General features: G+C 44.4%; 1 protein-coding gene and 1 long non-coding RNA gene across 3 annotated transcripts; one reads left to right on the top strand and one right to left on the bottom strand.

Moving 5' to 3' along the window:
* Window positions 1–69,085: 69,085 nt before the first annotated feature.
* LOC118545295 (uncharacterized) lies at window positions 69,086–122,312 on the bottom strand. Its single transcript, XR_004922031.2, has 5 exons — window positions 122,192–122,312; window positions 121,111–121,414; window positions 72,183–72,341; window positions 71,086–71,216; window positions 69,086–70,952 (listed from the first exon to the last, which is right to left on the bottom strand). It is a non-coding gene; the product is annotated as an uncharacterized LOC118545295 (long non-coding RNA).
* On the top strand, window positions 117,085–140,451 carry C1QTNF3 (C1q and TNF related 3). Of its 2 annotated transcripts, none has more exons than XM_036107449.2 (6): window positions 117,085–117,222; window positions 122,588–122,699; window positions 125,147–125,301; window positions 129,253–129,382; window positions 134,940–135,039; window positions 138,544–140,451. In XM_036107449.2, exons 1-6 carry the CDS (start codon window positions 117,139–117,141, stop codon window positions 138,701–138,703), a joined length of 741 nt encoding a protein of 246 aa, XP_035963342.2. In that variant the 5' UTR covers window positions 117,085–117,138; the 3' UTR covers window positions 138,704–140,451. The 2 variants fall into 2 exon arrangements, with proteins under 2 accessions (XP_035963342.2, XP_035963340.2); XM_036107447.2 differs by having other exon boundaries at window positions 117,085–117,441.
* Window positions 140,452–144,179: the final 3,728 nt, after the last annotated feature.

Here is a 144,179-nt window from a genome sequence, read left to right as displayed (position 1 = left end):
CTCAAAGCCCCCAGAGGGAATCAACCTTGCTGACATTGTGAGTTCAGACTGCTGGCCTGCAGAACCGGGCGAATACATTTCCCTTGTTTTAAACCACCCTGTCTGTGACACTTTGTTACAGCGGACCCAGGAAGCCAATATACTTTCTTGCTTTTTCTCTGCTTTCCAGTGAAGTGAAGGAAAGTATTGCACGGATGACTCAAAAACCCAAGAATCTGAGGCTTTGGGGGGTTTCATTTTGCATGAGCTCATTTCCTTTTTCTCTGATTAAACCTCATTGAAGATGAAGGAACAGTGAGATTGTCTTGTGGGCCATTATCTCTTGGTAAAGTAACACCAGTACCCCAAAGTGGGCTGCTTGAACAGCCCATCTTCATTAATCAACCAATAATGCTGCAAAGTGTAAACGTGCACTTCCTTCTGCCTCTTTGTTGCGGTGGGGGGGTGGTTGGAGAGAGGTCATCCCAGCCCAAGAATCTGAAGTGCTCTGTGTTAAAAAAACATTATAATTTCAAAAACCTGCTCTGATGCTGAGGGGCGGAGTCCTGGATCCAATGGCTCATTCAACTGATGATTAGCAAAGTTCTGTGCCGGAGTCTAGGCTTAGGAAGAGGCTGGATGTTTCTCAAATTCTTGGCATGACTGAGAATAAGAAATTTCACTTAGAGATGTTGAGGGGCAGGGAGAGAGGCCCAGACGCTGCCCAGAGAGGCCACCCTGCAGAAATCCTTGGCTGGTGGGCTTGCCCAAGGTCTTTTTTTTAAAGAAGAGGCATAGCTGGTATTTATTCAATTTTAAGTTGTGTTGTGTGAGATTAGGATGTAAATGCCCACTCTGGTTGCTTCAAACCTTCAGAAAAAGTGTCCTGAATACACAACCCTGTATTAGTCATCTTTTGCGGGAAAGGAGGGGTCCTCAGAAGCACAAGGGGAGATGTTACACAGAAGAGAGGTGGGCTGGAGCGGAAACCCAGAAGAGGGAGTGGAATGCAGAGCGACCAGGAACCATCAGCATCGCTTCCCACCCTTTGTGAGCTTGGAGGTTAAGTCCATCTTGAATAAGTCCTAAAGCTAGTGGTCTTGAAGGGCCACTATCAGGCTACTGATACCCAGGTCTCACCTGTACTGAGGGCCGGCTATGGGAAAGGTGCACTGGGGACATAAAGGCTCATGGGACCTATGAGCTTACCATACTGAGAGGCAAAAACCAGGCTAACCATAATAGGAATGCCTTAATTAAAGAATAAACAAGGAGCTTCATGGCTTCAGAAGGAAAAAAGAAAAAGAGAAGAAAAAGAACACTTCTGGCCAGAGTGATCAAGGGAGTAAAGGGAGACATATGAGCTAAAATTCCAATAGGTAGAATAGAGGGGTGTGTGTGTGTGTGTGTGTGGTCTTCTAGGCAGGCCACAGAGGGCACTATTCAGATGGGCTGTAAAGTGAATGGTGCCCTCTGGAGTTGTGCTGTGGGCAGTTCTCTTCCAGGTGCAGCTCATGGTACTAATCAAAAGGTGGGGAGGGACCTAGCTGAGGGAGCTCGTATCTCGCAGCTCTGCTCTTCTCAATAAAGCAGAGAAAGAGCAGAGCAGTGGTAGGCTGGTAATTCGATGATCATGGGAAGTATTTGTGAGAAAAAGATGGGGTTAATAAAAATAAAATAGAATAGAAATCAACCCAGGATGGGGGGGTGGTGCTGCAGGAGGAGCTCCAACAGACCTGCAGTGGGGAGAAAAGGATTAGGACTTGAGCATTTCCTCGAGGCGTCCTTAGGGTCTGTACTAGTTTCCTATGGCTGCTCTAACAAATTAGTATAATTTATTCTTTCACTGAACTAGAGGCCAAAAGTCTGAAATCAGTTTCACTGGGCTGAAATCAATGTGTTGGAAGGACCTGGAAGCTCTAAGGGGTGATTTGTTCCTTGCCTCTTCTGCTTTGGATGGCTACCAGCATCCCCTGGCTTGTGAACACATCAGTCCAGTCTCTGCCTCTATGGTCACGTTGCCTTCTTCTCTTCTGTCTGTGTATAATAAAATCTCCCTCTACCTCCCTCTTAGATAGATATTTGTGATTACATTACAGGCCCACCCAGATAATCCAGAATAGTATCCCCATCTCAACATCTTGAACTTAATCACATCTGCAAAGATTTTTCCTTTGCCATGTATGTTAACATTCACGGGTTCCAGGGATTAGGACCTGATAACTTTGGGAGCCACTATTAAGTCTATTACAGGGTCTTTTGGGTCAGGGAGAGCAAGAAATTGAAAGCCAAGGAAAGGAGCTGGAGAAGGGCACTTGGACTCTAGCTGGGCTGATGTGGGCTGATGGGAAGCCCCTGGAAACAAAACCTTCACCAAGGCATCACTTGGGTTGCGGGCAGGGGTAGGCAACACTTCATAGGTCAGACTCCCGGGCACCTGGAATTGTAGTTCATTTCTCTTTTCCAAATTCCTGGAAGAGCCATTGTCTTTAAATTCCTGTCCAGTTTCACAAGACACACTAGGCAAAGTGGAGAGGAAGATGCAGAAAAAGCAGCCGTCTTTGGTCATGAATTTGAAAGGCTTAGCTACAAATGTGGTGTGAAATTGTCTGAAATTCCTGGCAGCACACATGACTCACATATTACTGTCTGACATTTACAGAACATTCTTTACAGCAATTCCTAGGGTTTGTTAAGAGAGAGATACTGAATTTGTTGGATGACAGAATCAGTATCCAAAGATCTTTTTGTTAGAGCAATGGGTCAAATCCAAGAAGAGGAAATGTTAGAGTCATAAATAAAGGCCCTGTACTTGGCCCACAGAGCCAACTGCACAAATTCTACAAGAAGGAGGAGATTTGGTTGAATAGCAGCACACAGACATACTTGTTGTCACTAATAAGCTCACACTGAATCAAGAAAATGTAATGAGGAGGTCTTAAAAAGTGTGGTGCCGGGGCGCCTGGGTGGTTCAGTCGTTAAGCGTCTGCCTTCGGCTCAGGTCATGATCCCAGGGTCCTGGGATCGAGCCCCACATCGGGCTCTCTGCTCAGTGGGAAGCCTGCTTCTCCCTCTCCCACTCCCCCTGCTTGTGTTCCCTCTCGCTGTCTCTCTGTCAAATAAATAAATAAAATATTAAAAAAAAAAAAAAAAGTGTGGTGCCTAAAAAGCTAACGTGATCTTGGGCTGTATTAATAGAAAAGTAGAATCAAAAACGGGAAGGTAATTCCAAAATTGCCAAAGGGAGAACAAATTAACTGAGGGTAGAAATCCACCGCTTGTGGAGAATGTTCCCAAATCTGGGGTTAACACTGTTTCTGGAAACACATATGGGATCTTATGTTGGCTTAGGGAGCTGGCTTTGAAGAGGAACGATATTGGTGGGAAGTCGAGAAAGGAATGGAAGATATGGGTAGATTCAGGGTAGACTGGGGAAGAAGATACATGAAAGAGGATAGTATCTTATAGGGATCTTTAAAAGCTCACCAGAATTTTTAAAGTATTTTTACACAAAATATACATAACTGGTATAACTAGAACTAGATTAACTTAAATGAAAAAAAAAAAAAAAAAAGGAAGCAATAGATAGGTTCTACACTATACTGCTTAAACCATGCTGGAAACATGAATGTAGTGAGCATCAAGCAGAAAAATTGGAGGACAAGTCTAGAAGAATGGATAATATTGTACAAGTTTTCACAACCAAATGATGAAGACTGGAGAAAGGATTGGGTACATTCAACTTGGGAGAAAAAAGTTTTTAAAATATTGGAATGGCCCCTTTTTGGAAAAGAAAACCCACTTATTCTGGATGACCCAAGCAACACAGAGAAAACTTTAGAATTAAATTATAAAGAAGAACTTAAAGAAAAAAAACTGTCTAATAGTTTTTTGGAAAACAGTGTCCCTATTTATTTAAGGAAAGCATTGAAACTTTGATTATTGGAAAGGTGGTTAGGTAACATTAACTTTAAAGCGATTTTCTATCCTAAGGTCCTGTGACAGATATTGTTGAGTGCCTACACTTCTTCCACAGGCAGCATGTGCCAGGAAGAAAGGCTCATCCGCCAGCTCAGGGGGTAGGGTGGTGGGAGGAAGATACGCCTTGACTGGTATCAGTCAAGTATGTATTCCTGAGTAAGAAGGCCTGACTCTTTTTGCTCTCTTTGATGTGATTATGCAAGAATATGCCACCTACAAGGGCAACAGCTCTCTCACTACCATGCAGACCAAAGCCAGTGTCTGTGATGGACATTGGGGAGCCCCTCATCAAACAAAAATCCCCAACCTCTGACTAGACATCTCATTTTGTGAAATTATTCAAGAGCCTTATTTCTTACGCCACTGTTTGTTGGGCCTTCTACCCCTGCAGCCAGATGCATGCTAACCCAAGCACACCCTATGAGTCTAAGAAAGTCTCTGCGTTTGGGGTAGCATGATATATTTAATATAACAAACATTGTCCTGAAAAGATAGGTGTAAATTAAGTTGTTGTAAGTTGAATATTATTTTAAATGAATGAATGGAATTATTATGCAGGTAGGATCTTGAATATCGGGTTCCATTCTAGGCCCTACATTTAAAGAGGAAAGGAAAGTCTTCTGGAGGGAAACAACCAGGATGATGAGGAATCTTGAACTTCTGTGGAAAAGGGACCAGGAAAGTTTAGCTTGAAAAGAGAATCCTGGTGTTTGGTGTTTGGTGGGGAGAGTAGTCCAGCAGAAGCAGTCCACCATGTAGTTCAAGGGGAAGCCTTAGTTGGCATTGAACTAGGTGATTCTGAAAAGTGCTTTCAAATATGGTGCTCTTCATTAGCACTGTTTCATAAACGAGAAAACAGGCTTAGTGAGGGCAGGCTCTCACAGCCAGTGGGAAGGAGAGATGGGGCTGGGGTGTGGGTGAGGTGCAGGCCTAGTACAATGATGTCTGAACCTTTGAGGATGCAGGCTGGCTCTTTGAGCAGATGAGGGACTTTGGACTTTGCAGAACTCAGCAGTTTGTTTCAGATACCAGAGATGACCGGACTCCTGAGCTCTGTAGACCTGTGATGGGAATTCAGGAAGCTGCCCCTGACAGGCTTCAGGCTATCATCAAGAGGGATGTTTAAGCATTAAGAAACAGGGTGATGTGAAAACATAACACCACTGGCATCGATCGATAAAAGGAACTTGGGCCTATGCATTGCACTGGGTTGTCCCAGCCCCTGGATCAGCCCTGCCAAGGTCTTGTGGAACCAGAAGTAGAAAAATGTCCTTTTGCTGCCACTTGTAGGACACTTCCTCATCCTCACTGGAGTCAAGCCTGGCTGTAGAGGGGTTTAGAGAGGCTCCAGGTGGTCACATTCACACAGGTTGGAGTCTCCAAGAAATCGACCCTGAGCCTCTGAACTTTGTATGCAGGTTTATTGGAGAGTGCCTTGGGGAAAGCTGCTGCTGGGGGGGGGGGGGAACCAGACTGGGCAAAGGGGTAAGCTGAGCTGTGATGCAGTTGGCCTGAGCTGGTCCTAAAGAGGGCTTTAGAGGCTAGGGGCATGGGACTTTGTCTCCCATATTGACCAGGTTTTGGATGCAGGTTGCCCCCATAGGAGAGATCGAATCCTTTGGCAGAAGGCAATTCCTGAAGAGGGACCAGCGGTGAGCTGTCAGTAGCCAGCAGTCCCTGCAGTTGGGGAAATGAGGGTGTGGGTCCTGAAGGAGGCAGCTGGGCAGCCATTATGGTGATGCCAAAGAGAGCCACGCCCCTCTTCCAGCTGAATGCGGTGGCAGGCTGCCATGCAAAACACTTCCATTTCCTCTGGGGGGAACACTTCTGGCACACGATGAGGTCCCTGTGGCTAAATTAATGCTCCAAAGCACAAACTCCATCTGGGGAAGGAAGCGGACACCCGAGGGGCCATCTGGCAGGACTAGCCTCTTCCCCCCACTCTCTGAACAGCTCTGTTGGGGCTCAAGCAGATCCCTGCCAAGGAGGTGAACATGAGGAGGTGAATCATTCATCCAGGCTGACCTCAAAGGAGCACCAGGCTGGTGGTGGTGGCTGTGTGTGTGTGTGTGTGTGGCCAGGGGGTGGGGTGGGGGAGGGAATATTGTCAAAAGGAAACACCCGTGTGTTATCGAAGCTGGTCAAGGTTTGAGTCATGGATTTTGAAAATTTGGTAATCCCCAGCCAAAAGATGTGCGTCACATCTAGTGAAGACCTGACATGGCCAGGATCAACATCCTCTGGGAAAGAAGAACCCTAATCATGACCCTCTGGGTTTCCTTGACTAGGTGAGTTGTGTCATGGCCAGGATGTGGCCTCTAGGCCACTGTAGGCGTCATGGAGCCTCTTTCTCAGGCAACTCCAGGCCTGACACAATGCAGCACTGAATTGCACATGGCCTTGCATTGTCTCTTAACCGGATTGTTGGAAACTCGATTCTCGTCTGTGAACTCCATGCTGCCCAAGGTGTACGTCATGCTTCTGTGCATCCGTCCAGCACCTAACACACTTAGGAGATGGCCTTTAAGCTCCATTAGCAGGCTTTCTGTTTCCATACCCCCTCCCTCCCTCCCACACAGGATGGCTATTATTAGTTGTAAGGAGACAGATTTTTGTTTTCTGTAAGTAGAGCGATGGGGAAATAAGCACACAGTCCTTCCAACATTGCTGAGGAAGAGGGAGGGGAGGTGGGTGGGGAGTGGAGGGTCCTGTCATCGAGGCCCGTGACTTGGAGAGAGAGGGGTCAGCATTTCAGATTCCCCCTGGACCTTGGGGACTAAGGCAGGGACAAGGACCAGAGGCCTCACCAGCCTCATCAATGCACTTGCGTGGAGTTTGCTGCATGTTGCGCGCAGCGCTGGGATGCAGGGACCATTAGTCTCTTCATTTTACAGATGAGTAAAGCAAGGCCCCAAGACGTTGAGGTTGCACAGCTGATGAGGGGTGGAACCGGGGTTGGCACACTGGTCCCCAACCTGGGTTTGGAGCCATTGCCTATGCTGCAGGTCGGGACGACTTGCAAGTGAGCTGATGGAGCAATGGGTATAGTTCCCTGGCTGTCGGCAGAACCCCCAGGGTAGACGTGGCGAGGGCAGTGGGAAGGAAGGTGCCGACTCTCCTAGCACTTACTCCTTGGAGTAAGCGCAATAACTTTATGAAATGGGCACAATTGAAAGCGAAAAAGAAAAGCTTTCACCCTCCTTGGGAGACTTGAATCGTGTGTTCCCTACCTCTGGTGGAAATCTCAGGCAGTATTCATTGCTCTTCCAGAAAATCGTAGGTAACCCAAAGTGAAACCCGGTGTAGTATCTGAACTCTGAATTTCACCTGGGTTTGAACACCCTCTCTTTTCCTGGTGTATCGCGTCCATGGCTTCTGTAACCAATGACCACACATTTGGTGGCTTCCAGCAACAGAAGTTTATTTTCTCACAATTCTGGAGGTGAGAAGTCTGAAATCAAGATGTCACCAGGAAGGCTCCAGGGGAGGATCTTTCCTTGCCTCTTCCAATTTCTGGTGCTTCCTGATGCTCCTTGGCTTGTGGCTGCCTCGCTCCAATCGCAGTCTCCGTATTCACTTCTCTTCTTCTCCCCGCGTCTCCCCTCTGTGTGCCTGTCATAAAAACACCTATCACTGATTGGGTTTAGGGCATGCGCAGGTACTGCAGGAGTTTTAATTACCTGTGCAAAGACCCTTTTTCTAAATAAGGTCACACTCCCAGGTTCTGGGGGTCAGGATGGGGACATGTTTGGGGAGGGCACCATTCAATCCAGTACACCCAGCTTGAGCCTACTTTTAGTTGGGAAGGCTGCCATAGAAGGGGTATACAAGTGTATGTGTGGGGGGGTAAATTTTATCTCTCTTTCCTCTCCCCATCTCTCTCCTAGCTGCCAGCCCCAGCTTGTAGCTCCTGCATGGACTGACACAGGACAGAGGTGGAGAGAAAGGGGGCAGGCAGGCCGAGGTGGATCTGACCACTACCGCGCATTCTGTGGCTGGTCACTCTGCACACAGCCCATGTTGGAAGTGAACTTTTCTTACACGGGGCACTTTTGTGGATTATTACCACCACCACCCCCGCCCCCATCCGCCCTCCTACTCCATGGGTTCAACTGCTGACTATGGGAAATACACATGCATCCTTGGCCCACATCATTCTAGAAGTGCTGATGTCCAGTGTAGTCCCCTCCAATCACTGTACCCACTGGCAGGAACAGCACTGGATACAACCTATAGATTCTCTAGATAAGAATCAGATTTCAGGCTCATGTCCTTCAAACACCAAGGGACGGCTGTCAGGCTTTGTGAGGGCCTTGCCTAGAGCTCCCTCCCACATAGCTTTAGGTATATAGGAAGTATTCCTGCCCCTGTCCACGGGGGAGGAAAATGTACAGCATATCCACAGCTTCAGCAAAACAGTCCTCTCTACTGGCTCTTTAGCCTCTGAAGAAAGTCTTCATTGTCTCTCTTATGACCTGGAAATGGTTGTTGAGTGTCATGATGTTGGCAGATCTGGCCTCACATTTGCTCAGCGTATCCCGTATTGATGGCCCAACAGATCCCTTTAAGATGTGGGTGTACTTGGCACCTGGTTGATTGTTCTCAGCTATTGGAACCACTGCCCCAGAGTCCCAGACATCAGAAAGGTCTTATTTTCCCATTATGTCCTGTAAGTTAATAGGAGCTATTTCCCCTGGCCTCATATTAGATTTACATAAAAGATAAATAATATGACAAATTATTTAGATACAATTAGTATCTACATCATATTGACAATTATGAAGACAACAGAACACTAGAAATGGAGAATTATTCAGCAAACATCAATTGTCTTCCTGCAGGTGCAGAGGATGGGGGGGCTGACCGTTGGGATTCGAGGAGAAAGGATACAATGATAAACACAATGCTGTCACCCCACCCAAGACTTTCCTGTCCCTGCTTCCGTCATTTCTGAAAATCCACTATTAGAAGCTTGCTCTGAGGGCGCCTGGGTGGCTCAGTTGGTTAAGCGTCTGCCTTCGGCTCAGGTCATGATCCTGGGGTCCTGGGATTGAGCCCCGCATCGGGCTCCCTGCTCAGCGGGAAGCCTGCTTCTCCCTCTCCCACCCCCCCTGTTTGTGTTCCCTCTCTCACTGTGTCTCTCTCTGTCAAATAAATAAAATCTTTAAAAAAAAAAAGAAAGAAAGAGGAAGCTTGCTCTGACATCGAAGCCTTTCTGTGGCCCATGTGACTGGCCGTAGCCAGGGACAGGATCCTCCGTGTGGCCTGATCAGCATGGCCTAGGCTCTCAGGTCAGCCAAGCCTCTGGCAGGGCCTCTAGGAAAGTGCATGTCAGCTCCATGCCACCCCCTCGCCCTCTGCCTTTCCTGAGCCTCACACCGGTATCATCCTCAGCAAGGATTACTGAGAAACACAACTTCACTGACCCTCCCCATCCCTACGTCAAGCCACCAACCTTCGTTTTGCAGCCAGAATAATGTGTCTCTGGGAGGGCCCCAGAAAGAAGCAGAATCCCACTTGGTGGGGTCCATGGAAGGACCTTTATGAAGGAAGTATTTACAGAAGTAGAATCAGGGCCCGAGGCATGCACAAGGGTGTGGGCACAGAGATTAACATGGACGGAAACCTTTCGTAGGCCTAAAGGGCAAGGACAGGGAGCAGGGAGCCTGGAAGCTGCAGGGGAATGACCCAGCTATAGAGGCAGGACATGTCGGGCACGGATGGAGAGCGCTCCCGTGTCCCTGTCACTTTCAGCGGCAGCGGTGCCCTCACCCTGACAGCTCGCCCCCAGGATGGAGGCAAGTGTCCTTCTGATTTATTTCTAGGGGTCTTCTCTGCAGCTGCCCCTGCTTGCCTCGCCTGAAGTGCAGCTGGAAAGCATGGGGGAGCCAATGCCCAAGGGCACCCAGCAGCCTGGGTGGGCCTGGGAGCTCCCGGATACATGCTGCAGCCCCCGCCCCTGGACAGGAATCACCAGAGGCGTTTTGTATCTCTCAGAGGTCCCCGCAGAGGCCCACTGCCCTTACTCACAGCTGTGATCCCAGCCATACTCTCGGCTTGTTTTTCTCCCTCCCCTGTTCGACCCTCCCTGCTCCTTCAGTTCTGTGATTGACTAGGACTGAGTATTCATGTAAAGTATTACAGGGACTTGCCTTTGGTGTTCCTTTGGAAGAAACAGGGATCTGGTTTCCCATGGTACCTTTGACTGAGGTGCAAACTTCTCCCTCAGGCCACCAAGATATCAGTGCAGTGTCTTATTGGTTCTGCCTCTCCTTGGATTACTCTCCAACCGTGACAAGTTGATGGATTTGCCTAGTACCTCAGAAATCATCGAGTGCATTTTCTCTCTCTTCACTTGACTTTGAAAGATCAGATAGGCAGAGAAGGTAAGAAAGTTGCCCAAGGTCTTATTACCAGTAAATAACTGGGGCTGGAAGCCAGTTCTTACAGTTCCTCATCTAGTTGCTTCTGCCATTACTCATTTAATTTCTCATTTCATGGGGCGCCTGGGTGGCTCAGTAGGTTGAGCATCTGACTCTTGGTTTTGGCTTAGGTCATGATCTCATGGATCATGAGACAGAGCCCTGTGTCAGTCTCTGTGCTCAGCAGGGAGTCTGCCTGAAGATTTTCTCTCTCTCCTTCTCCCTCTGCCCCCCCCTCCTCTTTCTAAAATAAATAAATAAATCCTTAAAAAGTAATTTCTCTTTTCATTATCCATTATACTGTCACCTGCAAGACCTCCTATGACCAGTGATTCGTGTTATGAGTGAATTGTGTTCCCCCCAAATTCATATGTTGAAGTTCTAACCCTCCAATACCTCAGACTATGACTGTGTTAGGACAGAGTCTTTAAAGAGGTAATTAAGTTAAAATAAGGTCATTAGAACAGGCTCTAATCCAATATGGCTGATGTCTTTATAAGAAGAGGAAATTAGGACACACAGACACAGAGAGAAGAACATGTGAAGATACGGGGAGAAAATGGCCACCTACAAACCAAAGGGAGAAGCCTCAGAAGAAACCAATCCTGCTAACATCTTGATCTCGGACTTCCGGCTTCCAGAACTGTGAGAAAAGAACTTTCTGTTGTTTAAGCCAACAGAAACAGAATACCTGTGGTACTTTGTTATGGCAGCTCTAGCAAACTAATACAATTCCTTATAAAAATTGAGGGGAAAAAAAGGAAAAACCAAAACAAAGATAAAAAAAAAAACGCTTTAGCTCTTTTGTCTTATATTATTAGCACCACCCATTGAGCTAACATACAAATTAAATTAAAATGATACATTCCAGGGTGCCTAGCTGGCTCAGTCAGTAGAGTGTGTGACCCGATCTTGGAGTTGTGAGTTTGAGCCCCACACTGGGTGTAGAGATTACTTAAAAATAAAATCTTAAAAAAAAAAAAGACATGTTTCTTTGATTTCAAAGCAAATTTCTTCCATGGGTGCAGAAGGTATATTAGGACGTGGAAAGGAATGGAAGTTTGGTACAGTGAATGCTATTTTTAAAACTTGCAGTAGAAAGGGGAGAAATTAACAATGAATAATTTTCAGCATTCCTAACATTTTTTGATTATGTGGGCATCTGACTTACTTTAGTGAGAAATATCATTTTATTAACTACTGTGTAAGAAACTGCCTTCTTATTCCAGACAAAGAAATAGTCCCTCCCTGCTTCTTAAAAATGTGAACTTTAGCTGTGCTGATAACTTTCCAAAATGCTTTCTAACTGTCCTAACCCTGACTTCTTTGGAAAGAAACCCAAAAGGTTCTTGTCCAAAAAACCCAGAAAAGTATGCTGTTGTTAACACAAAAAGGAAGATGAAGCTTATTGGGAAATCTCTCCTCTCAGGAATGGGAAGTTTCTGGGCGAGCACCCAAGCACAGCAGTGCCCATAACCAGCATTGTTTTATTTTCAGAGATATCACAAATCAGAATTTCCATCTTAGAGATGCAGTCTTTGTCATCGTTACATTCATTAGAGTTGATTCCACCAGGTGAGAGTGCTCCAGAGACCACTAAAGAGAGAAGGGCTCCTTAAGATCTATGACAACTCATTCACATAAAGCATTTGGAGCAGAAGATGACATCATTGAGCTCTTAGCACGAAGAGTTTGCAAAATCTAGAAAATGCCCTTGAGCCCAAAGGAAAATGAGTCTAATCTACAGGTCATTGCTTTCTCTTTTTTTCAACTTTCTCCTCTCTTCCTTCTCTCTCTTGTCCTCCTCCTCTCTGGGCTTCTGGAAAGAGGGAAGGTGGCTTGAAAGAGGACACCTAACATTTGAATCAGAGACACCGGGTCTGAAGTGTTGGATTCACACCATTCTGGCTGATGGTCCCCTGGCCCATGTCTGCTGGCCAAGGCGAATGGAAGGCTGGGAAAACGCTGTAGAAAGAGGGAAGGAAGGGGGGTGGTGTGGAGGTGATATCTCACTGGCAGGTTGGCAGCTGGGAGGGTGTGGGAGAAGGAGCCCTCTCCCTCCAATGCGCCGAGGGCTGTCTCTGGACCTCACCTTTGGTGGGGACTTGGCAGTTCCTGAGTCCCAGCTTTCACTCCTGACTGAAGAACAGTGTTGTTGGTGAAAAAGCAGTTGCTGAGGTAGACAGACATGTGGACACAGTGCTCATCAGTGGAGTGTATGACCTAAGAATCGCCTGCATTTATCCTTTCTCCTCCTCTCCCCGCCCCATTTATTTCTTATTCTGGCATCTTGGGTGCACCTCTGGCCCAGAAGTCCCACCAGCGTCTGTGTTGAGTCTCAGCTCCGAGACTTCCTGGCTCGTTCCGTCTCTCTGATCCTAACTTCATAACCTAGAAAGGGAGAGAAGCACATCTTGACTGCTTCAGAAGGCATTTTTAGGGATACAATGAGGTAACATATGTGAATGAGGTCATATATTTTTTAATGCTTTGTAAGCTGAAAAGTGCTATAGAGATTTAGGTGTTGGATTTGAATTCTCCTCAGATCAAAGTCAGTTCCAGCCTGTGCCAGCCTTTAGAGTTTTGTTCTCATATCCAGTGCTTACAGACCTCCCAAGATGGCGGCCGACGTGTCCTGGTCTGCATGGAGACTGTCCCATGCTTGCGATGCCATCATTAGGGAATCGTAGCTTTGAGAGTAAAATATTGCTTCTCAAAATAGTATTGAGGAAAAACCTTTTTTGAGGGTGGGGTGGGTGATTGTCAGCAAAAGGCCTTCAGCAGTGCCTATAATCTGTTGAGCTGTGATATGATGTTGAGCAGGTTTCTGTTTCTATGGGACTCCTTGGAACCATTAACAGGCTGAATCATGTCACCTAAATAAGGGGATTTAGTCTTCAGTGTTTCTCAAAATGATTCCACTAGCAGTCCCATTAATACCTTTTGCAATTAGGAATACCTTTTAGAATTCCTATTGAGGTGAAATACAGTTTTGGGATTTGTTGTTTTTATTAGTTTATTAGATGATTTCTAAAGCATTAGCAAACTGAGGACACTAACCCAAGGTAGGAGGACAGACAGACCGTATCGATCAAAGGGGCAGTTTGCCGATGGGCTGAGACGGGTGAGCCCTGGCAGGGCCTATCTGGCTCTGGGAAAGCCTGGAGACCCTCAGGGGCTGCAGGAGGGCTCCGTGGGACCAGCCCGGAGTTCTGGAAGAAAGAAAAGACGCCAGGAGCAGTGATTTCTTTACACCATTTCATTTCACCTTCTCAACAACTTTCTGAAGAAGACACTATTCTGGTCATGTTTTCGATCAGGAAACGGAGGTTGGAAGGGTTCTATTCGTTGCCCAGTTGCCCACAGTTACACAGTTTGTCGGTGGTGGAATGGGATTTGAATCCCAGTCAGCCCGCTCCAAAGCCCAGTCTCCTTCCAGAATAATATCCAGCCCCTCCAAAAGGTGGGAAGGTGAAGCAGACAAGCTCTGCTTACGTTACAAATAGGCCGTAATAACTGCAGAAGCAGCTGTCCTGGTCACTGAAGGCCACAGTCAGGTTCAGGAGATAGGGGCCTGCAAATTCCTCTTGGGGGGAAAAAAAATCCTCTTACTCCGGTGTGTGCAGTTTAAACTCAGGAGAAGTCGAAAGGGATCTGGGTGGAATTGGCTCCATAAAAGTCACTACCTTTATGGTTAAAGATTTATTAAGGGACTACAATGTGCTGGGTATATAAATAGACTTGACTCTTGCCCTTAGGGAACCCAGAGTAAATACGCAAGATTTATAGCCAGAGTGTTTCATGGCAGACTAGATGTTTTAGGACCATACGCATTCCACGATCCTACCTAGTGGGGCTGAAGAATGTGCACTAGAAGGAAGTTTGAAACGGAAGACATTGTGTACGTTTGTAGCTGTGTGAGATGGGCAAGTTTCTTAACGTCTCTGAGCCTCAGCTTCCTTTTCCACCAAATGAAGATGATAATACTCGCCTCCTGGAATTAATATGAAAGTTTAAATGAAATAATGTGTGGAAAATGCCAGGCACACAGTAGGTGTTGAGTAAATGATAGCTATGGTGTTAAAGTTTCCCACCCGTCTGCAGGATGATATCCAAGCTCCGCTCCCTGGTATTGAACGACTCGCACAGTTTGGCGACTACTTACCTCTCCAGCCTCTACCTTGGCTTCTGTGCCCTCACTAACTGGCCAACAAACATGGGCATTTATTTCACAATGACTTGTCAAAGCCTTACCTTCCTTCATGGTTTTGGGGGGTTTTCTTTGTTTTTAAAGTAGGCTCCACACCCAACGCAAGGCAGGGCCTGAACTTACAACCCTGAGATCAAGACCTGAGCTGAGAACAGGAGTTGGAGGCTTAACCCACTGAGCCACCCAGGCGCCCCCTCCTTAAGGGCTTAAAGCAGTTCTCAAGGTATGTCTATTGCCCCTGGGGGCTCCCTAAGACTCTGTCAGAGTGTCAAAATTATTTTTCTTAATAATGCTAAGCAACTGACTGTCTTTTTCACTGCATTAACATTTGCCCTGATGGTGCACAAACACTGGTGAGTAAAAATGAGAGAGTACTTGGGGTGCCTGGGTGGCTCAGTCGGTTAATTAAGCATCTGCCTTCAGCTCAGATCATGATCCTGGGGTCCTGGGATCAAGTCCCTCATCAGGCTCCCTGCTCATCAGGGAACCTGCTTCTCCCTCTGCCCCCCTGCTCATGCTCTCTCTCAAATAAATAAATAAAATCTTTAAAAAAAAATGAGAGTACCAGTAATATTTGTGTGTATCGTCACCACTCACTTGTAGGGAAAAAAAAGCTTCATGTAAGAATGTTCTTAAGGGAACAGAAATTATTTATTTGATCTTGACCTTTGCATACACTTAATATTCTGCGTGATGAAACTGGAAATATGCAGAAAGCACTTCTGCTGCTTATTGATCTTCAGTGATTATCTAGAGGAAAAACATTTGTGCAAATGAGTTATGAGCTGAGTGGCCACTTTTCCCATGGAACAGTATTTTTATTTGAAAGAATAACTGGTAGACAAATTCTAGTTACCCAGATCTGGATATTCGGCTAGCATTTTCTCAAAAATGTACTCACTCTGTCACTTCAAGGAAAACAACTGGCAATATGTGTTGCTAAAGATAAAACTGGAGCTTTCTAGCAAAAATTCGAATTTTGGAAAACCTGTTACCAGTATTGTGAATTTGACAGATTCTTAATAACCGAAGACTTTTTTTGAGGAGATCTATGATAATTTTTAACAAACGTGATTTTTTGATACCATATAATAAAATGTGTCAACATTTTGAAGATAAAAATTTTCCAAATGACCAGGGCATGCTGTATAAAATCATGCAGAGGTAAAAGATCCATTTAAAGTACATGTAGACCAATGAGTTTTAATAGCACACAGGATAAACATTCATTGATGTGGTTTCAGATTCTGCATGGCAACTAATCTTTAAGAAACTGCTACTTGTTGAGACTTGGTGTCTTATGAAAGGAAAAAAATACCCATAATTATTCTGAAAAAGGCTATACTCCTTATTTCTCCAACTGTATATCTGTATGAGGCTGAATTTTATTTATGTATTTCAACACAAACATGTCCCAACAGATCGAATACAGAAGTAGATATGAGAATCAGCTGTCTTTTATTAAGCCAGTCATTAGGGAGAGTTGCAAAATGTAAAACAATACCATTTTTCCCATTTCTTTTTCTTGTTTTAGAAAATAGTTATTTTTTCATAAAAATGTTATTTATGTTACCATTTAATTAGGCTTAATATTGCTATTTTAAAATTATTTGATAAATGAATATTTTTTAAAATTTCTGTTTTAGTTTCTAATTGGGTAAACAACTATGTATATAACCCACACAAATAAGAGCTCTTTGATGTCTTTAATAATTCTGAGGAGTATAGGGGTGCCTGGGTGGCTCAGTCGTTAAGTGTCTGCCTTCAGCTCAGGTCATGATCCCAGGGTCCTGGGATCGAGCCCCGAGTCGGGCTCCCTGCTCGGCCGGAAGCCTGCTCCTCCCTCTGCCTCCTGTCCCCTGCTCATGCTGTCTCTGTCTCTCACTCCCTCTGTAAAATAAACAAATAAAATCTTTAAAAAAAAATAATTTTTAAGAGTATAAAGAATTTCTGAAGCCAAAAAGTGAGCACCACTGGCTAAGAGCAAAAGTTCCCCCAAATTCAGGAAAATGTCCAACCATTCCACTGGAGTTGAGCAACGTTTTCTTGAATTCCTATAGACCTTAAGTATGCATCACTCATCTGTCACTTGGCATCATCTTGTCATTCTCTGTTCTAAAATACGTTTTTAAAAATTTATAATGTGTCTTGCAACCTTCTCACAGGCGAGAATTCTGTCTTGTTGCCTTTGGGAGAGAACATGAGGGATGTTCACAATATACGCCCCTTGTGGTGGGATACAGTGAAGCTCCCTATTTTACTTGTATTATTTGCTTGGATACGCTGTTGCAAATAAGGCAGAACCTCACTAACTTACAAGTACTGGTGGGAGAACACCTGGGTGGCTCAGTGGGTTAAGCATCTGTCTTCAGCTCAGGTCATGATCCCGGAGTCCTAGGATGGAGTCCCACTTAAGGCTCCCTGCTCAGCACGGGGTCTGCTTTTCCCTTTCCCTCTGCCCCTCCCCCTGCTCCTTCTCTGCTTTTCCCTCTGCCTCTGCCCCTCCCCCTGCTCCTTCTCTCTCTCTTTCTCTCTTGCTCAATTTCTCTCTCTTAAATAAATAAAATCTTTAAAAATAAATAAGTAAATACTGGTGGGGCAGTAGTGTAAATTTGTGAAAAATCAGAATTCTAACCATATTTATATATTTTGTTTTTAATATTTTTCCTTAAGGCAAGACTAACACATACTCATTGTAGAAAATTTGTAAATTACACAAAAGTAAATAAAATAAAATGTATTTGCAAAATAAATAGTACCTACTTGTTTTCCAGCCTTTAAAATTTTTTAAAAATACCTGCAGTCTTACAATGTGGAGATAATGGTGATCAGTGTTTTGATCTATCACCTTCGAGGACATATATATCATCCGTATAAAGCAAGAGTTTTACAGAAAATTGGGATCCTACTTTATATAAAGCTTTGTATCCACTTTATGACCTCAACTGCTCTTTGAAAACATTCTTTTTGGGAGCTCTGCTATGTTTCAATAATGCACATTTGGGTCGTTTCTAATGTTTTTTATCAATAACACTGTGATGAACATGCTTAAAGGGAAAAGATCGCCGATTTGTTCAGGATCAATTCCTGGAAATGGGATTATCAGATCCACAAGATTTCCAAATGGCAGCTTGGTTAATTTAAAATTATGTAACTCAACAGAGGATCATAGAGGAAGGCAGGAACAAATGAAACAAGATGAAACCAGAGAGGGAGACAAACCATAAGACACTCTTAATCTCCAGAAACAAACTGAGGGTTACTGAGTGGAGGGGGGTGGGAGGGATGGGGTGGCTGGGTGATGGACATTGGGGACGGTATGTACTATGGTGAGAGCTGTGAATTGTGTAAGACTGATGAATCACAGACCCCTGAAACAAATAATACATTATATGTTAATAAAAAAATTAAAAAATATAAAAATAAATAAAATAAAATTATGTAACTCGAAGCGAGATGATGTGTTACAACCAACAGTGAGAGCGTGGGAAGTAGGAGGCCAGAGGGAGGCTGGAAGGAGGCCAGAGGGGGCCCTCCGCTGCAGAGGGTTGGCTTCTCACATGGTTTAGATCCCCAGCCCTTGCTTGGTGCTCTCGAGTGTTTGCGGTGGTGATGCTGTAGAGTCCACTCTGAGCGGACATAGCTGTCAGGGAGTTTAGTACAAGCCCCAGAAACCAAGCCTGGCTAATTGAAGCAGAGTAAAATGTACTAAAATATTGGGCTACTCTGAATTTTCAGGAGCCCCATAGAGCTAGGCTAGAGACCACATGGCCAGGGAAAACCTCCCAAATCACTGCAGATCTGGTCCTAGGGAGACTCCCACTGCTTGCCCCACCTTGCCACTGGGACTGTGCCTGAAGTTCACCATCACGGCTACCTCCACGAGGATTACGACGGCTGTTGGGGCTGACGTTCCCTCTCCTAAGCCACAGCCCAGCATGGATGCTTGTAATCGTCCTCATTCAAGCTGCAAATAAGGCTGAGAAATTGTGGCTCTGGTGTTGGAAAGTGGTATCTGCTTCCCATCAAGACATATCAAGAGGGGCAGCCCCTAATACTGAAGAACAGTTCAGGAGCTGAGCTGCCAAAAAAGAATAACAAATACTTACCATAGGCAGTAGCAATGATTGTTGAATGCCTGGCAGCCTAGGACCTGTTCTAGGATATGTGAGACTGACGGACCTTTCTGTTCATTCCAGAGGAGCAGCCAGGTCTGATTTGTCATCATAGTCTAGTGCTTAGGGTGGAGTACGTGTACAACAAACATTTCTAGAACGAATGGATGAATGAGGGAATGAATGAATGACTATTGAGAGGCTGCTGGTGGAAACAGGTGCTGCCCACCGTGGAGGATGCAGGCACTGTACTGCACCCTGGTTCAGTAGATGCCCACTGGCCGTGGAATAGAGAGGGCCGGGCCACAGATACCCCCTGTTCTATGGTCTTCACCTTCCCTCCCTCCCATTTTTGGGGAGGTGCTAAAAGATAAACTGAAGCATATTAAAATTCTTTAAGAGCTTATTTGAGCAAACATCAATTCCAATCCACGGTGCCAAACTGGAAGTGTTTGGGTCTCTCCAGCCACAGGACCAAGGGGCAAGACTTTTATACAGAGGACTCAGAAGCAAATCAAGGAAATTACTTGATTGACTATAGCTTAAGCAGTTGCCTTATTGGCTTATTGTTGGCTAGTTGGCTGTTTGTGATTGGTTGTCCTTAGGCTTTGATTTCCTCACATTGAGGCATTTCCAGACTTAGGTTGGGGTTTCCCTGCATCGGCTGCTAAAGATATTAGACTCACCTCAGTCTAATGGCCTCCTGGTTTAATTAACTTAACAGGGGAAATTATCCAGGCCACACTGTCTCTGTCTTGTTAATTCTCCAGAAGTATAGAAGGCATTGGTTTTTAAGTATATTCTCTCACATGATGAGAAACAGTAATTTCCAGATTAAAAAAAAAAAAAGCAAACAGTTCTGAACACCCAAGACACCTCCATAGAGATAGGAAGCTCTTATAAAGAATGCTGTTTAGGCAGAAAGGGTTGCCGGTGAGAGCAAAGGCATTCTGGATTTATGTTTCTGGCGGTGTTATCCTCCCCCCTTTTTATGCCACTCCACTACTGCCCACCCTTTAGAAATGAAATAATTTTTAAGGTTGAAGAATTGGTTGGTAAGTTTATAGATGGGAGAGGGGTTTGAATACATAGCTGATTCTGAGTGATTTTGATTTTCCAAGTCTGACTTCCATTATTAGAAAAGGGGAACTCATAGCAGATGATGTCATCTATCCAAACCACCAAAGCATGAGGACAGTGGAGGCGCTCCCTTGCTTCCTTACCGCTTCTGCCAAGCTTTGACAAGGAACTTCGGAGATCGATGGTTTGGGATCATTTTTGGCAAGGCACCTGAATGTCAGAGCTTGTTTTCTAGGACCCTGAAGACTTTCCCTTTAAAGACACCCACGTCTTTATCCTGCTCTGCATCTGTTTTTTGTTTTTGTTTCTGTTTTTGTTTTTTTCCTTCCCAAATAGATCACTTCTGGCTGTAGGTATCACAAATACAAATTCCAGTTCATTCACACATGTGAGACGCCATATGCTAACACACAGCAATACTCGAAGCAAAAACAGCAGGGAAGTAAAAAACTTCCTTCTTTGGCTCACTGTGCCGCCCACTAAATGTCCCCCGACAGGACTGTTTAGAATGAAGAAGAGCTTGCCTAATACAGACGCTTCTCCCATCCCATATGGAGTTGACATTTTCTCAAAGCGTGCCGTCTCTCACTACTCTGCGGATATTAACTGCTCTGCCTTCCCCCAGATTTTTCAAGTAATTGGTTGCTCGCTGCCAGCAAAGCCCTCCACTTTAGAGGTACAACATGCATCATCCTCCTTAGTCGATCTTGTGGGGTTTGAGTTGTCGCCAATTACACTCCTCCTAGGAGTTGGCAGATAGGTCATGTCTCTTTTGAGTGATGAAGATGTAGATGCTCAGAGCCTGGAGTTAAGTATCTAACAAGTAATAAAATTGGACAAGATCTCCTAGGTCCCTTCCAGACCTAATTTCCCCTGTATTCCTCCGAGGGTCTAGCACGTAGCCCCAGCCATGGAGAGCACGTAGTATTAGTAACCGCATGTGTTCACAGGACTGAATGCATTTCAACAAGGGAACAATGGCGACCATTTGCGGAGTGTGTACCATGTGCCAGGCACCATCCTAATTCACAGCCTAAATGTATGATCTCAGTTCTCACAGCAGCACCACGAGGGAAGGAATAGTATCACTCCTGTTTTAGAGATGGGGAAACTGAGGCACCAGTTGGATTAAGTAACTTGCCCAAGGTGGCATTTAGTATGAGGCAGAGCCACGATAGGAGCCATGGCTGTCCCACGTCAAAGCCCATGTTCCTCAGAATAATAATGACAACAACAATAATAAGATGGCAAATGCTTTTATAGTGTGCCAGGCACCTGCCTGAGGATTCTATGTAAATCAACTCCTGTGATTTTCACAATAATAGCAGGAAGGTGCTAATAATCAATCCAGCTTTTACAGATGAGGAAACTGAAACAGAGATATTAAGGAACTCACTCAAGGTCACACGGCTTGTATGTGGGAGAGCTCGGGTTTGAACCTAAGCTATTAACCACATGCTGTTTTGGGAGCATTTCCCTGGATTTAGTTACAGATTACGATAAAGCTACACCTCCTCACCCAGGGCAGGAAGGAGAATGCAGCTTCCTTCTTCTAGAGTCCTTTTGGTCTGATTCTGCACTCCACGGTTCTGGGTAACACCATCGGCACCTGCACGGACGGATCTGCCCCTCCCACGCACAGATGGCTTTCGTGGGTGGTCCAAGCGGTCTAAACCATTTCCTGCATATTTCTGAGAAAGTAAGAAGACTGTGGTTTATCTGTAAATGGAGGTACTTCCACAGGGAGGATCCATGGTCCCAAGTCCAAGAGTTCTGTGGGGGAGAGTACACAGGGGGCTGGAGTCTACAGTGCTGGAGAGTCTGGAGAGCGTAGGAGTTGATAGAGGATGAGCTCCTGGGATTGCAGCACACCCCCTCTCGGAGTCTCCCTGATGACCACACACGCATTGTTGTCTCTGGCTGCCCAGAGCCGTTAGGGGTGGCCAGAAGTCGAGCTCCCTGCAGGTAGGTGGAAGAGAGTGATGCTGGCAACAGAGCAGGCAGATGGAGAGAGGGTCCCGGAGGCCTGGACGCCAGTCTCCCTCTACCACTTTCCTGTTCCTCCTGGTTGTGGGGGACAGTCTCTCACTCTTCCTTTGAGTTCTGTGAAGCTGGGTTTGCCACGGCAATTGACTGGAAACCATCTGGAAGGACTTAATCACTTAAGCTTTGAAAAGGGGCATTGGCTTTGAATTCTGTGGTTCTTTCCACGCGTGTGCCAGCTCGAGGGTGTGCACTGACTCTGAGGACAGTTTTGTAGCCACGTTGCAGTGGCTTCACTTACGTAGTGACACGTCTGTGGCCCCCTGCAGCCTGCCACGGATGGGCCATTGACCAGGAGTTCCAATATCCTGAGGCTGCCATTACAAAGGACCACAAGCTGCGTGGCTCAAACAACAGACTGTATTCTCATAGTTCTGGAGGCTAATAGTCTAACACCAAGTTGGTTCCCTCTGAGGGCTGTGGGTAGAATCTGTTCTATGCCTTTCTCTGGCTTCTTCCTGGTAGTTGGCTCACAATCTTCAGTGTTTCTTGGCATTTAGATGCACCACCCCAATCTCTGCCTTTTTCTTCACATTACATCCTCCTTGTGTCCGTCTGTCTCCAAATTTCCTCTTTTTTTTTTTTTTTTTAAAATAAGGACACCCATTATATTGAGGTAGAGACCACTCGAATGACCTCATCCTAACTAACTGGATCTGCAATCACCCAGTTTTCAGATAAGGTCATACTCTGAGGTACTTGGGGTTAGGACTCCAACATATGAATTTTGGGGGGAACACAAATCAACCTATACCACTAAGGAATCAAACAGGGGGTGAAAGAACAGGGTGCTGGGGGCTGTGGGAAGTAGATACACAGAAGGCACGGCCTCTGGAATGGCATTTCACTTTTATGAGTTATTCTAGCTTGGTGGCCTTGGGCACGTCATTTAACCTTCCTGGGTTTGAAAGACGAGCAGAGTGGGCTAGATCAGTGGTTTTGAACACCATGTTTCGTGGAGCCACCAGGGCTTGTTTTAGCTGGGGGCTTGGGGGTGAAGTTGGCAGACTGTTGACACATCACACTCCCTTCACTCACTGGTAGGCCAGCTGGTCTACCTTGGCAGACAGTAGGATTCTAGTGCTGATGTTTAGAATCATCAGTGCCTAGAGACAACACAATACAGACAGACTTTAATTGGCTGTATTGTTTTACAATTCTCCAAAAATAGTGCACTCTTCTATTGCTCGTCTGCTGGGTGGAAAATTCAGGCAGACTGACCCCACTGATTCCCACCTTTGTACACATCGCTTTGTCCAGTGTGGTTCTGTTTTTCTCTGCTTTTAATCTCGTTGATGTATAAGGATTCCAAGAAAAATTTGAAGTAGAAATTTGCTTAAATAGAGGGTTCTGCTGAAAAAAAAAAATCATTCTCAGTTCAGAAAACAATGAAAGGATCTCTCCATTTCCTTCCAGCTCTAAGAGTCTATGTGTGTCTATAAAAGCAGTTTCAATCCTTTTAATAATTCCCATTCTCTACCTGGCAGAAAGTTAATTGCATTAGCTATGTAGGAAACATGGCGCCGAAGATTGTTTAAGGTATGGTAAGAATTTTCGGTGTTTACTGAAACTGGGCTCTGGACGCCAGAGATGTGAGTTGCAGGTTGGCTGCCACATCTTACTGGAGGTGAGACAGGAGAGTGGCTGGCTCCATGGAGGAGTGACTTTAATCCGGAGAACTGTGTTTTCTCTTAACTCTCTCATTCACATAACCTGGAATGTCTTACGTATGTCACTGCTGCTGGGGACGAAGACCTTTTCCATATGCCTATATGTGAAGTGGCGGTTTTGGTCAGCCAGCAAGAATGCCAGGCGGAGTATCATGGAGTCCTGAACAGCTGAGGTACCAGACCCAGGTGGTTGGCGGGCTAGTGGCCCTCCACCTGTTGCCCCCTTCTGAAGGCTCCGCCCCCCCTGGCACTAAGGGCAGTAGTAACCCCCTTTCCTCCTCTTGCCCTAGCATCCCTATTCTGCCCCTTCCTACAGCGGAGACCACCACCCTGCTGAGACTTTCTCTCACCTACTGTTCTCATTTTGGAAAAGAATAAGACTATCTTGATATAGGAAAATAATGCCTAATTCTTATTAAGCACTTGCCCTGTGCCAGGCACTGTTCCAAGTGCTTTACCTGTATTCACCTGTCTCAGCCTCCTAACAACCCCGTGAGGGGGGTCCTGTCATCTCCCCCGCTTACCAGGGAGGAGACAGGCACAGAGAGGTTAAGTGACTGGCTTGCCCGGGGAAGCGGCACAGCGAGGCTCTGAATCCGGACAACCTGTGCTGTGAACCACCGCGAGATGCACAGGTTACCTTCCACGTGTGCCTGTGCAAGACAGTGATTTGAATGGCTTACCTTCTCTTGCCATGGAAGCAGTCCCGACAGGGCTAGAAAGGCAGCACAAGGGCACTTAGGAAGCAACAAGATAGTGTCTGCCTAGTAATCCAGAACAGAACTCCTCTTTATCCCACTGGTCCTTTGGGGAGCAGGAGTTAACATTCAGCATGCCAGGGACACTATTTTCTGTTCGTGCAGTGTGTTTGTAAATACGTCCTCCATTTCCCTTCTGCCCTGTGGGGGGAGAAGGGTCGCCCTGGGTTCTCTCCCACGGCCACGAGCGCAGGCCCAGAAACAAGGGGAAGGATGTCATCAGTGAAGAGGGGGGTTTCCAGGGCAAAGATTCAGCCTTGAACAGGAGGGAACAATTGCTTGAAGGGAAAAACAAAGCAAAACAAAAATGCTTGTTCCAACTTTGGAGTTTACCTACATTTAATTTCTGTTTTTATTTTGCAACTTCTGTGACCAATCAAGTTATCAGTTATTATCTCAATGTACGTAAAATCTTTCTTTTTCCAGTTAACATAACAAAATGTTTATTCAGCTTCATATAAATAGAAATAATCTGTGTTATAGAACACTCTAGAAGGTATGGGTTGTGCCATTCTCCTTTTATTCCTTTGATCACTGCCATAGTTCAAGGCCTGTGCTGCATTAACTTTATAACCCATTTCTTCGCTTCCAGCCACTCTTCTCTCCAATTCATTCTCTGTGCTGTTACCAATATTATGTATCTATACATATGAATCTGATTGTTTCCCCACATACACACAGCTTCCCCTTGTCTAGGGAACAGCCGTGGAAACCGACCGATCTGTCCAGCTGGACAGATCATCTTAGGTCCTTTCCTCACTTTCCTGTCGCTCAAAATCTTTCCCATTCGTTAAGATCGCTGTCACACCCTACCACTACAGCAGAGCCCCCTCCAAGGCTCCAGACAGAATGAACTTCCTCCCCCAGCTCCTCCCTGATATATCCATTTTCCCATCGCTCTACCTCTGGCAAGAGCAGCATCCTACAGACCTCCAAGATGTTTTGAGTACCAATTTCCAGTCCATTAGGTTTATAATCTTTAAGCACCTGGGCCCAGCTGGATGGTTAAAAGAGAAAAAAAAATCTTCTTCCTTCTTCCTTTCATCCTGATGGTTATCTAGCATTTTCTCCCCATCATCCATAGATGCCATTTTAGAAACGGTGATCTGCTGAACAGTGGCATCTATTATACGTAGCTGGACATGTTACAATGTGGTCAGATGGTTCTCAGTTGGTTTTAAGTTCTTTTGAGGCATTTAATTATGACCACATGGATGTAGGTTCAATTTGAGGGTAGGCTGATTTTTTTTTTTTTTCTGGAACCGAGGGCTAAAATCCAGTGTTTCTTTGTTTTTAGAAAACAATCTCAAAAATTTTTACAAATTTGTAAAACAAACTAACAGACAACAAAACAAAACTATAAAACTATAAAAATACTATACCTACCAAATGCCATTTCCTATTCCTTAGGGAAGCCAAGACACTTCAACGTGGTTTAAGAGTTTTGTTTCGTTTTATTTAAGCAGATCAAACAAGACTGAGCTAATTTACTGGCTGCTTCCCTGGAGTTCATTAAAATTTGCTATCTGTTTCCCACCATACCTCCCCCAATTTACTTTGGTTTTTAAAATATTTTATATTTCATCTTTCTTGTAATAGTTGCTAGCTTTGTACAATAGCTTTCTTAAGAGGTACGAGGATAAAAGCTAATACACATTATTATTGTATCTGTTCCAGAAGATTTCTGATGATGTCATTGGGATAAAGATTTAATGGTGTCATTTGAATTTTTTTTTTTTTTTAAAGATTTTTTTATTTATTTATTTGAGAGAGAGAGAATGAGAGACAGAGAGCATGAGAGGGAGGAGGGTCAGAGGGAGAAGCAGACTCCCTGCCGAGCAGGGAGCCCGATGCGGGACTCGATCCCGGGACTCCAGGATCATGACCTGAGCTGAAGGCAGTCGTTTAACCAACTGAGCCACCCAGGCACCCCATTTGAATGTTTTTACATGGGCCATTTATATAACTAGTTTAATAAGTTATTTTCATTGTGGAAAAAAAAAAAGAGAAACAGCCCTTGCCCCTCCAAAACAAAAGCAATAAAGAGATCAACAGAAGCTGTAGGATTAAAAAGCACTGTTGTTCTCCTCTTGCCAACCGAATGGGCAGTAGGACTCGCGGTTATACTCTGACGGAGGGGGGGTCCTGGTTACAGTGCCCACTGATGCTGAAGGTTCGTAAATCACATCAGAGGAAGATTCTGCACACACTTGGTGGGGCCCACTAGACTCATCCAATTACATAACCATCTTTGATTTTGGTAGAGGCTACTGACTAAAAACCTACCAGGTTATAATGGTAACTAAAATGCATTAGGACTTTTTTTTTTAATAAATGACACATCGGTCTTTTTTTTTAAAGATTTTATTTATTTATTTATTTGAGAGAGAGAGAGCACGCATGAGTTGGGGGGAGAGGCAAAGGGAGAGGGAGAAGCAGGCTCCACTGAGCATGAAGCCCGATGTGGGCTCAATCCCAGGACCCCGAGATCATGACCTGAGCCAAAGGCAGAAGCTTAACTAACTGGCCCACCCGGCTGTCCCAACACATCAGTCTTCTTTGAGGAATAAATAATAAGGATTTCATTTTTGTACATCCTCTTACCCATTTGAGTTTTTGCCCCAAAGAAAGTGGGAACAGATAGTATAGGGTTTCACGCCTTGTCTAAGCAAAATTGTGCAAACTGCCCTTTTAAACCTACCGTGCATGTTCGAGGCTACAGGACAGAACCAGAACCTCTGAGGCAAAAGCTTCCACCTACCCCCACCCATTCCAATTCCCAGAGGACCCTCCTCAAATGATCCCTCCATGACCACCTCCTTCTCCCTCCTTGTCTGCTCCTTTCCTGCAGAATCAACTCCTCCATCCTCTGGGCTCCCAAAGCACTTTTAAAAACACCCCTTTCCAAGGACCTACTACATGGCATTGTGGTTTTCTCTGGATTTGTCCCTTTACACACTCAGGTTAGTCTATGAGGGCCCCTGGGGGCAGCTGGTTGTATTTGTATCCATCTCCGTTGTTAGGTGGTCAATCTCCAGAGCAGGACTCATCTGTTCATCCCCCTCTCACTAACATGAGCCTATGAGGGCTCCGTGAATAAGTACATGATCGAGTGTCTGGGGAAAATAGCCTCTAATGTTAGTCACCCAGAATAGGCCGACTCTGTCTGGATCCGTCAATGGCTGGCCACTGCTTGAGTGGATGTTATGTAGCCCAAAAAGGATAGAGTGGTCTCTACCGGATGTCTGCAGGTGAATTTCTAAGGCACACCATTGGTTTTTGATCAGGTAACGGACATGGCCCTGTTCTAGCTTGCTGGGGCTACCATAACCAAGCCCTACAAACTGAGTCGTTTCAAGAGCAGATACTTATGTTCTCATGGTTCTGGAGCCTGGACATCTGAGATCAAGGAGTCGGCAGGTCCTGCCTCTCCTGGGGTCTCTCCCCTGAGCTCGCAGGCAGCTGCCTTCTCACTGTGTCCTCACATGGCCTTTTCTCTGTGCCTGTGCATCTCTGTCTTACAGAGACACCGGCAATATTGGATCAGGGCCCCACACGAAGGCCTCGTTTTAACTTAGTTACCTCTTTGTAGCCCCCATCTTCAAATACAGTTATCTTATCAGGTACTGGGAAGTTGGGACTTTGACAAATGGATCCTTGGGGGGGGGGCACAATTCAGCCCATGACAGGCCCTGATGTAAGTTATCCAATTTACCATCAAGAAGTGCATTTACAGGGCGCCTGGGTGGCTCAGTCGGTTAAGCGTCTGCCTTGGCTCAGGTCATGATCTCAGGGTCCTGGGATCGAGTCCCACATCGGGCTCCCTGCTCAGTGGGGAGTCTGCTTCTCCCTCTCCCTCTGCCCCTAGCCCTGCTCATGCCCTCTCTCTCAAATAAATAAATAAATAAAATTTTTTTAAAAAAGAAGTGCATTTACAAAGGTCCTACTGCTAAAGTAGAGAGAGAGAGCTATTTGCCTTTGGAATCAGCCCAAGCCTCATCTGATAGACTTTTCTGAGTAGCTCCAGATCCACATGTGGAGATTCCCAAGTGCAGGGCCCCAAGAGCATTTCAAGGCGGTCAGAGCATAGGCTGACTACAGTGGCAGGTGGGACATTTGGGAAGGAAGAGCTGTCGGGATGAAAACCTCGTGCTTCGCTGGAGAACTATGCACTGTTTCTAGAGCACGGATTGGCAAACTTTTGCTGTAAAGAGCCAGAGAATGAATATTTTTGTCTTTGCTGGCCATATAGTTTCTGTCTACTCAAGGATGCTGTTATAACTGGAAGCTGTACGTCAGGCCTAAACAAGTGGGTGTGGCTGTATTCCAATAAAACTTTATTTACAAAGACGGGTGGCTGGCTGGATTGAGCCTGCAGGCTTTAGGTTGCCCTGGTCTAGAGCACACCCTTTCTGAGTTACCTGATTTTGATTTTACATGGATTCTGAGCCTATCGGTTGAGCTATTTTACAACTCAGTAAGTTATTGATAAATGGTAACAATGCAAAGTAATTCTTGACTTTAGAGATGTAAAGTTTTTACTTCGGGAGTCTCAACTGATTTCCTTCCCCCACTTTGGAAGAAGCTGGTCTTGCCTGAATTTGCACATGTCTTTCAATATCGCTGCTCTGTAAATATGTCGATTCTTTGTATTCTCCATTTCTATTCCCTCATTAATAATGAATTAAACAAAATCTTTAACACGCACATTATATCTATGTGAAAGTCATGATTCTTTCTTTCTTTCTTCTTTCTTTCTTTCTTTCTTTCTTTCTTTCTTTCTTTCTTTCAGCACTGTTTACAAAGGACTTAGAAACTATGCTAAGAGCATTGGGCTTTTGCCCTCTGGGACAATGGTCTTTAAACTTTTTGGTCTCATACCTTTATCAGTAAATATTTTTTAGCCACCTTCCCTTGATATATGAATATAAGATACTATAGATAGATGAATATATATAAACATACACAAAAAACAGAATTGGAAAATAAGTACAGAATTTTTAATAGTGGTTTTTTCATATTTCAGAGGATCCTCTTCCTAACATCTTTGGAGACCACTTTTTTGGGGGGGCAATAAGGAACCAAAAATATTAACCAACTGGAAAAAAATGAGATCTGATACCAATAATATACCAACTAAGCATGTTGGAAAAGCTAACTGTGGCTTGAGTAGTTTGGCCCAAGGGGATGGCAGAATTCCTCTTAAGGGGAGAACTGCTCCTTTGTTTTGGAAAATAACATAATGGAAATGATTGGTTATAAAAGGTAAGCTCAGGTGGTTGTAGTCTAAATGGAAGCAGCTCCAACATGAAGAGTTCAGTTATTCGTCTAATAAACATCAGAATTTTGGCATTGTCTGTTAGAGCTTGGGGTGGGGAGGTAGGGGCCATGAGGACTCTGGCAGAGAAGATGAGAAGAGGGTCTGCTCTAAAGAGGGGAGCTCCTGAGCAAAACGGCAGAGCGCAAGGTTATGGCTTTGAGCGGATCATGGCCACAGGCACAGAAAATGACCAATAAATATCATAAAGAGTGGTGTTGATGAGCCATTAGTATGCTCTATCACTTACAGAGGCTCAGTAAACAATGTTTTTGCCCAACAGAATGGAACATGAAGAAAGCAAATAATAATCCAAAAATTCCTTAAGGGGACTAGAGGCAGAGAGAGCCAAGAACTGAGCCTGAGCTAGGAGGGAATGAGGAGCCAGAGTGGGGGCAGCTGCAGAGAAGGGGCTGTTTGCAAGATGAATGAACTCATGGTACAGAGCCGAGGACTGAGACCCTTAAAGGTGTGATGGGGCGAGATTAGTCCAGCAGTAATATGGGAGGGACCTGAAAAAATGTCACTTCATATTTAAGGAAAGATGACCCTGGACACTGGATTACTGGAGAATTTTCAGGAAAAGACTGTTTGGCTACCTGTTTTGAAAATGTTATGGTAATGGAGTGGACAGAAAAGATCTTAGAAATCAGAAACCAGTTAAGGGATTCCTGGAAACCAGGCAAGGATGATGAGAATAGAATGAGAACATAGGGAGTGCTCCTTCTGGACACATTTTAAGGTCGGATCAATAGGACTGCATGACAATTTACTATAGGGCAGTGAGAGAAGAGGGGTGTCAATGAGAAATAACATTTATGTAGCTCGGGAGGTTGGGGGGCTGGTGACATGCCATTCACTGAATCAGGAAACAGACGGGGAACAGGTTTTCAGGAAAGACAATGGGTTCATTATGGGTGTGTTGAACTTGAGATGCCTATGAAACCTCCTCATAGAGATGGCCCGTAAAGAATTGAGAATACAGGTGGGTATCTCAGAAGACAGATCAGAGGGACGCCTGCGTGGCTCAGTCGTTAAGCGTCTGCCTTCGGCTCAGGTCATGATCCCAGGGTCCTGGGATCGAGCCCCACATCAGGTTCCCTGCTCGGCGGGAAGTCTGCTTCTCCCTCTCCCACTCGCCCTGCTGTGTTCCTTCTCTCACCTTGTGTCTCTCTGTCGAATAAGTAAATAAAATTCTTTATAAAAAAAAAAAAAGAAGATCAGAGCTAAAGACATATCTCTGGGCATGATCCTCTAGCAGGTGCCATAGTTTTTGCTTATTGCCCTTTGATAAATATTAGGAAAGCAATACTCTTTTACTTCATTCATTCATTCACTCATTCATATTTATTTATTTTTAAGATTTTATTTATTTATTTGATGGGGGTGGGGAGAGAGAGAACACAAGCAGGGGGAGCGGCAGGCAGAGGGAGAAGCAGGCTCCCTGCTGAGCACGGAGTCCAATGCGGGGCTCCATCCCAGGACCCTGCCATCATGACCTGAGCTGAAGGCAGACGCCTACCTTATTGAGCCACTCAGGGGTCCTTATTCCAAAAGTATTTAATGAGTAGGCAAAGCACATGCTAGATTCTGGAGATAAATGATTAATAAGATCATTTAGAAGCTCATAGTCTTAGCAGAGGATCTGACCATGGACTGAAAACAGAGAGGCAGGTGTGGGGACCCACTCAGAACCCCAGAGCTGGTATAAAGAGGACTTTAAGCTGAAGACATTTGAGACTCAACAGATGCAGAAAGAAGCCTTCTCAGAGCTTCCTGTATTAGATTAAAAGCAGAAACTTCTAAGAAATGACAATTGCCTTAAATTCTCTCTTTGGGGTGGGTCTGCTCCCAGGAGAGAGCAAGGGTAAACCTACCATAAATCCCCCTCTGGGGGGAGTTTTGGCTCTGAAGAAGCTATAAAGACTACTCAAACCTGTATAGACAAACATTATCACAAACTCTCTTATCTCCCATTTGTCTCCTAAAAAATCAATTTGTCTTTCCCAAGGAAACCTATGTGTTCTTTCCATAGGAACCTTTTCTGTCTCCTCCTTTTCCCCTACTAAGGTAGGTAAATCCCAAATTCCAAACGCCCCTTTGGGTTATTCATCATAGTATTCCCATATGTATGTTTGTCGCACATGTAAATAACCTTTTTCCGCTGTTAATCTGTCTCTTGTTAGTTTAATTCACAGGCCCCAGCTACTGAACATAAGAGAGATGAAGAAAAGTTCTTCCTCTCCTGCACAATGAGGAGAGAAATTTCCATCCTGAATGGCTGGGATCATGAAAGTGGCACGACATAAAAGGGGCAATATAAAAAGATGATCAGGTTCAGAAGAAAATGTCAGAGGCAATTCATTCCATTTTGGACATTTTAATGCACATAAAGTAGTGAGGGAGTTAGTTTATCTTAGGATTTACATCACCCAGTCTTCTCATACACTGTTCACCTCCCACTGCTAGTTTTTTCTCCTTCATCCTTGACTCTCATACTCTTCCTGACAGTATCTCCTCCAGGCACAGGCAGAAAGCAAAGATAAAGTGGTTAAGAAGTGAGACCCGGCTCTCTGCCATGGCTAATTACCCACATTGGCTTCCCTTCCAGCTTTTCCACTGGGTTTAAAGTCTTGGGGGCTTTCAGACCTTGGAATAGACCAAGTCTATCCAAAGAACAGGTACTGAGTCTCTCGTTCTTTTCTGCTTGATCATTTCCCAAATTCTCCTTGGGACAAGTTATATTTAGATTTTACTCCTTTCAGAACAAAGTTGCCTACATTAGCATTAGACCAGAAACCTCCCAAGCCCTACCCAAACATCAAGGACCATTTGAAGGACTTCGTCTCTAATTAATATTTTTTTGCCTGTTTACCTTCCCTGTTTTTTCTATCATTCAGTGCCTACCAGGTTCAATGGCTGCAATGTGCCTCAGATTGTGGCCCCTTGCTTTGCTCTCTAATTACCTCACATATTTAATATTTGCCTCTCTTACTCTTTGAGAAAAAGAATTATTTCATATAGTTCTATTGTAGTTCCTCAACTTCATTCAGCACTGGGAATATAATAGAGACTCAGTTAATAATACTTCTTTGAATCAAATTAGATGGAGTTAAGTGGATTTCTACATCTGATCAGATAGTTTTTTTTAATTCAAACTATAATTTAATAATTTATAATTCAAACTTCATGATGGTCTTGTGTGAGTGTTTTAAAAAATCAAATCTTTCATGCTCTCTGCTCAGAGAAAACCCATGGGTCCACGAGAAAGAATGGAGACTCCGGTGCCACAATGTGATTTTTGTTGTTGGCTATGACTTTGGAAATCAGGAATGTTCAGAAAATACACATTCCAGAATTCCAGGCCTACACATTCTGGCTCAGTTTCAGCATGTTGACTCTATAAATGGTTCCTTGACATACACACCGTTTTCAATTCTTTACACAATTGTCTTAGGGTGGAATTTTCTGTTCTCCTCCCGCCAGAATCCCAGTGTTGCTTCACCTCCCACTGTGGACGTACATGACGCTTTGTAAAACAGAGGGCTCTAGTATATCGTGAGCTTTGACCGTTTGGCTCCTCCAGCACTCCTTCCGGCCTTCTTCTCTGAGAGGGCAGGTGCACATGCTGACAGGGAGGAAAAGGAAGATGGAAGGTTTTAGTGTTTAAAAAGGAGAAAACGATTTTAGCCGTATAGTAACTACAAATATACATATGTGGGAGCTCCTGGGACAGACCCTGGGTTTCATTTCCAGGCAAATTGCAGGGCTTACCTCTACTTTATCCAAACAATCCTGAGGTTTTAAAGCCCGTCCAGGAGGCCGGGGACGAGCTGATGACTTCATACTGAAATCATGCAAACCCATGAGCTCATGGGCTAGAAGATGAAACTGGAGGAGACGCATGACTTCGAAGGAAGTGGCAGGAAGTCTGTATAAGATCACAGCAATGCGCAGAGGTGGAAGTGGGGAAACCAGGCTGCTGGAATGTGGAGACTTTCTTGCAGGGACTTGTAGTGAAATGAAACTGCTTGGTTTCACTCAAGTGCCAGCAAGACTCTCAGAGAAACTGGACGAGCAGAACTGAAAAGCCAAGGGACACTTTGCTTTTTGCTCTCTCTGACCCCAGTGAGTGCCATCCTCAGGACAGGACGAGGTCACGGCGGTCTAGCCCACCCTCTCTCTGTGTGCAGTCCCCGAGGCTGGTGTCGCATTACTCTCGCTCCCCTGGGCTGCACAGAGTCATCCATTTGTCAGCTCTTTGGTCTGAGACGGCAGGCCCCGGGGTGCCGCTGGACCTGGTCCAGGCTCCCAGAAGCCTGGGCTGGGGCGTGGGTGGGGTTGGGAGTGGCCCTGGGCTCCCATGACACCAGGAACACAACGTCCAAGTCAGACAGACGGAGGGAGCAGAGGTGTTGGTTTGAAGGAAGAGTCAGACAAGGTGGAATGAGGCACAAGACCAAAGCTGAGAAAACCTTATCAACGGGAGCAGGTGCAATGTAGCCAAAGGGGCTTTTCCTGAGACACCAGAATCCTGGTCACGGAGGGGAGGCTGTTAAGTGCCCTGTATCGGTCAGTTGCACAGAACAGAACCCATCTAGTTGTTTTATGCAGAAAGGATTTATTTCAGGGACTTCAGTGACTTATAGAATTATTGAGAGGGCTAAAGAAGCAGACTCAAAATCAAGTTTTCATGGGATGCCTGGGTGGCTCAGTTGGCTAAGCGTCTGACTTCAGCTTGGGTCATTATCCCGGGGTCCTGGGATCGAGTCCCACATCGGCTCCCTGCTCAGCGGGGATCCTGCTTCTCCCTCTCCCACTCTCCCTGCTCATGTTCTCTCTCTGACAGATAAATAAAACAATCTTTAAAAAAAAATTAAGGTTTCAGGAACAACTCCCTAAGTGACATCACAGAAGCAGGCCACCCAGGGAGCCGTGGTTTCTTCTGCATTTGGAGGCTGCCTTCTCAGTCAGGGAGCTAGCTCTGGAGTCCCCACCCACTGACAAGATGGGGAGGCTGCTGTGATTGGGGGGCCGTGGCCACCTCCAACGCTTGCTGGGCCCGTTGCAGTCGGCACCACCAAATGAATGCATGGCACCTGCTCTGACACTCAGGAGTCCGGTGACGGAGGGCTGGGGTCTCTGCTCCCACCACCGCAGGACAGCAGGTGCCCCCATGAGCGGCCTGCCCAGAGAATCAGCAAAAACAACACAAGTAGAGAAGCTTCATTTTCACTAGACCTAGCTCTAACACATGCAAATGGAGGTCCACTCCCCATATACGTTAAATGCTAAAAGTTACAAATCAAATATGTTCTACAAATATGCTCTGTTGTATGCACCCTGCAAATATGTTCTACCCTCCTGCTTTGACAAATACACCCTTATTAACAATGTGGACATTCAGAGTCAAATTTAGATTCTTGAACTCCTCTGAAGAATGTGCCAGAACTTGGCAGTGTGGGAGAGCTAGCCCTTCACCCCAGTCTCCTGCCACTATCAGCTTGTCCTACACTGCCAAGGGCTTTGTGCCCACGTGTGGACGCTCCAGCTCCCATGTCCAAGCTCTGCTCAGACAGCAACCCCCCCCTCTGCCGCCCATTAGTCACCCCTCGTGGAACTTGCTTTGCTTAATGATTCTACTTTCAGCCTCCAGTCCCCTCTGTTCTCTTCCCTACCCAAGGAGCTGATTTCAAGGGTTTGGGGGAAGTAAGAAATGCTTCTGCTTACAAGGAATTGAAAACCCATTGGTCTCTAGTCTAGGAGACAGGAGAGCAAGGTAGGGAGTACATGGGCTTTGGCAGTATTAGATTGCATCTGGCAAGTTATCTAAGTTCTCAAAGCCTCAGTCCCTTCATCTCTGAAATGGGACTAATAGGATGCTGTTTAAGAAAATGCATGGAAAGTGCTTACTCCAGTGCCCAGGCCAGTAGGAAGTGCTCCAAAAAAGTTAGCCATTATTAGTGTTGTTGTGATTACAAATGAATTGGTAAGACTGACTATACGGGAACAGTCAAATTATTAGGGTCTTCTTGGGTCTTGAACCAGATTTCGAATCAGATGAATTCTTATACGCTCCATTCAGTCTCTGCGCCCTGAGCCAGCCATGGGTACTGCTTGGACCAGGCTGGAGAACAGCAGCCTTCATCCTGCCGGTCTGTTGTGCCTGATAATGGCTGCCGGAGAACTGTGCTGGGGGGTAGCCCGCAGCCGAATCTGGGCACAACCCTGTGATTGATTAATGATGCCTGCCCCGGGTGTGGGAGGAGATAGGGCGGTATGTGGGCCAGGTATTTGGCATTCTTGGCCTAGACCTCATTTCTGAGCAGTAGAAAAGAAAACAGACTTGCAGAGAAACACTAGGATGGAGTCCCACTTCTCCCGGCCCCGGGCTCTGGGAGCAGGGGCCAGCCACTCAACCTGCCTGTGCTCAGATGCTTCATCTGTCTAATGAGGATAGCCAGGTTTACCCTGCCTACCTTATAGAGTTATTTGTGAGAGTCAAATGAGATAATGCTTATAAAAATGCCATCAGTTGTGAGGTGTTGCCTAAATGCAAGGTGTTTATTATCAGTGGGTGGTATTTGGCCAGTTTGTACTTGACAAAGAGGAAGCGCCAAGTCAGAGATAGCCTTGGTCTGCCTCTGCCTGGATCATATCGGCCTGTCTCTGCATCCTCCGTTAGTTTCCAAGGGCTGACCTGCTGGGAGGGAGCCTGGTAGGGCAGAAAGAACTTGTATTCCAAGCCAGGTGCCACCTCACTCATTGACTGCGTGCTTTAGGTCAAGTTCCGTAGCCTGTGTGAGCCTCACTTTCTTCATCTGTGACACAGAGATGGGATAAAGACGATGGGGACATCTGTTCTGACTGTCCCAGGGCGAAGACAAGATGCTGGTGAGATCCAAAGTGGTAACGATCCTTTATGGTGATCTGAGCCGTGTTCAGCCTCGTTCTTCTCACTTCTCTGCTGATGATTCGAACCGAGGTGGTTGAATGAAGATGAAGAATGAGGCAGCACAAAATGGCAGAGTAACACAGGATCTACTTTTGCTCAGTTAAAAACCAGAGGAGTCATCCTGCTAGGTAGACTATTTCCTCATATTCTGCCGAGAGAGGGAAAAGGGCATTCAATCCTCTATCTTCAGAGCGTGGAGTAGACGCTCAGCTCGGCACCAGCGGCCGTCTGGGCTTTATCCTCAGGTCCCCAAGACTGCCCGGCCTGGAGAAAGGAGACATGAGGGGGTTGCTGAGTTTACTATCCCTTTCTCCTGGACAGTACACACGGCTTCATCTGTAAGGGCTGGGGCTTACCAGGAATGCAATAAAGAAGTGAGTCTCAGAGGGCTGGGCCCTTCCTTAGCCCCGTGTCCTGGCCACTCCTCAGTGATCTCAGCCGACCCACTCTGGGCCCCATTCAGAAGGAAATCTGGAGACCTGAGTTGAACTTCACGTTTCTAAGCTATGATGAGCTCCTCTCCTTTCCCAGGACTTGCCCAGCTCCCCTCACCTAGCAGCACCAACACATTGGAAGTGCCCCAGTCACTATGGAGTTCTGTTTCTTCCTTCATGGAGGAGGGAACCGAGGTTACAGGCAAAGTGATGGGACTGAAGTCACACAGCCAACACCCCTGACCCCCCGTCTATGGCTCCTTCATCTTCAGCCCTGCCTTCTGCTGCTGATTCTTAGTAAAGAATGCGTCAGATAGGGGCGCCTGGGTGGCTCAGATGGTTAAGCGTCTGCCTTCAGCTCAGGTCATGATCCCAGGGTCCTGGGACCGAGCCCCACATCGGGCTCCCTGCTTGGCGGGGAGCCTGCTTCTCCCTCTCCCTCTACTGTTCCCCCTGCTTGTGCTCTCTTGCTCTCTCTATCAAATAAATAAATAAAATCTTAAAAAAAAAAAAAGATATTTCCCCATTAAAAAAAAAAAAGAATGCGTCAGATATAGGGATCCTTCCGCATGAATGTGTTAGACAGGAGAGTGCTAAACGCTAGTTCAAATGCTCACGTTTCCCCAGCGTGTGAGGCCAACTGTGGGGACCTGGGGCATTTGGCTGGAGGCCAAGAAAGAGCACTGGTTCACGCAGTCTGCCACCTGGCTGGTGGTTTGCTTCACCTACAGGGAAGGCTGACTTTCCATCCGGGAGTCCCATACATCAACTCTCCCACCATCCAGAGACAAGAGAGTCCTTGTGGGAAGCCAGGCGGTGGCCCAACCCTGACCTCACACGGGGCTGCCCTTTCTTGTTTCCCAATCCTTCCTTGCCCCAGCCTGTTTCGCTGAGGCCGAACAATGCTCAAGTCTGCAGGTGGGTGGCTCATGGCCTGTTACAGGTGTTTCTTTTGTACAATGGCCAGGCCAGATGAAGGATGTGTGACCCTTAACAGTCCCCCTTCAAGCTCTTTACAGTTTACAATGTCCTAAGAGAAGGCTGATGGAAGCCCAGCAGCCACCTTGTGTTTCCCTGGCACCGTGCCAGCCCCACGGATGCTTTGGAGATGACCCCTTATTGCTCATTGTGTGCGGGCTTACCTGCAGTGGTCCCTGCCTTGGAAAGCTCTATATGCATTTGGAAAACCTAAATTACCAGTAAGAAGCCAAGTTTAATACGGAAAAACCAACCAACCAAACTGGAAGGGGACGGCAAAAGTTCCCATTAGGGTTATCAGATAAAACAAAAATGCAAGACGCCCAGTTAAATTTAAGTTTCAGATGAACCATGACTAAATTTTTCGTATCAGTATGACTGTGCAATATTTGGGACATCGTCCTACTAAAAATTGTTTGTTGTTCATCGGTATCTGAACAGGGTGTCCCGTGTCTTCTCTGACAACACAGAGAAATTGTGGAATTCCACGGTCAGGGTATCCTATGAAACACACCTTGACTCTTGACTGTTGAATGACATCTGGGACTCTTCCAGTCCTGACATTAGCAGATCTGCTTGATTTGTTACTGTTCACAAGCCCCAGGCCAAGGACTTGGGAACTTCCACAGGAAGGCTGGTGCCTGGTCCCTGCCACTGGGAATGCCCTAGAGCGAAAGTGCCCAGCCAATGCATGGAAAATGCAAATGGAGCTGAAGTCAGCACACTTGGACACAGGCAGCCAAATTACAAAGAGCTTTCATATAGCCTTCTCATTTGATTCCTCAACATCCTTGAATAGGGTCAGGCACACGTCATCCCTTCTGCTGCAGATGAGAAAACCCTCGGGTACTATCGGCCACATCAGCTCAGGCTGTGGGCGGAGACCTAAGAGTCACCCTGGCTGTCAGGCTCTAAGACCAATTGCACTTTTCCTTTCTTTATTGGAAAATACTGCATTAGTGTTACAGTCAAATATATTTTTCCAAAAACCATTGCAATATTTCTTCTGTCTATAAATATAATATTCAAGTATTGTAGCAAACTTGGGACTACAGATAAGAAAGAAAGAAAATCAAGAAAGAAAGCTATTTCATAATTGGCTGATAACTATTGCTGACATGCAGGTGTATGGTCTTCCACTCCGTGTCCTCCTTATATATATTAATATATTATGTCTTAGTCACCTTGGGCCACTAAAACAAAATAGCATAGACTGGGTGGCTTAAACAATAGACATTTATTTCTCACAGTTCTGAAGACTGGGAAGTCAAGATCAAGGTGTTTGCAAACTCAGTTTTTGATAGAGGCCCTCTTCCTGGTTGGCAGATGGAAGAGGGCCTTCTCCCCATGTCCTCACATAGTAAAGACAGGAAGCTCTGGTGTCTCTTCTTATAAGGGGACTCATCCCATTATGGGGGCTTCACCTCATGACCTCATCGAAACCTAACCTCCTCTTAACACCATCCTATTAGGGGCTAAGGCATCAATATATGATTGGGGGTGGGGTACACACACATTCAGTCCATAATATATTCCTACTTTTAAATAAAAAGGCCATGTCATTTTATTCACATGCATGCACATGTGAGTGAGGTAAATATAAATGTGTAAATAGTAACATACATGAAGCTAATCCTATGTATATATGAATCAACATATCTCTATGTAATATGAACATAGATGATTTCGAAATGAGATGATTTGCTTTTGGCATTAACCAAGACTTAAGACTAAGCACAGAAAGAGGGTGGAAAGTACCAAATAAACTCCAGATAGAGAATAAAGAGTGGGTAGTGAGGGCCATGGGGCGATGTTCTACCACTGTGAAGGGTGAGGCCAGTTGTCCTGCATAATGAACTGTTCCTAGTCAAGAATGAGGGCTTGGTGGGTGAAGAGGCTAGAGTTAACAATCTCTCTCTAACGCTTTCCCATTGAAATGGTGATTTACACTCACTACTATTCCCCAACAATTGGTTTCCCCTTTGGACACAGGCCCTAGTAAAACAAAGCCCAGAGTTGATGTTATTGTGATTTCAGTAGCACTTAGGACTCAGCTGTAACATGTCTGTAATCAATATATTCATAAATAACTCATGCTTATATATAATCTCAGGACAGCTGATTGTTTTAGGGTTTGGAAGCCTTTCTTTATTTGGAAAGGTCAATACTGTAAACCTGAAGCCTCTTTATCTTACATGGCAGCTAAAATGGTTGACTTTTTGCAGTCACCAGACACAGTGACTTAGGACAACACAGTCTGATGATGGCCTGGGGCCAGGATCAGAGGCGCATGTTGAGAGCAATGCTCCTCGGGTCTTGAGGCTAGGAGGGACCCATAACCAACATTTGGTTCACTGGTCTTGCTGCAGGGTCAGTCACATAAAATGGCCGTTTATCATGTTTTCCCATCATATGACGTACTAGTTCTCAGAGAAATTTCTCTCTCCCACAAAATGAACCTCAAAACACCCAGTCCCCCAAATAAGTGTGCTATTCAGATCTTTGTAACCCACTCTCTAGCACTGCAGCAGATCCTACAGAAAATGACAGGAGAGATCCAGGGCTGAAGATGATTCCCCATCTCATTCAAAGGATCCATCTGACCCTCTGAGTCTCCGCTGGATGTCCTGCCTTAGTAAGAAACACTGGCATAAGCCACTCACATAACAGATGGCTGTGGAAATCTAGATCAATGCAGGCACTGTATTTGGTTATTTTTAGTTGTATGCATATATGTAAACACTAAATGCATAGTGTTCTTTGTCTTCAGAACAAACCTTTTATAAAGGGATCCTATTCAAATTCCTTATATCTCTTGCTGGGCAAAGTCAGAGTCTTAAATGCATTGAATAGAATGAGAACCTACAAAAGAAGCATCTATCAAAATATAGTAGCATCTTATACCATCGTGATCTAACACGGTTTGTTCAATGTTAATCTTGCTTGGAAAAGAAAATGTTGGAAAGCTTTGTTTAAACCTACCAAAGAAGAAATCCAAACTAATACAAAACAAAAACCCCAAATGGCCAATTGTTTCAGACCTGAGACCTTGTTCTACTCCTTCATTTACAAGACTTTTTTGCCTGGGACATGATTTCTAATTATTTCTAAGTTCCTAAGGAGAACAGAAGAGGTGCCCTCTCTAAGTGTGAATTCCTAACATGGAAGGAAAAACACACCAGTGACTTCAACAACAGTAACTGTTTGGGGCCATGATTTTGGCCAATGGTAATGAGCACTGATAAACTGCATCGAATATTGAAATGCATCCAAAGCAGAATTTGAAATTAGAATTCACTAGTGCCAGGCGGGCTGATGAGGCACCAGGCAGGCCAATTACTCTGTTCTGCGATGTCCTCAGTTATTCTGAACGCGTGAGTGCCACCTAGTGGCAAACATTGACTTTACTTACAGGGCGGAGGAATTCTGCAGTCTCCCCTTGCCCAAAGTTTAGGAAAATAGCTCCATTCTCTGCTAGTGCTGACCTCAATTCCCTTCTCCCTTTTCTCTTTTATTGTATTCCCCCTTAGTTCTGTTTTTTAATTAATGCAAAGTCATCCATTTACTTTCTCTAATATCAAAGAGTTCCCTTCACTTCTCCATGCTACCAGTCCAAAAGAGCCCAAGCACCTACCTGCAAACCCCCCTCCATATTCAAGATACTTCTACTCTATCCCTTTCAATTTCGTGGCACGGGATGCAAAGGTTCCTTAAGAGAGAAGCCCTTGAAAGACAGCTTGCTATGGGCAACTGAAGAGCTGAGAACACTAGCACACCCATTACTTAAGGAATTAGTTACGTAAACATTTCTATTACCATGACTTCCAAGGTTCAAAAAAACATTAATGCAGAGGATATAATGCTAACTGAAATAAGTCAGACAGAGACAAATTCCATATGATTCCACTCATTTGTGGAATCTAAAAAACAAAACAGAAACAGACTCATAAATACAGAGAACAAACTGGTGGTTCCCAGAAGGGAGGGGTGGGGGATGGGAGAAACAGGTGATGGTGATTAAGAGGTACAAACTTCCAGTTATAAAATAAGTTAAGTCATGGAGATTAAAAGCACAGTGTAGAGAATATAGTCAATGCTATTGCAATAACATATACTGACAGATAGTAACTACACTTACTGGGGTGAGCACTGCATAATATATAGAATTGTCAAATCACCATATTGTGCACCTGAAACTAATAAAACTTTGTATGTCAAGCATACTTCAATAATAAATTTTTTAAAAATTCTGATGATAGCAAGTGTGGTGCAAAAATATCTGGGAAAAAATTCTCAAAAAATTTTTTTCATATTTTAAGGATGGATATATGTTATCTTTATGCTGTGGGGGAAAACAAATAAACCAACATATAATTGAGTCAATACAAAACAAATATAAGGATACAAAACAACAAAGCAACGGTGAAGAGAGATGGCATAGATCAAAATAAGAAATGCTCATCGTAAAAGATTTTGGAAGATTGTACTAATGTCCACTCCCTCTAGCAAGTTATGCCCCCAAAAGTGTTACCTAAACCAGCTTTCAAATTAACGTCCAATTCAGCATCATCCAGGTATCCAGGGGATCCTTAAAAAAGCACTCAGCCCAGACACCTTAAGATACCAGTCATGCCTTATCAGGCATCAGCAACACCAGCCATATAATATCCATAATATCATCTTGCATTTCCAAGAGGTTTAACAGGACACGGGTATCCAATTGTATTCTTTTGCTATTTTAGGAGGCAGGGACATGACTGTCTAATTTGTTCCTCTAACCTACTGCTCAGCACCAAGTGCCCAGCTTGTATGGTGGAATAAATATTTGCCAAGTTGAATTGACCTAAAAGAAGAAAGAAGAAAGCAGGTAAGGCGAGCCACGTGAAGATTTGGCGTCTTCTCTATGATGGAAAATGTTTAAAAAGAGAAGTGGGAACCGCTGGTTCATGAACTAGACCCATAAAGGAAAAGTCTACAAGAACTGACCTGAGTCTGTGGGGCACAGAATAGGGGGCTCTGGGATCAGGATTAGCCTTCAGGTGGGGGTGATGACTTCGAGGGTGACAGTTGGGACTGTTGCGTTCTGGTCTTGTTCTTTTCTTGTTCTGGGTGCTCGTTATACTGGTGTGTTCAATTTGTGAAAATTTATAGAGTCATGCGCTTACGTGTATTTTTCTATACATACGTTAGGCAAGAAAAAAGTTTACATAATAGCAATCCTTCATAGGCAATCCAACTTCAGATAATGGAGCCTCTGAAGCAAATTGCCTGAAGCCGTGTTTACCCTTGAACACTAATTAATTAAGAGTCTGGGCTTCGGACCAAATGGCTCAGATTGGAATCCTGATTCCACCACTGACTAACTGGGAGATCTGGGTTGTATTGCGTAATACCTCTAAGATTCCATTCTCTCATCCATAAAATGGGCAAATAATAATACAAACGTGACTGCGGTGTCGGGAAGACTACTCAGAATTGCTCGTGCCCAGGATCTGGCACATCGTCCACTTCCAAGGAACGACTCTAGCCCTCTTAGAATTACTGCAGTGCATACAAACCTCAGCTGTCAAACAGAGGTGTGCCGGAAATTCACCTTTCTTTCTGCTTTTATACATGGCCTTTTTTTTTTTTTTAAAGTCCTGCTTTTTTTTTTTTTTTTTTTAAAGTCTGCTTCCTTTGGGTAGCAGAAAATCTCTGTCATTTCAGATTTCCTACTCTCACCCCTGGGATTGTATCTACATTTCAGCTTAGCCTCTACGTTGCTCTGTACTGTGTCTGCCTACTTCTTCTTACTCCCATGAGATCTTGGGTGGCCAGCCACAGAGATTTTAACTGCCAGGCTCCTTAGCTCCCCTCAGCCACTCCTGTGTTCCTCTGGGGAACATGGCATGACCACGCCGCTCCGGCTCCTTACTAGGGTGAGGGTGCTCTGTGAGGCCGTTTTAAGCTGTCTGTCTGAATGCGTGCACACTCTCTACTCTGGGATCATACTGACCTGCCAGCGCTATATCTGAGAAAGTGATTTGTCTTCGCCTCAGCCAATGGAAGGATCAGGACAGAGGGAGGCCTGCATTACTTAGCAGAACGACTATAACACAGAGACTCTTGAAAACCAGAGAGAAGTTTATGTCTATCGTATGTAATTATCCGGGTATGTTTGGGCTGGTGGACAACCTGCTTCATGAGGTCATTCAGGGAACCAGGTTCCTTCCGTTTTATTTTTCCACCATCCCTTAAAGTATTTCTTCTTCTTTATGGTCAAAGTCAGACTGAGGCACATTCATGTTCCAGATCACAGGTAGGAGAAGAGAGAATAAGTCCAGGCAAATCGTTCCCTTAAGTAGGTGAAGCCGAAGTTACTCAAAACCTTACCACTCGTGATCTTTCGATGAGAGCTTATCACATGACCACATCACCTGACTTATCCAAGCATTCCTTTCAGCAATGTTCAGCACTCTCCCTCTGGTAAACACCAGCTTCTTCATCATTCCGAATGGTGTTTATTTTCCATTTCAGTTAGTGTCCATAGGGAACTTTCTCTTTGCCCACTCCTTAACTGGCTTTGAGAGTGAAAGGACAATGGAAACTATGGAAGTAGAATCAATAGGACTTGACAACTGATTATAGTTGATGATGATTTTAGATTCCACATATAAGTGAGGTCGTGCAGTATTTACCTTTCTGTGTCTGACTTATTTCACTTGGGTTATATCCCCCATATTTGTCCATGTTGCAAAATGGCAGGATTTCCTTCTTTTTAAAGACTGAATAATATTCCATTGTATATATACGCACTGTATTTTCTTTATCCTTTCATCCATTGATGGACATTCAGGTTGTTTCCACATTTTGGCTATTATGAATAATGCTGCAATGAACTAAAATAGTCAAACTCATAGAAGCAGAGAGTAGAATGGTGGTTGCCAGGGGCTGGGGGGAGAGGAAATGGGGAGATATTGGTCAAAGAGTACAAAGTTTCAATTATGAAAGATGAATAAGTTCTGGAGATACTAACAGATAGCAGCGTGACTCTAGTTAAAAATACTGTATTGTATACTTAAATTTGCTAAGAGGATAGATCTTAAGTATTCTCATCACACACATACACACAGAAGAAAGACAATGATAACGATGTAGACTGATGGATATGTTAATTAGATTGACTATGGTGATCTTTTCACAATGTCTATTTATATCAAAACATCAAATTGTACACCTTAAATATGTATAATTTTTACATATCAATTATATCTCAATAAAGCCAGGAAAAAAAGTTGGTAAAATAGAAAGAGGAATTGAAGCTTTTCTTTTTTTTAATGTGAAGCCTAGGGTGATATGAGCTGATATGGGAAATACTAGAAAAGGAACAAATTTAATGAGAATTTAAAAATTACAGTGAAAATAATAACAATATCCACCTTATGTACATACTGAGAACTTTGACTGTATTACTTCATTCAATCTTCAAAGCACTTATTCTTGTTTTAATTTGGAGATGAAGAACCGGGCACGGTGAGGTAAAACAAATAGCCTAAGGTCATGCTGCGTAGATCAAGCAGCAGATCAGTGCGTAGAACCATGTCTGTTTTGGTAAAGACAGGTCCTTCTTTTTCTACCTTACCTTGAGAGCTACCTAACGAAACTGAATAGCAGTCACTTCCTTCCGAGGCCCGTGAATTCACCAAGACTTTTCTCACCCAAGGCTCTTTGCTTTTGCAATTTTCCTTGCTTGGAACAGACTCCTCCTTTCTGTCACCTCTTCAGAGAAGTCCACCCTGACTCCCAGCCTATGTGAAAAATCCACCCCCACTGCCTGCACATTGTTCTTTCTGAGCATGGAGCAGACTCGTCATTCCTGTATAGTTTATCGATTTGTATTTATCTGCTGAAGAGGGAGCCTGGTGTAAGGTTTACGGGTGCTAGAGCCAGACCGCCTGGATTTAAGCCCTTCCCAGCTGTGCGATCCTGAGCAGGTTCCTCTAATGTCCTGGTGCCTCAGTTTCCTCATCTGTAAAATGGGGGATAGTAATATTCCCTACCTTGTGGGATTGTGAGGAGGGTTAAACGTGTTAATATGTGTAAGGTGCCTAGAACAGTGGCCTGCACATAGCAGGGACTCTGTGCGTGTTAAATAAATAAAAGAAATAGCATACCTTTCGTCCACCATGCTGCAAAGTCCACGAAGATGGTGGCCACGTCTTCTCTCTCGCTACAGTGGCTAGCACAATGCCAGACCACGCCATCATCGCTGTTTCTGTTGCTTTACATCTAGTGAGCATTCAGTACCTGTTGAATGAATAAATACGTAAATGAATAGCTGAATGATGTTCTCCGTGGGGGAGGGGAGGAGCAGAATAACCTGGTGACCAAAACCAGCACATAGCAAGAGCACGAGTTTCCAGAAAATACTGACCAGTAGAAGTCCCCGATTCAGTGGGGAGTTGAACTCGGAACCCGTGTCTGCCGTCTGTGGGAACCAGATCATCCACGACGGAGTGCGGGAGCCGCCTGGACCACCCCTTAGAATTGTTCTCCTCTTACTTCCCAGCGGACAGACACTGCAGTCACCGACGCTGCGAGTCCTGCTAGGTCTCGGGCAGCCCCGGAAATGGGAAGGAGCCTCTGGGTGGGACCCAGGCACACCCTCCCACCCACTGATTAGGCATCTTGCTTGCTGACCCCGCCACCCTGGTAACAGCTGCTTCCCTGGCTAGCCTGAGCTCTGGCCTGGTCACAACATGGGGCTGTTCTGACTCTCTCTGAAGGGGACTTTTCCAGACCCCAAACTATGGCAGCTCTGTGGGCCATCCCTTTCAGAGGCGACCGAGGCTCTTAAATCATGTGAAAAGCACCTCCAAGTGGGTGGGGACTCAGTCAGGCAGCCAGCTGCTCTATTAGTTCTTGTCCAACCCGGGTCTCCAAGGCGCCAGCAGAAGCCCAGTAAAATAGACCTCGATGGCCCTGGCTACTTTCCAGAACCTGGTCTGCGCCCTCCTCCTCCACAGCCTTTGTGGAGCCCTGACCGGTCCCTGCGGCCTCCTCCGGGCTGCCCCGCAAAGCCTCCCCGTCTGCTGAGTCCCACTTGTTTTTCGGTCTCTGTTTGCTGAATGGCCGCAGGGTTTCCCCTTTCCTGTTCCAGACCAGCTGGAAGCCTTGTTGTTAACAGTTTGTTTGCAAGCTCATGGTGGTCTATGAACTGGTCTGAAATTTCCAGGAGACATTCTGTCGGTCTCTCCTCAGGGAATTATTCTCTCCTCGGGTAATTCTTGCTCTGCCCTCTCTCTGTCCCTCCTTCAGCCCACACACTGCACACCTCGAAAACACTCCCCTCCTCCAGAGTTTCTGACGACAGAAAACACTTCCACCCCTAAAAATGTGAAACAGGGGAAGTCACCTTCCATGAGGCTCTTGAAGGATAGTCCTGGGGAAAATTCCAGGTCAGCTGTTTGGAAGCTGTTTGCAGTTGGTCTACTCATTAAGAGAATTTCTGGCCCCACTTAGTTGTGAGAAGCAAGCCATTAGCTGAGGAACAGGAAGGAGAGTGACCATGACCAAGACTTGCTTTGGCACAAATGCCTCCAGCGGAGTCTATTCCTGTCCACAAGGCCTGGCAGTCACTCTGAACTCTTCCCCAGACGCCACCCCAGAGCCAGGCAGCACGCATCTCCTTCTCAGCAGAGTAGCGTCCATTTCCCACAGCAGGCCCATCCTGAGGGACAAGGAGACAGACTTGGCGTGCTGACTCTTCGGTGGGTCTTGGCTGGAAGTATGTGTGGTTATACCCTCACTTTCAGCCGAAGCCCATATAAGTTATCAACATGTCCTCACATTTTCTTAAGGCTAATGGGATGAAACAAACCTTAAACTGCTAATAGCTTTTTGACTTGGAAGGGAACTCAGAAATGATCCAGTTCACTGGTGTTTAGGCTTTTTTTAGCCACAGCAAAACCCCTTCCAGTGAGATCTTACTGAGAAGCCCATGACCTGCGTGTGGAGTAGAGAAGAGCTCAGACCCCACAGACTCCCCTCCTTATCCTCTCGGCAGTTCCTGAGGCGCTCACTCTGAATGCCTTGGATTCTCTGGAACCTACCTTGAAAGTAATTCATTACCATGGAGCAAAATGTGGCCCAGAGAACCCAACCAACCTGCCCAATATAGAAGTTACTTGGAGGCCTGAACACAACTAAAATCCAAGTCTCTTGAAGCCAGATTTATGCATTTACAAACGTTCTGCCATGTAACATATTATCCACATTTGTGTTTAACTTAGCCCTATCATGAAATGGCTCATCCCATTTCTTTTCTCATTGATTTTAGTACTTTCTACTGTGTATTAGTTTTCTAGGGCTACCATAAAAAAGCTCCACACACTGGGTGTCTTAAACAAGAGAAATTAATTTTGTCACAGTCCTGGTGGTTGGAAGTCCAAGATTGAGGTGTCTGCAGGCTTATTTCCTTCTGAGGCCTCCCTCCTTGTCTTGTAGATGGCTCTTTTCCCCCTGTGTCTTCACACGATCTTCTCTCTGTGCACGTCTGTGTCCGAATTTCCTCTTCTTACAAGGACACCAGTCATATTGAATTAGGGTCCACCTAGTGATCTCATTTTAACTTAATTACCTCTTTAAAGACCCTATCTCCAAATACAGTCACATTCTGAGGCACTGGGGTTTAGGAGTTAAACATATGAATAATTGGTAGTGGAGGGGGACACAGTTCAGCCCATAACAGTTGGCCAACCTTCACCTTTGAGTGGTTTGTTCAAACAGAGCATATGGAAGCTATAGTCCCTGATTTCTTGTACATTTAAAAACATTTTTCCATAGCCTTATTTTTAGGTCACTTTCTTTTCTCTTAAAACTTGGAAGACATTGCTCTACTGACTTCTAGCTTTGCAAATCACTATGGAGAAAGTCCGAGGTAAGTGGAATTTCTTTTTCTAGTTCCAGGTGGCAGATACACGAGGGAGGCCATTTTGGACCGGCCCTGGACAAACAACAGGATGACTTCTGCCTCACGAGGGTGACCACCAAGGAATGTCAGCTGAACCCAGCACAATCCGCTACCCCCGAACCTTGAGCAGATAAAGAGTTGTCATTGTAAGCCACTATGCTGGGGGACCACAGTGCGCCCCCAGCAAGTGATGTCTGGCACACGGAGCCAGCACGAATTCTCCCTGGGCCACAGGGCAGTTTAGGACCCAAGGTTATGTGCGTGGGTGAGTAGTTTAGCATTCGTCTCTCTCAGGCCAACAGGTACCTGCCTCAGGACGCCGTGTGGAAATGCCTGCCTCATCTGCAGACTGCTGCCCACGAATGTCGTTGTCTGAGCGCATCCTCTCTCAACTCCCTGTAGGGGCCAAACTTGGCTGTGCTGATTCTGCTGTCACCATCTCTCTGGGCGCCCCCCAGCATTCCTGTTTGGATTTTGTGGACTTGGCAGCCTTTCTCCAGATAGGGCACCTGGGATCAGGTGGGATGACAGATAGTGCCTAGTTTCAGCACAGATGGAGTTGCTGTTCCTTGATTTTGTGTGTGTGTGTGTAGGGGGCGGGGTTTTTTTTATAGGAGGAGGCAGGTACATAGTCACTCTACCATTTACAAGTATTAGAATAATACAAATTTAAAAACGAATATGGGGGACTAACTCAGGATTGTCAACTTTTTATTTTATCACCTAAGAGTATTTTCGAAAGAGCAGGTTATTCTTTTACTATCAGCATCCGTTCACCAAAGAAAGTCATCACAGCACCTAACTAATTGCAAAGCACAAAAACTCAGAGAAAAGGATCATCCTCCTTAAGAGAGAATTAGTGTGTGATGTACCTCCTTATGTTTATGGAAAATATTAATTTTTGGAGATGCAGGAAAACTGCAGCTTAAAAACAGATTTTACACGACTTTCCTTGAAGTGGCTGATTTTCCTTAAAGTGAGCCTCCAGAATGTAAAGGAGCATGCATCTTCCTGCGGAGGTGAAAGTTCATCTCCCTCCCTCTCTGGGCAAAGTATTAAGACCTTCAAGTCATGACTATTACTTAAGGACTGCATCAGTTTTCATGCTTCCTTATCTTGAAATAGTAAACCTTATTAGTCCCCCAGATCCAACCATTTCTGAGTTGAGCCTTGGTTGGCCCTTCTGATAAACTGTTGTTTATATGGGGGCAGCCAGCAGAGTTGGGGGGAGTTTGGAAGGTAAGGTAAGGACTTTGAGGCAGAATGAGGTCCACCAGTACCCCGCTGATGTTGCTGTCCCCCATCTGCCTGCCCCAACTAAGGGGCTGCTGGGGCTCAGGGCACAGGCCTCCAGAGTCTCAAAGCTTCCGCTCTGGATCCAGGCATCAGAGATCTGCGGGGGTGGCGTCATGTCCCCCTCTTGTACTTTGTAGCTCCCGAGTAAGAAGTGAATGGGTCATTGCAGGGCCCTGTGCACAGATGCTGACTGCTACCTTGTCCCAGGCGGGGTCTGCCTCCCAGAAGGCTGCCCTACAGCTCTGGCAAGGGATCCGGTCAGGACGCACAGAGCTCCCAGAGGGTGGACACCGATAAGAGTGCAATTAAGGGTACTTTTTCTTCCTTTCAGAGAAAGGGAATGAAAAGTCATTTAGAAACCCAAGGAGAAGGTCTGGGAGGGGCTGCTTGAAGAATGGCTGGGGATGCCCCAGGACGCCTCTGTGCCTTTCACGGGAGCCCTGGGGAGCCCATTGTATCCAGCCTGTGACGGGATCCCCACTCCCCCACCCCCAAAGTCCGGAGAAAGGCAAGTCCTGCTCTCCTGGGTGGGCCTTATGGCTGCCCCTCTACACAATGGCCCACCAGGAAGGCACACATGGGCTGCAAACGAAGTCTGTATGTGTGAACACGAAAGTGAACCCTCCTGTGGGGGAATGGGCCGCTCTCTGGCGTGCCTCCAAGAAGCCCGGCGTGGGCTCAGCGTGGGCTCAGCGGTCTTCTTGCTGCTGTGTCTCCCTGTTTCTGGCTCCATTCACCTGCCACCAATTTCCCCCACTTGAAATCAGACCCTGAGGAGATTGTTGTCAACTCCCACAGGCCCGGTGCTTACAACGGAAACAGAAAAGTGGGCTTTGAAGGCTTGGCTTCAATTTCAGCCCTGCCTCTTGCTGACTGAGTAATGACAGGCAAGCGGGGAAAGCTCCTTGAATATCAGGTTTCCTCAACTAAAGAAGGCAGCAGATGCTAGTACCCGGCTCCTTCCCTGCGAGGAGGCGTGGCCCAAATGAGTCAACACACCTAAGGAATCACAATTAGTAATGGGGGTAACTGGGGTGCTGGTGGCCTCCTTCCCTCTCGCCTGAGCTCACGTTAATTACCAGGTAGAGGACACCAGAGACAGGTCTTTCCTGCTGGTCTCAGCCTCCAGATCACGCTGCTCCTGTCTAAGATCACCCCGGGGGCATGCGCCTGGGTCCCTACTATGGCAGGGGCCTCCACAGACCTTCCCCCAGGCAAGCAGAGCCAGTGTTGAGGCTGGAAGGTACTCGTGGTTCTTATTATGATCTCAAGACGCACCTCACAGCAATCATCAGGGAAATTTAAAAAGACAAAGTTTATTATTCACGAATCCTGGACAATGCACAGCACGTCCAGGGCCCCACAGTGAGATTTCAGGGAGAGACAGAGAGAGAGAGATAGACAGAGAGAGCATCGAGGCCTAGGTTCTGCCTTTATTGAGGTCAAGGGTGGGATGCCTAGGGTTTCAGTCTTCCTTGGCAAATTTAAAATATAAGAGTGGAGGACGCCTGGGTGGCTCAGTCGGTTAAGCGGCTGCCTTCAGCCCAGGTCATGATCCCAGGGTCCTGGGATCGAGTCCCACATCAGGCTCCTTGCTCAGCAGGGAACCTGCTTCTCCCTCTCTCTCCGTCTGCTTGTGCTCTCTCTGTCAAATAAATAAAATCTTTAAAAAAAAAAAAAAAAAAAAAGAAAACATTTAAAAAAAAAAAAAAAAATAAAATATAAGAGTGGAATCAGGGCACTAGCCAGGAAAAGCAGGGTCATTCAAGCGGTCAGTTATCTAGGACCCAAGGGCTTTCTTTCTTTCTTACTTTCTTTCTTTCTCTCTTCTTTCTTTTAAGATGTTATTTATTTATTTGAGACAGCATGGTGGGGGAGGGATTGGGGGTGGGAAAGGAGAAGGACAAGCAGACTCCCGCTGAGCAGGGAGCCCGATGCGGGGCTCAATCCCAGGACCCCAGGATCATGACCTAAGCCGATGGCAGACGCTCAACTGACTGAGCCACCCGGGCACCACTCCCCACAATGAGGGCTTTCTAAAAGGGGAACCTCATGGTTGGGAGGCCTGCCTGTCATCTGGTTGTGTGGCTAGCAGGATGTTTATTCAAGATGGAGGCCTTCGAAATGAGGCCTCAGCAGTGCAAAGCTTCATGCCAGGGCTTTGCCCCACACCTGACTCCGAGGAGCTGACACAGCAGATTTCCCAGCTTAGGGTGGTGGCCATTTGATAGATAGGAGGCTAGAGACATGGTGCTTCAGCGCTGTCTTCCCTCATGGTCTCCAGGCAGCCAGTTGGCTCAACAGGATGTTCTAATGATTGCATTCTGGATGGTTCTACTGTCAAAGAGAGGTGAGGGGGACAAAGTGAAGGAAATCCGTGCTTCCTGACAGGTTAAAAGAATAAAATGTCCTCAGACCTAATTCATGCAAAGGATTTATCAATAGTCCAGAGCGGAAAATGATCATGAAATAAACTTTCTTTCTTTTTTTTTAAAAGATTTTATTTATTTATTTGAGAGAGAGAATGAGATAGAGCATGAAAGGGGGGAAGGTCAGAGGGAGAAGCAGACTCCCTGCTGAGCAGGGAGCCTGATGCAGGACTCGATCCCAGGACTCCAGGATCATGACCTGAGCTGAAGGCAGTCGCCCAACCAAATGAGCCACCCAAGCGCCCCAAAATAAACTTTCTTTTAAAAAGACTTTCCATTAAGGGAAGAAACACATGCTCGTTGTGAAAGTGAAAAGAATGTGTAGAAAAGCATAAAGAAGAAAACAGTATCACCAAAGCATCATCACCCAGAGATAAGACACAGTTAACATCTTGGCGTATTTCTTTCAGTTTATTTTCTATTGAAAAGAAATCTTAAAAGCATTATTGAGAACTCTTAAGTTTCTGCTAAATTTATATAAATTATATAACTATTACCTGACACATATTTTCCTATATCTTAAAGAGGTCTTTTATTGGTGGCAAAAGTATTTCATTGAATGAATATATGAATTTATGCATGAATTTACAAATGCCCTTACTATTGGACAGTAAATGGATTCCTATTTTTTTTGCTATTATAAATAATGAGAAAAAAAATCTAAGTATTCAGTTCTCTGTTTATAGCTCTGATAATTTCTATACAATAAATTCCTAAAAGTGATATTACTAGGTCTCTTTCACATTTTCTACAATTTCTCTGGGTAGCTCAGTGATTCTATCACCTTACTCTCCTGCCAAACTCAGTTTCTTAAAACAAAACTTTGATAATAGCCAAAAATAGTACTGGCATAATAATAAAAAAAAAAAGAAATCTTGCCATTTGCAATGATGTGGAATGGAACTAGAGGGTATTAGGTTAAGCGAAAAAAGTCAATCAGAGAAAGACAAGTATCATATGATCTCACTGATACGAGGAATTTGAGAAACAAGACAGAGGACCATAGTGGAAGGGAGCATAAAATGAAACAAGATGAAACCAGAGAGGGAGACAAACCGCAAGAGACTCTTAATCTCAGGAAACAAACTGAGGGTTGCTGGAGTGGTGGGGGGTGGGAGGGATGGGGTGGCTGGGTGATGGACATTGGGGAGGGTATGTGCTATGGTGAGCGCTCTGAATTGTGTAAGACTGATGAATCACAGACCTGTACCCCTGAAACAAATAATATATTATACATTAAAAAAAAAAAAAAGAAGATAGCATGAAGGGAAAAATGAAGGGGGGGAATCGGAGGGGGAGATGAACCACGAGAGACTATGGACTCTGAGAAACAAACTGAGGGTTCTAGAGGGGAGGGGGGTGGGGGGGTGGGTTAGCCTGGTGATGGGTATTAAAGAGGGTACGTATTGTATGGAGCCCTGGGTTTTATGCGCAAACAATGAATCCTGGAACACTAAAAACAAAACAAATCATACACCAGTGGGAGAGTAACTTTGTAAGCTATTTTGGAAAGTAATTTAAAAAGATGACTTAGTAATCTAAAAACAAACAAAAAATAGTACTGGCATAATTCTCCTCTAATAGGTAATATAATCAAAATCCAGAACAATTTTCACAGGCTGGAACAGTAATTCAGATGTCAAATGAAAATCCTTGGGATAAAACCTGGCATTCAAGTCACCAGACAGAGTGGCTGGAGTACAAGAGGGAGGTCATGTAACTTAGCAACGGTTGTGACAAGTAATGTGAATCCAAGAAAGCTTACCATTTTGGTCGTAGTAATAGAAGTATGGAGTCCCGAACTGGAGGCTGATGGCCTCTGCTCTGTGTGGCCAGACCCAGCCTCAGCACTTGAGTCCACACTGGGAAGGGAACTGTCACAAGTGGTCCATGTTCAGAGGAGTGATCAGAATAAGGGAACAGGAACCTGTGTTCTCTTGCTTCTCTGTGTTGGCACTCAGCAGCCACGTCTAAGTTACATGACACATGTCCCCTGTTCAGGGCTGACGGATCCAGGGGTGGTGCTCAGAGTCCCTATAGGAGGATGACACTTGGAACTGAGAGACACAGAAAGGAGAGTCGCCGATCTGCGTTGTGTGAACGGCACGGACCCCCGCCCTCATTTCCCAGCAGCTGCTTCCTAAACCACGGATGTTTCCTTCTTCCCTTGATCCTGCGGGCCATCTCAGGTAACGCTGACCAGAGCTGGTTCTGTAACTTGCAACAGAAAAGAAAGAGCCCTAACCAATACAATATGAGAAATGTTAAAACAACGACGGTGTTTTTTTCCGGAGGACAAAAGACTCCGAGCGAACGTGAGAGCTGTAGGCAAATACTTAACGTCTAGTCATGGAGCAGCCCCATCAGACTTGTTCCACGAGGCCTCAAGGGGCGGAAGTGGAAGATGGGAAGAGTTGCTCTGGGAGTCAGTTTTCCCGGAGTGCAAATGTCCGCTCGTTTTTGCACGACCACGTGAAAGGGCAGTTGTAGAAGGATTCCAGCACTGGACATTATTACTACTTTTAGAGCGTCGCTCTGATCTGGACAACCCACCTTGCTCATCCCCTTCCCCTTGTTCAAAGCCATCTAGGGCTCTTGGAAGGCAGTTCCTGGGATTTTCGTGCCCCCTAGTGGACAAGGACGAGAACTTAACATACTCTCCAAAGCGGTGCTCCTTCTAGGCTTCCAGGAAGCATAAAAGAAGAAGCAAAATATGAAGAATAAATAATATAAATAAGAAAATGATGTCATGAATTTTGGAGCAGTTCACACTCCCTGCTTCATGTTTTATTCTCTTAGTAGTGTAGTGTCCGGGAAGTTTATAAAATTGCTTGCCTCCCCCCATTCGCCTCTAAGTGTCTCCACTGCATCCTCTTACATACGTACCCTTTCCAATCAAATGGATTTGTCCCCAAGAGCAGATCCAAATTGCATCTGATGAAAGGACAGTCCTACACCAGCTCCACATCCCACGTGGTGCTCATGGTAAAAAAAAGGATAGGGCCACCTACTAGACAAGGACTCTCAGGCTTATCTAGCCTACCTTCTCAGTTCCTGTTCTTGGGTAATAACCTCATTGTTAAGATGACACATCACAGAACCTAAATGACATAATCTGAATCCCCTATTGACATTGTCTAAGAATCTGGAGAATTTCATATTCTACCTCCCACTGGATGGGGCTTCTGGAACAGAAGGCTTTTAATAGAACAGATTTCTGTGACAATACCTTATTCTTCAGGTTTACAAAAGCCACCCTTCCATTGGTCAGTCTCTGGGGCATTCTGAGAGGACTCTGGGTTTTTCTGAATGGGGCATCATTAAAAACAAACAAACAAACAAAAAAACCTCTACAACCCCATTTAGAGCATCTTGAAGAAATACAAAATGAACCCAAGGTCAGTGGTTTACTTTACTAATGCCTCAGCAGCCTAGGATCTGCAAACACTTTCCAAAACTCCAGGAAGGAAGATTGAGTCTGGTGGGAACCTTGCTGACTACAGAGTTATTCCCTGAATTTAACCAACCAATGGGGGGCGGGGGCTATAAATGGGCCTCTTGTCTTCAGCAGTTGTCTGCTAGCAGGTTGATGGATTATCCACAGTGTTCCTCTACTGCCCGGGAACTGGTAACTGACCGAGTGAGAAACTCAGTCACTTCGAAAAGAACGAGTCTGTGTGTGATGTGGTGTAAACTGGAACCGTTTCAAAGCTATAAACTAAATAATTACAAGTGCAAGGGTAAAGTTGTCATGCAGGGGTTGTGTATGTATTTGGGGAAATTCACTGAAGTGGCTCACGGGCCCATAACTATGCCGGATTCACAGTAGGATCTCAAAAATATTTGTAGAGTGAATAAAGGGAGAGAGGTGGGAATTGGGGTGGGGAGAAGAGGCAGGGATCACAGACTTTGAGACTTCTTAAAGGACAACCCAGTAGATTCCAGAGTGTTCTGTGAACCCAGAGAGTTTTAAAGAGGTGTTCAAATGTTTCATTCCAATTTCATTTTTAAAATATATTTAACTTGTGATTAAAAGTGCTATGAAAATGCATACTCAAGATGCATGAGCTCATGCTACCTGGTTAGCCTGTTTTGGGGTCGGTTTTCCTTTGATGACCTTAGATTAAAACCTGCTCTGCCCCAATTCTAAGGACTACCCTGAGTAGATTAGGCAATTACTGAAAACAAACAAAACAAGGCAAAGGAGAAAAAAAGAAAGAAAGAAAGAAAGAAAGAAAATGACTAGGATTTGCAAACACTTCCGTGTATCCATCACGATCTTTGTGATACACTGCAACCAAAATAAATACACAGATAGCCTTGTTTGACCACTTTGTATTAATCCAATATGCATTTGAAATCGTTTATGTACATGAATTTATACTGTATTTTTACATCTGTTTTTTATAAGAGTTCTGAGGGCAAAATCGTGTGTTGCTAACAAATAGTTATAAAAGCCCCCGGCAAGCCCCTCATTTTTACAGAAGAGGAAACTGAGTCACAGGGTAGGGATGAACCCCATTGGTCACTCACTACTATGAGTAGCCAAGCCAGCACTTGAACCTAAGCTCTACTTCTTCATGCAAATCATCCTGATTTTTTTTTTTCCTATTAAATGTAGTTGAGTTTTGTATCCATCCTCTTGCTGGCAAATGAACTCCATTGTCTAACAAGAATTTTCTAGCATTGGGGGCAGGAAAAATGTTACCAAACAGCCTAGAGTGTGTTTTGGAATTTAGCCGTAGAAGCTCAAAGGACAATGATTCTGAGCACAAAGCCGCTGACTCATGGCCAAGCTGGGAAAGAGGTTTACAGCTGCAGGGAAATCGGGGCTATTGTCTGGTCTCGGAGCCCCTGCAGAGGGAAAGTTTCACCAGCGGCTGTACTGAGAGCTTTTTGTATGTCCCCAGCTGAGTCCTGTCAGCTGGGCTTTGTTGGTACTCTCTGGCAGGGTGATGGGAAGGACCGCCACCCCCAGCCCCCTCTTTCCTTCCTTCAGAGTCACCCCAAGGGTAGGATCACAGAGGCTGAGAGAAGAGGGGTTCCCCGGCTCACAGAGGCAGCTGTGGGCCAGCCAGGGCTGGGGAGCAGATGGCTGGCCTTTCTCAGCATCACAGTGGGCCTTGACAGATGATCACATGGCCTTTCAGGAATGGGGTAAATGGTGGCTGCCTGTGGGAGTCTCATCAAGTCCCAAACGGGCTACCGTGGTTTCTATAGCAACAGAATCCGTGTTTCTAATGGAAGGTAGCAGCAAGTTGGCCTTTCCTTTGCGTTCTACCCTATTCATTCTGCAGATTGTTACTGGGGCCAGGCCACCCTGTCTGCTCCTTTCCTTTTCTCCTTAACCCTCCCAAACCACTGAAACCCCACTGCTTTGCCCTCGAGGTCCCGAATCACATCTGGCTCTCACCTTTTCATTCCACTCCAGTCCTTCCTCTGCTCTCAGGTGACTCACTGCACTCACCTCCTGCTGATCTTACCAGCTCCAGCTGATCCCATCTGCGCGTCACCGGCCACGATCCTAAGTCGTCACCATGCGCAATGCCCATGCACAGGCAGAAGGAGCCCACGGATCCTTACGAGGATGAAGAAAAGAGCCAACTTGCAAGCGACAGACAAATGTGTCTGCAACAGGGTGATCCTGCCCGTCCCCTGCTCAGAGCACAGTATCTGTCCACGCCTCCCTGGCTGGGGCTAGTGTCTCTCATAACTGGGCCCCGATCTTTCCAGCCGTCTGCCTCACTAGATCCGCGACTTCTCTGCCCCTCAACAAATGTTATCGGGACAAATCTTGCTATTGGCCATCATGGTGTCCTGGCTTCCAACTCTTGCGTTCTGTTAGGGAAACCAGGAGGTCGTTAGACTGAGGTGGTTCTAATGCCTCAGCAGCCTAGGTCAGCAAACCCAAACCTACGCCTGTAAACGCCTCACGGTTAAGACACGGAAACCTAAGGCCAACCAATCATGAGAGACAACGAGGCTTTCCCACAGAAGGCGCCTCTTAAGCGAGAGCCTATCAGGAATGCCCTTGCTTTGCTTCCAGCGTCTTCTCTATAAAAACCTCGCTCCAGTTGGTGGAGCCCCTCTAACCACTTCCGGTTTGGCACAGCCTGATTGGAATCGATGTTCGTTCAAATAAACTTAAAAATTTTAACGTGTCCCTGTTTACCTTTTAACAGTTCCTTCAGCATGGAAGGCTTTTGCTTGTCAAAATCCTTCAGCACGCTCAAGTTCATGGAATCCTCACCTCCTCCAAAGAGCTTGTGCCCAGACGGAGTCCCTCCTTCCCTCCGTTGTCAGCGCATCACACCGAGTCAGTGCAGGTGAGTGTGAGGGCCCGACTGCCTGGGTGAGGGGTCCTGACAGCGACCCCTCGTCATCACTGGGAACCTGGCAAAAGGCGGGACCGTCTGGGCATCGGTCTCCTCCGTGTGAGATGAGGAGGAGCCTCGTGTGTGAGGAGGAGAGGAATTAACCCACACGAAGGGCTTAGAAGAGGGCTGGGCAATTAGAAAGCACTCAGTAAATGTTCATTCAGCGGTTTCATTAAATCCGCTGTTTTGGTTAAATGGGCGAAGAAGGCAGCACTTTAGTTCTCTAACCGTTCCTATGAAGCCCCTTTGCAGGTTCAGGGTTGCCTGCCCCTCTGAGGAGGTGCCGGGCAGGCCCTCTCATATTTCTGATTACTCTTAGATAGCAAAAAAGTCCAGTCCAAAGTCTCATAGTCATGTAATTCTTGTGCATCAGTCCAATCGTCAGAATCATAAAGGTTCACCAGCCTGAAGGTTCCCCTCGTCCTACCTTTCTTTAGCTGAGCAACCTGCTATGGGATGGGACACGTCTGGCTTCCCAGTGTTCCTGCTGGTGATCCTTCCAGAGCTCAGTGTGGGGCTGTGGGTCGGTGTGCTAGGGCTCCCGGCACAAAGTACCACAGACTGGGGGGTGGGGGGTCGGGTGTTACACAGCAGAAATGTCCTGTCTCCCAGTTCTGGAGGCTGAGTCCAAGATGAAAGTGCTGGGAGGTTTGGCTTTTCCTAAGGCCTCCCTCACTGGCTTGCAGCTGACTGCCTTCTCTGTGTGTCCTCACCTAGTTTGTCGTCTGTGCACAGGCACCCCAGTGACTCTCTGTGCGTCCAGATGTCCTTTTCTGATAAGGACACCAGTCAGATTGGATTTGGGCCCGCCCATAATGGCCTCATTTTAACTTCATTAGCCCTTGAAGGCTCTTATCTCCAAATACAGTCCCATTCTGAGCTACTGGGGGTTAGGGCTTCAACATAGGAATTTTGGAAGAACACAGTTCAGCCCAGATAGGCAGGAAGGAGAGGGATGGGGACAAGGAAGGGCTTCCTCGCGTGGGCAGTCGTGTCGGGCTTTGGTGGCCTCTGGGCATGGCAGATGGCCAGACCGGACGCTTGCGCTCATGGGCAGTCATGTGCACTCCTCACTGTCCTCACTGATCCCTGCAGGACCTTCCATTAGAGATCCGTTTAAGCAGCCAAGCCTCTGCCCTGGCTGGCTGCTTCCGGACGCCCCACCCAGTCCCCTGGGCTTTGGTTGTCTCTCCCCCTGTTGAGTCCAGGCAGGCCTTGTGGAGGAGTTCTGCTTCATAAACCTATCTAACCCCCCGTGACTGCATGTGTGGCCCTGTCATTGGAGGGCATGCAGCTTGCTTCCAATGCAGCCATTGCTCTCTCTCCTGCCTGCTCCAATCAGACCTGAAAGGTAGATGTCTCCGGTGGGTGTGACGCTAAATCCGACGTCCTCTAGACCTCCAGGGACGTAGGCCAGGGACCTACACTCGGGTGACTTTCCCTCTCAGTCCTCCACATAAATATGCCAGGCCTTGTCAACCTCAGGCCTCCATGGATACTTGCTAAGGTGAATGGAGGCGTGGTTTGTGCAAAGTTTCACTCCGCTACATCTCTGCACCAGCAGGATCCCTTTCTGGGATCGGTTGCTTTCTGACCGATCTGGTCTGCAGAGTTGGCGTTTGTCATCCTTGCTGAGGTATGTCACGGAGATGTCCTACAGAGAGAAGGCGGCAAAGGAAAGCATTTTCTAGGAAGTAGCAGCTTTGATTTACCTTGATTTACTTTGGAAATTATTTTAGAGAGGCACGAATTACCAGCTGGTTACAGAGTGTGCTTAGTTCATGTGGCAGGATACTTATTTAAGAGTTGTAAACGGACATTTTATTTCTTCTGTAGGAAATAGGGGGTGGTGCTTCCTTGTGTAAAGAAAGGTTTAACACAGGTGGAAAGCAGGTGTTGCCGGCAAACCAGCTCCTTTGAGATTTGTTTCCAAATGCCTGAATCCATTGAGGAGAAGGAACTTGAGAGAGAAAGAGCCTCTGAGGGAAACCTGGAGGCGGGGGTGGGTTTCAAGCCCAGCCTGGGACAACCAGAGGTCCTGGGGGTCCTGTGATAAGCAACTATTCACACGCTGGTCCCTGGCAGTGTCCTGGGGATGTGAAAGAAACTCAGAGGGATGGGCCCTGTGGGGCATAAGAGAAACTCATCCAGGTTCCTGGGTCCCCATCCTTCCAAAGGCACAAACAAGACAGTTGTGGGCCAGACAGGGCCATGGGAACTGGAACAAAGGGTATCTCAGTGATCCTCAGTGTGGACAGATGACTAATGCCAGCAGGGGCCCCCCTTGGTCCTTTGCCCTCTTCTGGTGATGAGCAGAAGAGAGAGCAGCCCCAAGAATGAAATTTAATTTTCCTTGGATCTTGAAGCAGTGCGTAGGCTGAGTATAGAAAATAAAGACATTTAGTATTTTTCACACCCTAGAGTTTGGGGACTGAGATTCATTCCCATTGCATTATTTCAGAAAAGATTTGGTCTTAAACGCTTCTCCGAGATATCCAGGTTGGTCAAGGAGCAAAGGATTTCTAGCAGCATGGACACGGTCGCCATCTAGTGGTTATATAACATAATATCATTTGCATACAGACCTAAGAGAAGCTCAATGTTCTGTATTTTGCTCTTCTCTAGAGAAATTCAAAATGGCAGAAAGATACTACATAAAATAATGAAGGTGTGAAAGATTATATCCCACAAACAGGGTTTCTAAAAAGATCTAAAATTGGAGAGGTAAAACGATGGAGTAGCATTATAATTCTAGGGTCTCCCAGCCCCTCTAGAAATTACAAGTATTCAAATCAATGTGTTAGTAAGTTTATAGTGTAAGGAAAATATATATATAACAAAATCATCATAATTATAAAGTAATTCCCCAACCCCATTCCTATAATTTCCAGGCAAGAATTGCTACAACTTTCATGGGAGTGAGGAGTGCGGGCTTATGGAATAAACATTGTGTTAAAAGTCCACGCTTCTGTTCTGGTGTTTCCCAACATCCATTCCCACGTCTTTAGAAATACATCTCCTAATTTTTAGCTGTCAGATGAAATCACAGAATAAAGAATACAGATGGAATTTCCCAGCCTTTCCTGCCGTTGGGATCCTATGACTCAGTTCTGTTCTTATTTGCACCTGTGTCTGAGTAGCAGGAACGTGAGCATGATGGCTGAAGCTCAAGGAACCATTCTGAGCAGAGAGGTGGAAGGCTGCGGTGAAGATGAAAGAGCATCAAGAGAGACGTTTCCTGGGTCTTTGATAATTAATGAGCTGCCACGCCAACCCTATACTGTGTCTCTCCAGACTTCCTTTATATGAAGGAGGAATACTTTCCTATCTTGTTTAATATAGAATTTGATCCCTGGAAATGGCTTTTTGCACGTCAGAAACCAGCTAGCTGAAAAAAGCTGCATGGTTTCAGAGGCTATAAAGTAGACCTCCGTTCAGTTAAGCCATTTTGAACTGGTTTCAGAGTACAGAAACCAGTAAATCAAAGACCATTAAAACAATGTCCAGAAGAGTTCTGATGGGTTCTTGGGTAATGGTGCCCACTTGAGTCTGAAATCTCCATATATCCTTCCCCTAAGCCATAAAGTCAACATGGAACACAAAATCACACATGCCCCAAACCTGCAACATCACTAGGAGACAGGTCTATCACAAACTCCAAACCGTACAAAGAGCAATAAGCACCTAATTTCAACAGAGATACTGTGGGAGCGCCTGTGGGGAGGAGAGCTGGGGGATGGAAATCCTGCCACTGTGGGGAGGGGGGCACCAGGAAGGGCTGGGACAGTGAGGGGACCAGAGCCTCAGAGGAGATGGCTTCTAGGGCAAAAGAGATAAAGTAAGATATGCCAGAGAAGGGAAGGAAAACAATTAGAGGCATGAGGATTGGAAAAGAAGCAGTATAGGGAGGGGGGATTGGTTAGCCCGGTGATGGGTATTAAGGAGGGCACGTACTGCATGGAGCACTGGGTGTTATATAAAAACAATGGATCGTGGATCACTACATCAAAAACTAATGATGTATTGTATGGTGACTAACATAACATAATAAAATTAAAAAAAAAAAACAGTACAACTATCCTTTTTGCGTAGCTGATGTGATAATGTAACTGGAAACTCAGTAATCAATGCTCGCACCAATGCAAAAAATGAAAGAATCCAACCATGGGGCAGGACGTACCATTGCCGTGTGCAAAATCAATCACCTTGAAGGGTATGTCACCTCTTGGATAGTCTGCCCCCAAACCTACAACCCCAGTCTGGTTTTGAGAAAAATATTAGACAAACCCAAATTGAGAGGCATTCAGCAAAACGCCTGACTAGTACCCCCCAAAACTGCCGTGCTCATGAACTATAAGGAAAGGTCAAAGAATTGTCACAGACCGGAGGAGACTAAGGAAAGACAACTACTAAGTGGACCATAGCATTCTGGATGGGATCCCCGAACAGAAAAAGGACATTGAGGGGAAAGCTAGTGATATCCAAATAGAGTCTGATTTTGACAGCAGTGTAGAAATGTTGGTGTTTTCGTTTAGACAAAGGTAACATGGTAATTGTGAGATGTTCACCTTGGGGGAAACTGGGTGAGGTAAGTATGTTGTAACTGTACTGTTGTAAGTTTTCTGTAAATCAAACTATTCTGAAATTAAAAGTTTATTTGAAAGAATAAATAGCCTTTATATATACAAAGAATAACCAGTTAGAGGAGAACCCCTACGAACAATAACCTCAAAAAAATTAAATACTTAAGAATAAGCCTAATCAGAAATGTGCAGAATCTAAATGAATAAAACAATAAAAATTCTCTGAAAGATACAAAATTAGCCTTAAACACATGGAAAGATATCCCTTGTTCTTCAGTGAAAGAATTCAACATGACCCCCACAAGTAGATTTATAAATTTATCTCAATCCCAATAAAAAATACCAGCAAGCTTTTGTTATGAGGTGAGACAAGTTGATACTGATGTTCACGTGGGGAAAAAAAGTGCAACAAAAGCCGAAAACACTGAAAAAGAAAAGGTACGCGGTGTGTGGGGGGGTGTATATCAGACATTAAAACATCTAATACAGCTTCTATAATTAAAACAGTGTGGGGGGCGCCTGGGTAGCTTGGTCGATTGAGCGCTTGACTCTTGATTTGGGCTCTGGTCATGATCTCGGGGTCCTCAGATGGAGCCACACATTGGGCTCCGTGCTTGGTGGGGAGTCTGCTGAAGGATTTCTCTTCCTCTCCCTCCGCCCCTCCCCCTGCTCATGCACGCTCTCTCTCTCTTTAAAATAAATAAATCCTTAAAAACAACAGTGTGGTACTAGTGCATGCACAGACAAACCAATGAAATAGGACAGAAGTCCAGAAACAGACCCAAACACATATGGAAATTGGGTAAATGATACAGGCAGCATGTAAAATCCCTGGAGCAAAGATGGGACTTCGACAGTCTTCTCGAGCACACTTGGCCCGGATTGGCCTTACTCTGCGAAGTGGGCATGACAGCATCGTGTGAGAAGAGAACCAGATGCGTGACACGGTGACCTCACTATCCACTAATTTCAAGTAGATCCTTTGATCCCACTCATCCTCCTTCCCATCAACTGTGAATTGGGAGTAATAATAATACCTTAATGACTTCCTGCCCAGGGGAATTTCTGATATCCAGTGAAAAAGCTATGAGATGAGTGGAGCCGTAGGAAAATGAGGGACTATGAAGCAGGTTCAACTCAGCACAAATTCTAATGGAGTTTAACGGTGTTGCTTTCTATTCTGGGGCCCTTGTGACACGGCCCAAGCTACTCTGGATTAGAATTTGCTGGCCAAGTGAGAAATGGAGGAAAATAATACCAAATTGAGTAAGGGGCAGGCGGGACCAGGTAGGGAGAGATAGGTAGGGGGCCATGAGACCAGGCTTACAAAATTAAATGCAGGAGATGAAAGGAAACCAGAGATAAGGGAACAAAGCAGACCATCCTGTCCTAGGCGTCAGAGGTGGGGTTTTGTTATAATAGCTACTTGTGACCAACCAAGAATTACTGGACCCTAAAAAGGAAATAAGCCATTGAAGGTGTGATCACTAGTCCTTATTCAATGGTGCTATCAATAGAGATGTTAAAAAAATTTAAGTTCCCTGGTTAGCTTTCTATAAAAGACCATCTCTAAAAGCCCTCACTGGCAACGCTGTCGGGACCCCTCTCACTCCCGAGAGCTTTTTCTGTATCCTTGCTTCTATCGCTTTACTCACTCTCCTTTGTCCCGAGATTCATTCTTCGACTCCATGAGACAAGAAACTCACTCTCCCGCATCAAAGTGACCATTAATAAGTCTGAAAAAGAGGTTTTTAAAAAACATTTTCTTCTTCCTTCCTCCTTTCTTTTTTTCTTTTAAGATTTTTTTTTTAATTTATTTATTTGACAGAGAGAGACACAGCGAGAGAGGGAACACAAGCAGGGGGAGTGGGAGAGGGAGAAGCAGGCTTCCTGCTGAGCAGAGAGCCCGATGTGGGGCTCGATCCTAGGACCCTGGGATCATGACCTGAGCCGAAGGCAGACACTTAACAATGGAGCCACCCAGCGCCCCTTCCTTCCTCCTTTCATTTATTCATTTTTTAAATTCGAGTTCAGGTCCCCCGAGTCACAAAAAAGTGGGAAAACACCTCCCATTTATGATCTTCACATCGAAGATGCTGAAGGTCAGCTATAAAGTGACCCAACCAGGAATATGAGCTGCGGCACATTCTCTGAAATGTTCAGGCAGCTGTGGCCCCTGTCCTCGAGTTGGTCTTCACATGAGCCCAGCCAAGAACACATGTGCACAGCATAGTCCATTGATGAAGGTCAGCTGCTGATCCCTCGCAGTTCAGGGCCTGAGAAATCTTGAGGTTAAAGGGAAGTTTTAAGAGCAAGTCTCTCTTGATATAGGCAGGGCGCCTACTCATTTCCGCAGGAGTTTAGCTGACTTTTGAGTTGGAGAAAGATCTCACTCAGTGAAGCAGAACTTGGTCAGGCCAGCTTTGTGTCGTTCATGAAGACATAGTATATCATGACGATGTATCGAAGAGCACTGTGAACCCTCCAGAAATGGCACCATGGAAGTGTTCCAAAAGAGGACTCTCTGACTCTCAGCAAGATGTTTTCTGAAGGGACGCCTGGGTGGCTCAGTCGGTTAAGCGGCTGCCTTCGGCCCGGGTCATGATCCCGGGGTCCTGGGATCGAGTCCCACATCGGGCTCCTTGCTCAGCAGGGAGCCTGCTTCTCCCTGTCTCCCTCTGCTTGTGTTCTCTCTGTCAAATAAATAAAATCTTAAAAAAAAAAAAAAATTAAAAAAAAAAAAAAAAAAAAGATGTTTTCTGAAATGATCCTGCCGCATCACTATGCAGCCATTGCTACCTACAGTTCTGATGAGGACACTTTCTAGAAGTGTTTCCCTGTTGGGTCCACCTGATATGTAGGATCCCTCCCTCCTTTCTTCCAGGCATGAAATGTCTTTCCTACTGAGAGCCTCTGGCCAGACAACAAAGATTGGGTCATTGTCTGAAGAAGGTGCCCATTAATACCCTTGGAATGATAATGGGGTGGGGGGAAGGCTCTTTAGTCTTGTTTGTATCCATTAGTCCCTTAGCAGGGTGATCTTACAGGAGCCCAAGTCCGTGAGCCACGGTGCTGAGAAGATGAGGGAAAGGGAGGTCCCACAAGGAGGAAAGGTAGCAATATGAAGGGAAGGAGGACAGGGAAGCACCCTGGCTGGGAATTCTGAGCAGCCTGAGGATAACACGCTTAGGAAGGCAGGCTCTGAATGATGGTGTGGCTGTCACAGGTGTTGGGTAAATAGGAGGGGCCCCTTGCAGACAAACATCCCGATAAATGCCTCGAAACAAACTATTCGCATTTTCCCACCAGGACCTTAGTGGACGTTCTTCCTTAAAAGTAGCTCTCAGTGAAAACGCTGCCTGTTTTCCTTAAAGGAACCAATAGAGGGCGCTGTCACCCAACAAAGCTACGTTCCAGTCCCACCAAACCATTTTCCAAGCCTGTAGGTCATCCCCTTCCGCTCTAGTCTCTGAAAACTCATCTTCTTGAGCAATTCTAGACTGAATTCTTTTTTTTTTTTTTTTTCAGCTTCCTGCTCAGCTGTGGTGGAGATGTTTGTTTACAACAGGATCGCCGCTGAACATATGCTCTATGAACCGGGTAATTCAACATCCTGGTTGAGCCCAAAGAAACACAGGACAGTTTGGGTAGCATTATTTTGTGGCAAGGAGAATGCGTGAGTTCTTGTGTTTAGAAGACCACATATGCAAACACTTTGAGGATGTAAAGGGAATTCGGATAGTGGGGGAGGTGGAACAGTTAGGTCATGCATCCTCAGAAACAAAGGAAGCTGACACACGCACACTCACACACACCACTCACCCATGCAGGCACACACGTGGGATCTTCTGAGGGGACCCGATAGGCAAGGGACTTCAGTTCACCACCGCCTCATCAGGGCCTGGCATCTGTGCCCTATAAATATCTTTGAATCATAACGGAAATATTTAATATCAAAATGTGTTGAGAAGTTCAGTTCACTGGCTGTTTAGTTTATGCAGCTCTAAATAACGTTTCACTGTTTTAACTGATTTTTAGCTCCGCTGACTGAATCAGCTCTTTGTTTGGAAATCACATAAATACAGGGATAGAGTCCATAAATACATTGACCAAACACTAACTGCCCTTTTCCCCTCAGCTTTCCTGAAAGCCTCCCATTCTCCGTATATGACTTTCTTCCTTAAGAGTGCCTTTGGAGGCTGGTTCCTGGAGCCTCTCCCGGGCTGGGAGGAAGCCAGTGTTTCCTCTTGGGTTCCTGAGGGGGGAGGGGGGATCCAACTTCCTGAGGGTCTCAATCTGCTCCTCTGCTTAGTCCTTTTCCTCTCAGCTTCTCCCCTCCAGGGCAGACCCCAAGGAAATGGCACAGTGAATTTTCTGTCCTTCCTCTGCCTGGAGCACCTTGTAAATCCTGAGGCTTTTATTTCAAGATATTTAAAATGGGTCTATTAGAAATGGAAAGCAATGACAAAATGGGGCTGGGAATACAATGTCACAATTCAGATACTCACCTTTTATGAATTAAATGCCTAAAACATGAAAAGTGCAATGCAGCATAATTGTGTCAAAGCATAATTAAACTATTCACAAATGACCATAACTCATAATGCAGAGCAGGCAGGTTTCAGAAGTTGCAGAAGAGGTCTTTCACGCAAGCCCCGTGAGTTTTGTCCAGGAACACACACCCTCATTCGGCCATGACATCAGAGGTCTAAGTCCTTGGCCCTTTGTCCTCCACCTGAGTAGGGAAGGTCATTTGGAAAGTGGACATGTGGGAAAGGCCTTCCGGAGACTGTGTGCAATGTGGACTGCAATGGAGAGAGAGAGATATGGGGGATTTATTTGGAGATAATGGCAGCCATCTGGACCGAGGCCCCAAAATAAAGCCATAAAAATGGTGATGATGAGATGAAAGGGACTAACAGAGGTATTTTGAAGGGAGAATCTCCTTGTTTTTCTTTTATCTATGTGAAGTAACAGAAACAAACAGAATTAATAGAGGAATTTTTATCTATTCCTTTATTTTTAATGAGCAAAAAGAATTAATCTACAGCTTCCGAAAGCTTCCAGAAACTGGTGACCTGCCTCAAGGTACTGTTTTCCATTTCTCAGGAGAAGAGAGATTTTTACTCGGGCGGACAGCTTGCCAAATGACTATTCCTCCAGGAATGCACATTTGTGTATTTTTCCCCCGATACATGTTTTTCCTCAAAATGTCCAGGCAGGAGCCAGTGGGAGACAATGTGTCCCAGAGTAGCTGATGTTGCCAACAAATGTCATTTCCTTTCTTGTGTCCTTTCAGACCATGCTCTGGATGGTGGGAAGACATGGAGGAGTCACCACTGCAATGCTTTCCATCATTCCTGTGTTGCACAGGAACGGGGAACTCATCCAGAAAAGGGAGAGTGGACCTCAGTTCTCAGTTTAGAGGTCATGTTGATGTAGTTTTGGAATATAGGTGAGGTTTGGTGGGGTGGGGTCTGGAGCCAAGAAATAATTCTTGAGACATCTTTGGTGCAAAATGGTGGTTTTATTAAAGCCTGGGGACAGGACCCATGGGCAGAAAGAGCAACGCTGGCGTTGTGAGGAGGGATTGATTATATACTATGGGGCTGGGGGAGGTAAGGAAAAAGGGAGGTGTCCAAAAGGACTTTCATTGTCCCAAAGGACTTCCATATGCTAAAGAAGACCATCAGGACCCTGGAGGCCTCGCTACTATCGAGCCAAGTATGTTTTTCCCTCTAGCAAAGCATTAACATTAAGATATTTGGAAGTTTCCTGGAGGAATGTCACACATATCCCACCCAAAAGGGGGAGGGAGGTTGTGGGGTGTCAGCTCGTGCTTTGTCCTCAGCTAGCCTTCTGCTCCCATGTCAGTGAGGCAGCAGGGGTGGAGCCCTGAGGAGGGAGGTAGGGCTCCTCAAAGGACGGCCAAGGGCCCTCCTCAATGACCAGAGCTTTGTTCCCCACCAGGGGAAGCGCCAGCCTACTTAAATCCCACCTCAGCTACTTCGCCTAGAGAACCTCAGTGTCACCAACTGAAAAAGTAATAATAATGCACCAGGCTTATGGATTGAGATTGTGATTTTTTCTGTGTGTTTTGCTTTGTTATATGTTTGCTTTGCAAGAGATAAGAAACAAAGAGGAGTTTCCCCCCCCGCCCCTGCATCCTAAGAGAGTAGTCAAGCCTTCATCTTTGGAGTCAGGGAGGGACCCCCAGGGGTTCCTTCATGATCTCTGTGTCTTAGAACCAGAGAGAGACTTCGGGAGCTGCGGTCAAGCAGGTTTCCATTTGAGGGGCTAGCCCATGTGAGGGGGAGAAGCAAGGGGCCCAGGGGAGAGAAGACAGGCCTCCCAGGGACTGCGGAGGGCACTGGGCTTTTGGGGGGTTTCTAAAAATGGAAGTCTGTGTTCTGTTAGCACACTGCTTGCTGAGACACGTGTGGGATTTCTGCAGGGGTTGAGAATGGAAGCAGGAGAAGGAAGCTAAAGAGCAATGGTCTTAGAGACTGAGGCTAAACATCCCTACTTCCCTTAGCTCAGCAGAAGTGAAGCCACCCAACTGTCTTGATTTCAAATGGGTCACGCTTTAGTGGTAATCAGGAAGGATTACCATCATGTCTAGAGCTCCTGTTTTCCAAATGTAGGCTCTTTGGATTCTTGTCTCATTCCAGGAAGGGAGAGAGATCCTCAAAATATGATTGAGGTTGCATTTCCTGTCAACTTTAAACAAATAAGTGTAGAGGAGGGAGGAATTTCCTTCTTTCCCCCCATGGTTCTTCTAGCTGGTTTGGGAATTACTTTGTTATGAGACAGATTAACAGGAGGGAAAAAAAAAACAACCTACAAAGTTTTATGTGCACATGGAGCCCCAATAATAAAATTGAGACCCAAAGAAATGACCAAGGCAGGTACTTGTATACATTTTAGACAAAGAGACAGTACATTTGTGAGGAATTGACAAGATAAAGAACACAGGGGTTTGGGAGCGTTAATTCATAAGGAATTCTAAGAATATAGGCTGAGGCGATAAGAAAAAATAAGATTTGTTTCTATAGCTTTCTTACCGTAAAAATGTCTATCTCTGTGATAAGGATGTCTTTTTACTTCTTAGTACAGGGAGGATATTTTTCAAATGAAAGATCTGTTTCCTACTTTCAGGGGGACAGAGGAGGGTCTGAGTGTCCTTGTTCCAGCTGTTTCCCAAGCAGCGTCAATGATAAATAATCAGCATGCCATCGTGGCACATCTGGGGGCAGCCTGCCCTGTACCCTTATAGTTCCCTCCTCTGAAACTTCCCTGGAAGTTCTACATCCTAAAAGCTGAGCTGGTGACAGTGGAGGGAGAAATCGAGTCTGTAAACGAGTGATAGGAAATCTGCAAAAGACAAAAAGAATGTAGATTAGAATGAAGATGAATATTCCATTCTCACATTTCCCCATATCCCATTAAACTAGTCCCCTGACCCCAGAAACAGATCAGTCTAATAGAATGCCCATGCTTTACTTACCTGATGAAAAATACTCATTCTTTCTTGTAACAGATTTAAGTTAGGTATTCCTTGTCCCATTTTCTTTACATAGAAGCAACATGTTTGACCACTGATTACATAAGGTCCTCCTTGCTGGGTGGCCAGTGTACCTAGGGCACAACAATGTTAACTTCTGCCTGGAGTATTCTGAAAGTTTGAGTTGTGGTATTAAACTCTTGTTCCATTACCATAGAGAGATTTAGGATTGCCATTTCTAAGTCATAATCTCCAAAACTTGGGAATAAAACCCTTAATGCTGAATAAAACTTGGAATTGTGATATATTAGTGGATTTTCTATGATTTATCAATGGGTGTGTTTATTTATTTATTTTTATTTTTAAGATTCTATCCATTTAACAGAGAGAGAGAACACAAGCAGAGGGAGCGGGAGAGGGAGAAGCAGGCTCCACACTGAACAAGGAGCCCGCCGCAATGTGGGGCTCAATCCCAGGAACCTGGGATCATGACCTGAGCCAAAGGCAGATGCTTAACCGACTGAGCCACCCAGGTGTCCCTGGAACCTATAATTTTCAAAGTGTGGAGCATTCCATGATCTTTGCCATTGATAATGGTCCATACATCTCCATATTTCACATGGTCCTGTCAGCCTATGAGAGCAGAACAGGTTGTAAAATAGCTTATTTAGGAGGCCTGTTGTTTGGTCTGGCAGCTATAAAACTTAGCTTTGTCACCTAGCCAAGTAAGTTCAGAATTTTGGTCCACCCAAATAGTCTGTGGTATTGCGTAATCTAACAAGGGGAGCAGCTGAAATACCCCATGTTGTTCAGGGATGCTATAGAATGCATTTGGTGATTTGGCAAACTTCTATTTTTAATCTCCTTGCCAAGTTTGAAGATGCCATTTTCAGCATTAAACCACAGGGTTTGGTTGCAGTATAGTCTTGGTATATCTCCTGGGAGAAGTCCAGTGGCATATCTGTTTTCAGTGCAAAGGGAAAAATTATTTCTGCCCTGACAAGGGATAGTCCTTGAGCTTCTGTAGAAGATTTCCAGGGTCCAAGTGACTCACCAGGGAAAAAGGAAGAGTGACTTTCTTCTGGTCATAGATACCATACCTTGTCGTCCATCCATCTCCTCTGCTCAGTGCACCAGGAACAGAGACCAGTTCGGGTTCTTCTGCATCTAAATGTTGACACAGCCAACAGTCAGATGGGTTAGTTAACATGGCCAGAGTTTAGTAAACTGGCACAAGGGGGTGTTGATCTGTGCCTGACCTGTCGAAAAAGAGAGGATTAGTAAGAATAAGACACAGGCTGGAAAAGAACCCATAGCAGAAACGTCGGGAGGGGAAGTAGGATACATAGAAACAAACATTCTTTGGTCAGCCTTCTATTCAATGATTTAAAACGTGAAAAATTATTAAAAAGAAAGTTGAGCTTTTGTGTTTTTGTTTTTGTCTTAATATTAGGGAGTCTTAAAAAAAAAAGAGGGATAGGTGAAAGAGAAGTTTCTTGATTCATGATCTTGGGGAAAACCGTCTATGTCATGATGCCATCTGTTTCTGGGGCCGGGGACTTGGCCCTAGAAATCTTTATCTTCAGGTCACCAGGAAGGATCATCTCCCAGTTGTTTGGAAAACAATGATCTGGGCCTGTTTTGGTGGGACTTGCATGAATCCAGGATGATTTCTCTTTTACTTTGATGGCAGTGTAGGTGGTCAGCGGTTCCTCATAGCATCCTTCCCAGTGAGGTGATAGCATGGGTTTTCTTTGAAAACCCTTCAAAAATACCTGGTCTCCTGGTAGAAATAGGTGCCAAGCCTTATCAGTTGGTGGAGGCCATGCCTCTTTTACCCATTGATGATGTACTTCCAGTAGACTAGTTAGTTCTTGTATGTAGTTAGTCATAGCATCAGATGGTTCACTTAATCCCTGAATGAAAGATTTAGAGATGCCAGTAGGCATTTGATGACAAAACATCATTTCAAAAGGGGTCAATCCATGTCTCCTATTTGGGGTATTCTGGATCTTAAAAAGGGCCAAGGGCAATGTTTGTGGCCACTTAAGTCCAGTTTCTTGACAAATCTTTTACGTCTAGATTTTTACATTCCACTTGCCCTGATGATGGAGGGTGACATGGAGTATGACATTTTAATGAGTACCCCGTAGTTCTTGCAAGTAGGTGGTTTATCTCTGCTGGACAGTGAGCTCCCCAGTTTGACTCAATCCAGAAAGGAATGCCCACACCAGGAGTAATCTCAGGTACTAATTTCTTCACCACCTTTGTGGGCATCAGCACATCTGGTCGGATCGCATTCCATCCATCCACTAAACATGCAGACAACAACTAAATTGTAAGACTCACCCCAGGCTGGGGGCAAATCTATAAAATCCATTTGGAGTGCTGCAAAGGGTGGTGTGGGCCTGGGAGGACTTCTTGGGGGTATGTTGATTTCTTCTAGAAATGTGGTGAGACTTAACACAGGGAGAGAGTTTGGTTAGAAATTTTGTGGACACCTGGGCAAAACTGATTGTCTTTTAGTTCCTTAAGTATCCTCTGTTTGCACTTATGTCCCATCTGGTGGAAGATAAGTACAAGCCCAAAAGTTGGAAGAAAAGTGGCTACAGAAAATCTCTTTGGCGCAATGTATAATCCATCTGATAACTGTTTGGCTCCTTTTGTCTCCAAGTGTCCTTTTCAGACTGTGGGTCATTTGCCTCATAATTAATCATATCAGTCAGAGATAAAAGTAGAGTTAAAAAGTGGGTGGAGAAGGGATAAAGGAGTCTGTTTGGGGTTGCATACTTGGCAGCCCTGTCAGCCCTATTGCTCACTAAAGATAAAACATTAGTTTCTTTAGCATCGGGCTGGGCAGTGAACAATGTGATTTTAGAAGGGAGGTGAATATCTTGTAATAGGTCAGCAGTTATGTGCTCATTAGCCACTGGAGTGCCCATAAGCAGTTAAGAATTCATGGGATTTCCAAACTGTGCCAACAGCATGGCAGTGTCCAAAAGCATATTTGTGTAAATTTCCGTGTAAGTAGGAGCAGTGTTTCCTTCTGGCAATGTGCAAGCTCTAGTAAGAACCGTGAATTCAGCCACTTGGGCTATTTTACAGCGGGCAATGAATATGCATCCCGTGTTTTATGTTGGAAAATGATGGCTTCATGAGTAATTATGTGTCCCTGGAAATTTTGTTTACAGGAGCCATCCCCAAATAGAAGTGAGCTTGCATTGTCTGGAGGGATGTCTGAGAGGTGGTCTTGTGGCTTTGAGACCATATGTATAGCTGTAAGGCGATCACAGGGAACAGAGCGGGGCTCCCATCATCAGAGAGGGCTGGTTAAGCAGCTGGATGCCAAGTGTTACAACGATGGAAGATGATGGAAGGCTTAGTCAAAAGAGCTTGTTCATAAGTGGTCTGTCACCATGCAGAGAAGCACTGTGTCTTATGAATGTGAAGAGAGCAGACGCCGTGTGGGAAACACACAGGTGAATGGAGGAGCCTGTCAATCAAGGTGGCGGCTGTGGCCTTGCCCATAAGCATGGGGGCATATGATGCGACAGGATCTAATTGGCATGAGAAATAGGCTCTAGGCCAGATCTAGGAGGTTGCCCTGGAATGCCATTATTTTCATGGCAGTATTAATGAGAAGGTGGGTCAAAATTAAGTAAGCTATGAGCTGGGGGCGTGGACAGAGATCATTTTAAGGTTTCAAAGGAGGTTAGTGCCCTGGAAGTCCAGGAAATAGGCTCGGAGATGATATCTAAAGGAAGAGCATATAAAAGTTTAACAAAAACTGCAAAACTTTAACAAAAACTGCAAAATTAGGAATCCCCTGGCCATCGTAGCCAGTGGCCCTAAACATTTACATAACTATTTCTTTGTTTTACTAGAGGGAAAATTGACTCAAGACATTTTGGATTTAGCTTTTGAAAGCCCTGAGATAATTCATTCTTATGTAAACAAAAAACACTTGTCTACAAACACTGAGGTTTAGATCTGGAGGCTTGATAGCCCCTGTGCAGTTGGCCATGGAAAGAACGCAGGAGTAGCTCTATTTTTTTCTTTTTTAATTTTTTAAATTTTATTATGTTATGTTAGTCACCATACAATACATCATTAGTTTTTGATGTAGTGTTCCATGATTCATTGTTTTCATACAACACCCAGTGCTCTATGCAGTACATGCCCACCTTAATACCCATCACCGGGCTCACCCATCCCCCCACGCCCCTCCACTCTAAAACTCTCAGTTTGTTTCTTGGAGTCCACAGTCTCTCATGGTTCACCTCCCCCTCCGATTTCCCCCCCTTCATTTTTCCCTTCTTTCTCCTAATGTCCTCCATGCTATTCCTTATGTTCCACAAATAAGTGAAACCATATGATAATTGACTTTCTCTGCTTGACTTATTTCACTTAGCATAATCTCCTCCAGTCCCATCCATGTTGATATAAAAGTTGGGTATTCATCCTTTCTGATGGCTGAGTAATATTCCATTGTATATATGGACCACATCTTCTTTATCCATTTGTCTGTTGAAGGGCATCTCCACTCTTTCCACAGTTTGGCTATTGTGGACATTGCTGCTATGAACATTGGGGTGCATGTGGCCCTTCTTTTCACTACATCTGTGTCTTTGGGGTAAATACCCAGTAGTGCAATTGCTGGGTCATAAGGTAGCTCTATTTTTAATTTTCTGAGGCACCTCCACACTGTTTTCCAAAGTGGCTGTACCAACTTGCATTCCCACCAACAGTGTAAGAGGGGTCCCCTTTCTCCACAATCTCTCCAACATGTGTTGTTTCTTGCCTTGTCAATTTTTGCCATTCTAACTGGTGTAAGGTGGTATCTCAATGTGGTTTTGATTTGAATTTCCCTGATGGCTAATGATGATGAACATTTATTCATGTGTCTGTTAGCCATTTGTATGTCTTCTTTGGAGAAGTGTCTGTTCATGTCTTCTGCCCATTTTTTGACTAGATTATTTGTCTTTTGGGTGTTGAGTTTGAGAAGGTTTTTATAGATCTTGGATACCAGCCCTTTATCTGTAGGGTCATTTGCAAATATCTTCTCCCATTCTGTGGGTTGCCTCTTAGTTTGGTTGACTGTTTCCTTTGCTGTGCAGAAGCTTTTTATCTTGATGAAGTCCCAAAAGTTCATTTTCGCTTTTGTTTCCCTCGCCTTTGGAGAAGTGTCTTGAAAGAAGTTGCTGTGGCCGATGTCGAAGAGGTTACTGCCTATGTTCTCCTCTAGGATTTTGATGGATTCCTGTCTCACATTGAGGTCTTTCATCCATTTTGAGTTTATCTTTGTGTATGGTGTAAGAGAATGGTCGAGTTTCATTCTTCTGTATATAGCTGTCCAATTTTCCCAGCACCATTTATTGAAGAGACTTTTTTTCCACTGCATATTTTTTCCTGCTTTGTTGAAGATTATTTGACCATAGAGTTGAGGGTCCATATCTGGGCTCCCTATTCTGTTCTATTGGTCTATATGTCTGTTTTGTGCCAGTACCATGCTGTCTTGGTGATCACTGCTTTGTAATATAGCTTGAAATCAGGCAATGTGATGCCCCCAGCTTTGTTTTTCTTTTTCAACATTTCCTTGGTGATTCAGGGTCTTTTCTCATTCCGTACAAATTTTAGGATTCTTTGTTCCAGCACTTTGAAAAATGTCACTGGAATTTTGATTGGGATAGCATTGAAGGTATAGATTGCTCTGGGCAGCATAGACATTTTAACAATGCTTATTCTTCCGATCCATGAGCATGGAATGTTTTTCCATCTTTTTGTGTCTTCTTCAATTTCTTTCATGAGTGTTCTGTAGTTCCTAGAATATAGATCCTTTACCTCTTTGGTTAGGTTTATTTCAAGGTATCTTACGGTTTTTGGTGCTATTGTAAATGGAATCGATTCTCTAATTTTTCTTTCTACAGTTACATTGTTAGTGTATAAGAAATCAACTGATTTCTGTGCGTTGATTTTGTATCCTGCCACATTACTGAATTGCTATATGAGTTCTAGTAATTTGGGGGTGGAGTCTTTTGGGTTTTCCACATAAAGTATCATGTCATCTTCAAAGAGAGAGAGTTTGACTTCTTCTTTGCCAATTTGAATAAATTTTACTTCTTTTTGTTGTCTGATTGCTGTTGCTAGGACTTCTAGTACTATGTTGAATAATAGTGGCAAGAGTGGGCATCCTTGTCATGTTCCTGATCTTAAAGGAAAGGCACTCAGCTTTTCCCCATTGAGAATGATATTTGCTGTGGGTTTTTCATAGATGGATTTTATGAAATTGAGGAATGTTCCCTCTATCCCTATACTCTGAAGAGTTTTAATCAGGAAAGGATGCTGTATTTTGTCAAATGCTTTTTCTGCATAAATTGAGAGGACCATATGGTTCTTCTCTCTCCTCTTATTAATGTATTCTGTCACACTGAATGGTCTGCGAATGTTGAACCACCCTTGCATCCCAGGGATAAATCCCACTTGGTTGTGGTGGATGATCCTTTTAATGTACTGTTGGATCCTATTAACTAGGATTTTGTTGAGAATTTTGGCATCCATATTCATCAGGGATATTGGTCTGAAATTCTCCTTTTTGAAGGGGTCTTTGCCTGGTTTGGGGATCAAGGTAATGCTGGCCTCATAGAATGAGTCTGGAAGCTTTCCTTCTGTTTCTTTTTTTTGAAACAGCTTTAGGAGAATAAGTAGTATTTCTTCTTTGAATGTTTGGTAGAATTCCCCAGGGAATCCATCAGACTTTTGTTTTGGGGAGGGTTTTGATCACTGCTTCAATCTCGTTACTGGTTATTGGTCTATTCAGGTTGTCAATTTCTTCCTGTTTCAGTCTTGGTAGTTTACAGGTTTCCCAGAAGGCATCCATTTCTTCCAGGTTGCTTAATTTATTGGCATGTAGTTGTTGATAATAATTCCTAATAATTGTTTCTATTTCCTTGGTATTAGTCGTTATCTCTCCCTTTTGTTCATAATTTTATTAATTTGGGTCCTTTCTCTTTTCTTTTGGATAAGTCTGGGCAGTGGTTTATCGATCTTATTAATTCTTTCAAAGAACCAGCTTCTAGTTTCGTTGATCTGATCTACTGTGTTTCTGGTTTCTAATTCATTGATCTCTGCTCTAATCTTAATTATTTCTCTTCTAATGCATGGCTCAGGCATCATTTGTTGCTTTTTCTCCAGTTCTTTAAGGTGTAAAGTTAGTTGGTGAATTCAGGACTTTTCTATGTTTTTGACTGAGGCTTGGTTGGCTATGTATTTCCCCTTTGCAGTATCCCATAGGTTTTGGATTGATGAGTTTTCATTCTCATTGATTTCCATGAATTGTTTAAGTTCTTCTTTGATTTCCTGGTTGACCCAAACATTCTTGAGCAGAGTGGTCTTTAGAGTCCACGTGTTTGAATTTCTTCCAATTTTTTTCTTGTGATTGAGTTCCAGTTTTAAAGCATTATGGTCTGAGAATATGCAGGGAATAATCTCAGTCTTTTGGAATCAGTTGAGACCTGATTTGTGACCCAGTATGTGGTCTCTTCTGGAGAAAGTTCCATGTGTGCTCAAGAAGAATGAGTATTTTGTTGTTTTAGGGTGGAATGTTCTGTATATATCTATGAGGTCCATCTGGTCCAGTGTGTCATTCAAAGGTCTTGTTTCTTTATTGATTTTCTGCTTAGATGATCTGTCTATTGCTGAGAGTGGAGTGTTGAGGTCTCCTACTATTAACATATTATCAATATGACTCTTTATTTTGGTTAACAGTTGGCTTATGTAGATGGCTGCTCCCATGTTGGGGGCATAGATATTTACAATTGTTAGATCTTCTTGTTGGATAGACCCTTTAAGAATGATATAATGTCCTTCTGTGTCTCTAACTACAGTCTCTAGCTTAAAATCTAATTTGTCTTATATGAGAATTGCTACCCCAGCTTTCTTCTGAGGTCCGTTGGCATGAATGATGGTTCTCCATCCCTTCACTTTCAATCTGGATGTATCTTTAGGTTCAAAATGAGTCTCTTGTAGACAGCATATGGATGGATCCTGTCTTTTTAGCCAATCTGCAACCCTGTGCCGTTTTATGGGAGCATTTAGGCCATTCACGTTGAGAGTGATTATTGAAAGATATAATTTTATTGTCATCATGTTGCCTGTGAAGTCCTTGTTTCTATAGATTGTCTCTGTAAATTTCTGTTCTATATCACTCTTGGGGTAGTTCTCCTTTTATAGAACCCCCCCTTAATATTTCTTGCAGGGCTGGCTTAGTGGTCACATATTCTTTCAGTTTCTGCCAGTCCTGGAAGCTCCATCCATTCTAAATGACAGCCTTGCCGGATAAAGTATTCTTGGCTGCATGTCCTTCTCATTTAGTACCCTGAATATGTCTTGCCAGGCCTTTCTGGCTTGCCAGGTCTCTGTGGATAGGTCTGACGTTATTCTGATGTTCTTCCCTCTGTACGTGAGGAATCTCTTCCCCCTAACTGCCCTTAAGATGGTTTCCGTGGTTCTAAGATTTGCGAGTTTTACTTTTACATGCCGGGGTGTTGGTCTGTTCTCCTTGATCTTGGAAGGGGTCCTCTCTGCCTCTAGGACACAAATACTTGTTTCATTCCCCAAGTTAAGGAAGTTCTCAGCTATGATTTGCTCAAATATATCTTCTAGTCCTCTTTCTCTCTACACCCCCTCAGGGATCCCAATAATTCTGACATTGGCACGTTTCATGGCATCACTTATTTCTCTAATTTTGTTTTCATGGATTTTAAGTTGTTTGTTCCAGGCCTCCCCCTGTTCCTTCTTTTCTATCAGTTTGTCTTCCAGATCACTAATTTGTTCTTTTGCCTCATTTACCTAGCTGTTAGAGTATCTAGATTAGATTGGACCTCATTGATAGCATTTTTAAGTTCTGCCAGATCAGCTCTCATTTCTGCCCTTAGAGACTCTATGTGGCCATAAATCGATTTCTCCATTCTAGCTATTATCTTCATAACTGTTACCCTGAAGTCTATTTCCGACATCTTGCTTATATCTACATCCATTTGTAAATCTGGCAGAAGTCACAGTCTCTGAGTCTTTCCTATTTTGGGGGTTCCTCCTCTTAATCATTCTGTTGACGGGTGGATGAGGGAATGTACAGAGTCCAAATTATTGACCAGAACCCAAGCAAGATGCACCTGTTTTATAGGGACCTTAGGGTTGTCAGCCTCTTGTTCTTCCAGCCTATCTTCTGGGGGAGGGGCCTGCTGCACTGTTACTCAGGCAACCCTGTTTGGGCAGAGTTGCTCCGCCCCCTGTGGGGGGGGACGGGCTCAGTGAAAACTGGTTTTTTGGAGCTTTTGTTCTCTGGGGCTTTCCCTGGCAGCTTTCTGCATCTCTTCCGAGAGTCAGAGTAGAAGTGATCATTTCCAAGCCTCTGCCTCAGAGCAGAGACATTGCAGTCTGTTCTTCAGTGAGTTCTCCAGGCCACACTGTCTCCGTTTCTGTCGGTGCTGCTAAAACCACAGTGTCCTGGGTTGTGCACCCCACAGCAGCACCCTCAGTCCTTGCTTCCAGGTCCGGGCACGTCTCTGCCCTTTGTGCTTCTAAAACTGCCAGCTGCCCCCCCATTTACATGCATGCCCCCGCAGCTCCAGGTTTCAGTACGGGGTACTGCCCTAAACTTCTTTCCCCGCCACTACTGGTCTGCAAGTCTGTGCCTGGATTTTGTGCTCCTGTGTTATTTCACCTTCCCAGCTCAAGCGCTTATGGCAGCTTCCTCCCCCTTCCATTTATCTTCCGATATCTGCCCACGGAATCACGGCTCCCCGCTTCATACCTCGACACCAGCCGCTGGCAATATTCTGTTTGTAGAGATCTAGATATATCTTCTTACATCTCAAGCTGATTTCATGGATGTTCAGAGTGGTCTGGTAGATATCCAGCTCAATTCCAGGGACCGGTTGAAATAGGATCCCCTACTCCTCTGCCATCTTTGCCCTCCCTGTTTTTTTTCTTTTTGAAGAGCCTCCGTACTGTTTTCCAAAGTGGCTGTACCAGCTTGCATTCCCACCAACAGTGTAAGAGGGTTCCCCTTTCTCCACATCCTCACCAACATTTGTTGTTTCCTGCCTTGTTAAATTTTGCCTTTCTAATCATGGAACACTACATCAAAAACTAATGATGTACTGTATGGTGACTAACATAACATAATAAAAAAATTTTTTTTGCCTTTCTGACTGGTGTGAGGTGGTATCTCATTGTGGTTTTGATTTGTATTTCCCTGATGTGTCTGTTTTTCATGTGTCTGTTGGCCATTTGTATGTCTTCTTTGGAGAAATTTCTGTTCATGTCTTCTGCCCATTTCTTGACTGAATTATTTGTTTTTTGGGTGTTGAGTTTGAGAAGTTCTTTATAAGTCTTAGATACCAGCCCTTTATCTGTACTGTCATTTGCAAATATCTTCTCCCATTCCATGGGTTGCCTCTTAGTTTTGTTGACTGTTTCCTTTGCTGTGCAGAAGCTTTTTATCTTGATGAAGTCCCAAAAGTTCATTTTTGCTTTTGTTTCCCTTGCCTTTTGAGACATGTCTTGAAAGAAGTTGCTATGACTGATGTCGAAGCGGTTACTGCCTATGTTCTCCTTTAGGATTTTGATGGATTCCTGTCTCACATTGAGGTCTTTCAACCATTTTGAGTTTATCTTTGTGTATGGTGTAAGAGAATGGTCGAGTTTCATTCTTCAGTATGTAGACTATGTACTCTGGGAAAAAAACTGAGTGTTTCAGAGGGGAGGGGGTGGGAGGGATGGGGTAGCCGGTGATGGGTATTAAGGAGGGCATGTGTTGTGATGAGCACTGGGTGTTATATGCAACTATTGAATCATGGAACACTACATCAAAAACTAATCATGTACTATATGGTGGCTAACTGAACATAATAAAAAAAAAAGTAAGAGAACACAGGAGTCTAGATGGGCTCCGTGCTTAGTCTGATTACAGAGTAACAGGTCCTCAATGTGTTGCATCAGTGTGGAAGCTTGGGCAAAGTTTATAAATCTAGATTGGCTTTAAGCACTTGGAAAAATATTGAAGGAAATTCATAATATCCTTGGGGGTATGTGAGTTCATGTTCATTATCTTCCTTTAAATGGGAATGCAAAAAGAAACTTGGACTCAGGGTACAATGGGCTTGAAAAGAAAGTTGAGCAGAGGTCAATGACTATAAGCCAGGCTTTGTCAGCAGGAATGATGTAAGAATGTCAGCAGGATTTGGGACCAGAAGGAGCCAAGGAATTATAAAACAGTTTATGGCCCTCAGGTCCTGTACAAATTTGGTCTCCCTCTGACTCAAATTTGCCTTCTTTCTTCACTGGCAAGATCGGGGTGTTGCAGGGTGAGGTAGTAAAGACAAGAGCGCCCTATTTCAAGAGGGAGTCTATTATAGGGTTAATTCTTTGCTGTGCATCTCTGGAGAGAAGGTAGTGAGCTACTGATGAAAATGGTTTATTTCTTTTCTAAGAAATGCACATAAGCTCTGCACTCTGTAACAATCCAACTTCTTTTGCGTGTGTGGCCCAAAGACTTGATTGGGACATCTATTACAGACTCATCCTCAGAGGAATTTTGATCAGAATGAGTTTCCAATAAAAAAAAAAAAATCAGGAAACTTGGGGTCTGGTCTAATGGTAGAGAACTAAAAAAGCTTTCTCATTGTGATTTATAGTGGCATTTAATTTACTCAACAAATCTCCACCAAGAAGGTTTCCTGGTGAACAACTGGAAATTAGAAAGGCAAGGTGAGTGTTAAGAGGCTGGGCTGGGATATGGGCAACAAGACAGGCTGCCCTCAGCCTGCAACAGCCTGCTTAGAATCAGAAGCGACAGCTAGAGATAAATGCTCTGAGTGGATGGGGGAGAGATTTGCACCAGTGTCAGTGAAGAACTCCAGTTCCTGCTCCTCCATTTTAAGTTTTATGGTAGATCTGGGTGTGGCTGAGGAGCAGTTGACCCTGTTATTTAAGGGGGGACTGTCCCTCGGGGGGAAAAAAGGAATTTTCAAAGGGTTGTAGGATTTAGGAGAATTGCTTTCTAAACCTTCCTTTTTCTTAAGTGCAGGACAGTTTCTCTTCCAATGTCCTGTGTTTCTTTGGGAGACAATAGAGAGACCTCTGAGTGGCCTCTGAGTTATTCTCAGAGTCATGCTTTGCCTTTCTGAAGATTCAAGTCACAAAGCAGGAGTTGAAACTCATATGTGGAATATAAGAAATACTGCAGAGGACCATAAGGGGAGGGAGAGAAAACTGAATGGGAAGAAATCAGAGAGGGAGCCAAACCATGAGAGATTCTTGACCCTGGGAAACAAACTGAGGGTTGCTGGAGGGGAAGTGGGTGGGGGGATGGGGTAACTGGATGATGGGCATTAAGGAGGGCACATGATGTGATGAGCACTGGGTGTCATACGCAACTAATGAATCATTGAACACTACATCTGAAACTAATGATGTACTATATGTTGGTTAATTGAATTTAAATTTAAAAAAAACAAAAAATTAAAAACAAAACAAAACAAAAAACAAAGCAAGAGTTGTTGCTTTTAGTTCCTTTCCCCTCTGCTGTCCAGCAAGCTATTTTCAAAGAACGGGGTAGCTGCCTCCTTATTATGCTGACTGGTTGCCCTGTCCCACTGATCATATTATTGTGGATTTGTTTTTTTATACTGGGGAGGCAATTTCCCACTAAAGCAGAAATTAGAAGATTTCTATGTTCTGGGGCTTCCGCATTTAATGCAGTGTGCCTTTGAAAAACTTGTATAAGATATTCAACAAAGGCTTTTGGGCATTCCCTTTCTTTCAGCGTGTACATTTCAACCTTAGACTAGTTTACTTTGGGAGGAAAGGCTTCCTTTATCCTTCCGATTAGCCCTTGAATATCAGCTTCTAGTTGAGCCATCTCCTGATCAGTCCTAGGAGGGCCGGAGAGAGGCTCTGGCTATCTGTTGCCCCTGTGGGGGCTGTTTTCTCCAGGGGGCCCTCTGGCCTGATAAACATTGTATAATCATGGGCTGAAAGAATGCCCCTTAGTAGCCAAGCAAGGTCTCTGTGAGTGGGGTTGTGAATAACTGCTCATCTTTCTAATTCCTCTCTAAACTTGGTAGAATCCTTGGGACACGAGTTCTTTGTGGTGGGAGTTCAGGGTACACCTGTAAAGACATTGCCCAGGAATGCCTGAAACTCTCAGAGCTTGATTTCAAGGCCCTGGAAAATAAGAGGAATTAAAAGGCGTGGCACACAAGCTTTATCACCCTTCCTGGGTGCTCTTACTAGATTTGCTTCCTGACATTCAGCATTTACACAAGCAACCTGGATTCCCAGAGCCTGGAGATCAGGCAGAAGTGCTCTCTGTAAATCTTGTAAAGAAAGGGAAGTTAAAGTAGGCAGGTGGTTCTTCAAGGGTTCTTTTGGGGCAGTTGGCGTTTTAGGATTTAAGGAAATTAGCTGAGGAGCCGGCGTTGGGTTTTGAAGGAGGAGGCCTAGACCAGGGGCCCAGGGATACAGAAGGTCTTCTGAAGGGTCAGGGACAGGGAGTTGGGAATAAAGAGGAGTGTAAGAAGCGGGATTTATGTCAGATTTGGTTTTTGATTCTTGTTCTAAGTCTGACTTCTATTCTTTCGTTTTATGAAGGGATTCTCTAAGGCTAGCCATTATACTTTTTTATATCTTCCTTTCAATTTCATCTTCCCATAAATATCAATAAAGCAGCTGTTTGGAATGAGAGCTCTCTAAAATTTTTTTTGGATATAGAAGTTTTTTTAATTCAAAAGATCCATCATCTGGCCATTGATGAATGGGATCCCCATTAGTATACTTATTCCACTAGTGAGTGAATCCAATAAGCCTCTTATGGAAAGACCTGGAAGCAACTTCCCAGGCTTAGAATAAAACTTTACCATGGACACAAGAGGTGTCCCTGGGGGGACGCCTGGGTGGCTCAGTTGGTTAAGCATCTGCTTTCGGCTCAGGTCATGATCCCAGAGTCCTGGGATCTCTGCCTGCCGCTCCCCCTGCTTGTGTGCTCTCAGTCTCTCTCTCTGACCGATAAATAAATAAAATCTTTAAAAAAAAAAAAAAAAGAGGTGTCCCTGGAGAGGGCATAAATGATGCAGCCCCGTGATCCAAAGTTTACTCCCAAGAATAGTGTAAGAAAGCAAAGACCTCTGTTGTATAGGCAGTGAGGATGATTTGGTCTGTGGTATCTCCTATCTCCCACAAATGTGAGATGCTTCCAGCCACAGATCTGCTCATCTGTCACCAGGCAGGCGCTACCGGAATGGGACTTTTCAGCACTAACAAGCAAGGACAACAAAGGCCCCTTCCGGGGTCGGACCTCTTCTGGCCAATTCTCCTGACAGCCGGCATGACCAGACAAAGACTGTACTGATCTACTTGACTGGCCAACAGGGTACATCCACCCTGGTCAGTTCACCCCCCAGATGGTAGAGAACGGAGCGAATAGTCTCACTGGTCACAAAGCCACACTCTTAGGACATAGAACAAGACAAGAGGAAAAACCGCATCCTGTTTTGACACAGGGACCCACAGCCAAGTTTGTCTAAATAGACGCTGATCTGATAGGACCTGTGGACTCAGCAGAAGTGCTCCAACAGCAGGCTTACAGGGCCTAGGCCGGAGTGCCGCCTTACGGTAATTCCCTTTTATGACAAACAACACAAAAGACACAGACAAAGGCGAACAAAGGCTGTCTCTGGGAAGAAATGAAGTTGTCCCAGGGCCACACTCCCTCCAGGGGCTCTAGGGGAGAATCCCTTCCTGGATTCTCTCCTGGCTTTGTTGGCATGCCTTGGTGTTCCTTGGCTTATAGCTGTATCTCTCCAAACTCTGCCTCCATTGTCCCCCTGCCTCCTCCTTTTCTGTGTGTCTCTGGTAATTTGTCATTGGATGTAGGATCCACCTGATAATCCAGGATGATCTCATCCCAAGGCCTTTAATTTCATCACATCTGCAAAGACCCCCTTTCCTTTTTTTTAAGATTTTATTTATTTATTTATTTGAGAGAGAGAGAGAGAGAACAAACAGGGTGGAGGAGCAGAGGGAGAAGCAGACTCTCCTCTGAGCAGGGAGCCTGATGTGGGGCTCAATCCCAGGACCCTGGGATCATGACCGGAGCCGAAGGCAGACGCTTAACTGACTGAGCCACCCAGGTGCTCCCAAAGACTCCTTTTCCAAATAAGGTAATGTTCATGGGTTCTGGGGATTAGGACACAGACACATCTTTTTGGACATCTTAACATTTTATTTATATTAAATAACTGTCTGACATACTTCTGAGTACTTTTTTCCTACAGTTTTTGGCTGTGTACTCTTTGATTGCTTTTCCATATGACAATAATTTTATAATTTAATTTTCTATAGAGATAATAGAAATTCAATGTTTATTTCATCATGATTGATTTAAATGTGCATATTACGATTGATAGTTGGGATGCAAGTGATGTGGGAAACTAAGGCAGAAGGAAATGTAGATAAAATTAAATGTCCATATAACCTACAGCCCATTGACAAATACTTGAGGCCGGCAGAGTATAACCTTCCTCCAGGAAGCTCCCAGCTGTCTTCACGTTAATTCTTGCTAGAGGGAAAAACTACCTTAGCTTGACAATAGCCAGGCCTCCAGGATCCTTGTGAGTCTTCGGTAGCATCTGGAAATCCTTTTGGAACTTCCCTTATCTTTACCCCCCCCCCAAAGTATATAATCAGTTGCCCCCCACAATCCTGGGGCAGCAGCAGCTCCTTCTGCCCATGGGTCCTGTCCCCATGCTTTAATAAAACCACCATTTTGCACTGAAGACATCTCCAGAATTCTTTCTTGGTCATCAGCTTTGGACCCCACCAAACGTCACTCATATTAAAAAACTACATCATTTGGCCCCCAACATGGGGTCTTCGAGTCTTTTCATCTGGACTCAGCTTAAGTGCAAACTTGCTGAGTACTTTCCTCTCCCTTTACTCTCATTCCAGGGGCCCTTCAAGGGGTGTGGTCTTATTGGAACACTTTCATGCCGATTGCTCAGGTTGCAATCCTCTACCACATGGCTACTCTACGGGGAGGAGAAAGCCTGCCTTTTGGCTGGAAGTTAGTATGCTGAGCGGAATGGTAATAAGACCCAAAAACTTGATGACCTCTCTTTACTCCTGTCCTTATACAAAGTTGTCTATCTTGGGCACGGGACAGCCACCTAAGTGACTAGCACGTCTGCCAATCTTAAGATCCCCCCTGTGAGGTTTCCTCCTCGTTGGTCTAATGTGATCCACCTCCACATCTCTGGTCTAGCTGCTTCTGGCCTCAAGATCTCCATTGGGAGCCAGCCAAAACCAGTACCCAATGGAATTAAAACCCAACTGGGGACCGTTTCCTAGGGAAGTTGGTTGTAAAGACTACGTGTGTTAGAATGTTGCTTAGATCATGATGGATTTCTATCTTTACTGTTTTCTGTCAGAAATATCTACTAACTAAAGTTACAAATTTGGGTAATTTCCTTGTGTAAAACTTCTCTGGTGTGTTCCATGGGTTAAAAATGGCAGGTTCTACATGGCTTTCAAGGCAAGCCAAGGCGCATGTGGCCTTCATGGCAAGGCATAATTGGTCCATACGCCCATTGCAGTCTAGAGGGAAAGTAGAGTGTGGGGAGAGTAGGGGGGAGGGCAGGCCTCCCTCCTACAGGGCCTTTATGGCAAGCAGTGATCATAGCGATTTCCTTCGAGGGACACCTTGGATCACTTTGACACCAGGAACCTCTGATATATCCTGCACATGTGATGCCACCAGGAGTTGGGGGGTGGGTTTCTTGGTAATGGACCTTCTCTCTTCAGTTCCCAAGGACTTTCCCTTGGGATGCCATTTAACCCACTGGAAACCATTTGGATTGTAAAATTTAAGTACGGTACTGCATGGCCTCAGTAGGATCTATCAGTTAGGTCTCTTCTTCAGGAAACAGGCAAATAGCCTGAGGAACCCTAGGTCCATCCAGGCTTTCAGGGATCATAGGGCCTCTTGCAGAACGTGTTTGGTAGTAACCAGACCAGTAAACCCCCTCTTGATATATTAGATGATAATTATCTAAACAGGCCTCCTCCCAATAAACCCAAGTTACTGAAGGAAACACAGGCCATCCTTAGCAATGGGGACACTGATTCTCTCTCTCTCTCTCTCTCAGCTGTTCCTCCTAATAGACCCAGGTTACTCTAGCGGAGTGTGGGAGGCAGCTCCCTCATTCATTTCCTGGGTTAATGGCTACAATTGGAACCAACTGTCTCTGGTTAGTCTACCTCAGGATGGGGACTTGAAGAAATATTCCCAAGCAGCTGCTGAAACTCCCTTTGTTTCTGGGAAATTCTCTGTCTTCTCCAGCCCGACATGGACTGCCTTGTTGGTGGGAAAAAAACATGGCGTTTGCTCATCTGTCCAAGTGGATGAGCTCTAGAACCCGGAACCGTCTTTAGTCTGCCTTCTGGCAGCACCTCACCTCTTCTGCCTCCCCTTCTTCCTGTTTCTGCACTACTTTGGGGGCGACCTCCATAACTGGCTTTTAGACCATCCTCCATTGGCTCCTCCTCCCACCCTCACTATTAAGGAGAGAAGAAGAGCACCCCCTGGACCTAACACCACCCACTCCAGATTTCCCCACAGTGTCTCAGGTAAAAATTGACAATGGGGAACAAATTGACTTTTAAAAATGGATCCAGGTGGAATATAAAATTATGTATTTAAACTAACTTAAGTTTGTTGGTCTAATTAATACAGACCTGTCTTTAAAGTTATCAGCATTAAATGTGAAACTTTTATTCTACCAAGATCTTCTAACAAAGCTCATGTTATCTCTTTGCAATTTTAGTAAAAAGATGACTAAAATGGCGGTTAATTGTCTGTCTCTAAGTTTTCATGGGTAATTATTAAGATATCTTTCAAAGTCTTTGGTAACCTGAAACTTGAAAGTTTTGCTTGGATGATAAATGGGATTGAATTCATTGGACATCTAGGTCTTTTACAAATGGGATAAAGTGCTAAATCATCAATTACTGAACATAGGTTTGCACTTTTGACTTCTTACTGCAAAGAAACTAAGGATATTTAAGTTTGTTGGTAAACCTGCTTTGTGCTTAATAGATTCATACATTTGCCATCTAAAGAATTCTGGTGAAACAGTTCACAGTTGGTTACTACTTAGTCTTCACTGGAGATTAAGGTTTCTAAGAGTGTGAAATTCTACTCTCTGTTCAAAAGACAAAGTTTTCTTTAATTATTGGTCTGCTCTTGATAAAATGTAAACAAAGGTTTTTTTCTCTTTTGTCTGCCCAGAAAACAAGTTTCTATGTTTTGTCTTTATCAGGTCTTTGGTTAAAACGTCTCAATATTAAAGAGCTAAATTTTGCTAACAACTATATAACCCTATGTATTTGCCTTTGGAATTGCTTATTGTCATCTTGGTTAAATAAAAAATTTTAAGTTTTGGGGCGCCTGGGTGGCTCAGTCGTTAAGCGTCTGCCTTCGGCTCAGGTCATGATCCCAGGGTCCTGGGATCGAGCCCCGCATCGGGCTCCCTGCTCTGCGGGAAGCCTGCTTCTCCCTCTCCCACTCCCCCTGCTTGTGTTCCCTCTCTCGCTGTGTCTCTCTCTGTCAAATAAATAAATAAAATCTTTAAAAAAAAAAAAAAAAAAAATTTTAAGTTTTGTAATGATCTGTAATCCTATTCAAGCACGTGGTTTAAAACTTCCCAAGATTTAAATTGTAAATGAAGTCTCTTTAGCTCATTAGGCCTTTTTATTTGGTATGTTGAGTTAGTCTGGAAGCACTGTTAAACAGATAGTAAGCCTTAGGTTGTATTGCTTGGGTAAATGCTGTAACTACTCTAGAGATGATAGGCAGTTCCTAAAGTTTTAATATGTTCTGGTATAAGGCAATTATTTAGTGTTCTGATTATTGAAGTATTATGTGTCACAGAAATAACCAGATTTCCTTGCCAGCTATGTTGTAATCAGTCTCTCATAAGATCTTTAACCATGTCCGTTTTTTAGTTTTTCATTTACAGTTATTGTTCTTATTCTCTTGTTAAACATGTTTGATCTTCGAGGGGATTCATAAAAAGGACTTTTAGGACAAATACAGGTATTCAATATCTTTAAGATGATAAAATTGAAATGGGTAAGAATTTCCAGGACTAACTAAACTGAGGAAGGTTATAGTTTATGACTCTTGTTTGAAATATTGCTGGTTCTCTAATATTTGCTCTTCCGGCCTAAGGAAATGTTCCCTTAAGACAGCAATGATATCCAGAAATAATAAACTATTCCTCTGTGAACAGATTGAAGCATTTTTTTTTTAAAAGATGTTATTAATTTATTTGACAGCGAGAGAGTGCAAGCACAAGCAGGGGGAGTGGCAGAGGGAGAGGGAGAAGCAGGCTCCCCACCAAGCAGGGAGAGTGACGTGGGGCTCTTTGATCCCAGGACCCTGGGATCATGACCTGAGCCAAAAGCAGATGCCCAACTGACTGAGCCACCCAGGCGCCCCCAGATTGAAGCATTTAACTTTTCTCTCTACCTGAACCCTCTGAAATTCAAAAGGTCTCAGTAAGTATTCTTTCTTCCATGGCAATTACAGTCATTTGCATAAGTTCAGTAAGAATGTGTTCTCCTTGTAACAGGACACCATTGGAAACATTGGTTATTTTACCAAAGCTTTGACTGGAATGTCCTATTTGAGAGACATGCATAGACTCAGATATGACCATACAGCTTTAAGGAACTAAGGTTGACTTTATGAAGCATGGAGCCAATAGGGCCCCTTGGAAATGTTAGCTTGATTCCTGATTACAGAGTTCCCAGCAGCCTCACCAGGTGAGTAAAGAATGTCACTTCCTGGCAGGTGCAGGAACCTCTGGACACTTTGGGGATCTCAAGAAGAGGAATTTGTCCAAATCTACAGTTATTGCAGGCATGTCTGATGGCAAGTACTTGGCTTGGCTTCTGGCCTGGAGAGGCTACTAAAAGTTCAACCTAGAGATTCCTTATAAAAACGTTCCAGCAAAGCAAATCCTAAAAGAGCTATATGATCGCTCCCTATTCTTGCTGAGCTTATGTAAATCATTAGGCCAAGTTTGTTAAAATTGGACTTGTTATACAAATAAATTAGTCCTGATTTGGCTATCTCTGATTTAAAATGGGGGTTATTATAGAGAGAAAATGTTTCAGTAACACATCTTTGTAGATACTAGATTTTAAGCATTGAGCCTCAAGAAAACTGGATTACTCTTTTACCAGTAGGGCTTCTTAGAAGGGGGATTGCCCCAAAACAACCAATAGTGTTAAGTCCTTTTGAATTACTATATGGAAACTTTTTTCACTGTAGACCTATCAAGAGATGGAGACTATAATGCTCTGTTAAATTATTCACTTGAGGCCAGGTTAATTCATAAATCTCTAAATGAATATGCAAACCATATCCTCCCTAAACCTGATCTGACTGTCACTAGCAAGCCACCCCCTATAAACCATTTTATTGAAAGGATTGGAAGTCTAACACAGCAGGGGATTTAACTCCAAAATGGAAGGGCCCCTACCAGGTCATATTATATCCACCCACTGCAGTAAAATTAGAGGGGCACTCTTCATGGGCTCATATATCTAGAATAAAACCTGGATCTCCTTCACAGGAAACCAATGAGCAAACTAACGTGCCTTCTTATTCCTGTGAACCTGTGGAAGACCTCAAATTTCTCTTCCAACAACAATAAAGGACTGGTTTAACTAATTATCAAAGGTCTTTTTATTTAGGCTTCTCTTTCTCTTTATAATAGTAACCTTCTTTTGTTGTCTTTTCCGGTGTCTCCCTCCCTGGTGCCAAGACTCCTTCACTGTCATAACTTCCAGCTGACAGATGATCCTTTCTACTTAAGGAGGTTCATCTATGTTGTCGACCTTGGACTGGCTGCCACTGCCATTGGTAACGCCTACAGATAAACTCCCCAACTGACCAATGTTGACCCATAAGTAAGGACATCTCTATACCCCTCTTCAGCAGGAAGAAGTTACCGAAGATAAGACCTTCCACCCTCAACAACCTTAAAGATTTAAGGGTCAAAATTGTTCAGGGGGATATGATGTGGGAAACAAAGGCAGAAGGAAATGTAGATAAAATTAAATGTCCTTATAACCTGCAGCCCATTGACAAATACTTGAGGCCAGCAGAGTATAACCTTCCTCCAGGAAGCTCCTAGCTGTCTTCATGTTAATGTCTTGCTAGAGGGAAAAACTACCTTAGCTTGACAATAGCCAGGCCTCTAGGATCCTTGTGAGTCTTCTTTAGCATCTGAAAATCCTTTTGGAACTTCCCTTATCTTTGCTCCCCTCACCCCACCCCAAAGTATATAATCACTTGCCCCTCACAATCCTGGGGCAGCAGCTCTTTCTGCCCATGGGTCCTGTCCCCATGCTTTAATAAAACCACCATTTTGCACCAAAGATGTCTCAAAAATTCTTTCTTGGCTGTTGGCTTCGGACCCCACCAAACATCACCCATATTCAAAAACTACATCCCAAGAATGTGTAATTCCATACACTCACTGTTGCTAGTACTGCCTTAGGTCTGTGCCCTTGGAACACAGTTCTATTTCATGTGATTTCTTATGAAAATAAGAAAAGAAAAAGTAAGGTGCCGTATTAGTTGGTTAGGGCTAGTGTAGCAAAGCGCTGTGACCCAGCTAGCTTGAAACAACAGAAATGTATTCTCTCACAGTTATGATGGCTCGAAATTCAAAATCAAGGTGTTGGCAAGGCCATGCTTTGTCTGATACCCTGGGTAGAATCCTTTCTTCACCTCTTCTTAGCTTCTGGTACTGCCATCAGCCATGGCATTCCTTGGCTTGTGGCTGCCCTATTCTAATTTCAGCCTCCCATCACATGGCCTCCTCCAGGTGTGTCTGTGACCCTGTTTCCTTCTTTTTAAAGGGCCATCAGTCATTGGGTTAGGGGCTGCCCGACTTCAATATGAGAAAGTATGTAAGTGTGACTTTATCTTAACTGACATCTCAATTATATCTGCAAAGACCCCATTTCTAAATAAGGTCACATTCACAGGTACAGGGGGTTAGGACTTCAACCTATCTTTTTGTGGGACACAATTCAGGTGCATTTATAAATGTATATGATGCACGATGCAGCATATACCAGGACAGAACCTTCCCTTTGGCCTATGCATCAGTGAGAACCAAATCCTCCACTTAGAATTTTACCCATCTGATGACTGTGCTAATTTCCCACCAACTAGTTTCTGTCTCTGGACATCTCAAACCTGGTTTGTTGTGGTTGTCATGATTTTCTGCAGGGATGGGCATGTATAATAAAATTCAGAAACCCCAAATGAAAACCTCCTAGAGGAGAACAAAAGAAGAAGGCTGTGGTGGAGCAATGAATTTTGAGTGGACTGGTGTTGCCTCTCGATGGAGAACAGAGCGGGTCCTTTATTCTTGAAGATGCAAAGGGACAGGATCTTCATAAGCTCGTTACCTATTTCAGGGTTTTACAATGTTTTCAGTCTCGGAGTTCTTCAAATTCCACATCTCTCTTGCTTTTCTTTAATCCTATCTTTTTGTGTTTAGGGGTCTTAGAAGAGCCAACAACTGCCCAGCATGCTTGACCTTAAACCCTCTTATGAGCCAAGATGGGACAGGCCCAGACAGCCTGGTCTCTGAGCCTGGGCATCTGGCTGTGGGAGCCCCAGCTGCAGAATGATTTCATTTACATTGCTATTCAGAGACAAATGGCCCAGCTCAATGGAAAGTCTTTCATTCCTAACAAGCAAGCCAGTATGTGGCATTTTTCTTTTCCTTACTCTGTGGGGTAAAATGAACCTTGCAGATGTTCCTGTAATAGTAGAAGAATAAGATTCACAGATGAGCAGCCGAGAGTGGCTTGGCTCCCTACTGGGTTTGCCAGTTGCCATGTGGCCTGTGGTCAAGTCAGAGGAGCAGCTGGGAATCGCATTTGGGAGCTGACTTCACAGCTGTGGTCAGAAAGCCAGAAGGCCTGTTTGTATAGAACCTTCCCTCACAAACTGTAGTGAGTGCTTCCCTCCAAAAACAAGGCCTGGAACAGAGGGGCTTAGATAAGAGCATCTCTTGTCCTAATAAAGTCATGGGGGGGGCCCTCTTGCTGTGTGGTGATTGAGCAGTGGTAGTCAGTGGTGGTGCTCACTGGGCAAACAATATGTGGAAGTCACTGAGACCTGAAGAAGGCAGGGCCCTACCCGCAGTACACAAATAGGGGGGGCCAGGCAGATAAAAAAAATTATACAATATGTCATCCATGATGACCCTAGGAATAGCCATCACCTTAATAAATAGAAACAGACAGATGCTGGGGATGTACATTTCGTGGCAGACCCATTTTACCATGTGGGTCATAAGTTAAAATGCCAAGGGGCACCTGGGTGGCTCAGTCGGTTAAGTGTCTGACTTCAGTTCGGGTCATGATCCCAAGGTCCTGAGATCGAGCCCCATGTCGGGCTCTCTGCTCAGTGGGAGCCTGCTTCTCCCTCTCCCTGCTGCTCCCCCTGCTTGGGTGCTCTGTCAAATAAACAAAACAAAACAAAATTTTAAAAAAGTTCAAATGCCAAGAGTATATGCTTTAGGATTGTAATTCCCACATTCAAATTCCCACATTACTTTTAAGAAAGAATCCAGTTTGCAAATAACCATTCTATCTCTACACAGGAAAACCCTTCTCTCCTTGATGAGATAATAAAAGGCAAGCTGAGGGCAAAAGGCACACTGACACTCGACAAACCACACCCCCAAAGGTGAGATATGTGTGACATTCTTCAGGCACTCATGACTGCCCAAGAACAAAAAAAGGAAATACAAATGGTCAACTGATAAAGATTTCAGTCATGCACGACATAAAACTCCATCTGTTTGGAACTGTCTTAATGATTTACAAGAAAAACACAATCTTAATAAGAGCCAGACCTCCAGGAACCTATAGACTCAATTTCCTGGAGGCCTAATGTCACCCTACCCTCCATAGGATTAAAAAAATAGCCTATATAATCAGTCACTCCTCACACTTACAATGCAGCTTTTTCTGCCTACAGGTCCTGTCCCATGCTTTAATAGAACCACCTTTTTGCACTGAAAATGTCTCAAGAATCTTTCTTGACCATTCACTCTCAGACCCAAACTTCAAATTACATCATTTTGGCGCCCACCATGCGGCTCACATCTTCTCATCTAGACTCTGAGCCTTAGTGCAAACTTGACGAGTACTTCCTCTTCTCTTCCTTTACTTTCATTTCAGGGGCTTCTCAAGGAGTGTGGTCTTATTGGAACACTTTCATGTCGATTGCTCAGGCTGCAATCCTCTAGCCATGGCTACACCATGGGGAGGACCAAAAGCCTGCCTTTTGACTGGAAGTTAGCACCCTGGCCAGGATGGGCCTTCCCTTCCCTGCCTGCGAGCAGGAACCGGTCGATCTGGCATGACGGGACCCTGAGGCTGGTCGGCTCCTCTGACATCAGCACTGAGTCCCAGGTTACCCAGACATGGGAGGTAAGCTTATCAATTTCCTTAGTGAAACAAGAGCCACTTGCTCTATTCTTATTCAGCACTCAGGCCCTACTAGTCTTTCTAACCATAAAATTGTTGGCATAGAAGAGGAAACCAAAACGTGTCACCAGACAATACCTCTCACCTGTAAGTACGGAAGCCAGTTGGTTACTTATGTTTTTCTAGTCCTTCCATCTTGTCCCACTCCATTACTTAGATGAGATTTAATGTATAAACTAGGAAGCAGTTTTGCTCTTCCTAAGGAAGAGGACAAGCTGTTCTCTTTAATGCCTGGGGAATTAAAACTTTTACCCTCGTACCCTTTGTAATATCTGGAAGGAAGTAAATCCACGGGTCGGGATTGTGATGACCTGGGTGAGGAAACACAGCCCCTATTTGCTTTTGAATGGGCCTCACCTTCAAGCCCACAGGCAGCTTAACGAACCTGGACAGTCTTGCTGCCGGGGATTTAGAGACAGGCCTCACCCATTTGCGGCTGCATTTAGTAAACACCTCTATGATATCTCCTGACCTCAAGGAACTATAATTCAATATGTGGATGATATTTTAATCTGTGGTCCCACAAAAGAAACGTTTGGTAGTAATTCTATAACTTTACTTAATTTCTTGGCAGACAGAGGGCATCACATCTCTCCTAAAAAAAGTACAAATATCTAGGGGCACCTGGGCGGCTCAGTCGTTAAGCGTCTGCCTTCAGCTCAGGTCATGATCCCAGGGTCCTGGGATCGAGGCCCGCGTCGGGCTCCCTGCTTAGCGGAGAGCCTGCTTCTCCCTCTCCCACTCCCCCTGCTTATATTCCCTCTCTTGCTGTCTGTCTCTCTCTCTGTCAAATAAATAAATAAAATCTTTAAAAAAAAAAAGTACAAATATCTAAACAAAAGGTACAATATTTGGGATATGAATTAGCACCAGGACACCGTACCCTTCCTACTGACAGAAAGAGGGCTATATTAGTTCTTGGAGCCCCAGCTACAAGAAAACAACTCTGTACTTTCCTAGGTACGGCAGGTTTTTGCCACCTGTGGATTCCTAGATTTGGGCTCTTAGATCAACCATTATATGATTCAGTTAAAGGCTCTGAGGAAGAACCTTTACTCTGGAGTAAAGCCCAACAGATGGTCTTTCAAACATTAAAAGCTAACTTTTTGTCAGCCCCAGCTTTAGCTTTGCCAAATTTAGAAAAAACTTTCATTTTATATGTGACAGAAAAACAGGGACACACTTTGGGAATTCTGACACAAAAATGAGGAAATGAAGCAGGACTGGTGGGCGATTTTTCAAAGTCACTTGTGAATGTAACATAGGGGTGGCCGGCTTGTCTTTGAGCAGTGACCACCACAGCCTCCTGGCAGGAGGAACTTCACAACTTATTACGGGACAGTCCTTGCTGATGATGACTGATGACTCCACCTCGGGTCCAAAGTGTTCTAGAGACCAAAGGTCACCGCTGACTTACTAAATACCAGGCTATGCATTTAGATACACCTGAAATAATGCTTAAAACCTTCCATCTTTAAACCCAGCTACCGTTATGCCTGGGCCTGACCATCATACTTCTATGCTAGAACATGAATGCTCAGAGATTATTGAACTTGTTTATTCTAGCAGACCAGATTTATTTATTTATTTATTTATTTTACTATTTTATTTATTTTTGTGTGTGTGAGAGAGAGCACAAGCAGGGGGAGCGGCGGGCAGAGGGAGAAGCAGGCGACCTGCTGAGCAAGGAGCCCGATGTGGGACTCGATCCCAGGACCTGGGATCATGACCTGAGCCGAAGGCAGACGCTTAACCGACTCAGCCACCCTGGCGTCCCAGACCAGATTTAAAAAATCCCCAAATGACAATGATGAGATAACAAAAGGCAAGCTGAGGGCAGAAGGCACAATAACAGTCCACACCCCCCTCCCCCAAAGGCCGCATATATGTGACATTCTTCAAGCACTCATGACTGCCCAGGAACAAAGAAAGGACAAACAAATGGTCAACTGATAAAGATTGCAGTTCTTATGCATGACATAAAACTCCATCAGTTTTTAACTGTCTTGATGATTTACAAGAAAAGCACAATCTTAATAATAGTCAGACCTCCAGGAACCTATAGACTCCATTTCTTAGAAGCCTAACATCACCCTCCCCTCCATAGGATAAACAAAACCCTATATAATCGGTCACTCCTCACATTTATGATGCAGCTTTTTCTGCCCACGAGTCCTGTCCCTGTGCTTAATAAAACCACCTTTCAGCACTGAAAATGTCTCAAGAATTCTTTCTAGACTGTTTGCTCTTGGACCCAAACTTCAAACCACAGCATCCTCACAGGTGATATTGATGTCAATAGATGGTACTCCCTTTCAGAGATCTAGCCTGTTCCTTTTCCTTCCTCATTCCATGCTGATTTTTACCCTTGTTAAACTGTAAGGGAGAAAAATAAAACTTCTTCTACCCTTTCAGGTTCTGTACCTGGGATCCTGGAAATTAAACTGATAAAAGACAGAGTAACAGGAGAAAAGGCATACAAATTTTATTTGATATTAATAATTTTATGTGTACATGGAGTCCTTGATATAAAAGAAATGAAAACCCAAAGAAGTGGCTAGGCTTGAGAGCATATATACCATGTTTACCAAAGAGCGGTGAATTGTGGAGATGTGATAGACAAAGGTAAAGGAGTTTGAGTCCTAGAGGCGGGAAACTGTGGGAAGGTAAATACAGAGGGGAACCTAGTGGAAGACAAGGTTTGTTAAGTACAGTTTGTTAGGCAGATCACTGTCATTGTGTCTTGGTCTGGTAAGAGTTTAGAGTCATCTCTGGTGAATACAGTGGTTCAGTCATCCTGTCACTCCAGGCATGAGAGAGGAGAGGGGGACCCCTCCACGAAGGTTTTATTCAGGATTATCACAGCGGGGGGAAAGAGAGCCCAGTATAGAACTGGGCTCAGTTCCAAGCGCAGCATGGGCCAGTGGGGCTGTATAGCCGAGGATCAGGGTGGGGGTCGTATTCTGATTCCCTGTGTTGCTTTCATGGGACTTAGCCATGTACCAGCACCCCACGGGCAGACAGCATAAGAAAGCCAATGGGCTGTGTAACGGACATTTTATATAACTTCCTCAGCTACAGATGCATTTGATTGTCATCATGCCCAGAACTCTTAATTATAGAGATAAAGATCCACTACAATTGAAAGAATTCAATAAAAGAATGTATAGAAAGTGACTGATGCACAGCCTCAATTTTCTTAAAAATGTGTCTGCATAAGCACGTGCATATATAATTATTTGCAGTTGTACATTTGTTGATGATTAATACCTGTCTCCCTGCCAAAGTGTAAACTCCTTGAGTGCAGGCGTAATGTCAGCTGGAGTCTGGAAGACAGGGATGACTTTCTGACCAAATGAACAAATGAAGAATTTCCAGCAACCGAATGTATTATGTTTCCATCTCCTTACCATGCCTTAGCTATAAATGGCTCTCTCAAAAAATGTTGACCTCTCTTTCAATCTGGCTGATGCAATGCTTTGGAAATGTTTTAGATCTCATTATTTATTTCATATGTGACCAACACCCCAGCTGCTGGGCTCAGAAATCCATCATCAGGTTCCTATGGAGACCAGTCTTTCCACAGGCTGCTCCCCAGCCCCCAACTGAGCACGGCAGGGAGGCTGGGCTGGCCCGCTTCTGGGAGGGGTGACTGGTTCAAGGAGTCCCCAGCAGCCTCACCAGATTTCCCTAGAATCGTACTGTAGTCTCAAACTCTCCCAAGGCACCTGGGTGGCGCAGTCGGTTAAGCGTCTGCCTTTGGCTCGGGTCAGGGATTCTGCTTCTCCCTCTCCTTCTGCCCCTCCCCCCACTCATTCTCTTTCTCAAATAATTTTAATTATTTATTTGAGAGAGAGAAAGACAGAGATAGCGAGAGAGAACAGCAGCTGGGAGGAGAGAGAGAAGCAGGCTTCCCACTGAGCAGGGAGCCCGACGCGGGGCTCGATCCCAGAACCCTGGGATGATGACCCGAGCCGAAGGCAGACGCTTAACCGACTGAGCCACCCAGGTGCCCCATAAATAAAGAAAATCTTAAAAAAAAAAAACCAAACCTCTTCCACTCAACCTTCTTTCCTTCCTTCCCTCAGAGAAATCCTGTCTGATTCCTGGGCTGAAGCACATGGAAGCGGCACACTAAAAGGGAAAAACCAGTGGCAGAAAGTAGAAATGGCTGCCAGATCTGTCCCAGCAGCAGGGCCTGGCAGAGTCCCCGGAGCCTCCTCTGGCCTCCGTGGGGCACAAAACACCCACATGACCAAGGACATAGGTCCAGCTATAACCTTCAGGCAGAAACTTTCTCCCAAGAACTTAGTTGTCACCCTGGGAAAAAAATGGGGAAAGGCAGCCTCCTGAAATTGAAAATTTTCATATATGAAACGATTGAGTTATTAATAAATTAACCAAATATGTCTTTTACTGGCAATATCACTTCTGGTTCCGAGGTGAATGGCAGCTCAAGACCCAAATTTGGTTAGGTTTAGAACAAATGTATAAAATGAGGTCTGCAGATTAGTTTTGTGACTTTGAAAAATTTTACACTGCAGATATGCTTATTGTATAAATGCTTTATGCATTGAACATTTCTTTTTTTTTTAAAGATTTTATTTATTTATTTATTTGAGATAGAGAGAGAGGGAACAAGCAGGGCAGAGGGGCAGAGGGAGAAGCAGACTCTCCTCTGAGCAGGGAGCCCGATGCGGGGCTCGATCCCAGGACCCTGGGATCATGACCTGAGCCAAAGGCAGACGCTCTCAACCGACTGAGCCACCCAGGCGCCCCTCATTGAACATTTCTTAATACTTAATGTATGGTGAGCATCTTTCAATGTCAATTAAATGCTTCTCATTTTCAGTGGACGGATAGTATGCTGTGGAATGGCTGCACCATCATTTACCCAACCACTCCCTTTCCTTGCTGGCTGTCAGCCAGGAGCCTTTCTCAGCTCCAAGTCGGCCTGTATTCCTGGGCACGTTGCCCCTTCTACCTTCAAGCCGGCAACGGTGTGTCCAGTGCTTTTCATACTTGGAATTTCTCTGGTTTCCCCTTCTTCCATGTCTCCTCTGCCTCCCACCAGGTGAAAGGGTCTCCCTATCCTATGCCTGCAATCCAAATCACATCTACAAATTCCCTTCTCCATGGAACGTAGCATTTTCTTAGGTTCCAAGGATTATGGCGTGGACATCGTTGGAGGGCTTCTGTCTGCCACGCTGCTTTGTACCATCTATGCACATAATTAGGTGCTTAATAAATATTAGTTACTTAATTTTATGGCCATTCAGTCTCATGTTATTCTTATTTCAGTAGATAACATTACAATAAATCTCTTTGTTTTGTTCATCCTGGGTCACATATCTCACATATTCCAAATTTCCTCGGTTTTGGGGTCAACTTTTGAGGAGAGATAAAAGGCCACATCTGCAATCCCACTTACTTCTTCCTGTGTACAAAAATGTAGAATCAATCCCTGTGCATAAGAATATAGAATTGAGAGCAAAGAGGGAGCCTGGGTGGCTCAGATGGTTAAGCGTCTGCCTTAGGCTCAGGTCATGATTCCAGGGTCCTGGGTTCGAGTCCTGCATCAGGCTCCCTGCTCCGTGGGAAGCCTGCTTCTCCCTCTGCCTCTCTCTCTCTCTGTCTCTCATGAATAAATAAATAAAATCTTTAAAAAAAAAAAAAAAGAATTGAGAGCAAAGAGAAATAATGCACCTGCACAAATCTTGTATCAGTTAGGATTAGATGCAGCTCCACATGACAGAAAAGTTAACCTTTAAAGAGTTAAAGGGCTTAAACAAGATTGAAGTTTATTTCTCTCACATAAATGAAGTCTAGAATTGTGTACTCAAGAGCTGGTACATTAGTTTCACAATAGTCATAGACCCTGCCTCTTTTTATTTAACTGCTTCACATTGTCCTAATGGCTTCCACCTCATGGTACAAAATACTTGCTTGAGTTCCAGCTATTACACGCACATTCCCATCAACAGAAAGGAGGAAAAATGAAGACTTCACACATAAGACCCCATATATTCCATCAGCCAAAAGTTAGTCAGAAAGGCTTCCTCTAACTGCAAGAGAACCTGGGAAATGTCATCTCTATTCCAAGTAGCCATTATGCCCTATATGTGATCCTATTACTAAGGAATAGAGAAGAACAGATAGTTTGGGGAAAGTAACAGTCTGCCATCAATCTAAATCTAAAATTATCTTCAGTTTTCCTTCTGAATCCTCCCACCTGCTGGCTGACAAAAGAGATCTCTGGTAAATTCCATATATGCCCAGGAAGGTGCAAAGAAACTACAGAGGGGCATTATATTGTGTAAATGTTCATTATTTAAGCCCCCATACAAGGAGATAAAGGTACGGGCGAACTGATTACATGTAAAATTCACCATTTGTCCCTCACTCCGTGCTCGCGTCTGTCACTACCCATCTTCTTAGAACTCTTCTTCAGTCTGGAAGAGACTAAGGCTGATGAGCATTCTGAATCTTTTTCTCTAAAGATTTGTGTTTTTTAAGGCACAAAGAGATAAGGGTTTCATTAGTCACTTGCACATTAGCCTGAGAGGGTAAGCATGTTGGACTGGGAAGAAAGACTCAGTGGTGGAAGGACCTAGGAGAGGGGTCATCCAGCCCCACTGTGGTGATTGGGCTGCCTTTGTGGTTCCAGGGGACAAACAGGTATTTCCTCTGGCCAGAGGGTGCGCTAGGAGCAGTGGAGGATGCAGAGGGAGGCATGGGATCTGTCTGGTGAGGGAAACCTAGGGATGGAGAAATTCCCATGCTGTGTGGTCAGTGCAGTGCTGGTGCTAGATGCAAGCTTGTGGGGAGGGGCTCACATCCCAGTGCTTAGGACAGTGCCGGGTGGGTGTATGGGAGGAACTCAACCAGTATTTCGCACTGAACGGTTGAAGGAATGGGCGCTGCACAAAGGGGGAACGGCAGGTGGGCCAGCCTAACTGAGTACAAGATGAGAGGTAGAGGAAGTGAACCCTGAGGCTACAACTTGCTGGCAGATCCACATTGATGGCATTTTTATGTTGAAGAGAGGGAACCTGAAGGCACTGAAGGAAGAACCTGATTGAGCGGAGATTTGAGAACTGGATCTCCCTCTGGCACTGAGGACAGTTACAGCCCTCTGCAGAGTCAGACGGGGGGCAGGGAGCCATGTCAAGAAGCTGTGGTCACTATGGATAGATCAAACAAGAACACATTCTTTCATTCAGCAACTATTTGTTGAACATTTACTATGTACCAGGTATTCATGGATACAATTTCATCACAGCCCTTTATTCTTTTGAGTTAAAAATTACCCTCTTTAAAAATGTAACCATCGGGGCACCTGGGTGGCTCAGTCGGTTAGGCGTCTACCTCTGGCTCAGGTCATGATCCCAGGGTCCTGGGACTGAGTCCCACGTTGGGCTCCCCGCTCGGTAGGGAGCCTGTTTCTCCCTCTCCCTCTGCCCCTCCCCCTGCTCATGCTCTCTCTCTCTCTCTCTCTCTGTCAAATAAATAAATAAAATCTTTTTTAAAAATGTAACCATCATGAAAATGTTAATGCCTCAGTACCCGGCTTCTCAGGGAACACAGTGGTCCTTTCTTCTCAGATGGAGGAAGGAGTTTCATGGGAACACCAGCCTCTGTGGGGCAGGGGGAAGCAGAAGGGGCCAGTGGCCAGGGTAAATGTGCAGAAGTATATGTCCACTTCTTCACACCGCTCAAGACTAGCCCCACCGAGCCAGACAGTGATGTCACTGAAATGAGAGAGTGTTCGCCTAAGAGGCCTCTGTGGGCAAGTTGGTAGAAACAGTCACATTCTCCATGCTGGTCATATCTTTAGAAGGGTATTATTTAATGACACTGAGGAAGGCGGCCACTCTCCATCATGTAATAATACCCCTCAAAGGCCCAGGGGAGATGGAGGACCAGAGCCCAGGGGCTGTGGCAGTTGTGGTGGACTCGGCACATGCTGGAGGCAGGAATGCAAGGGCCTTGAGACATGGTCCAGACTGTTTTTATGAGCCAGAGATCTCTAAACTGTGGTTTGGAGGGGGGTGATTCCCCCCTCCAAATTCATATGTGGAAGCCCTAATCCCTAGTACCTTAGAGTGTGACCATTTGGAGAAAGGGCCTTGAAAGAGGTAATTAAGTTAAAATGAGGCCTTCAGCGTGAGCCCGCATCTAACCTGCCTGGTGTTTTGATAACAAGAGGGCATTTGGATGCACACAGACAAGGAGGTAAGGACACACAAGAAGGCAGCCATTAGCAAGCCAAGGAGAGAGACTTCAGGAGAAACCAAACCTGCTGACATCTTGATCTGTCTGAGACTTCTAGCCTCCAGAGCTACGAGAAAATAAATTTCTGTTGTTCAAGACACCCAGTCAGTGTGACTAATTGTGGGGACAGCTTGAGCATACAATGCAGCTATTAAGAGGAGAAGACCACTTGGCATCCCCAGCTTCCTCTCTGCTCTCCTGCACTCACTTCAAATCTTCACCCTAACTTTTCATGTGGTTGTAGTTCTTTGTTCTCCTTTGTTCTCCTCTTTCTCTTGACCATGAGCCCCCAGAGAGGAGGGACTATGTTTTGGTGAACTTGTATTTTCAATGCCTAGCACTTTGATTCCACTGTGAAGGCTTCGGTGAGGTATCATTGGGCACTTTGGTAGCCATCTTGCTGAAGATATGATCATCCATTCATTTGTTCAGTCATTCAAGGTATATTTCCTGAACACTTGCCTCTTGATGATAATGATTCATTTATTGAAAGAATAACACACAGTCACTATTACAACCTAAATCACAACCTAAATTATTCTAGGGAAACAAAATACCGGTGGAGTTCCTGACCTAAATAAACTTAGGAGTTCAGAACAGTAAATACATATATTGCAATGCAACATGATAATGCATAATAATGGACAGAACACACTGCTGTGACCAGTAGGTAAGGAGAGTGAATTGTGCCCATCTTCCACCCTGAAGAGGGTGAGCGAGAACTCCTATGTGTGCCTTGAAGGTCTTCCGTCAGATTAGCTGGTGGAAATAGGGCAGTTGACTGTGTCTCAGGCTAAATGGCAGACTGGAGGTTAGGACATTGGTGATTTCAACAGCAGGCTTTGAAAGTCTACTTACTACTTACGTCACCCAATCCTTTGAGCTGGACCAACTCCTAGAGAAAGGGGAAAGCTCAGAATTAGCTCACTGGTGCCATTTCCATCTCCTCTTTGCTCCAGTACATGCAAGACTACAAACGAAACCTCTCTTGCCTGCCTATCATTTGTCTTCCTCTGGGTTGACTATCGTATTTTCATGAAAATGACTTTTCTCAGAGATCCCTGGAGTGTTTGAAAGTGTGCTTAGTAGCCACCCAGTGATCCCTGGAAACAAAGTGTGCTTAAGCATTAGACTTTGGCAGGAAATCCAGCAGGAGAGTGGTTAAGCAGGTTTCCACCTTGCTCCCCACTCTCTCCCATGCCTCACCCTTTATTCCAAATCTGCAACTTTCAGTGGACGGTGACAGAATCAGAATCCAAGAAAATCATATGGTCTCTATGTCAGAGAAGATAGGCAAAAGTAACGGGGTGGGGGGTAGAATTGGATCTGAAATGAAAAGAAGCCTCATAGGATACTCCCAGAGGGGCAGTCAATATAATGGGAAAAGAAATCTCGCTGAAACTTTCCCACAGAAGTTCCCCCTCACCCACACTGTTCTTCACTCTGTGAGAGTTTCTGGAAACTCACAGCCTCGCTCTTGAGCAGACTGAGCCCTCTTACAGGACAAGCCTGGACGATCTTCTTCTTTGTATCAGGGATGGTCCAGGCTGGAGCTCAGGCAGCTGAGGAGCTAAGGGAGGCAGCTCTCCCACCCAGAAAAATAGCTGAGGGCTTCATCGCAAGGCTGTTGACTGCAAACATCCACCAGCACTGGCATGCTTATGACGGGAAGCACAGTATTGACCTAACTCTGCTTGAGGCACTGTGGACTCTAAGAACCTGAGGTACCTCCTGGCTTACTTCAGGGATGGGATTGCCTCATTACCCCTGAATAAAGCTGGCCAACATGAGGTGTATGCCTTAGGCTCCCTGCTATCCTCATTGCTTTAAAGACGAGAGAAACTTGCCCCAATCCTCAGAAGAGTGTCATCTAACAAAGGATTGCTGCTAAAAGAATTAGAAAGCACACTTATAGGTGCATTTGGGTGGCTGAGTTGGTTGAGCCTCCAACTCTTGGTTTCAGCTCAGGTCGTGATCTTGGGGTTATGAGATCAAGCCCCGCATGGGGCTCTGTGCTGGGTGTGGAGCCTACTTAAGATTCTCCCTCTCCCTCTTCCTCTGCTTCTCTCTCTCTCTCTCTCATAAAAAAAAAAAAAAAAAAAAAAAGGAACTCAAGGTCTATATTTGTCAGTGGGGCTCTACTCCTATTCAATTAAAAATGTGGTTGGAGGGCACCTGGGTGGCTCAGTTGGTTAAGCGACTGCCTTCGGCTCAGGTCATGATCCCGGAGTCCCGGGATTGAGTCCCACATCGGGCTCCCTGCTCGGCGGGGAGTCTGCTTCTCCCTCTAACCCTACCCCCTCTTGCGCTCTCTCTCTCACTCTCTCTCTCTCTCAAATAAATAAATAAAATCTTTAAAAAAAAAAATGTGGTTGGAGTCTGCTAATGTCATTAGTAGGTTATTGCTTGTGTTTATTAAATTTTCCTTTTTCATTGTTACTTTTTTGGTCTGCATTATATCCCAATTCATAAAAATGCATTAACTACCCAGACTGGCTCATTTGAGTATAAAAGTCAAGATACAAATTAATAAGTAAAATACTACAATCCAGAATAATGTCAAAAACAGAAAAGCGTGAACCAGGACTCCACGGCAAGTATTGGGTATAAATATATGTGTTCTGGGACAGGTAAAATCATGGACAAGGAACTGTAAGAGAGAGTGCAAAGAGGATGTATCATGATGAATAGCTAAAACTGCATTTCACTGATTCTGTTTTCATTCAGTCTCCTCTCTTTCCCCCTTCCCAATGTGTTGTCTGTTGTGAAACCATAACATTATGGCTTGGGACTCATCAAAGCCTTACATAATTTCCAATAAAAGTAAAGGACCTTTTCTGGTAAACTAATTAAATTTTGGGGGGAACAAGTATAAAATCATGCATTTCAGGGTAAAATTGATGAATGCTGCCCTTAACTTGGAGAAAAGATGTCCCCGAAATTCTAGTGACAATGACCAAGTTAGAGGATACATCCCAGAGTAGCTTGCTACCTAGCACTGCAGCCATTTGAAAAGAATGACCAGATTATGAGGGGTGGATGTCAGGGAGCAATGAACTCGATTATCTGAAGGCTGAGCAGCTGTTCCTCAGCTGCTGCATGTTTCAGCATCGAAGACAGATGTGTGCAGATTTCCCACTGCATATTGGAAAATACGAGCTTTTCACGGTGATAACTGCCAGAGCATTGCATCTGTCTCAGGAGAGCTTCAGTTTATTAGTAAAGCCCCCATGGGCTTAGAAGACAGATGTGACAGATGCAGACCAACCAGCACCCACAGGGGTATAAATCCATGTCAGTGAGGAATCTGCAACCTCATGCTCCTTGCTGTGAATTGAAAATCCTTCCATAGCCAGGGAATGTGAGTCTGGTTATGTTGACAATCTCCACTTCCCTCTCATCCCTGAGCCCATAGGCAGCACACACATAACAACACTCTGGTTAATTTAGAATCTACTCCTCATATGTCCATCCTCTTATGTGAGTTCAGTGTTTCACCCAGGGGTCAATTTTGGCCTTGAATTCTCATTTGTGCTGATTGACTTTTGTCATTGTATTGGCTTTCTAGCATCTGCACCCTGTCCATATGGCAAGAATTCCCCATCGTGTGTACTACCAGTGGGACCCAGTGCTCTACTGTCCACTATAGGACTTGAAGTATAGAGATTTCCTTTTCTCCCTATCCTCTGCCAGCTACGGCCCGGGTGTGTGGTTTAGAATCAGGCGACCACCTACTGCCAACCAGGACTTGAATTTGGAATAAGTGATGAAGAACAAAGGGTCAGTTAAGATTTAGTCATGGTGGTTTCAGGGGTGTCCAGGAATATGCACGATCTGACTCCAAGACGGTGACATTCTGGCCTCAAGTTTCCTGCTGCAAGGTAATGAGGTTCTTGTGTGGGACCCTCTATACTACGCTTCCTGCTTGCTTTCCAAGTCTGGTCCTCTGGCTTCTGGACAAGACTGTGAGCACCTTACAACTTTCCAAGGCAAGGCTTTTCTGCCCATCACATCCTGTGATGATTCCTGGTTTTTACAGCCATATCTCTAATTGATACATGCTTTTTGGTCTGTGTATGGTGGGGAAAAGTGATGGTGGTCATCAACAAGGAGGAGGAGGAGAGAGAAGAGGTGAAGGCAGAGGAGGAAGGGGATAAGAAGCACATCATGAAGGTATAGACAAAAGCAACAAGAAGACAAATGGGAAGGTCGTGAAGTAGATGGGAAATTCAGATTCTCACAGCTGGTTTAGGAACATCGCCTGTTGTCCTTTTTTACCGTATCATCTCACGTGCTAATACTATTCCTTAAAAGTTACAGAGCAACAGTGACTTCCCAGATGGTCTGTTCCGTAATTCAGTTGAAAAGATCCTGAAGATAATCAGGTTTGGAATAGACCAGGGGTCTGTGACCTAAGGGCCACCATCTGTTTTTGTAAATAGTTTTATTGGGACACAGCCATGCTTATTCATTCTCACGTTGTCTATGGCTGCTTTCGAGCTGTGGTGGCAACGGAGATTGTATGGCCAGCAGAGTCTAAAATATTTACTGCATGGCCCTTTACAGAAGACGTTATTGACTCCTAGAATAGGATATCTGAATGTCTGGGAACTGGTACAGAAATCTATTTTCCTCTTTTCACTCTTCACCTCCATGCCCTCCCTTCCCAGCTATACTTTTCCCCTGTTGAGGGTTTAACACGGGGCCCTACACCATTTCAGAGGGCTGGGACCCATTTTCCCAGAGGAGAGGAACAAACCAGGGAGAGAAGGAGGAAAACATTCGCCTCTTCCTCCTCCCTCCCTGGAGGCCCTGCTCCGGGAGACTCAGAGACCCACTTCCAGAGGTAGTGTGGGGAAGTGCTGTGCTCAAGGCCACAGGGCTAGTTAGTAAAGGACAGCTGAGACCCAAAGCCAGGTCTTCCCATACTTCGCCTGGTACTCTCTCCACTGTCACTCCACTTCATCAGGGAAGTCTTCTTGGAGGTGGTGGGGTTTGGGTCTGGCTTAGAATCCTGAGTGCAATCTAGGCAAGCAAAAACTGTTAATTAATTAATCTCCCTCCAGTACCTAAACACTGAAAAGCAGCATTTCATTGGATTGGATACCTAATAGATCATTCATTAGGAAACATGAAGATCACTGGTCTAGAAGTCAACAGACGTAGGTTTTAGTTCTGGCCCTGCCTCTAACTAGCTGCATAACCTTGGGCATGTCCCTTCTCCTTTATTGGCCATTATTTGCTCACACATAACAGGGCACAGGAATTAGATTAAATGGGCCACAGCTGACTCTGCTTTTCTTAAAATCCTGGGGTGCTCTTGTTGTTCACAAAACGTGTGACCTCTCCACTGATACACATCCCAACCAGATGCATAATAACTGGCTGATTTTGCACCAAAATCCATCCTAAATGGGGCCAGCCAAGGATGCAGTCACGGAGCATGAGCATTTGACAGGATCTGTGGGAAGGCCTACAGACAAATGGGGCAAACAGCTCTGAAGGATGAGAGCACCATGTCACACCAGCAGACAGGAACCAATGAGATGAGTAAACTCATTAGGGGACACAGCTGGGTGGACTCTTGGTTCAGAATCCAAGAATGCCTTTCCTTTATGGCCTACTTTTAGGCTTGGAATAAAGAAATGTATTTGGGATGCCAACCCCAGATCTACTCCCTCTGTGGTTCGGGTGGAGTGTCTGGGATCAGCATTACTCATGTGGAAACATTTTGCTCTTTAATACCTCCAGAAGATCCTGGAACAGGCTGTGGCAGACCATGAAAGCAGGCAAGACAGAGCCGCCCTACTATTTGCTGAATCAAATGATTAATTTTCAAGGTGGATTAAAAGTTATATATGAGTTATTCATAAATCTATAGAACTTTATTCCTTGAGGAGTTTGTATGTGTTTCTGCATTTTCTCAAATGCATCTTTGGGAAATAAAAGAGCTTAACAAAATATCTTTTAAAATTACACAAGGCTCCCCAACTATTTACTGAACTCCAACACCCTGTAGCTTAATTCGGTGGAGGAAAAATTTCCCTGCACTTAAAAAGAGAAACTGATTGTTTTTACTGATCTGAAACCTCTTAATAGGTTTAATGACTCAAATGTTATTTTTAAATTGCCCAAGCACTAGCAGGAAGTATAATGAAGTTTATATTAACCTGATGTTTTCTTTCTAATAATTTCTGCCAACTCCACCCTTTTTTCTACCTCTGTGCTACAATCTGAGTGCCAAAACCACCACATGAGACAGATCATTAGCCTCATTTTACTAATGAGGAAACTGAGGCTTAGAATCATTAAGGGAACATAGCTAGAAAGTTGAGGAGTCAAGACTCAAAACTTGAGTTGGGTCTGAAGCCAAAGCCAGTCATCACTTGTCCATTTGTCCATCCTTCCATCCATCATCCATCTATCTACCATCCATCTGTCCATCCATCCATTTTTTTTTTTTTTTTGAGAGAGAGAGTGGGTGGGGAGGGGCAGAAGGAGGGGGAAAGAGAGAATTATAAGCAGGCTCCACACCCAGCATGGAGCCCATTGTGGGGCTCGATCTCATGACCCTGAGATCATGACCTGAGCCAAAATCAAGAGTCAGATGCTTAACTGACTGAGTCACCCAGGCGCCACCCCCTGCCCCCACCTCAGCTCTTTTATAATTGGTTTATTTGAGTTTAGGCAGGCTTTAACTAATCAGTCCAAACTTAATAGTTAATTTGGTTTGTATTTTCCATTTATCTATTCTACTAATGAAAGGTATTTATGGAGTGTTTGCTATGTGAAAGTTGTAGAATTAGGCTTTTCACAATAATATACGTGGCACTGATATTTCCCTCACAATCTTTGATCTAGTTGAAAAGATAAGACAAATGTGTAGAAAGTATTAAGTAATACAATAAAGACAGTATTATTTATCAGAGGCATAAATAACACAAAGTATATTATCTCACATAGCAAGACAGCTGAGTGGCTTGAAGATTAGGTAATCAATGGCTCATGGATGCCATCAAGGACCAAATTATTTATCTCTTTCAGTTCTGCCATGCTCAGTGTTGCCACATTTCATATGTAAACATGGCAATATTAAGTGGAAGAAGAGACAGAAAAGGTACATTTCTTTTTTGTATGTCCCTTTTTATGAGTGAGGGTCCTTCCCCCAGGTACCCTAGCAGATTTCTTTCACACTGTATTATGTCAATGTCCATGCCCAGAATAAACATGGCCGAAAAGATGACATCAATCATGATTTACTTCCTATGGGGGACTTGCTTCCTCAGAATGAAGAAAGCTTTTTTGGCCTCCATAGGCAGAAGTGAACTTCTGATTTTCTCAACGAGCAAAACGGGGTTGGGCAGACTAGTCCGGGGGGAAGGTCATTGTTAGTGTCCTATATGCAGTCACCATGTCACTTTACTTTTTTTTAAATCTTTTTTATTTTATTTATTTATTTGAAAGAGAGAGACACAGCGAGACAGGGAACACAAGCAGGGGGAGTGGGAGAGGGAGAAGCAGGCTTCCCGTGAAACAGGGAGCCTGATGCGGGGCTCGATCCCAGGACCCCGGGATCATGACCAGAGCCGAAGGCAGACGCTTAACGACTGAGCCACCCAGGCGCCCCTGCAGTCACCATGTCACTTTAATGAGAAAGATTGAAAATCATTTATGCATACCCTAAATCCAATCCATATGTTCTGGGTGCAATCTACAGAGGAAATAAGAAAGCTTTTGGGTAAGAAATTGCAGTGTCAGCTGCCTGGGTAGCTCAGTTGGTTAAGTGTCTACCTTCAGCTCAGGTCATGATCCCAGGGTCCTGGGATCAAGTCCCTCATCAGGCTCCCTGCTCTGTGGGGAGCCTGCTTCTCCCTCTGCCTCTGCCTCTCTCCCTCTCTCTCTCTCTCATGAATAAATAGAGAAAATCTTAAAAAAAAAGAAAAAGAAATTGCATTGTCCTCTGTCTAAAGAAAGAAATTGTTAGGAAAAATGGAGATGATTTGAATAAAATTTACAAAAGGAGAATTCAGACAGACCCAGCTGGGTGATGTGTCTCAAGTGCCACCCCAGGAACTTGAATATCTGTTTCTTGTGGCAGGAACATTCCTAGAGAAGAGATTGGTGCATCAGGTTATTAAAGCTCTCCTGTTGTCTCTCAGCTCCATCCCAGCCCTCAAAGCAGCACTGTGATGCTAGGAATCTGCAAATTACTTTTCTCCTTGATCAAGGAATAGGGGGCATTGGAAGGAGATGCTGAAAGGTAGGAAGATCCCAGGAAACACTTGTTCTTTCCTTCTGCTTGCTGTTTTTGTGTCATCTGGCCAATAACCCTCTGGTAGCTGGAGTTGGTCCCAGACAGGCATCTTCCTATATGCCCAGAATTAACTTCACCGCACCCTGACAAAGGTACCAGCTTACCTTGGGCAGCCCTTCCTCCTCAGAAGTCCGAGTCCCAGCTCTGCCAGGGTCCCTACCTCCAGCTTCTAAGTTCTGACAACACCCACCTCTTCTCTTTATATTCCTAGCCTTGGGAGATGGTTGCTTTTTGCAGTTCCTATCTCTGTGTTTAACCCATTCCTTCTATCAAATACTCTCTGTTGAAATACCTGGGATGGTTTCTGCTTTTCTGTTTGGATCCTGACCGAAACAAATGTTTGATGATATGAGCCATTAATATTATCCGAAAAATTCCACTTCACACACGTGCGTGCATGCACACACACACACACACACACACACACTTTCCTGCTTATCATACATCTCTCTGATTAGAATTGGCTTCTCATGCAAATTTTCTACAGAGAGAATTTCTCTTCGGCAAGCATGTAAAACACGTATAGTTCACTTGAAAGCCATATTTTTCATTATAAGTGAATACATTTGAATGCTGGTTTTTATACATCAATCTCTGGTGACCCTATTTTGGCTATGGACACAGATCTATTTCAGGGACACTGGCAATGGGTATCCTGCACTTGCTGAATGAGGGTCATGCCCAAAACTGTAGTTCCAGCCAAGTGAGGACACCCTGACCAGTCGACCAACCTCCTCTCTTATTCTTCCCCATACTGGTGTCAAGCATGAACCTGTTTCTCTTCAAATGGCAATAGCTAATATTAAGAGACAATGTCCCCCTTTTGAACTCATTACATTCCTTTCTTTTAATTCTTCTCCAAATAAAACTTCTCTGAAAAGGATCTAAAAGCCTTCAACATTAAGATATAAGTGACCAATACAGTTAAACCACCTCCTCTAAGAGAGTATTTTAATTTTATTTGCATTTTAATAAACCTTTAATCGGTTTAAATCCGAGGGATCAAGTATTGATTTTAGAATCCCAGAATTCATTGAGCTGAGCACTGGAGTATTTTTCAGTGAGAAGGGGTAGAGGGGAGGTGGGTCACACTCCAATTGCTGAAAATCATGCAAACAGATGCCTTCTTTAGCTACCCTTCAAGTTGGCACTGATATAAAGACACGTTCAATCCCACACAGTCCTTGACTGTCCCTGGCCAGACCGTAGCTGATCTCCTTTTGGCCAAGGCCACAGTGGAGCACCCTGGGGGAAGCCACAGGGCACCTACACATTTCATAACAGCCTCCTTTGTAGAGCTAAACAAATATTTGCTTCCAGCCTGCAGAGCTGATTCACAGGCCTGAGTTTTCACACGTATTCATGTGTACCTCTGCTGCTCACAGGGGTGGCTGTGCCAACCTCCTGGCTGGACCCCCAGGGCCAGCTGAGCAAGCAAGATGTAGTGGCAGTCCCAGCTCATCTTAGCAGCTGGATGCCTCCAGACCTCGGTGCAGAACGGGGACTCCGGCTTTCACCGGGGGCAGGTTCTAGATATTTCCAGTACTCTGTTCACAGGCAAGAAATGATGGCCCAACTCCAATTCACATCTTTGAAAACTGGATAAACTGGATACAAGGGACATGACCAGAACATGTGTGAAAGGATAACCCCAAGTAAGATTTAATAACAAGCCGAAGTTTAAAATGAACCTAATGGGAAATTACTGGAGACAAATAAAAGGGACCCATGCCTATGGGCTGGGGCCCCTAGTTGGGGCCAGACTTGCGACTCTGCATCCTCGAACTTGAGCAATTGGCTAAGTCTTTTCAGACTGCCCTCTCCTCATTGGCAAGATGATGGGGGCTGGGGTTTCTTCAAAGCTTCCCCACATATTCACCTATTTGTTCGCTGGGGCCGTCATAACAAAGTACCACAACTCAAGGGGCTTACACAAAGAAATTCATTGTCTGCTAATTCTGGAGGCTGGAAGGCTGACGTCAAGTTGGTTCCTTTCAGGCTGTGTGGGGGGAATCTGCTCCACGCCCTTCTCCCAGCTTCCGGTGGCTTGCTGGCCATCTTTGGTGTTCCCTGACTTGTAAATGCGTCGCCCCCATCCCTGCCTACGTCTACACACCACATTCTCCCTGTGTGCATGTCTGTCTCTGTGTCCAAATTTTTCCTCTATAAGAACATGGTCGTATCTGGTTAGGGCCCACCCAGTGACCTCATCTTAACTTGATCATCTACAAAGACTATTCCCAAATAAAGTCATCTCGCAGAAGTATGGAGATTAGGACTCCAACATCTTTTTGGGTGACATAATTCCACTCATAACCTTCTGACCTGATTTTTGCAGGCGAGCCTCCTGGCAGATGGCTATGGAGCTGGCCTTCTCTCTGCTGGTCTTCTCCTACTTTTCTGTAAGAAGGCAGGAGGACAGATAGATACCTGTCTTAATGACGGCTTTCCAATTGTATAAAGCCAGACAAGTCCCTTTACCTCTCTGAGCCCCCGTTTCCTCATCTAAAAGATGGCAACAATGGGTTTGCTCTGAGAAGTCAGTAACCTAAAGCAAAGAAATACTTGTCTGACACATGGTAAGTGTTCACCAAATTATAGATATTTTTATTTATTCCTGTTGAGTCAAGGGGAGGATGGGTAAGCAACTCCCTAACCCTGGCTGCATATTAGAATCAACTCAGGGAACTTTTTGAAAACTATTGGCATCCAGGCCCCGCTAGAGATTCTGACTCAATTGCTCTGGGATGGGGCCCAGGCACTGATATATTTAGAACCTTCCTGGTTTGTTTCAATGGGCAGCCAGGATTGAGAACTACTAGAATAGTTGAAAGGATTGAAAACAGCAGTGGAAAGCCTCGATGCGGTTGAAAGTCAGAAGAGGTTGACTTGCAGCTAGTTAGCCAGATGGTCCAGGTTGTGGGAGGTGCCAGGGACAGCTCTTAGAAAACTTTGAATGAGGGGGCGCCTGGGTGGCTCAGTTGGTTAAGCGACTGCCTTCGGCTCAGGTCATGATCCTGGAGTCCCGGGATCGAGTCCCACATCGGGCTCCCTGCTCAGCGGGGAGTCTGCTTCACCCTCTGACTGTCTCCCCTCTCATGCTCTCTCAAATAAATAAATAAAATCTTTAAAAAAAAAAAAAAAAAAAAAGAAAACTTTGAATGAGGTGACCTAGATTTCTGAGCCATTTCTTGCTTTGTGGTCTCCCTGCAAAATTGTTTCCAGGCCTGTCCCGTGAGGGAGCATCCCCACTAAGACACTCCCTTGGGCCTTTTCTCTCACAGCGGTATTCCATCCACTTGCTTGCCCACAGGACCCGTCTCAGCTCCAGGTCTGGGAAAGAAACCCTCAGTAAGAGTTAATGCCAGATAACAGCTTGATGTGCTACCTTCCCTAGGGATATCTGCCTAGGAGGGCTCATCACAGGTCTCCAAGAACTCAACAGTGAGGAAATTTTGGATGGGTAGACTTACGGGATGGGGATGGCAGGGCCTCTGATCCGCCGCTGGGTGGGAACTGCTCGCTTTTGAATACGCATGACTATATATAGCCTATATATAGAGGCAGCTGTCCGGCAAAAGGGATACCACTTGAATCAGTGACTTCTGGGTCTCAGGTCCCTTTGCTGCCTTTTCCCCCTTTCCAGCTGCTCTGTCACCTCATCATCAGGCTTGGCTTCTCCCAGGTTTGGCCTTCTTACAGTGCCATGCTTGTCCACTTAGCAGGAGACACTTGCCACTCATTGTCCCTTAAGTCCCAAGGTCTCTGCGATTCTCCTGGGGGAAGGGGGGCAGTGACTTTTTGTTTTGTGAGTGAATGAGTAATATTAAACGAAATGATATGTAAATAGAAGCAATTTTTCATGGCCCGGCTACATAAATGCCCTTAATTTATTATCATAAAGAAGTTAGGGATATCCATTTGCTCTTTGACCAGATTAAAAGAAGTGTAGCAAATAAAAGAAATGATAATTCTCTCCATTCTGATCTGATGAAACAGCGTGTTTGGTTTGGCCCTTTCCATTTCTTCCATTTTAATCAAGAATATGTCAGAAGGATGAGTAGCCAGAGACAGACAAGTGTCTTTAATAGAAAGCAGGATGTTGTGCCTTCATCTGGCAATCACTGACTTTAATTTAACCTCGGCTTTTGGAAACACAGGGGAAAGGGAAATCTAACCTAGAATGGGGAAATGCTTTTGCTAGACGCGGGGACTCTGCACCCGAATCCAGCTCAGTGTTCTGGAGTCACCCAACTGCCTTCTGCTGCTGACGTCTGGAAGGAGGAATGAGTTCCTTTAAGGGGACCAGCGTGGAGAAGCATTAGCTGTACAGCGAGAGTGCATGAGCTCTCCGGATTGCCCTGGACTAGTCCGCCTGGCCATTTCAGACAGAACTGGTGCAGTGAAGCCCAAATTTCCTGGCAAGCCTGAGGGCAGGTTTTTCCAAAAGCATCTCAGACCGCGAAGGCACATGTCTAATCACGAAAGCAAACCTCTGGACACATGCTCTCTGTTTCCAGCTGGTTGTGTATGTTTCCCTCACACTTTAACACAAACGTGCCAAGGTGTGACATTTATGAACCCCACCAACTGGGAGCTGCACGTACCAACCCAGTTGCCTGGGGGGGGGGGGAGTGATGAATGGGGGCTGTCCTGCCTGGGGAGGAGGACTGCTTCCCTCTGGCATGCCTGCAGCCTTATTTATTACACACCAAAGTATAAAAGCGCCCAGCCGGCGGCAGCTCGCCTCTCCAGCCCTGGCATTTGCCTGAGAAGCCCCGCCGTGCTCTCCAGGAGGCTCTGGGGCTCTGTTGAGAATCATGCTCGGGAGGCAGCTCGTCTCTTGGCACCTGCTGGCTTTGCTTTTCCTCCCATTTTGCCTCTGTCAAGATGAATACATGGAGGTGAGCGGAAGAGCTAATAAAGTAGTGGCGAGAATAGTGCAAAGCCACCAGCAGACTGGCCGTAGCGGCTCCAGGAGGGAGAAAGTGAGAGAGCGGAGCCATCCTAAAACTGGGACTGTGGATAATAACACTTCTACAGACCTAAAATCCCTGAGACCAGATGAGCTACCGCACCCCGAGGTAGATGACCTAGCCCAGATCACCCCATTCTGGGGCCAGGTACTCGGAATTCTCTTCTAAGGATTACTGTGAAAGCTTAACGAGTTTTGTTGTTCTTTTTCAGCTGCGATTCTTAGGATCAATGCTTTCGAGAAGTTTGCTGTGCTGCTTGTGGGGGTCTTTCTGGGTTGCTCTGGGGTCCTGGCGGGAGACGACTGCCGATCTCTGTTAGGAAATCGGCAGAGGATGTGGGGGACAGGGTGTCCCCCAGGGTCAAGGAGAACAGAGCAGCCAGCTCCCTGCTGTGCTATGACTTGATTTCTTTCTTGCTCTCTTGGTGTGAAAAGTGCTGAGCACGCAGATAAGACGGATCGCTGGAGACAATCATTTGCAGATCCTAAGAGAGTTGGATTTTCTTAATGCTTCCCAGCAGGGAGAAGTTGCCCTTTGAGTTTTTCACTTTGATGTGTGAGTTGACTGTGACGTTTCATGCCAGGCTTGTTTATTTGATTTATAGTAGTCTAGGTTGCTAAGCCTCTATGTTCAGCCTGTGAACCATAGAGTTAGAACAAAAAAGACTGCATGTGTATTAAAAGCAAAACTTCATTGTGTGATTTAAAGCCTAATAATCACAGAGGACTTGATTTATTTCCCTGGGTGTGAACTCAGTGCCCAAGGAAACATCTTTTAACTCTTTTTGGGGATTTTTGGAGTGAGGTCAGGTTTCAGTGTAGTGAATTGCAAATTGGTGAAATTCAATTTCATTTAAAACATTAAGAACAGACAAAATGGATTTTGACTTACCTTCTCGGCATCTGGCATGCTGAAATCAGAGGAAGGGGGCAAGAAGAGTTACTTTGAATTACAAGAGCTTTGAACGAAGAGGTTTTACAACAAGAATTCACTGTGTCTTTGCATTCAATAGGCCCTGGAAATGTTCATGCAGGTGAAATCCAAGCCTGGCCTCTCACAGACTGAAAAGTTTGGGTTGAGACTGGCGATATGATCAGACTGAAACCCCACACACGATCAGCTAGAGATCTGGGGCTGAGCTGGGATTTCTAACTCAGCTGCACAGTGCAGTCACCCAGACTGTTCTGTCAGACCGTGTCAAGAAAAAATTGTTTCTTGGGGCACCTGGGTGCCTCAGTGGGTTCAGCGTCTGCCTTGGGCTCAGGTCATGATCTCAGCAGGGAGCCTGCTTCTCCCTCTCCCTCTGCCCTTCCCCCTGCTTGTGCTCTCCCCCTCCCCCCGTCAAATAAATTAATAAAATCTTTTTTAAAAAAATAAAAAATTGTTTCTTTAAGGAGCCACAAAAGAAATAATAACCTCCAAATACTTATTTTTCAAAGCCCACTTTTAGAGATTGTCCTTTCATCTGACAATCCTTTTATTTTTTTTTTTTTAAGATTTATTTATTTATTTTAGAAAGAGATAAAGAGAGTGCGCGGGGTGGGGGCAGGGGCAGAAGGAGAGGGAGTCTTAAGTAGACTCTGGGGCTAAGCGTGGAGTGGAACGTGGGGCTCAAACTCACAACCCCAAGATCAAGAGTCACACGCTCTACTGACTGAGCCAGCCAGGCGCCCCTCATCTGATAATCTTTTGGCCGGAGGGTGACTCATGGTCCTCTGTATTTCCTTGTGGTGAAGATATTTTCATTTTCATCCAGGCTTTGGCCTGGACTTTCCATTTCAGTGGGTGGGATCTTTGCTGGGCCCTCCCTGGCCTTCGCAGTATGTGCTCCCAGAAGCAGCAGAAGGCAGATGTAGGCTGTCGTTTGTTGTTATTTCTTGGCAACCAACACCCAGCAGGCCACTGGAATCCAAATTACATTTCTACTTCGCCCTACCTTTGAGTAGGCAGCCAACATGCTGGAGTCAGATGAGAGGGGCGGGAAGTCACTTCCTGGCTTTCTTTTGTTGAAGTGGCAGTGGGGAGGGGGTGGGCTTTCAAACCCTCCTGGGCTCCTGAAGTATTTTCAAACAAACCCCCAACAGCAGATCCTGAGGAGATTTAGAATCATTGATATTCTGGCGATCCTCAATACGACTCCTCTGCCAATGGGTATGGAGACTCACTGCATTTAGGATTTTCCTGTGTTCCCCTTCTTCCCTGCGTTCCCCGCCTCTCTTGTTTTAATTCTTCTTTTTCCTCATTTGTTGTTTCACCTATGATTTCCTGTGCTTCTAGTATGTGCCAAGCTTTAGGATGGGGATAAATAAGCCCAAGCCTATCTCCGGACAGTTCTGAAGGGCTCTCGTGGGGACAAATGAACAGATCATTGAATACCGTGTGGTAAACAAAATCTCTGCACAAAAGGCAGTTGGGGAGAAAGTGCCAGAGTGGTGGTGGCCGCTGCAGTGGATCCCAAAAGTGAGACAAAAAGGATCGTTATCCACGCAAGACATAAAATCTAAAACTATGTGGGACGGCAAAGAGATGAGAGAGCCTGGGAGGGATGGGCGCAGCTAGAGCCCCTGAGCTGTTCAAGGAAGACACAGGATGATCTCAGTGCCAGCCTAGAAGATTCTGTTGGCCGGTTAAGGAGCTCAGACCTTAGTTTGCCTGCCAAAGTTGTGTTTGTTTGTTCACAACAGGGCAGTGAGGTGGTCTGGCGTATGTTCTAGAAAGAGCACTCTGGCCATGGGCTTCGTGGTGGGTAGAGTGTGCAGAGACTGGGGGGAGAGCAGACTTGGGCTCTCTTTCTAGGCAGTTTCTTCCTTTATCAATCTCCCCTCCTCCTCCTCCTCCTCCTGGACTCCCTCCTCCCCTTCTTCCCACTTCCCTTCTCCTTTCTCTTCTCTCTTTCTTCGGTTAAAGAAGGAGCTGTGGGCCCTCTTTCTGAGAAGTCACTCGCTAACAGCAGAGCTGAACCTGAGTAGCTGCCCCATGGCCTCCATCCACAAAAGGGCTGGGACTTGTCTTAGAGACCCCTCCCTCCTCCCGTGCTGCTCATTCTCCTTTGGCTTTCACATTTGACCTGATTATGAGAAAAGGGTTGATAAACTTAAGAGGGTATATGTAGTGACTCCCTAGCGTGTAATTGTCCCTTACCTAGGTGATAACTTCTGAATTAACACATCCTGTCTAACTTGTTCTAAGGGTCCCTCAAAAGGCTCGCAAGCATTATTCCATTTGACTGTATTGTGAAGAACCAGGCCAGAGGAACATGTGAATGTTGTAGGCGGGCTCTCAGGACATGACCAACTAGTAGGAACCAGAAGATTCTCCCTGCTGGGGTGGCAGCTCTCTGCTTTCGAAGTGCTCCCAAGTAGCTTGGGCACCCACCCCCGAGCAGCCCGCTCTCCTGGAGCTAACTTCTCACACTCAGACACCAGACTTTACAAATAGAATCTTTCTAAACCATTATTTGAGGGTTTAGAAAAGACCTTAGTATCTTTGCTTGCTCTTAGAGCTGGCAAGAAATTTCCTGGCCATTTTACCCAGTGCCCTAATTTAGTAGACAAGAAAAATGATGCGGGGGCGGGGGGGAGTGACATCACTAAAGCCACACAGAACGGAGATAGGAGTTCTGGTGCCAGGACAGACATGTTCCTAAAATTCTTAGCATCCCAGGAACTCAGTTCTATTTTCAAATGGCTCCCGCTTCAGAATTTTCCCTCCTTCTCCCTCAAAGCCCATTATTGGCAAAGCCTTGGATTTCTTGGAACTTAAAAAAACTGTATTTCACATTAGCAAAACCATACCAGGAAATTACGAAATACTTACTTCTCAGATTGCGTCCTTGGATTAGAAGGTGGGGTGGTGCTGTGGCGTCTGACTTTCCAAGTGTCTGAAGTTCCTTGTCCCAGACCACTTGCTTTAGCTGATTTTCTTTTCCTCCACCAGTTTTACCAAAGGTTTTTGCAGACTCCCGTATCTGTCCAGTGTGGGGTCTGGTGGGCAGAAGACTAGACAGGAGTTAGCTCCACATTGTGGCCCCTGATCACTTGAGACTCCGACTCTGAGGTGTTGCAAGAGAATGCTCAGACTACAGAGAGTCTGCATTTTCCCTGATGAGCGGGGTGGAGGCCTTAAAGGAAAAGGAATGAGGGAGTGAGGAAAACGTCCAAGCCCATTTTTGATTAAACAACAACAAAAAATAGTGAAGTCTAAATGTGCAGCAATGGAAGACTTGACCCACTTTTCTGCTTGGATTTCTAGCGATAGAGAAAACCTGAATTTCAAATTCTTCCTTCCTTTCTCCCTCCGCTCTTATCCCTCCCTCTTTTGCTCCTTCCCTTTCTTTAGAATCCTTTAGAAATAATACGCTGTTTTCAACAGACCATTGAATTATAACTCAAGTTTAGGAAAATTTCCATAAATATTTTATATTACATAATCAAAAGGCAAGTTACCAGTTTAGTATCACTCTAAATTTTATCAGCGAATCTAGCTCTTGTACTAGATCTGCAGCTCCTCAACAGTAAGCACACATTTTAGAAATTTTTCTTTAAATAAATAAGCAAGTCCCCTCAGTGTCACATTTGAGTACACTTAGTACCCATTAAGTACTCACTGAATATTGGTTCGAACGATGTGATAATCTTTCAAAATTTTGAAGTAAAATGTGAAACAGGACCTGAGGTTAAATACTGCTTAAGGGGGAGTTAAAGTTGTTTCAAGATGTAGATACTTAATCGTAATTTGCTGGGCTAAAGAATACTTTGTTTCCTCCATGTCCTAAGGCAGTTTAAGTGTGTTGTGACGGGAAGAGTGGCATTTTGACTCAAAATTTCTAAGAACTCTTATCCCAGTATCCTGAATATAGAAATTCTTAATAAGTATCTTGGAAGTTGGTTGTTCTTACCATTTGAGGGTCACCTACTCAAAGGAGCGACAGGGGAGGCTCCTGGCAGCTGGGAATGAGAGGGCTGCCTCCAAGTCCACCTCTGAAGGGGTTTCCTCCTTGACTGTCACCAGTAGCCTCAAGACAGTACTTCCCAGAAACACTGCCCCATCCCCTGCCAACACCACACTCCTTCCAAAGAGCATGCCCTTCTTTTGACCCTCTGGCTTCCTTGTCCTTTTGGTCATTGGCTCTCTTTAGCTAGCATGCCATTCAAGCCCCCACCCCACACCAGCTTTTCTGATGTAGGTTGTTTGGAGTTAAACTTACCCAAAAGACAAGACCAAGGGAAATTCACAAGTCCTAATGACTCCCCAGTACCATTCTCTGAAGCTTCTCTCTCTATCTTTTTTAAAGTCTCCGCAAACCGGAGGACCGCCCCCAGACTGCAGCAAGTGTTGCCATGGAGAATACAGCTTCAGAGGCTACCAAGGTCCCCCGGGGCCCCCTGGCCCCCCTGGCATTCCAGGTAAGGATGAGAGAAATGTTCTGTCTGTTGCCAGTCTAATTGTGCACTGTGCCAAAATCAGAGCCAGGGCGAATCGAAATAATTTGGGTTCACTGTGTGTGATCCAAAGGGTGTGCATGGAAAATCCAAAAGAGAGTTTTGGGTGAGGACTGGGTTTACAGAGCCAATTAGGTGGAACAATATACCATAAACTCTATAGTATTTATTATTTATCCAGCTTGCAGCATCCCACAGGTGTTCGTCATCTTGGGGCACCAGATTCACTGTCGGCGGCAGAGAGGGGGAGGGTCTTCACCAGCGTGGAGTACAGAATCATGGGATCTTAGTGGACATACTCTTGTCTGGGCGTTTCTGCCACAACGCACTTCATGCAACACACTATCTAACTCTCAGGGAACTGAGGAAGTGAAGGTGGGGAGGAGAGGAGCGCCCACTGGGCTGGCTATAGCCATCTCCACAGTGCCGTTCACTGAACTACGCAGCCTTACGTCTGATTCTGCGTCTAGCTAAGTTTTTCTTCCCTTAGTCTCAGGGTCTGTCCACGTTCAGCTATCTCTTGGTTGACTTTCATGCCTCTCTTGGGCTCATGGGAACATTTTTGGGCTCCAGCACCACATGGCGGCATGGGAAACGCTGTCAGGCTCCATTCAGACACACTACCCTACTGAGTGTGCCCCAGGCATGGGAGGTTCTGAAAACTGGCTAGTGTCTGGGGTCAGCCAAGGAAAGGGTAGCCCAGATCCTCTCTGTCTTAGGACTCCCAAATCCATCTGAGGGTTAATTGTTTTCCTCTTTACAGGTTAATTACTGGGGGTAGGACTTTTTCTCAGGATTTGACAGAAGTCCACTTGCTCTTCTCTCACTTACCCTCAGTGATGTTAACATTTATCAAATGAGTTTTAATTTTTTAAAAAATATTTTATTTATTTATTTGAGAGAGAGAAAGCTAGTAAGAGAGAGAGCGCGGGAGCAGGGGGGAGAGGGAGAAGCAGACTCCCCGCTGATCAGGAAGCCAGACGTGGGGCTTGATTCCAGGACCCCGAGATCATGAACCGAGCTGAAGGCAGACACTTAACCGACTGAGCCACCCAGGTTCACCGAGTTTTGATTTTTTAATATACTTTTGAGTGGCTTCTCTTATGAAACCAAATTTAAAGTGAGAAAACATTCTGTTAGACTTTACACCGTGATTACTGTCTTGGAGTCTATGTCATGGAACGTCAAGGGTGGCTCCAGCAGGTGCAGTGATTGGGGGTAGAGAATATTCATCCTCTTAAAATGTTCTGAAGTCTAAACTCTTTTGAGGGTACAGAACAAGCTGGCCTTGACTAAATGTTTCCCAATCAAAATGGCTTTTTTTGGGCCCATTAACTTGCAAACACAGTCAAAGTTCAATTATCTGGAGAGTTTGCAAACCTGGTATAATACCTGACCAAAGGTAGCATGCAAAATAAACTGCGACAGGATGTGAAATTCAACAAATATAAAATAAAGGGAGAGTTGTAGAAATTGTCTCTTAGTGGCAAAGTGACGAGTTGAAATCATTATCCAAGTCTTGCTTTCAAAATTATTGTTACAATTTGTATCAGTGATTTTACATCTCCCTCGGTGATAAAAGTGGTGCACGTCCTTTATAGAAAAATTCAAAGAGACGAAAAAGTACATAGCAGGACACAAAACCACTCATGTTTCATCCATTCAGAAAAAAAAACAAAACCACTGGAAATATTTTTACATAATATATAAGTACTGTTTACACATAATATTGCACTGTCTCTACTGATTCATAACTTTTTTATCTAAAAGTATCGTGAGCATTATTAAATGTTATTAAATATTTTCCTTTAGCATTCTTTTTTTGTGATGATGTAACATTATTTACTGGGATGTGCCATTTTTTTAATTGAGCTCTTCCAGTATTGTTTGTTTCTAATCTCTGCTATTATAAATGATACTGTGATCATCAGTCCTCAAAATTTTTCACCCAACTCTTGCTTTATAGGAAAAACAGGCTTTGGAGACTTGAGTAGCTAAGGCTGTCTTCAGTGTCCCATGTAAGAACCCATTTGATGATGCCTCCTTGGCTGTGTTTGGGACTGTTTCAAATGGTCTTCTTTTGCAATTGAGAGCGAACATTTTCAAAGAAAGGGTCTGGGGCACCTGGGTGGCTCAGATGGTTAAGCGTCTGCCTTAGGCTCAGGTCATGATCCCAGGGTCCTGGGATCGAGCCCCGCATCGGGTTCCCTGCTCGGAGGGGGACCTGCTTCTCCCCCTCCCTCTGCTTCTCCCCCTACTCATGTTCTCTCTCTCTCTCTGTATCTCTGTGTCTGGAATGAATAAATAAAAAAATCTTTTAAAAAAAAAAGGGTCTGCATTTGTATAACAATAGATGGTCAGTGTGAGTGATGGGGGCTTTCTCCTATGATGCCTTCTGCTTGTGATTTAAGGAAATCATGGGAACAATGGCAATAATGGAGCCACTGGCCATGAAGGGGCCAAAGGTGAGAAAGGAGACAAAGGTGACCTGGGGCCACGAGGTGAAAGAGGGCAGCATGGCCCCAAGGGAGAAAAGGGCTACCCGGGGATTCCGCCAGAACTGCAGGTAAGTCACCTTGGGCAGATCTCCATGGGACTTCTAAACTGCTCAGACCCTCGAAGTCCAGGAAGCAGAAGGCCGGAGCACCTCTTCACATCCTCACTGATGACTGCTGGCCCACATGCCCGCATGCCTGAGGCTGGCTTTGCTCAACCCCACTGCAGGGCATTGGCAGGTGGCCTGTACTGTTCAAAGAGCATTTTGAAATCATTCCTAAGAAGTTGAAATTCAGCTCCCTTCTTAGGCTAAATACACAGAAGCCCTGAGGATCAGCTAATGTCCCATTTTCCAAATTGAAAGAGATGTTAAATAAAAAGGGTTTTGGTAACTCAAATATATAAATGGAATGTGTGTACCTCAAATATTTTATTTATTCATTTTGTTACATTTACCAATTTAAATCATATATATGGATATTAATATATAAGTATTATTCTCTATCAACTCAAGATCTTGAGGCACAGTTTTTATTTAAACTTTTCTCTTGGGGCACCTGGGTGGCTCAGTCGGTTAAGTGGCTGCCTTCGGCTCAGGTCATGATCCCAGGGTCCTGGGATCCAGCCCGAGTTGGGCTCCCTGCTCACTGGGGAGCCTGCTTCTCCCTCTCCCTCTGCCTGCCTCTCTGCCTACTTGTGCTCTCTCTCTCTCTGTCAAAAATAAATAAAATCTTTAAAAGATTATTTGACAGAGAGAGAGAGAGAGAGCACATGAGAGGGGAGAGGGTCAGAGGGAGAAGTAGACTCCCTGCTGAGCAGGGAGACTGATGCGGAGCTCGATCCCGGGACTCCAGGATCATGACCTGAGCCAAAGGCAGCTGCTTAACCGACTGAGCCACCCAGGTGCCCCCCCTCAAAAAAAAACTTTAAAAAAAGAAATAAACTTTTCTCATCAGCATCTTCTTTATCGCTAGAGACATTTTATTTTTGAGTCATCCATCCTAGTTTAGATTAGACTAAATTACATTTATTTCAGCTTAACATGTTTTGAATCTATTTATGAGGCTATAATTGAATATTTTATCCTAAGCTTACGTGTTCATTTGTCTATTGTTTATTTCCCTTTTAAGTGATGTTCAAAATTCTTGTGGCCAATAACATCTAAAACTTGCAAATGCAAGGTTAGGTCACCAAGAAAATTACTAAGTCTTGGTTATTTCTTTATTTCCTGGCTGATGTTTTTAAAATTGATTTTTCCAAGGGATTTCTATCGACATCGAAAACTAGTGTTTATTATTAATTATAATGGTTGTTAAGTGTATCATTAGTTGCTGACGCTCTCGACGGTGTGGCTGACTGGGGGCTGTGGCCCGCTGCCCCTGCCCAGCATCACAAGAAAGGGTCTATTGCCTATTGATAGCCCCGGAAAAGATCCAAATTCAAAATCTGAAGTATGGTTTCTACTGAAAGCAGATTGCTACGGCAGCATCTAAGGTTGAAATATTATTTCACACAGCTGGGGGCTGTGTGTAATTGACAGAATATACTATAGCCTGAGAGACTTTTAAAGAATCAGAATACAGAGACTCTTTCTGAAAGATCAATTGGGGGAAAACTTTGCCTTTTATTTGGGCATATCTGATGGTTGTTTGACCTCGGATACATTCCATCATTTTTCTGGGCCTCGAGTTTTCTAAGTTATCACCTGAGAGGTCTTTTGTGTTTCTCGAACTGTTTTTGAGGTTTTGTCACTTGTAAAGGAATGCTGTTTAATAATCTTAGCAACCTGGGATTAATGGGCCGGCAAAAATTTACAAAGAAAAGAAGACAGATGCCGCTTGGCCAGGTTAAAGGTGTCTAATGAGAGGGATGATTAACATCCCCAAATCTAGAAACTTTAACTCTAAACCTGTGATGGTTATACAAGGGCCAGGGGGGCCCTGGAGTAGCCAGTCTGATGGAGCGCACCCTGGGCAATTATTAAAATGCTCCATCAATTATTTTACCCTAAAACCACAATGTAATAATTTGGGAGAACTACACTCACACATTTTATTTTATTTATTTTTAAGATTTTATTTATTTGAGAGATAGAGAGAGAGAGCATGAGCTGAGAGAGGGAGAAGCAGACTCCCCACTGAGGAGAGAGGGAGAAGCAGACTCCCCACTGAACAGGGAGCCCGATGCAGGGCTCCATCCCAGGACCCTGGGATCATGACCTGAGCTGAAGGCAGATGCTTCACCGACTGAGCCACCCAGGCACTCCCTACATTCACCTGTTTTAAAGGAGGCATTACAGAGGAGGAATGATTGGTTTCAGGCAGCCTATAAAGAAGGGTGACTTCCAGGCCCCTTCATTCCCATTTCCGAAATCCCTCCTCCGGGGGTCATCCCTCTCCTTCCCCTTCCTTCCGAGTCCACAGCCCTCATGCTGTCTTTCTGACTGTCCAAATCCTTTCCGTGTTGATTCTCCTAAGCCTGCTTTCCCCTGGGTCTTTCAAGCTTCAAATTATTCCCTCTCTCCTCTCTCAGCCCCTCCCTTAAAACTCCCATTCGTTGAAGACTGGTAATCCCAGGAAGCTAAAGAACTTTTTTTTTTTTAAAGATTTTATTTATTTATTTGAGAGAGAGAATGAGAGAGAGAGAGCATGAGAGGGGGAGGGTCAGAGGGAGAAGCAGACTCCCTGCTGAGCAGGGAGCCCGATGTGGGACTCGATCCCAGGACTCCAGGATCATGACCTGAGCCGAAGGCAGTCGCTTGACCAACTGAGCCACCCAGGTGCCCCAAGAATTTACTGATCTAACTCACACTCAGTTACAATGACTCATATGGATGGGGGATTGACATTGATTTTCAAATGTGACTGTCTGATAGCGGTACAATTCCAGTGTGGGGGGTTTTCCCACACCCCCAAGCTAGGTGTCCTTACAATTCAACTCAATTCTGACACTACTTACCTGGAGAATGCATCAGATTCCAAGCTTAAAAGCTCAGCCCTACAAGACTGCCACCCCCAACTTCAGACTCTACTCTAAGTCTGGATTGTCATCTGTGCTTCTGACATTCCGGCTATGAAGGGGAGGCTATGAACCCTCCTGGGGTTCAAGTAATTTGCCAGCATGAACTCAAAGACACATGTTGCTTACTCAATCACTGGTTTCTTGTAAAAGGGTATAATTCAGGAACAGCCAGATGGAAGAGATGCATAGGGCAAGGTTTAGGGAAAGGGGTGCGGAGCTTCCCTGCCCTTTCAAAGACCGAGTACCACTCTCCTGCACTTCCCATGTTCACCAACCTGGAAGCTCTCTGAACCCCTTCCTTTTAAGTTTTTATGGAGGCTTCATTGTATAGGCGTGATTGATTAAATCACAGGCCATTGGTGATTGAATTCAACAGCCCACCCCTCTGCCCTTCCTGATGCGGGGTGGGACTGAAAGTTTCAACCCTCTAATCCCAGCGTTGGCTCCAATGGCAATGAGCCGCCATCTTTAGGTTACCTAGGGGCTTTCCAAAAGTCACCTCATTAACATAACAAAAGACCCCTTGCTCTCCCTAAACACTTGAGATATTCCACTGGTTTTAGGAACTCTGTGCCAAAAACTGGGATAAAGACTAAATGCATATTTATTATAAAGCATAATATCACAGTTCTTTTGGAGAAAAAAATAACACAGAGTGAACAAAATTAAAAGGTTATTTGGCTGCAGGCCTACTCAGATCCTTTAATATGCTAATGTGCATTTAATAGCATTTAACAGCTATAAGTAGATTTCATCCAAATGTTCCCAGTAATAGAATTTTAATATTTCAAAAAGCATTTTGGAACACAAGGTGAGGACTGCTGATATATACTATCATTTTAATGGCTTCATAGCATAAAATGTTAGAAATTACCATGATTTATTTAATTTTTTTCTGTTTATTTCCGATCTAGTTGTTACAAATAATATTGAACTAAACTTACTTTTATAAAAACCCCATCTCTTTAAGGTAAATTTCCTATTAACTAACTTTCCTTAGATTGCATTCATGGCTTCTCTGGCAACCCACTTCAGCAATCAGAACAGCGGGATTATCTTCAGCAGCGTGGAGACGAACATCGGAAACTTCTTTGATGTTATGACTGGTAGATTCGGGGCCCCAGTGTCAGGTGAGATGTAAAAATAAATGAATGACTGAATTATTCAGCTAGCAATCTAGAAGGAAGGACAGAAAGAAGGTAGGAAAGAGGTGAGGGAGTGGGGGAGGAAGGAAAATGGAGGAAGAGGAAACAAAGAAAGGAAGACACTAAGAGAGTTGAGAATTCTTTCTGATTCCGGTTAAAACAATCAGCTCATATATAGATTTCTGTTGGATTTCAAAGTAAATTAATTAGAATTCAAAAAGACGCATACACTTTTTTTTTTTTTTTAAGATTTTATTTTGTTATTTGTGAGAGAGAGAGAGAGCACGAGCCGGGAGGGGAGGAAGAAGCAGACTCCCTGCTGAGCCAGGACCCCGGGATCATGACCTGAGCGGAAGGCAGACGCTTAACTGACTGAGCCACCCAGCCGCCCCAGATGAATACACTTCTATGATTACTAAGATTTTTAACTCTGATTTGAACTGAAGCAAATAATCCCTCAGAGGACATAGTTACCTCTGACTTTAAAACTCTTTAGATCATAATTCTCACAGTTTAAATGTGTCATAACGGTGCCCTCCTCTCACCACCACCCCAAGGAGGACCTGATCCTTTGAATAGTTTTTTTATTTGAATTTTTAAAATTTCTCGAGCACTTCTGTATTCATTTCCTATTGCTGCTCTAATAAATTCCCACAAACTAAGGGGCTTAAAATGACACACAATTATTCTCTTGTAATTCTGGAGATCAGAAGTCCAAAATCAGTGTGACTGGGCTGAAGTCAAGGTATAGACAATGCTGGTTCCTCTGGAAGCTCGAGGGCCTTGCCTCCTGCAACTTTGAGAAGCTGTCGACATTCCCTCTTCATCAGCCACATCATGTCAGTCTCTACTTCAATGGTCACATCACCTCCTGGCAGATTCTGACCTCCTTGGCTCTCAAGGGCAGCGTGATCACCTTGGGCCCCCCTGGGTAATCTGGGATAATCTCCCCATCTAAAGATCCTAAATTTAATCAGACCTGCAAAGTCCCTTTTGCCATATAAGGTACCATTTGCAGCTCCTGGAGATTTTAGGAATTGGGCCGATTTGGGGGTCATCATTCAGCCCCTACAACTTCCTTACTTTCAGCCACCACAAGCTGATCGTTCTGGGTAGACTTTTCCCGCTGTCCTTTGAATATGTGGATGTAAGCCTTCTTTTTGCTCTGAAAAGTTTCTTTGAATTATATTTTTAAATATAAATTTAAACACTGTTTTTCCTTCTCATTGCTGTACTAAGGTGGGGTGGCATTGGGAACAGTCTGACTTGTGTTAGGCAATCAGGCAATAAGTGGGCACATTGTCTATGGGATTTTTTTTTTTTTAAGATTTTATTTATTTATTTGACAGAGAGACAGATAGCGAGAGAGGGAACACAAGCAGGGGGAGTGGGAGAGGGAGAAGCAGGCCTCCCGCGGAGCAGGGAGTCCGATGTGGGACTCGATCCCAGGACCCTGGGATCATCACCTGAGCCGAAGGCAGACGCTTAACGACTGAGCCACCCAGGCACCCCTGTCTATGGGATATTTTTGAACTATAATAAGACCAATGAAAAAGTCACTAGATTTTTATCGTCATCCTAGTGCAGCAATTCTAAACCATGTCAATCATAAAATACTCCTCCCCTTTGGGGTTGACCACTCACAAGCATCCCCCCCTACACACACACACACCTTAGGACACCACTGGTTAACTTGTGAAGGGCTCCCATTATGTTTTGTTGGTTTTGTGTTTAACTTTTCTTTGTCTGTCTTCTGTATCTATTATTTTCTCGAATCTCTTGCTGTTTTTTTTAATTTCCATTTCATGTTGTTTGCTTTCTCTATCACTATTCTGCATGTTCTTAATTACATATGCTGAGGATGAATTTTCCTTTTTGCTTCTTCTAATTTCTTCTGTCTTATTTCTGTGATTTTTCTTTACTCTTTCTATGTCTAACATTACTCATTAGTCCCAGTTTTTAGTTCCTCCTCTTGTCTGGACATTTCTTTCTTTCCTTTTTTTTTTTTTAAGATTTTATTTATTTATTTGACAGAGAGACAGATAGCGAGGGCAGGAACACAAGCAGGGGGAGTGGGAGAGGGAGAAGCAGGCTTCCTGCAGAGCAGGGAGCCCGATGCGGGGCTCGATCCCAGGACCCTGGGATCATGACCTGAGCCGAAGGCAGACGCGTAACGACTGAGCCACTCAGGCGCCCCTTGTCTGGACATTTCTGCCGTGAGTTAATAATGTTCTTTCATGGAGGGATTTGCTTCATTAACATATTTTAAACTCAGGATGGAATATTTGGTTACAGTTTTCATCTACTACCTGACGACATTTCTTCTCAGTGAGTATTCTTCCTCTATAGGTAGTTTCTGCTCATGTTTTCTACTTTCTAAAATTAACTGGTGGTTGAATGAGTTGGATTTCCCTAGACCCGCCAGGGGCAGTAGTTTCTGCTGAAGGCAGAGGGACTTCAGCATACTTCCGGCTCCGTGGTTCCCTCTCCTGCTAGCAGGGGACTCAGTCTGGTCTTTGAAGTGTGGCCCTTCTGTGTGTTTTCTCTGTGTGGCCACACTTCCTCTGCTTCCCTCCCCAGACTGCAGTGGGTCTGGGAAGACTTGTGAGACCCAGCCTTGCACGTGTAGTTCTCTTGCCCTTAGGAGTCCTGTTTTTGCTGGTAGTTTCGGAAATCTGCCACTTCAGGACCACTCACCTCACTTTTTGTACTTTATCTAGCAACGTTCCCCCAAAACATCACTTATGCTCGTGAGAGCTGCTTTTCCGCATGTGTGGCCCTTCTCCATCAGGGAGTGTCTTTTTTCCAGTACTGTGAGATCTGCCTCGGCTTGGCCTCCTCAAAACTCCTCGCCCAGCCCCCATGTTGCCTCCGTGCCACTCTGCCTGCTGTCTGTTGCATTTGACAAACTTACAAGTATTTTAAGTTTATTGGCTTTTTTCAGACTCCTAGTTTTACGAAAAATGGATTCTTTCTTCTGTTTGTTTTCAATGCTCCTTATTTCCCTGTGTGGGATCTAGAAGGAATAGAGGAAAATTATGATGGATGCAGTTGCCACATTACATTTGTCACAAGTGCTTTTAACGCCTTGATTTAGTTTTCCACGCAGCTAAACTCAGAAATAAACAGATATATGAAGTGATAGAAGCGATCTTTCATCACACCTCAACCAGTGGTAAACCTTCTTATGTGATTTTCTGCTCTGAAGGTTTACAATTTTCTTGTAACTATTTTGTTACACACTATCTGGGCTGCAGTTTACATAAGCACCTTGAGATGCCCGATGGTTCCATTGCTTTCAAGGGCTTTATAATGGAAGTTCAAAGATTTAGTAGTTTTTTGGAACTCTCTGGGGTCATCATTTGGTAACAACCATCATTTGCCTCCCACTTTAAACCTCATCCAATAGATGACAAATTGAGCATTTTCTACTTTTTGATTTTGGTAGTGATGAGACAGAGAAGGCTGATTTTTGCAATTACAGTAACACAAAGACCTGAAAACCATAGCACAAGTGTGCTGCCTCTTTCAGTATCTTCCCTTGCAGAAGAAAGCCATAGGTGGATATGATATATATTCACTTTTATATTTCCACTTCTAGGCATTTCATTTATTCCCCATCTCGTGTCTTAGTCTGCTCTTTCTTTTTTTTTTTTAAGATTTTATTTATTTGACAGAGAGAGACACAGCGAGAGGAAACACAAGCAGGGGGAGTGGGAGAGGGAGAAGCAGGCCTCCCGCCGAGCAGGGAGCCCAATGTGGGGCTCGATCCCAGGACCCTGGGATCGTGACCTGAGCTGAAGGCAGTCGCTTAACGACTGAGCCACCCGGGTGCCCCTTAGTCTGCTCTTTCTAACATGCTTCTGCAATCTATTTTGTATAGCAGCCATCATTGTTTCAGGAGAACCAATACTTTTTCCTGCCATTTTGATTCCAGCTTTATCTTCTTGAGGCATTGAAAATTGTCACATGCGTGTATTGTGTGTGTGTGTGTGTGTGTGTCTAATGCATTTTGTAAAATATAGAAACCTAAACACCATAAACTACTTTCTTCAAGTCCTTTAATTTTAATCTGCCTTTACTTTTCATCTGTGAACCAATCTCTAGGCATATGAATGGATATGACTGATTTTATACCAGTTCTTTCATTCCCAGTGTATTGAATATGCAAGCCTGGCACTAAGTGAAGCATAATCACACTTCTTCACTTGGTTCAACTTGACTCAGAAGCAGGTGGTCAACATGGTACCCTTATAGCTTCTATCTTACTTGATTGCACATTTGAAAAAAAGCAAAGGACTGTGCCATGCTATTTTTTTTTTTTAAAGACGTTTCTGGCTTTTTCTCTTACAAGGCCTGCTGCAATGGTCTGAATGTGTCCCTCCAAAATTCATACATTGAAAACCTAAGGCCCAAGTTAATGGTATTAGGAGGTAGGGCCCAAAGGCCTATCATGATTACCTCATGATGGCAGAATTCTCGTGAATGGGATTGGTGCCCTCATGAAAGAGGCCCCACAGAGTCCCGTAACTCCTTCTGCCATGTGAGGATACAATCAGAAGTCTGTGACCTGCAGGAAGACTCTCCCCTGACCGTGCTGGCACCCTGGTCTCAGACTTCCAGCCTCTAGAATTGCGAGAAATAAATTGCTGTTGTTTCTAAGCTGCTCATTCGGTGGCGTTTTGTTATAGCAGCTCAAATGGACTAAGACAAAGTCACTAGTTTAAAAATGTAACATGGAAATCCATAAAAGCTTGATGATGTATATTCATTCATCTTTCCAAAATGCACTCTCAAATCCCACATCATTTGGAGTTGGGAAGATTTTCCTTTTTGCTCATCTCTCTGCTTTTTGATTCGTTTTAATCTTTTAGACTGTATTGGGTCATATTAAGTTCCTTTCTGTTAGGTGGCCTAGAGACTTATAAGAAAACTCACATCTTTTAAAATACGTTGATCCTTTACAAATGAGAAGGATCCCTATTTTTAGTAGCAAGGTCATGCTGCTGAGTCATAGTTGAGTCTCTATTGTACGTAAGTTCATCTACTTACAATGAATAACACGATAAATTACTAAAACTATTTCTTCAGAACTGATAAACACTTATCTGCTAAAATACTTCGTATCTCTGGGTAACATCTCTGTGCTGAGGGTACTCATCCATTGTAATGCTACACATGGTTCATTTTGTTAGGCCGCGGAGGCTGTGTGTTCATCCACGCAGGGCTCTGTACCTTGTCTAATAAGAGTCCTGTGGTCGGTGCTAATCTAATGATAGTTAATTGATACCTAGGAATAGCATGTACCTCACCGTCAGCACTTATCGGGGATACATAGTACACACACTGAGAAAGTCTCAAAAAACTTTAAAGTAGTTTGAAGGTGAGAGCAGATAAAGGAACACTCATACAAATAAAGGCGAAGAAGAGCCTACATACCAAATAGAACAGAAACAAAAAAAGGGAAGTCATACAGTATATCTCCCGGGCCTCGATGTACAATATATTAATATAAATGTGGATCTATACCTGCCTTTTTCAGGTGTGTATTTCTTCACCTTCAGCATGATGAAGCATGAGGATGTTGAAGAAGTGTACGTGTACCTCATGCACAATGGCAATACAGTGTTCAGCATGTACAGGTGAGTGGTCTTTTCTAGCACCGGGATCAACCATGCCACCATGGCTGGCTCGAAGGATGGCAAATGCCGGGGAGCGTGTAAGAATCAATAGCACCTGCCTTGTCATCACCGAGAGCTCCCATATACCAATAGATGGCCAGATTATAATTACTATTTGGGAGGAAATAAATCTGATGAACTTGAGAATAAGCAGGTTGATAAAAGGCCTTGAGCTAATCACTAGCAACACTCCCCATAACTAATCATTTGTATCTTTTTTTTTTTTAATGATTTTATTTATTTATTTGAGAGAGGGAGAACACACATGTGCTTGTGAGAGCAGGGCGGGGGGAGAGGGAGAGGGAGAGAGAGTCTTTTTTTTTTTTTTAAGATTTTATTTATTTATTTGACAGAGAGAGAGAACAAGAAGGGGGAGCAGCAGGCAGAGGGAGAGGGAGAAGCAGGCTCCCCGCTGAGCAGGGAGCCCAACGCGGGGCTCCATCCCAGGACTCTGGGGTCATGACCTGAGCAGAAGGCAGACGCTTAACCGACTGAACCAGGCACCCCCATTTGTAACCGACTGAACCAGGCACCCCCATTTGTATTCTTTTCTTAACTCATAACTTCTTTCCTTCTTTCTCAGCCTTTTCTTCTATTTTCTTACTCTGGCCAGAGTTTACCCCTATTGATGGTCTTCTCTACTATCTTCCTCAGCTGACAGGTAGAGAGTTGGGAGTAGACCCGGGTCTTTAGGCTGTGCTGTGGCTCTGTGGCTCTGCCTGGCCCTAGAGCTTCTTGTACAAAAATTGTTTTAGGGCACCTGAGTGGCTCAGTCGTTGAGTAGCCAACTCTTGGTCTTAGCTCAGGTCATGATCTCATGGGTGATGAGATCAAGCCCTGCATGGGGCTCCCTGCTCTTGAGGAGTCTGCTTGGAAGATTCTCTCCCTCAGCCCCTCCCCCCACTCACTCTAATGTGCACACAGGCTTGTGCCCCCCCCCCCAGATAAATAAATAAATAAATCTTTAAAAAATTATCTTAAAAAGAAATATTACAACTTGTTCTGATATAAGCTTAGGATGTGGGAAAGAGGCAGAGAGCCCACATCTTTCCCATAACTAAATGGGTGGTTGAGTTATCTATGAAAAACTCTAGTTGCTATCTTATCCCTGTCATTTTTGGTGACTTGGGAGGATTGCCATTTCTTCTGGTACCTGGCCTCCAGTGAGAAGATGTATTTGAAAAACCAAAAGAGAAAAAGAGAAGTAGGTAAAATTGCTGCAAAAAAGAGACTCAAGGGGCACCTGGGTGGCTCCGTCAGTTAAGCGGCTGCCTTTGTTACAGATCATGACCCCAGGGTCCTGGGATGGAGCCCTGCGTCCGGCTCCCTACTTGGTGGGGAGTCCATTTCTCCCTCTCCCTCTGCCTCTCCCCACTGCTTGTGCTGTCTCATAAACAAATAAATAAATAAATTCTTAAAAAGAGAGAGAGACTCAATATGGCAGCTCAAACACTGCAGAACTCGATGTCGCTTGACCAGCTCCAGGATGGGGAAGGGCGAGGCAGAGAGGGTGGAGGAGGGTTTGGGTGGAGGCAGGTTGGAAGGGAGGTGCTCTATCTGGGTTCTGAGAGATGCAGACTGGTGAAAGCAGTTCTGTCACCTGTAAAACTGACTTGCAAATTCTCCCTGGTCATTGTCATTGCCATAGTCAGAAGGAGAAAAGAGCAACAGGCTTGTGAAGATGTTTATGCATCACACATTCTATTCAGAGAATACAGTTACATTGTTCCCCAGCCCTAACTCCCCTCAACCAAGGCAAGGGCAGCAAGGAAAGGTAGAGCTGCTCCTCTGGAAGCAGGGAGATGGAGTCTGGTGAACAGCTAGGCTTCTCTGCTCCTCTGGCTACCAAGTAGCTGTTGAATTCTTCTACATTTAGAATATATGTCTCCCCATCTCCACCCCCACGGAAGACATCCTAAACTGCAGTTCATGCATCCAGCTCAAAGCTTAGGAATGAGCAATCCTTTTTATCAAGTCAGCCTCTCAGCTGTTTTTCTCTTTGGCCCCTAATTCTGTCCTCTGGGAGGACCTTCCTTGTTTATTTGTCTCCATCTAAAAAGTGAGTAGGCTTTCCCTGGGGTCTTTCACAGCCCACTTCCTGCTCGTGCAAATTTGAGGTCTAAGAGTATTTAGTATTTAGTCAAACATCCCAAGTCCTTTGTGAGCCAGGTTTGGGTTTCTGGGTAATAACATTTCCTCAGAAACTTAGCAGGCTTTTGTTCCATTTGCTACCAGTCAGTTATATGTGTTAGCAAACCACACCCAACATTCTTTTCTTGACAGTTTTTCAGCCTGTTCTTTCCTTGATTCCTTGTCTTCAGGCCCTTCTGTCTTGACTACCTAAACAATAGATTTAGGTAGAAAGGCAATATTTTTAATCCATCAAGTTATGTCACAGGCTGTGTCTATTAGATTGAATGAGAAGTCTTAATAGGACAACATCGACTATCTCTGCTATCTCTGGTATAAAAACACTTGGCTTTTCCAACCCTGTTAGACCTCAACTTTCTAGACTCTCCCTTTCTGCTTCCTGCGCTTCAGACATCTCAGGTTTTGTCTGAACTAGTCTTCTGCAGAAACATCTTACTAAAAGCAGTATTTTGGCTTTTCCAGTCACTTTCTTTTTTTTTTTTTTTTAAGATTTTATTTATTTATTTGACAGAGACACAGCAAGAGAGGGAACACAAGCAGGGGGAGTGGGAGAGGGAGAAGCAGGCTTCCCGCTGAGCAGGGAGCCCGATGCAGAGCTTGGTCCCAGGACCCTGAGATCATGACCTGAGCCAAAGGCAGATGCTTAACAGCTGAGCCACCCAGGCGCCCCAGTCACTTCCTTTCTTAGGGTATAGGCTTGGTAGACATAAGGTCTGCTTTCCCCATTATCCGATGTTTTCCTAAATGTTTTGCCCCATCACAACATAGGTCTCCAGCTTTCAAGCCCACAATATTTGTCTCCTCAGTGCTCTCTGCCTGATCCTGAGCCAATGCAACATATTTTAGTTTGGGTTATAGCAAAACCATCCTTCAGTACCAAATTTTAAATAAGTTAGGGTAGACTAAATTGCTATAACATTAACCCAATGGCTTAAACATAAGAGAAATCACTTTTCTTCTCATGGAACAGTCCAGAGTGGTTGTTCCAGGTTGGGTCAAGTGAGAGAGAGCTTCTGGCAACATAGTCTTCAAGAACTCAGGCTACAACACTTGGCTTCCAAGGCCATTCTGGTCATTGTCATTACCAATCCACATGGTCATAATGAGGAAGAAGCAAGGAGAGGGGTTTGGGAGAGTTGTGTTGTCCAATCCTATAAGTGGTACATGTCATTTTTGTTCACATGCTATTTAGAGAACTTAATCATAGGACTCTAAGTGCATGAGAGTCTGGAGGAGAAGGGGAGGACATACTTTAGTAAAGAGGTGACTGTCCACTGCAAAGACTAAGTAGTTGGTACCTTTTTTTCTTTACAGCTATGAAACAAAGGGGAAGTCAGATACGTCCAGCAACCATGCAGTACTGAAGCTGGCTAAAGGGGATGAGGTTTGGCTGAGAATGGGCAATGGCGCTCTTCATGGGGACCACCAGCGCTTCTCTACCTTTGCAGGCTTCCTGCTCTTTGAAACCAAGTAAATATATGAATAGACCAGCTCCACTTTTGGGAAGATTTATGGCTGCGCTGGTATTGTTATGATCTGAGGGACATTAGAGTTGAGGGTTCTACTCAGGAGCTCAGAAGAATCCACAAAACAGTTCTCCTCAAGTGACCTTGACTAATATACTCGGCATGTTTACTCTTCCCCAGGCACCTAAAAAAGAATTCCCTTCTTGATACAGGTTGGAAATAATTGTTTCCATCAAAGAAGTCATTTGCAAAGAATTTGGCTGCTCTGTTTTTAATTTAATAGCAACTTTCAGGAATTCCTGAGGTTTGTGGTTCATCGTTCTTTAAAACATTTCAGAGACCAGGGTGCAGTGATTATGATGGGGCCCGGGAGGAACAAGGGCACTTGCCAGGACCAAGTTACCAGAAACATTTGTAAAACCTAGACTGGGAAGTAACACTTTGATCCAGTGGGTCAATATTTATGAATAAATATAGATATTTTTAGTAGTTTCAGATAGCTTTTAGATATGAAAAGTATTCACAATGCCCATAAATAATGGACTCCTCCTTTTTTTTTTTTTTTTTTTTTAATAAGAATACTGCTGTAATTAAATCTTGACTTGTAATGGCTTATATTTTTGGATATAGAATTTTCTCATGATCCAAAATTGGGTTTATCAGATCTGACTTATATTGAATTTTTCCCATTGTGTTTCTCGGATTATAGTCGATCTTTGTTGACCCTGGCCCGCTTAAGTGAGGTTACATCCATATACACAGATACAGTGACCTTCTCTCTCAATTTAGAAATTACCCCAATAAACTACACATACTGATATTCGAAGGAGCTGTAAACTCAGTTACATACAAACTAATGGATACAAAATATAAGGGCATTCCATTTAGAAGACATAAAATAAAATCTCTTAACCTTTTTAAAAATAAAAAATGATATGACTTTTTTGATTACCATATTTAAGCAATACTTACAATGAAGCTGTGCTCCTTTACTTTTGCCTGTCCCTCCCCCAAAAGGGACAAGTACAGAAGATAGTACACAGATTTTGTTTATTTTAAGCAAAGAAAGCATCATTGGCATATGTGTTTACCTTGATGTCAAATTATATTTAAAATGCACTAGAGAGATACCTGTCTAGCACATGTCATTTAATGAATCCCTTAGAAGCAATTAGCGCTTAATTTATTTTCTGTTACAATTTGAATTTCCACAAAAGCTTTTAAACTATGGGTTTAATTGTATTGATTACCCCCTCTAGCTAGAAGCAGAAAGAACTAATTAGGGCTGCCCTATCAGCTAACTTGGTGTGCTCCATGCTCAGTTCTGTCTTTGACCCTTTCTTTTGATCTATAAATATTTTTAAATTCTTCCTGACCAACACAAGCAATGTTATTTGTGAATGGATATTAGCCAAAATGTGCTTGACTGGTTGGTAATGTTTTTGTGATTTTGTGTATGTCCCCCACTGCCCCTGGGGCTGTGTGGTCATGGGGGTTGAGGTTTATTATTTCCAGACATCATAAATATTTTGTAAAAGTGTATTGCCAACAGACATTTGAATGTTGCATGTTGCCCAAAGGGATTCCATGTCTAAAGAACATACACTATTAATAAAGTGCCTTAGAAGAAGATATTGGCTTAGCTTTAGATAAAACTGAGGTGAGAAAAATGTAAAAGCATTGTATGGAAATAAACATACTTTTGTTAGATGTATTGTTTTATAATGTTCTGAATAAAGTTGAATAGTCATACGTTGTGTCACTATGGTTTGTTAACACAAAGTTAAAATATTTTCATGCAGATGATGTAAACAGCCATACATCGATGATGTGGGCACAGAGCATGGTCATTTGTCTACAAAATACTCCACTTTTCAGTTATCCCATTGTTATGACTTCAACCCTCTGCAAATTTAAGACATTGATGTTTGGAGGAGGTCCTTTAACGTAATCTGAGTATCTTAAGGGACCAGGATCTTCATCACATATATGAGGTCTTTCTATGCTGATGTAAATTCTAGTTTTCTTCTTAGTAGAGACACCCAGTTTGGTTGCAGGCAGGTGGAAAAGACTTTAGGCTTGCAAGTAAGTCCCAGGTGTAAAAAAGAGTGCTTAGTAAGGAAGGTGGGGGAAGATCAAGATTGATTGTTTCACAATTTTACCCATGACCAGAATTATATCTGGAGGATTAATTTTACAAGTTTTCATAAAATTGAGGATCTAAAAAGGAGATAGTAGGTAGGTATCATTTAAGCAACCAACTTTTAAAAAAAAATCCCCTTTACCTATTTCACTCATCCCTTCTGTTCCCCTTTGGCAACCATCAGTTCTCTGTATTTGTCTCTTCGTTGTTTTTTTTTTCAAAATTTGTTTTGTTTTCAAAATTCTACATATGAGTGAAATCATATGGTATTTGTCTTTATCTGTCTGAATCACTTCACTTGGTATAATACCCTCTAGGTCCATCCATGTTGTCCCAAATGGCAAAATTTCACCCTTTTTTAGGGCTGAGTAATATTCCATTTTATAGAATATATGTGTGTGTGTGTATATATATACATATATATGGCATGTTTTCTTTATCCATTCATCTATACATGGACACTTGGGTTGCCTCCATATCTTGGCTATTATAAGTAATGCTGCAATAAACATAGGGGTGCATATATCTTTTTGAATTAGTGTTTTTGTTTTTGTTTTTGGTAAATACCCAGTAGTGGAATTATTGGATCGTATGGTAATTCTATTTTTAATTTTTTGAGGAACTGTCATACTGTTTTTCCCACTGGCTGCACCAATATACAGTCCCACCAACTGTTACAAGGATTCCTTTTTCTCCACATACTTGCCAACACTTGTTATTTCTTGTCTCTTTAATTCTAGCAATTCTGACAGGTGTAAGGTGATACCTCATTGTAGTTTTGATTTGCTTGAGCATCTTTCATGTGTCTGTTGGCCATCTGTATGTCTTTTTGGAAAAATGCCTATTCAGGTCCTCTGCCCCCCCCCTTTTAAAAGATTTTATTTATTTATTTGAGAAAGAGAGAGAGAAAGCATGAGTGGGGAGAGAAGCAGAGACAGAGAGTCTCAAGCAGACTCCACACTGAGCACGAGGCCCAACGCAAGGCTTGACACTGGGCTTGATCCCACGACCCATGAGGTCAAATGACCCTGAGCCAAAACCAAGAGTCAGATGCTCAACCCACTGAGCCACCCAGGTGCCCCCCCACCCGCCCATTTTTAGTTTGATGATTTGGTGGGGGTTTTTTGGGGTTTTTTTTTTTGGTGTTCAGTTGTGTAAGTTCTTCATATATTTTGGATATTAACCCTTTATTGGATATATCATTTGCAAACATCTTCTCCCATTCAGTAGGTTGCCTTTTTGGTTTGTTGATGGTTTCCTTCACTGTGCAAAAATCGTGACATTTTAAAAGAAATACATTCTTTCACTAGCTATATGGTTATTCTGAAATACTGTTTATATGGAAGACAAGATTGATGCTTGATTTTTTTTCACTTTTATTTATCAGTTTTTAGAATAATGAGTTGGTGCCCTAGCAATCTTCAAAGGTGATTAATAAGATCTCTTAAAAAGCATTATTATTAACTTATGATTTTTCATATATTTAATGTGTTTCAATCCACCAGAGTCATTATTATAATTTAATGGCCCCATCTTAATCTTCTGTGGGAGGTCCTTCAAGTAAGTACCTCTGTTCTTTTGACTCAGAATCAGGCTGGTGTAAATCTCTCAGCAGGGCAGAGGTGAGTGAAAACTGTGTAGATCTCTATCCCAAACAGACTTTCATGCTTTGACCTTGGATGGGACTCCAGTGGCCTGAATTCAGCAGCATCAGGCAATTATGTAAGCTACTTGATATCCTTCCAATGAATTCTGTTGTATTTAAGCCAAGAATCTGATTGATCTAAGAGAAAGGAGTAGAAATGGGGAGACAAGTTAGGATAAGATGGAGTACAAAAGCAAGTTCAGAAGAGTGACTGCAATGTAACATCATTTATGGAAATTAAAACTACAAAATATGATATATATAAACAAAATGTAGTATATAAATAGTATAGCTACAGCATCAATAGATAAAATAGACTGTGGACCATATATCAAAATCATGGGAGTGCTTATGTCTTGATCAGTGGAGTGAGCAGGAGCAGAGAAATATAACTTTGGGTAGGAAGGGAGGGTAAAGGAGACTTTAGCTATGGAAGGTGTTAAAAGCAGCTGGCCGGTGATCTATTTGCTCCCTTTACTACAGGGATGACTTGAGGGTTAAAGAAAAAGGCACATGACTCTCCTTGTCAATTGTACCTTTTGTATCTATTTACCTTGGGTAAATAGATGAATGATATTTGCTAGAAGGAAGAGAATTTATCTATTTGATGCATTTAACAGATAGCCCTGGCCATAGCATTACTTATGCTAAATAAACCCAGAATCTAGGAAGCATGGTTCCAGAGCTAAGTAACTCTCTACGATGTAAAATGAAGTCTGTTAGGTACCTGAGAACCTCGTTAGAGACCTAAACTATAGCCATGGGTCAGAGGGTGTATTAGTTTGCTAGGGCTATAACAAAATATCATAACTCTCCACCACCAACCCTCTTAATAGTTGTATTAGTCTGCTCAGGCTGCCACAATAAGGTACTCCAGGCTGGGCAGCTTAAACAACAGAAAACCATTTTCTCACAGTTCTAGAAGTTAAAAGTACAAGATCAAGGTATCTGCAAGTTTGGTTTCTTCTGAGGCTCTTCTCCTTGGCTGGCAGATAGCCACCTTCTGCTGCGTCCTCACATGGCCATCCTCCAGTCCTTGCTTTCTGTGTCCTAATCTTTTCTTGTAAAGACGCCAGTCATATTAATTAAGGCCAACCCATATGATTTCATTTGATCTTAGTTATCACTTTATAAGCCCTATCTTCAAATACAGTCACATTCTGAGGTACTGGGGTTAGGACTTCAATATATGAATTTTGAAGGGACATAATTCAGCTTGTAACAGAGGGTATGTGTCCAATGTAGGAAGGAAGGGCCATGTGAGATTTTCAAGAACTCTGATTTGGCAGAGCCCTTCCATGACCTGTATCTTTGAACTTATTAGTAAAACTTGATGCTGGGTAATATTTCTGATTCATGTGAATCCATCCTGGTTGTTATATGTGTACTGTTTCCCTGGAAACAAATATAAAAAAAAAAATATTGTGTCAATCTGGATGTCTTCTTTATCAGTCTTTGCAATTTTCTCTTTAAGTTTTTTAAAATAAAAATAAAACAAGAGAAGGGGGTAAGGAAGCTTATGTCTGAACAAAGGTAGGAACATGGGCTAGAGAGGGTCAAGGAGGTGTTATATTAATTAAACAAGGAGGCCATTAGACTGCTGTGGTTTCAATGCCTTGGCAGCCTACTAAACAAACCAAAATCTAACCCTGTAAATGTCTCAAAGTCATGAAATTGAAACCTAAGAACAATCCAT

This window comes from Halichoerus grypus, chromosome 2, assembly GCF_964656455.1.
Source record: "Halichoerus grypus chromosome 2, mHalGry1.hap1.1, whole genome shotgun sequence".
Taxonomy (NCBI): Eukaryota; Metazoa; Chordata; class Mammalia; order Carnivora; family Phocidae; genus Halichoerus; species Halichoerus grypus.
Note: the sequence above shows the minus strand (reverse complement) of the source record. Positions and strands in the feature narration are given on the sequence as shown.

Excerpts from the sequence above, each read along its gene's own strand:
- C1QTNF3 (XM_036107447.2), top strand. The coding sequence starts at position 117,139 with ATGCTCGGGAGGCAGCTCGTCTCTTGGCACCTGCTGGCTTTGCTTTTC. Across the intron at positions 122,700-125,146 it reads TGGCCCCCCTGGCATTCCAG|GAAATCATGGGAACAATGGC; the intron begins GTAAGGATGAGA and ends TTGTGATTTAAG. Across the intron at positions 129,383-134,939 it reads ATTCGGGGCCCCAGTGTCAG|GTGTGTATTTCTTCACCTTC; the intron begins GTGAGATGTAAA and ends TGCCTTTTTCAG.